Source organism: Salvelinus sp. IW2-2015, linkage group LG7 (genome assembly GCF_002910315.2).
Source record: "Salvelinus sp. IW2-2015 linkage group LG7, ASM291031v2, whole genome shotgun sequence".
NCBI lineage: Eukaryota > Metazoa > Chordata > Actinopteri > Salmoniformes > Salmonidae > Salvelinus > Salvelinus sp. IW2-2015.
Window position 1 is genome coordinate 11,833,647 of NC_036847.1, and position 144,179 is coordinate 11,977,825.

A 144,179-nucleotide genomic window follows, 5' to 3' on the forward strand; every position below is an offset into this window, starting at 1 on the left:
TTCCGCCCGCGGGGTGTCTTGGGTGGAGGGCCGAGGAGTCCGGCCAGGCCCCCGCTCTTCATCTGCTCCATGCCAGGCCCACTGGCCAGCCCGGAGATGATGTTGACCGATGGGGCCCCTCCCAGTCGGTTCTGGCTGCTGGAGGTGGGTGTGGTGGGCGTGAGGGCCTCGGAAATGCTGTGGCCGTCTGGCCGGGACGACGGGGCCAGACCTGTGTATGGGCACATAAAGACTTACAAATGATAAGCCATGCAAAAGGTTAGCGATTTAGCTTGCTGAGAGACTGAGCTTTGACACAAACTAATTAGGGAAGGTGTCAGAACTTAAGAGGCACACTGAAATGTATTTGGCTCTTGTCTAACCCTTGTGAACTACACAGCTTTTTAATGTTTTCATTGACGATTGTATGTTTCCAATGAGAAAGGTGGTGTGGTTATTACCTGACCGATGGTTAACTCTAGAGGGCTGCTCTACGATCTGTCGCATGTGCCACTCATCCCACAGTCCTTTGGCCTTCACTGCTGACTTGTCATCCATATTCACGTCTGCATCATCGACATTGAAGGTAATAAAATTAACTGATCTAACTGAGGGACAAATGAGAAAATAACTTTATAAATAGCACCAATTTATACTCAACATCCATCCTGAGATCTTACAACGCTCCATAATACAACGGGGGTGATTAAAAATGTCTACATCTATGGCTGCATTTAAGCTACATTTTTGACTTACTTTCAATCCTCTGCACCGATATGAAAGAACTACACTGGTAGGCATCCACCATATGACTTTCATCTGTGCTTTCCTAATCAATGCAGATGACGGAGAGGAGATGCGAAGGGGAAGGCACTTCAGACTATTGAGATTGAGACCATTGAACAGAATATAGGTCTTTAAGTATGACCAGAGCCAGGTGGTGTCTCCAGTGTGCACTCCAGTGTGGTGAGCAGACAGCAAACGCTGTTACAGTACCTACCTGGCACAGAGCTGGAGGCTGGGCGGGCGTGCAGGGCGATGTCGGGCTGCTGGACCGAGCCCTGAGGGTGGTGCTGCCCCTGCTGGTGCTTAGGCATGGGCATGCCATGCGGCTGCTGCCCCCCGTCCGAGGGGGAGGAAGCCACCAGCAGGGTTTGCTGAGAGGGGGCTGAGTTGGGTGGCAGGTGCAGGGGTCGGATCTTCTCAGCCATCAGCTGCTCCTTGATCTTGTTGATGAGCACCAGGTTATCCAGCTGAAAGGGTTAACCGGTCATGTTCAACAGAAAACAGCTCCATTGTATCAACCATCAAGCTAAAGATGATCCCATTATAGTCATACTTTTGTTGCCATTTAATACCTTAGTTGTTAACCTCTTCTGATGGGCATTTACCTAGATTTAAATACTTTTAACTGAGAAAATAATGAGCTGAGTATGCATAACCATGTCAGCCTAGATGGAAGGACATAAAAAATTAAGATGTCCTTACCTGGCCAGGCATGGAGGGAGGCGGAGGCCAGAAGTAGGGGTTGTTGAACCGAGGCTCAGCCATCCTGCGATAGAAATGCACGTTTTATTGTGGTATTTTATCATTTTCCAAATACCATTATCTACAAAGCATTATCCCATGTATTGGGAGGTTAAAACGTATTAGATTTAAACTAAGAATAAAATGGACAGGTATTCTGATGTTTTATGTGACTGTTTTGTTTTTGAGCATCCCTCCTATTTTCCTTTGTACAGAGCAGAAGTAGTAGAGTGGAAAAAAGTACAATAGCCTTAATGGGAGGCAGACTCAGGTCTCTACCTCTCAAGACAAAGAGACCAGTTTTGTACCATATGGCTTATGAAATTAGATTGTGACTGTGTGAATTGGGCTGTTATCATGAGTTTATTACCTAATAACTTACGTTATATTATTCTTTCTACTATATTACATGAATACTTCGAAAAAATATATGATATACCAATAATGAAGTATTATACAATAGAGTAACTTTGTCGCATTCGGATTTGGGTAATTAACAGGACAAACAGCACAATTCACACATAGTCACAATAATACATGTTCATAATTATTGTATAAAAACCTAGTATGTTCAGTTCAAACTGCAGTCAATCACAGGCCTCAAAAGACATTACAAGAATGCAATCAAACATCCAAACTTTCACTGAATACGGTCACACCTGTCAGTCATTGTCGATAGGCCTACCTTCAATATTCTTTATCCCATTCCCAAAGGTTTATGCCAGAGGTTTTATGCCTAGACAGTTTAGCACACATTGTTGGTCTACGGAAATCAGAATAGGCTCAATGTCAACGTTTTATTATTTACAAAATATATTTCCTGTAAAATATTAGTTACGTCCCCTTCCAGTTATAATTAATTTAGGCAGCATTTCATGTTTCCTTTGGTAGTCTAGACTTTTCATAGCATGTGTGCCCCTCGACAGTTCTGAAATTCAGTCACATTTGGCGATGCGACAATCCGATACGATGCCACACAGAAACATTCTCAGACACATTTATTAAAACATTTTCAGACAAAAGAGAAACAAAAATGGCAGCCTGACTTATTTTTATAAGGCGGGACGCCATATTCTGCAGACCCCAAAATTAGGAGCATCTCATTTTCTCCTAAAAGGAGGCCGCTTAACACAAATGTGTGTTTATGTCAAAAACATGAATCAATGTTTACGACGAATTGCAGGTTTGAATAGCCCGGCCTCCCCACCTCTTAAAAAACGGACACTTCCTAAACAGACCATGCCCTGCAAATAGCACGGAAATAGGTAAGATGCTCGAGCTTTGCGCTTAAATGTTTTTATAAAACATCATCAATGCGTAAAGGTCACAATGTAACAACCGCACGCTGACAGAAAGGTATTCTAAAAGACGTTATGCCAGTCTTTTCCAAAATGCGTTCACTTTGGTATTTTTTACATTCCAACTTTTTAACGAATCGAGGGGCATAAATGATATTATCTGCATAATACATACGTTTGGGGTTTATCAACTTCCAGAAATGTACATTTACAAACAAATTCCATGAATTGCACACAGACCTGATGTCCCGATTGCAGATTTTGTCTTGCTTTATTATTAAAGATTGGTATTCTTTCTGCCTGCCTCCAATTGGTTCAGCGCTTCCGGGTCGCTTTGTTCGCTTCTGGGTGCCGCTACACACTGTACGTAGCTGCTGTTGCCAAGCTGTCCGAAGGCTGGACATTTTTAAAAGTAGGCTAATCTGAATCCAACTGCAGTGGTTTTTATTTTAACTTGGTTATAATGCAAAACGACGCACAAAGCATTGATCTAATGTCCATCAGGTGTCAATGGCAAACATTACTCAAAAAGAGCATTTTTCGATACATGACTTCTTGATCTTATAACACGCCCAAAACGTGTTACATAGGCACTTGATTTTTTTCCACTAGTAATGGTAGCCAAGTGACTTTTGTTTATTATGGAATTGTTTCATAATTAATGTTAGAGAGTGTACAGTCCAAGGGCAGTGGATATAGCATTCCTGGGGATACTACAATAATGATTTAGTCAAGTATTTCACCACAATACACAAGGAGACCCGCAATATTGCTGTTTGCTACACTGGTGTCAGAAGTGGGATGGCATAGCAAACGGTGACAGGGCAACTCCCCCTGCCAGTCTCGAGCGTATGTCTCCTAACCAAGGTTTTTATAGTAAATGAAAACTGAAACAAAAACTTGTCAGGAAAAAACAAAATTAGTCAATTTAAATAAAATAATTAACAAACCGGTTTGAAAAACGAAAACTATTCTGCAACTATTATCTTTGACTCAAACTAACTAAAAAAACTGAATTACGTTTATTTTTTCTTTAAGCTGCAATATATAACTTTTTGGGCGACCCGCAATGTTGCTGTTCGCTACACTGGTGTCAGAAGTGTGATGGCATAGTATAATGCTTGTTTTGTCGCATATACTGAAATTAGGCACACTATTCTAATTTGAGCAACCAGGAAATGGTGGATCGATTTTTGCATAATGCATCTTTACCTTTTTTTTACCCCTTTTCTCCCCAATTTAGTGGTATCCAATTGGTAGTTACAGTCTTGTCTCATCGCTGCAACTCCCGTACGGACTTGGGAGAGGCGAAGAAGGTCGAGAGCCATGTGTCCTCCGAAACACAACCCAACAAAGCCACAATGCTTCTTGACACAATGCCCACTTAACCCGGAAGCCAACCACACCAATGTGTCAGAGCAAACACTGTACACCTGGTGACCGTGTCAGCGTGCACTGCGCCCGGCCCGCCACAAGAGTCACTAGTGCGCGATGGGACAAGGACATCCCTGCCGGCCAAACCCTATGGGACTCCCAATCACGGCCTGTTGTGATACAGCCTGGAATCGAACCAGAGTCTGTAGTGACGCCTCTAGCACTGAGATGCAATGATGCAGTGCCTTAGACCGCTGCGCCACTCAGGAGCCAACTTTATTATTTTTGTCCTACTAAAGTTTAAAAGCATTGGATTGGTGTAAACATATTTTTTAGCATCAGTCTCTGCGATATTCTTTTTAAATCCAAGTCACATTGAGATTGACTTTATAATTTACAGAGCTGCTGCGGATCTGACTTTTACTGGACCTCTCTTCCCGACAGCTAAAGGTCAAAGAGGGCTTGCGCATGTGCGGGATAGTCTACGTATAATGTTTTACGTACAGTTGATGTCGGAAGTTTACATACCCTTAGGTTAGAGTCATTAAAACTCATTTTAACAAACTATAGTTTTGGCAAGTCGGTTAGGACATCTACTTTGTGCATGACACAAGTCATTTTTCCAACAATTGTTTACAGACAGATTATTTCACTTATAATTTCCTGTATCACAATTCCAGTGGGTCAGAAGTTTACATAGACTAAATTGACTGTGCCTTTAAACAGCTTGGAATATTCCAGAAAATTATGTCATGGCTTTAGACGCTTCTGATAGGCTAATTGACATAATTTGAGTCAATTGGAGGTGTACCTGTGGATGTATTTCAAGGCCCACCTTCAAACTCAGTGCCTCTTTGCTTGACATCATGGGAAAATTAAAAGAAATCAGCCAAGACCTCAGAAAAAAAAGTGTAGACCATCGTTATGTTTGGAGGAAAAAGGGGGAGGCTTGCAAACCGAAGAACACCATCCCAACCATGAAGCACGGGGGTGGCAGCATCAGGTTGTGGGGGTGCTTTGCTGCAGGAGGGGTTGGTGCACTTCACAAAATAGATGGCATCATGAGGGAGAAAACTTATGTGGATATATTGAAGCAACATCTCAAGACATCAGTCAGGAAGTTAAAGCTTGGTCGCAAATGGGTCTTCCAAATGGACAATGACCCCAAGCATATTTCCAAAGTTGTGGCAAAATGGCTTAAGGACAACAAAGTCAAGGTATTGGAGTGGCCATCACAAAGCCCTGACCTCAATCCTATAGAACATTTGTGGGCAGATCTGAAAAAGCGTGTGCAAGAAAGGAGGCCTACAAACCTGACTCAGTTACACCAGCTCTGTCAGGAGGAATGGGCCAAAATTCACCCAACTTATTGTGTGAAGCTTGTGGAAGTCTACCTGAAACGTTTGACCCAAGTTAAGCAATTTAAAGGCAATGCTACCAAATACTAATTATGTGTATGTAAACTTCTGACCCACTGGGAATGTGATGAAAGAAATCAAAGCTGAAACAAAGCATTCGTTCTACTATTATTCTGACGTTTGACATTCTTAAAATAAAGTGGTGATCCTAACTGACCTAAGACAGGGAATTTTTACTAGGATTAAATGTCAGGAATTGTGAAAAACTGAGTTTAAATGTATTTGGCTAAGGTGTATGTAAACTTCCAACTTCAACTGTATATGCAAAACACCTTCCTAATAATGAGTTACTACACCCCCCTCTCCCATTTTTCCCTCAGAACAGCCTCAATTACGCCAGGGCATGGACCAGGATGTCTTGCTCCCAGACAGACTAAATAACTTCTTTGCTCGCTTTGAGGACAATACAGTGCCACTGACACGGCCCTCTGCCAAAACCTGCGGACTCTCCTTCACTGCAGCCGACGTGAGTAAAACATTTAAACGTGTTAACCCTCGCAAGGCTGCAGGCCCAGACGGCATCCCCAGCCGCGTCCTCAGAGCACGCGCAGACCAGCTGGCTGGTGTGTTTACGGACATATTCAATCAATCCCTATCCCAGTCTGCTGTTCCCACATGCTTCAAGAGGGCCACCATTGTTCCTGTTCCCAAGAAAGCTAAGGTAACTGAGCTAAACGACTACCGCCCCGTAGCACTCACTTCCATCATCATGAAGTGCTTTGAGAGACTAGTCAAGGACCATATCACCTCCACCCTACCTGACACCCTAGACCCACTCCAATTTGCTTACCGCCCCAATAGGTTCACAGATGATGCAGTCACCATCACACTGCGCACTGCCCTATCCCATCTGGACAAGAGGAATACCTATGTAAGAATGTTGTTCATTGACTACAGCTCAGCATTCAACACCATACTACCCTCCAAACTCATCATTAATCTTGAGACCCTGGGTCTCGACCCCGCCCTGTGCAACTGGGTACTGGACTTCCTGACGGGCCGCCCCCAGGTGGTGAGGGTAGGTAACAACATCTCCACCCCGCTGATCCTCAACACTGGGGCCCCACAAGGGTGCGTTCTGAGCCCTCTCCTGTACTCCCTGTTCACCAACGAATGCGTGGCCATGCACGCCTCCAACTCAATCATCAAGTTTGCGGACGACACTACAGTGGTAGGCTTGATTACCAACAACGACGAGACGGCCTACAGGGAGGAGGTGAGGGCCCTCGGAGTGTGGTGTCAGGAAAATAACCTCACACTCAACGTCAACAAAACAAAGGAGATGATTGTGGAATTCAGGAAACAGCAGAGGGAGCACCCCCCTATCCACATCGACGGGACAGTAGTGGAGAGGGTAGTAAGTTTTAAGTTCCTCGGCGTACACATCACGGACAACTGAATTGGTCCACCCACACAGACAGCGTTGTGAAGAAGGCGCAGCAGCGCCTCTTCAACCTCAGGAGGCTGAGGAAATTCGGCTTGTCACCAAAAGCACTCACAAACTTCTACAGATGCACAATCGAGCGCATCCTGTCGGGCTGTATCACCGCATGGTACGGCAACTGCTCCGCCCCACAACCGTAAGGCTCTCCAGAGGGTAGTGAGGTTTGCACAACGCATCACTGGGGGCAAACTACCTGCCCTCCAGGACACCTACACCACCCGATGTCACAGGAAGGCCATAAAGATCATCAAGGACAACAACCACCCGAGCCACTGCCTGTTCACACCGCTATTATCCAGAAGGCGAGGTCAGTACAGCTGCATCAAAGCAGGGACCGAGAGACTGAAAAACAGCTTCTATCTCAAGGCCATCAGACTGTTAAACAGCCACCACTAACATCGAGTGGCTGCTGCCAACATACTGACTCAACTCCAGCTCACTTTAATAATGGAAATGGATGGAAATTGATCAAAAATGTATCACTAGCCACTTTAAACAATGCCACTTAATATAATGTATATGTACAGTACTGTACTCTATATCATCTACTGCATCTTGCCATCTTTATGTAATACATGTATCACTAGCCACTTTAAACTATGCACTTTTATGTTTACATACCCTACATTACTCATCTCATATGTATATACTGTACTCGATACCATCAACTGCATCTTGCCTATGCCGTTCTGTACCATCATTCATTCATATATCTTTATGTACATATTCTTTATCCCTTTACACTTGTGTGTATAAGGTAGTAGTTGTGGAATTGTTAGGTTAGATTACTCGTTGGTTATTACTGCATTGTCGGAACTAGAAGCACAAGCATTTCGCTACACTCGCACTGCTAACCATGTGTATGTGACAAATAACATTTGATTTGATTTGATTCTACAAGGTATCAAAAACGTTCAACAGGAATTCTGACTAATGTTGACTTCAATGCTTCCCACAGTTGTGTCAAGTTGGCTGGATGTCCTTTGGTTGGTGGGCCATTCTGGACACACACGGGAAACTGTTGAGCGTGAAAAACCCAGCAGCTTTGCAGTTCTTTGAAAAAACGTGCCTGCCTATGGAAATCAAAGGGCTGATCAAGCAACTCAAGAGTAAATGTCAGTTGGCTTTTCATAGCCGAGCATTCAGAGTTTGAGACAGCAGGTGGGGTAGAGAGAGAGAGAGAGAGAGTCGAAAACGGCAGCTCCGGGACAAGGTAGCACGTCCGGTGAACAGGTCAGTGTTCCATAGCCACAGGCAGAACAGTTTAAACTAGAGCAGCAGCACGATCAGGTGGATTGGGGACAGCAAGGAGTCATCAGGCCAGGTAGTCCTGAGGCATGGCCCTAGGGAGAGGGAGAGAGAGAGAATTAGAGGGAGCATACTTAAATTCACATAGGACACCAGATAAGACAGAAGAATTACACCAGATATAACAGACTGACCCTAGCCCACCGACACATAAACTATTGCAGCATAGATACTGGAGGCTGAGACAGGAGGGGTCAGGAGACACTGTGGCCCCGTTAGACGATACCCCCAGACAGGGCCAACAAGGCAGGATATAACCCCACCCACTTTGCCAAAGCACAGCCCCCACACCACTAGAGGGATATCTTGAAACCACCAGCTTACTACCCTGAGACAAGGCTGAGTATTGCCCACGAAGACCTCCTCCACGGCATGAAAATTGATAATCAAGAAGACAGTGAATGTTCCTGTGCGGCCGAGTTACAGTTTTGAATTAAATCTACTTGAAAAATCTATGTCAAGACCTGAAAATTGTTGTCTTGCAATGATCAACAACCAATTTGACAGAGCTTGAAGAATTTTGAAAAGAAAAATTGGCAAATGCTGCACAGTCCAGGTGTAGAAAGCTCTTAGAGACTTACCCAGAAAGACTCACAGCTGTAATCGGTGCCAAAGGTGATTCTAACATGTATTGACTCAGGGGGTTGAATACTTATCTTATCAAGATATGAGTGTTTTATTTGTCATATTTCTTTTTACAAATGTTAGAATTTTTCTTCCACTTTGACATTAAAGTATTTTGTGTAGGTTGTTGACAAAAAATCCATTTGAATCACACTTTGTAACACAACAACATGTAGAAAAAGTCAAGGGGTGTGAATATTTTTTGAGGGCAATGTACAGTAAATTGCAGCTTTACAGACTTAAACAGAACTGCTTGCTTACGTATGGTTGTACCAGCAATGGAAACCAGTATTTTATCTGACTGAGTTTCCTGTTGCCTTATCAGTTCTCTGAAGTCTTGAAAGAGCTGACACTATAGACTTCCTTTGACCTACTTCTAACTCATCGCAGCGTATTAAGAGCCATTTTAGCTTTTTTGTTCAAATTTCTACTAGGAAATTGGCAAATGGCTAGCTAGAATGCCGCAAACACTTTGTATTGACTCGCTATGTATTTTTTGAGTGTTATAGTCTTTTTAATATTGATCTTAAGTTTTGTTTTATGATTGAGTTGAGTACATCCATTTAATTCAGATGAGAGAAGCAAATCACTGGCTACACTTTATCATTTTAAATTATTTTCAAAATGTGGTTCTATGTGTTGGTAAGTATTTACGCAATTATTATCTAAATCTAATTTCTGTATATTCTAGTTGTGTTCATTCAAATTCCTCTACTTTTTAGAAAAATCACATTTTGCTTTAAATTAATTTGGTTAATTTTTTGTTGTTATTGGCCTGTCATAATGCTTATATAACGGCATCATAACGGATATGTAAAGTGATATCATGGCAGATTATTTATATAATGACAGACAATTATTTAATGTTACTGTCAATGGATTAGGTTTAGGGTTATTTATGACGATGCTCGAAATGTTTACTATTTCATGTTTGGTGATAATAGTTGTCATAGGTGTTAGCAAGGTTGTGAAGTGGAAGGCAATATTTCTAAATGTGTTGACAGTTCTTATTAAGTGTTTATCACATATCGTTTGCTCATATGTAGACACTGGTATTGTGCTGGAGATAATGAATATGAGGATAAAACCCTGCACAATGCCCCTTTAATTGTGGGGCATTAGTGAGGTAATTTCCAAATACACATAAATGTATTTTGGAAGAGTATATCAGTATGTTGGCGTTGTAAGCTGTAGCAGTTTATGCACTCCTCAAGAACAAATGCCATACCACTAATGACAAACCTCTGTCTCTCCTTTGTCTGCCAGGTGTTGACACTAGCCTCTTTTGACTCTGTGCGGAGTTGCACAGAAGAGATGCTAAAAAATAACCCGGAAAGTACCTGCAAGGAATGTCCAGCAGGTAAATATCACTGAGTAACACAATTCGAATCTGAGCTTGAACAGAAGTGGGACTAGTTAGTCCCGAACTACACTACAGTATAGTGTATACCAGCCATACTCAATAGGCTGACAGCGGTTCGGATCCGGACCCAGAATGGTGTCAAAACGGACAGCGGGTCCCAACTTTTTTATTTATTTTTGAAACTAAGTCGGGCTTTCAACTTACTGCTATTGAGAGTTGTAGTAGTAGGTGCAATTTTGAAATGTGGTAGTGCATGGGCAGATTTCCTCTTGTTATGTAATTTACTGACAGAGCAATTGTATCATATGAACACACACAAGACATGGCTAAATGTGTAGAATTGCCGGAAATTAGCTTAAAAGATGGAATCCGCAGTAGTGTGAAGAAGCTGAGGAGCAGCATGATCAAAACAAGTTGTACATATTGTGCTCTTCTATCGCTCGTGCAATGATGTCCGAGGYGTTCGTTGTTTGCAGTAACTTCTTTGTTGTTATAGTATTGCAAACAGACATGGCTGTTTCACCATTAAGGACTCCAGCTTTAAAATGGCAAAATGTTCTCTCCACCCCATGGCAAAATGTGTAGAATTGCAAGAAATTTGCTTTAAAACTGCAAAATTGTATCTCTGCCAACAAGAGTGGTATAAACAGTTTGAACAATTTGGGGATGCATGGTTTGTGAGATGGGGGTTTGTTACTACGCTGATAAATTACAATATCCATCCGGACCTTTGCCACCTAGGAAATTTGTGTGACCGGACCTTCTCCGATAGTATTTGAGTACCCCTGGTGTATACAGTATTGTCGCAGCTTTGTTCACAATCTTGATGTAAGACCGTAGTTAAATTGAGACACATTACAGTGCATATAATACAATGTTTGTGCATCACTTGGCGAAAGATACATATACATTGCACTGTATTTCAACATGTCTTTCAGGCTTTCACATTGAAAAAGGAACCTCCAAATGCATAAAATGTATTGCGGGCAAAGAATTCGCTGCAATACGAAATTATGATGTAGCTTGTAAACGCTGTAAAGCATGTGATGAAAGAGGTAAGCATTCTTCACTCCTATTTACGTGACCATTTACTGTATGGACTGCAGTCTAATAGTGCTAATAGTCTAATAATAGTCTAATAGTGATGCAGTTATTTTTCAGACATGTGTTCATGTTTGTGTGAAGAACATCTGTGTGCTTATTTATGGTGTGTGACTTGAGCGTATTCTGTCAGCAGAACCACACTACCAGTGTGCAAAGAGAACAATTTAAATATTTTACACTGCTAGAACTGTTTCTATCAACAGAGGGTGGGTGTGTGTGTGTGTGTGTGCGTGCGTGCGTGCGTGCGTGCGTGCGTGCGTGCGTGCGTGCGTGCGTGCGTGCGTGCGTGTGATAGGAGTGAGACTGTGACAGTGTCTTTGCTTTGTCTTTGTGTCTTAGCCTCTCAAATGGTGGTGAAGAGTTGTGAGCCCAAGAGTGACACTGAATGTGGCTGCATGAAGAGTTACTACCCAAAGAAATCCAGACATAGTTTGCAATGCTTCAAATGTCAAACGTACGACCACCAGATTCCAGCTTCTACAATATTTATACATTTAGTAAGCTGAGCATATGCACCACCTTTTCTGTTTAGCTCTGACAATACAATATTCTGTAGTGCCAAGGAGTAGTGCTCACACACGTCTTTAGTCTCACAAACCCATCACATTTTGACAGAGGCAATGACCATGGAACATCCTAGAACATTTTTTTAATCAAATTTGTATTCTTGCCAAAGTACCTCATACACATCCACAGTGTTTCACATTGAGACCTTCATGCATCCCAAATTGCATCGTGGTCCCTATATAGTGCACTACTTTTGATATGGGCCCTGATCGAAAGGGCTCCCGAGTGGCACAGTGGTCTAAGACACTGCATCTCAGTGCAAGAGGCGTCACTGCAGTACCTGGTTTGAATCCAGGCTGCATCACATCCGACCGTGATTGGGAGTCCCATAGGGCGGCGCACAATTGGCCCAGCATCGTCCGGGTTTGGCCAGGGTAGGCCGTCATTGTAAATAAGAATTTATTCTTAACTGACTTGCCTAGTTAAATAAAGGTTACATTTTTTTTTAATTACAAAAGTAGTGCAATATATAGAGAACATCTTCAGTATAACCCCTCAAAACCCACAGTTTTTGTCGATGTAGACTTCATTTCCCTGAAATGACTCAGCCATGGGTTTTAATCCAGTGTACTAGAGAATTAATGCGCTCTGTTGTTGACGTCAACTAAGGGAGCACAGTTATTTGTTGGATGCTGCTGAAAGATCAATCAGATCCTGTAATGACATATATTGAGGTCAGTGGGTTGAGGACTTCCTCTCAGAGTGGTGCTTTATCAGATTTATACGGTCTGAAGTTCCTGAACATCCCGTCTATGTTTCTGAGGTACTCTTGTGTTTCTGGTAATCCATGTTCTAAAGGCACGCCCACTTGTCACAGATACAATATTTATTTTCATCCCTCTGTTTTAAGTCAAAAATCGTTGTGACACTAAGATTGAGGAAGTTTAAACTTCTAGACTGGATTGGGTACAACGCAAAAGCACAACATACACAAAAACATCTGTATCTAAACCTTCCTTTCGTTGAAAGTTTTCTAAACATTGGATCCATCTGACGTTCCCTTGTCCAGTCTTGAAATGTATACATAAGTGTTGTTGGTATCATATAAAACAATTGTTATGAATGTCAAGGTGATAGGGTTTTCTGGGAAATCCCCTCTGGTTTTAATGTGAGTGACCTTGAGTTTTTCTGTCTTCATGTTTCAGTAAAGACTGTTCAAACTATTCAGAATGTACTGGCACCCCCTGCACCAGTACTACGACTCAGAGACTCCCAACCTTGACACCCAACCCCAGCATCATTCCAACAGGTCCAGACCATTGTGAGTTCCACCAATAACTTGGCTTCCACAGATCCTTCTTTCAGTCATCTCATGAAGCCTTTGTAATCCTGTCACAGTGCCTGTCATTAATGGTCAGACAACCTTACCTTTTTACAATTCTATAATGGTTTGTTTGAATCCTGGATGCTGATTGGACGAGCAGCGTTCCAGGCCGTCCTGTATTCACCGACACAGGCACACCTATATGCCTGCTAACAGTTCCATCTGAATTATCACTGCACCTCCGTAAGAGTATCATCATGTTCATGTTGCTGTCCAAATCATCTGGCACTATTGCCGCTGAATTGATAGCATGAATCTATCTACAGCGTTAGTGCATCATACTGACAAATTCTATGATGTACATTTTTTTTTTTACAGTAACTTGAATTTCTCCTCCATGCAAAAAATGGTGCTCTAGTTTAATCTTGTTGCTCTCTCCCCTTCATTCTTCTGAACCTTAAATGTAGTCACATAGTTCAGTTGTTTTTGTGGTATGAAAAACACCACTGATGGTTATATTTATTAATATCCTCAACAGATCCCCTTCTGACCATCGGGTATGTCTTTGTGGTTGTCCTGGTGACCACTCTGTTAATTGCCGGTCTCCTTGTCCTGACTAAGGGTGGATGGATGGTACATGGCTGTTGTGCGACCCCTGAAAAGGACCTTGAGTTGCCTACAAGGGACACATCAGCCAACGGTAATGATAAACTATCCAGTAACCCATTTGACAGTGTGGGCTCTGGCTTATCAGTGGCCTACTGAGATTGAACACCTTAGAGCAATTCATATATAATAGAAAGTTATTTTATTTTTTGAAGTGTTGAATGTAATACTTGGTTTACATGAAAATATGGGTCAACTGTTGTTAGCAGTAATTGTAATTATTCATCTTAAAGAGATCTGATGTGAATACACTTTACAAGTTATTCACTGCAACAGTTGGTGCAGGAAACGCTGATAGTCTGTCTTTAACTCAAACAGGTCAGCCAAATGGCCCAACATCACTGGTAAGTATCAGTTTATTGTGTTACATTTGGATCATGATCAGTGATAGTGTGGGAAAGGAAGCAAATGAGAAACGATAAAGAACATGAGAAAAATACATTTTATTTACCTGTAGACCAATCCTGACTAGCACGTGCATTATGAACACTACTAGCACGTGCATTATGCACACTACTAGCACGCGCATTATGCACACTACTAGCACGTGCATTATGCACACTACTAGCACGTGCATTATGCACACTACTAGCACGTGCACTACATTACGGGAAAAAAAATTATGGACTCACTACTGTAAGTTACTCTGAATAAGAGTGTCTGCCAAATTACTAATAATATCAAAGCAAAATCATTGTTAATTACGTTACTATGTTTACATCAATATATATTTTTTTTCTTCCGATCATTTGTCTTTATCCTCTTTTTTATCCCTGTAAGGACTTATCTAGTTAAGAAAATGACCTGTATCTATTTTGATATGTTACCATATACATATACTGTATGTGCGTATGGAAACTTTTCTGTACTGCTTAGAGAGACAGATGCTAAGGACTTTTGTCTGTCTGCCTGTCCCTTCCAAGACACTGAATATTACTCAAGGGATTCCCATGACGACATTCTCTCACAGTGCTGCCAAGACGGAGTATCACACCCTTGTCACACCCCTGTTGCAAGGCAGAGAGCCCAGAAGTAAGTCTTTAATGCAGTTTGTTGCTTTGCCATCAGCCATAGTTGGGCAACATTGCATTTCAGCTTCTTTAGCAAGCTACAGTATCAATCAATCAATCAATTTTATTTTATATAGCCCTTCGTACATCAGCTAATATCTCGAAGTGCTGTACAGACACCCAGCCTAAAACCCCAAACAGCTAGTAATGCAGGTGTAGAAGCACGGTGGCTAGGAAAAACTCCCTAGAAAGGCCAAAACCTAGGAAGAAACCTAGAGAGGAACCAGGCTATGAGGGGTGGCCAGTCCTCTTCTGGCTGTGCCGGGTGGAGATTATAACAGAACTATGCCAAGATGTTCAAAAATGTTCATAAGTGACAAGCATGGTCAAATAATAATCATGAATAATTTTCAGTTGGCTTTTCATAGCCGATCATCAAGAGTTGAAAAACAACAGGTCTGGGACAGGTGGCGGTTCCATAACCGCAGGCAGAACAGCTGAAACTGGAATAGCAGCAAGGCCAGGCGGACTGGGGACAGCAAGGAGTCACCACGGCCGGCAGTCCCGACGCATGGTCCTAGGGCCAGTTCCTCCGAGATCAAAGAAAGAGAGAAGGAGAAAATTAGAGAGAGCCAAGATTTTCAAAATGTTCATAAATGACAAGCATGGTCAAATAATAATCAGGAATAAATCTCAGTTGGCTTTTCATAGCCGATCATTAAGAGTTGAAAACAGCAGGTCTGGGACAGGTAGGGGTTCCATAACCGCAGGCAGAACAGTTGAAACTGGAATAGCAGCAAGGCCAGGCGGACTGGGGACAGCAAGGAGTCACCACGGCCGGTAGTCCCGACGTATGGTCCTAGGGCTCAGGTCCTCCGAGAGAAAGAAAGAGAGAAGGAGAAAATTAGAGAGAGCCAAGATTTTCAAAATGTTCATAAATGACAAGCATGGTCAAATAATAATCAGGAATAAATCTCAGTTGGCTTTTCATAGCCGATCATTAAGAGTTGAAAACAGCAGGTCTGGGACAGGTAGGGGTTCCGTAACCGCAGGCAGAACAGTTGAAACTGGAATAGCAGCAAGGCCAGGGGACTGGGGACAGCAAGGTGTCATCATGCCCGGTAGTCCTGACGTATGGTCCTAGGGCTCAGGTTCTCAGAGAGAAAGAGAGAACGAGAGAATTAGAGAGAGCATACTTAAATTCACACAGGACACTGGATAAGACAGGAGAAGTACTCCAGGGTAACCAACTGACCCTAGCCCCCCGACACATAAACTACTGCAGCATAAATACTGGAGGCTGAGACAGGAGCGGTCAGGAGACACTGTGGCCCCATCCGAAGAAACCCCCGGACAGGGCCAAACAGGAAGGATATAACCCCACCCACTTTGCCAAAGCACAGCCCCCGCACCACTAGAGGGAAATCCTCAACCACCAACTTACAATCCTGAGACAAGGCCGAGTATAGCCCACAAAGGTCTCCACCACAGCACAAACCAACCCAACCTTAAGTAGTACAGTAGTACTACTTAAGGTTGGGTTCAGAAGCTTGGATTTATACTAAATGTATATGACATATTGTAATAACGTTAATGTTTCAAAAATCTGAAGCAAGAGTCCCTGTACTCTTAAGATAAAATAGGACTGACATCCCATCAAGCACATTTCTGAGTAGTGTGTACAGCATAGTACTTACTACCTGTTCCTGTTCCTGGTGTGGGTAGCATCTCTGTTGTGGTTTGTTGTGTTCTCAGAATGAAAACAACCGCCTTTCCTTCAACACCTCAGCGTGTCAGCGTAAAACTTATCTCTGGTCAGCCACGTGGTTGTGGCATGCATGTGTAGGAGGAAACTGGGAAACTTTGATGATATGAATCAGAAATTAGCCGAGCTTCAGAGAAAATGGCAAATCAGATACCAAGAAGTAGCCAGCTGCTTGACCTTTAACATTTGAGCGTGTTGCCTTATCCATCTTACAAATTACACTCTGATTCCAACATCCAATCCACTGAAAATATGCACCTGATAAGCGTGATATTAGTTAGCGTAGTTTTAGCACTGTGAGAGTAAGGGTTTGTCCCGAGTCTTTCCACCCGGGTCTAACCTCAAATGTTAGGTTTACTTGTTGATATTTCAGTCAGAGTCTCTTTATGATGAAATAGTCTGCCCACGTTTAGTTTACATGAAGATTGCTCATGGTTGTCAACATCAGAATTCCCCTGTGGTGACGTTATAAGGTTATGAAGCATTTGTGTAGCTCAGTTTGCGTGTCATTCCCATCCAGACTGAGGCTTCCCCCACAAAAACAAATTAATTGGACTGAGATTTTAAACTATTATCCAAATTAATTGGATAATTTTAAACTATCAGCATCACACTTACCAGGTCTCATAATTTACACAGACTAGACAGAGATATGTTAATGTTGATAAAAAAACATTTATCTCTCCTAAAAACACAACCTCACAGTGTTTTCTCTCATCCCAAAAAATTATCTGATACCAGTTTTGATGGAATCTCGCCCACACTCTCTATTACTTATAGTGCCTATAGAAAGTGTACACCTCCCTTGGATTTCTTCACATTTTATTATGTTACAAAGTGGGATTCAAATGGATGTGTCATTTTTTTGTCCACGATCTACACAATAGTAGTTGAATCTGTGCTTGAAATGCAATACTTGACTGAGGGACCTTACAGATGTTGTATGTATGGGGGACAGAGGAAGGAGTAGTCATTCAATCATTTCAACCCCTATTATTTCACCCAGAGTCCATATAACGTATTGTGATTTGTTAAGCCTAATGTTACTTCTGAACTAATTTAGTCTTGCCTAAAGCCTCTTAAATGTAATGGCAAAAATGTAGCTTTCCGTCGAAATAGACATACTCAAAAGTAACTGCTTTTAATAAGCAGTTATGTCAAAAGGACATGCGTGAACTTGGTATCATTAGAAAGAAAACACCTGGGAGATAAGGAAATGGTCAGAACATAGATAGGAATGGCACAGTTCAGATCACACAAGATTAAGCACACACAAAGTAACAGTTTTTTTGCTTACCTTGTAAGTTGTTTGATGTTTAGTGAAAACGACTCTCTGGGCTGTGAATCGACAATGGTAGGTCACAGACTGACAAATAACATATCCCTATCGTCTGTGGAGTCTTCGCTATCAACACATATCAACGTTGTTCAAGATTTGTATAGTTTTGGCTTCTTGAGTCGCAGCCATCTAAAATGTAAAAATTTAAAAATGTGTAGAATTGTATTTGTACCTTTCGGATTGCCTCCCTCCCCTTTTTCTCTGTTCCTCAGTCGAACAAATGGTTTCCTCATACCATAATGTCCTGATACCAGTTTTGATTGAATATTCATCACACACTCACCACACCACCTTGCTCACCTGAACACTACAAGAATTTCTTTCTTCCCCACCTTTCCCCTCTCTTCCTCAGTCCCTCGACAGGAGACCCAGGAGGAGCGCTGGCCCGCCAAGGTGTTGTACGCCATCATCAAGGAGGTGCCTCTGCGGCGCTGGAAGGAGTTCCTGCGCCTGCTCTCTTTGCCCGACCGACATCTGGAGCGTGTGGATCTGGAGCCGGGCCTAGGCTCCATGGAACGGCAGTACCAGATGCTGCGGCTGTGGAGCCAGGGCCCGGCTGCAGGCCTGGAGGATGTCTACTCTGCTCTGCTCTACATGGACCTGGCCGGCTGCGCCCACCAGCTGCAGGACAGCCTGGAGCAGCTGTAAGCGCTCCAGTCGATAGCCCCAACCAATGACATCACTGCAGAGAACCACAGAGTCTGGAGGCTTACTTAGCCCGTGTCACATCACCCCAGCACCACCACATAGGATTGTGGAGGCTGCTGGGACATCACTTATGACTTCACCCCAGAATAAGATCATACCCAGATGTGAATATGACATCATGACAGCATCATAAGACCATGAAGGCTGTTCTTTTCTTCTTCTTTTGAAATAGATTTGAGTCTTTTTATATTTTATTTACAGTAATTCACGAATGAGAATGAGAGACTGATGGAGAGAGTGAATTAGACATAGATCAAACCCCCACCACCAAGGACCATGTGACATCAGGAGTCGGCAGTTCTACCACTACTATAGTCACCGGTGCCCTCACCCACCGAACTGTAAATATGATGTCACCACCTGGACTGTAGTCTTCCTGTTCAAGTCCCACTTCAGAGACTGGTTACCTGCAGGGTTTGGCAGGTTACTTTCTAAATGTAATCCGTTACAGTTACTAGTTACCTGTCCAAAGTTGTAATAATTAAAAACTTCTTGACGCACGGATCCCTTTAGCGGGATCATTTTCATCAACAACCGCTGAATTGCAGAGCGCCAAATTCAAAAAAAATTGCTACAAATATTTATATTCATGAAATCACAAGTGCAATATAGCAAAACACAGCTTTACTTGTTGTTAATCCACCTGTCGTGTCAGATTTTGAAAATATGCTTTACAGCGAAAGCAATCCAAGCGTTTGTGAGTTTATCGATCACTAGACGAAACATTAAGAACACCTAGCAGCAATGTAGATTGGTCACGAAAGTCAGAAAAGCAATAAAATTAATCGCTTACCTTTGATGATCTTCGGATGTTTGCACTCACCAGACTCCCAGTTACACAATAAATGTTATTTTTATTCGATAAAGATTATTTTTATATCGAAAAACCTCCATTTGTTTGGCGCGTTATGTTCAGTATTCCACAGCCTTAGGCAGTTCATCAAGGCTTGACGAAAATTCCAAATAGTGTGCGTAAAGTTCGTAGAAACATGTCAAATGTTTTTAATAATCAATCCTCAGGTTGTTTTTAACATAAACAATCGATAATATTTCAACCGGACTGTAAACTATTCAATACTGGAGAGAAAGAAAATGTCTAGCTACCAGTGTTGTGCGCATGAACTAATGGAAGGACATCGGCCATCCACTGACGCGATTTGATAAATCTCGCTCATTTTTCAGAATAAAAGCTTGAAACTATGTCTAAAGACTGTTCACACCCTGAGGAAGGGTGAATCTGGTTGATATCCCTTTAAATGGACGAAAGGCAGGCAATGGAACAGTGATTTTTCAAAATAAGAGTCACGTCCGGGTTGGATTTCCTCAGGTTTTCGCCTGCAAAATCAGTTCTGTTATACTCACAGACAATATTTTGACAGTTTTGGAAACTTTAGAGTGTTTTCTATCCTACTCTGTCAGTTATATGCATATTCTAGCATCTGGACCTGAGAAATAGGCAGCTTACAATGGGAACGTTATTTTTCCAAACATAAAAATTCTGCCCCCTAGCTTCAAGAGGTAACTTTTAGATTACCCAAACTCAGTAACGTTATCTGATTGCTTTCCGTTACATTTTGATTACTTTCCCCTTAAGAGGCATTTGAAGAAGACGAAAAGGATCCATCAAACGCATTTGGTGTGTCATTATAGTGGTCTCGGACTTGTGGTCAGACTTGCTCAGGTTGAACAAACTGAATCCCGACCCTTACACATTCATTACTATGGAACAGTTGGAGATATTGAAACAATGTTACAAATGTCGGAGAGACAGACCGTAAGGTTTATACAAATCTCCTCTGTTGAAAACTAAATGTGAGATAATGTTTAGATGCTTTTTATGTGAAGTTTAACTTCCCTGCCTAGGCTGATGAGACAGTGGATTGCGCAGTCATTTTAACGTCATAGATTTAGCCGGTGGTAACTTGTGGAATAGACACCGGCTGGAATGCGCTTTTAACCGATCAGCATTCAGGATTAGACCCACCTGTTGTATGAAGGAAAATAATGCATGCTCTAGAATGCCCTTCAAGCCAATCAGAAATGAGTGTTCAACAATGCCATGGTATAAATGGAATTAATACTAAGTACACATAGTATTATGTATAGATTCTTAGATTCTTACCTTGTCACCTCAGGGATTAGATCTTGCAACCTTTCGGTTATAAGTTTAATGCTCTAACCACTAGGCTACCTGCTGCCCCAAATAATGACATCATGGCAGCATCACAAGACCAATCAAGAGGACCATTTCAATCCCCAAAAAACTGAATCAAGCAGTGGAACAACTTAGTATCTTATAGAAATGGGTTTGTTTGGGGTGATAATGTGTCAGCTATTATGTAACCTTGGTGAAGACTGTATCAGAGGAGTAAGGCAGTACGCCGAGACACAAGAACAATATCAACTACTGAGTGAACCTGGGAGAATGACATATAAAGGGGAAGAAATGATGAAGGTAATGGAGTCCAGGTGATTCACAGGTGCACGTAATGATGAGTGCCAGGTGTGCATAATGATGAATGCCAGGACCAGTGGTTGGTGACAGATGTGACAATCGTAATACAAGCACACTATCCCTTTTCCGAATTTTTAAAAAATTATATATATATATATATTTGATTTGAGATTTTTTGTGTTATCAGTAATGTTCTGGTATTTTTTAAATGTGTTTACCCATTTCTGGTGATAAGTATGTTAATAACATAAGTATGTTAATTGTCAGAGAAAGATTTGTACTGCATATTGCTACATAGAGTAATAAAAGTGAATATTTTTTAAACAATTCCAAACCCTGTAGGGCATGATATTTTACTTTTTTTGTATTATTCTCAATTACAGCAGACATTTCATTAAAGCTAGAGTCCTTAATTGAAACAATAACAAAGTGTTTTGGTAAAAAGCTGAGAGATGGGCCTGGAGAAATATAACCACTCTCAAATTCATCGGGAAAGATACCTAGTTCTTTGCACAACTGAATGCAAATGTGTGTTCAGCACCTCTGAATCAGAGAGGTGTGGGGGCTGCCTTAATCAATGTCATCTGCGCCCGGAGAGCAGTTGTTGTTGGGCGTTAAACTGCCTTGCTCAATGGCAAAATGGCTGATTTTTACACCTTGCCGGCTCAGGGTTTTGAACCAGCAACCTTCCGGTTACTATCCCAACGCTCTTAACCGCTAGGCTACGGATGCAAGGACAGACCATCAATGATATCAGAATTATACTTTTAACCATGTTTAGAGGCTATAGTGTTTGTTTACATTTACATTGTTTACAAACATTGGAGTAAAACAAGTTTATATTTCTGTTTCTGATGAGGTACAACAGTTGAACTAAACTCATGAGGCATAAATTACATTGTTCAAGAATCAATGGGTATATATCATTAATTTATACGTCCATTATGGATGTAGCAACTAAGGATTCTAGCTTTAAATATATGCACAGCACTATGGTACTCAAGGTAAAATAATTATATGCTTAATTGCTGTATGCTGGGGTGTAAAAATCATCACTAATAATCTGAAGTTGAATTACAAATGCCAACATGCAAGCTTCATTGCATCAGGCATGTTTTTTACACTTATGACGTAATCTGGTCCACATAATGTCAAATGAACATAAATAGCAGGAGTTCTTAAGTAAGTGGTTAATCACAGAGTCAGTCAGTTGGTCTGTCACTTCAGCCAGGATGCCAAGTCAGTCACAGAGCCAAGTCAGTCACAGAGCCTAAAGTAATCAATAATCAACAAGGAAAATGCAGGGGCCTCCATTGGTTTCTATGTAACGCCGTGGGCAGATTCGGGAAGGGACGGGCACGTGTGGGCAATTTTTCTCTGCCGCTTCGCTTGCCACACGTACCACCCCTGTTACCGCAAGAGTTTTAAAGGATTTTTATAAACTACAGTTTCGCCTGCGTTTGCAGCTCCCTCTTCAAGTGTTGCTGAAAGCGCGCTTTGAAGATGAACACCCACAAGGACGTCAAAGAAAAGTTAGGCAATAATATTAGCTAGGCATATGTACATTTCTGTATAACCTGAAAATGCATGAATATTTAAGTGAGTTGTGGAACTAAGATACATTTGTTTATAATCAGACTACTCCATTCTGAAAATGTGTGAATACATTTAGAAGATTGAGAGAAGTGGTCCAGAAGAGTCCCCTGAGAAGTCTAGGTACCATTTCTAAACAGAGAGCCAAATAGAGAGATGGATGCATCTCAAATTGTACCCTATTCTCTGTCTAGTGCTCTACTTTTGACCAGAGCCCTATGTCAAAAGTAGTGCACTACAAATGGAATAGGGTGCCATTTGGGACGTATGCATAGATAGATGTAGAATAGATCTAGCCTAGATAGACATTATGACCACTGACACTCAACAACCAAATCTCAATGGTTAACTGAGTCGTGCTGTAGCCCACAGGGACCCGTCTCTAACACCACCATCTATCTCCCGCTCCCCAATGAGGAAGGAGAGGACCATGAAGTGTCCTTTCACTTTGTTCAATAAACTGTAATTTCCTTTTAAATGTTGTATTTATTTAACCTTTATTTAACTAGGCAAGTCAGTTAAGAACAAATTCTTATTTAAAATGACGGCCTACACCGGGCAAATTGTGTGCCACCTTATGGGACTCCCAATCTAAGCCGGTTGTGATACAGCCTGGAATCCAACCAGGGTGTCTGTAGTGACGCCTCAAGCACTGAGGCGCCGTGCCTTAGACCGCTGCGCCACTCGGGAGTCCATTAGTGAAATGTAGGGGAGACTAGTTTCTGAGATTGTTTATGGTAGTGTATTCAAAACTTGATACAAACCTACAACTGTCCTTTACACATTGGTGTGGTTATGATATATGTAAATCAAACTGCAAATGCATGGTGTTGTCTTAATGTCACGCCCTGACCTTAGAGATCCTTTTTATGGATGGTTATTTTATTAAATTACAATGAACACTTACGACGCTGCGTTTTGGTCACCTTCTTTCCAGGACGATCGTTACAGRACTACCCACCACCAAAGGACCAAGCAGCGTGGTGGAATGGACTCCTGGACATGGGAGGAAATCTTGGATGGCAAGGGACCCTGGGCACAGCCGGGAGAGTACCGCCGTCCTAAAGAGGAGTTGGAGGCAGCTAAATCAGAGCGGCGAAGATACGAGGAGTTGGCTCGAGGAAACGTGCACGAGAGGCAGCCCCAGAATTATTTTTTGGGGGAGGCACACGAGGAGATTGGCGGAGTCAGGTGGGAGACCTGAGCCAACTCCCCGTGCCTACCGTGGCGAGCATGTGACTGGTCAGGCCCCGTGCAATGGGGTGATGCGCACGGTGTCCTCAGTGCGCACTCATAGCCCGGTGCGCTATATCCCAGCTCCTCGCATCGGCCGGGCTAGAGTAGGCATCGAGCCAGGACGGAGTGTGCCAGCCCTGCTCTCCAGGCCTCCAGTGCGTCTCCTCGGCCCAGGTTATCCCGCGCCAGCCCTACGCACGGTGTCCCCGGTTCACCAGCACAGCCCTGTGCGGCCTGTTCCAGCTCCCCGCACTTGCCGGGCTACAGGGGGGATCCAGCCAGGACGAGTTGTGCTAGCTCTGCACTCGAGACCGCCAGTGTGCCTCCACGGCCCAGTGTATCCGGTGCCTCGGCCAAGGAAGAGGCCTCCTGCATGTCTCCCCAGCCTGGTGAGTCCTGTGCCTGTGCTAAGTCCTAGCCCTCCTGCATGTCTCCCCAGCCTGGTGAGTCCTGTGCCTTCTCCCAGAGCCAGGCCTCCTGTGTGTCTCTCTACTCCAGTGATGATCCATGGCACGAAGCCTCCAGTGATGATCCATGGCAAGAAGCCTCCAGTGATAATCCATGGCACGAAGCCTCCAGTGATGATCCATGGCAAGAAGCCTCCAGTGATGATCCATGGCACAAAGCCTCCAGTGATGATCCATGGCAAGAAGCCTCCAGTGATGATCCATGGCAACGAAGACTCCGTGATGATCCATGGCAAGAAGCCTCAGTGATGTTCCATGGCACGAAGCCTCCAGTGATGATCCATGGCAACGAAGCCTCCAGTGATGATCCATGGCACGAAGCCTCCAGTGATGATCCATGCAAGAAGCCTCCAGTGATGATCCATGGCAAGAAGCCTCCAGTGAAGATCCATGGCACGAAGCACCAGTGAAGATCCATGGCACGAAGCCTCCAGTGAGGATTCATGGCACGAGGCCTCCTACAAAGGTCATACAGTCCGGAGCTTCCAGCGACCCCTTCAGTCCGGAGCTGCCAGAGTCTCCCTCCTGTCCGGAGCTGCAGAGTCTCCCTCCTGTCCGGAGCAGCCAGAGTCTCCCTCCTGTCCGGAGCAGCCAGAGTCTCCCTCCTGTCCGGAGCTGCCAGAGTCTCCTCCTGTCCGGAGCTGCCAGAGTCTCCTTCCTGTCCGGAGCTGCCAGAGTCGCCCTCCTCGCGGCGCTGCCAGAGTCGCCCTCCTGTCCGGAGCTGCCAGAGTCGCCCTCCTGTCCGGAGCTGCCGAGTCACCCTCCTGTCCGGAGCTGCCAGAGTCGCCCTCCTGTCCGGGCCCACAGCAGGTCCCCAGTCCGGGGTCGGCCGGAGCCACCAGTGAAGATCCATGGCACGAAGCCTCCAGTGGGATTCATGGCACGAGGCCTCCTACAAAGGTCATCAGTCCGGGGTCGCCGAAGCCACCAGTGAAGATCCATGGCACGAAGCCTCCAGTGAGGATTCATGGCACGAGGCCTCCTACAAAGGTCATCAGTCCGGAGCTTCCAGCGACGCCCTCCAGTCCGGAGCTTCCAGCGACCCCTTCAGTCCGGAGCTGCCAGAGTCTCCCTCCTGTCCGGAGCACCAGAGTCTCCCTCCTATCCGGAGCAGCCAGAGTCTCCTCCTGTCCGGAGCTGCCAGAGTCTCCCTCCTGTCCGGAGCTTGCCAGAGTCTCCCTCCTGTCCGGAGCTGCCAGAGTCTCCTTCCTGTCGGAGGCTGCCAGAGTCCGCCCTCCTGTCCGGAGCTGCCAGAGTCGCCCTCCTGTCCGGAGCTGCCAGAGTCGCCCTCCTGTCCGGAGCTGCAGAGTCTCCCTCCTGTCCGGAGCTGGCCAGAGTTCTCCCTCCTGTCCGGAGCTGCCAGAGTCTCCTTCCTTCCGGAGCTGCCAGAGTCGCCCTTCGGTCCGGACCTGCCAGAGTCGCCCTCCTGTCCGGAGCTGCAGGTCGCCCTCACTGTCCGGAGCTGCCAGAGTCGCCCTCCTGTCCGGGGCCCACAGCAAGGGTCCCAGTCCGAGGTCGGCGGCAGGCCCCGTGGAGCGCCGCCACCGCAGATAGATGCTCACCCAGACCCTCCCCTATAGGTTTAGGTTTTGCGGCCGGAGTCCACACCTTTGGCGGGGGGGGGGGGTACTGTCACGCCCTGACCGTAGAGATCTTTTTATGTCTCTATTTTGGTTTGGTCAGGGCGTGAGTTGGGGTGGGCATTCTATGTCTGGTGTTCTATGTTTTCTTTTTCTGAGTGTTTGGCCGGGTGTGGTTCTCAATCAGAGGCAGCTGTCTATCGTTGTCTCTGATTGAGAACCATACTTAGGTATCCTTTTTCTCCAGCTACCTTCCAGGCCACTCCTCCAGCCACTTCACAGGGCACCTTCCTACATGTATCAGGTTGTCGCTGGGAAACACCTGATTACTCTTCTAATTTCAACCCAGTTGATGTACGGCCAAAAGCAGGGCCCAGGAAAAGGGGTAGGAAGAGGAGAAACACCCATTGACGAATACACCCATCAAGCAGGCACTGGAAGAAGAGCATAAAACACACACACACACACACACCACAAACGTTTCGATGTTTAGTTTAGCCAAGTTGTTGTTTGGTTGAGAAAGACCAGGATAACTTCTCATCTTTCCAGGATAACTTCTCATCAATTAAAACTCAGAGGAATCTATTGGGGAAAGTTGAAAGGGAGATACTTAGTCAGTTGTAAACTAAGCAAAAAAAGAGATGTCCCTTTTTCAGGACCCTGTCTTTCAAAGATAATTCATAAAAATCCAAATAACTTCACAGATCTTCATTGTAAAGGGTTTAAACACTGTTTCCCATGCTTGTTCAATGATCCATAAACAATTTATGAACATGCACCCGCGGAAGGGTCGTTAAGACACTAACAGCTTACAGACGGTAGGCAATTAAGGTCACCGTTATGAAAACTTAGGACACTGAAGAGGCCTTTCTACTGACTCTGAAAAACACCAAAAGAAAGATGCTCAGGGTCCCTGCTCATCTGCGTGAACGTGCCTTAGGCATGCTGCAAGGAGGCATGAGGACTGCAGATGTGGCCAGGGCAATAAATTGCAATGTCCGTACTGTGAGGCACCTAAGACAGCGCTACAAGGAGACAGGAAGGACAGCTGATCGTCCTTGCAGTGGCAGACCACGTGTAACAACACCTGCACAGGATCGGTACATCCAAACATCACACCTGCAGGACAGGTACAGGATGGCAACAACAACTGCCCGAGTTACACCAGGAATAAAAAATCCCTCCATCAGTGCTCAGACTGTCCGCAATAGGCTGAGAGAGGCTTGACTGAGGGCTTGTAGGCCTGTTGTAAGGCAGGTCCTCACCAGACATCGCCGGCAACAACATTGCCTATGGGCACAAACCCACCGTCGCTGGACCAGACAGAACTGGCAGAAAGTGCTCTACACTAACGAGTCACGGTTTTGTCTCACCAGGGGTGCTGTTCGGATTTGCGTTTATCGTCGGAGGAATGAGTGTTACACTGAGGTCTGTACTCTGGAGGGATCGATTTGGAGATGGAGGGTCCATCATGGTCTGGGGTGGTGTGTCACAGCATCATCGGACTGAGCTTGTTGTCATTGCAGGCAATCTCAACGCTGTGTGTTACAGGGAAGACATCCTCCTCCCTCATGTGGTGCCCTTCCTGCAGGCTCATCCTGACATGACCCTCCAGCATGACAATGCCACCAGCCATGCTGCTTGTTCTGTGTGTGATTTCCTGCAAGACAGGAATGTCAGTGTTCTGCCATGGCCAGCGAAGAGCCCGGATCTCAATCCCATTGAGCACGTCTGGGACCTGTTGGATCGGAGGGTGAGTGCACGGGCCATTGCCCCAGAAATGTCCGGGAACTTGCAGGTGCCTTGGTGGAAGAGTGGGGTAACATCTCACAGCAAGAACTGACAAATCTGGTGCAGTCCATGAGGAGGAGAGGCACTGCAGTACTTCATGCAGCTGGTGACCACACCAGATACGACTGTTACTTTTAATTTTGACCCCCCCCCACTTTGTTCAGGGACACATTATTCCATTTCTGTTAGTCACATGTCTGTGGAACTTGTTCAGTTTATGTCTCAGTTGTTGAATCTTGTTATGTTCATACAAATATTTACAAATGTTAAGTTTGTTGAAAATTGACAGTGAGAGGATGTTTCTTTTTTTGCTGAGTTTACAACTGAATGCCTTCAACTGAAATGTGTCTTCCTCATTTAACCCAACCCCTCTGAATCAGAGAGGTGCGAGGTGCGAGAGGTACCCTCTAAGTTTTTGTGAGTATCTATAGCAACGGCTCTGTTTGGGCTGCTCAATGACAAAACTGAGGCTGTGTCTAGACTTGATGGTTCATGCGGCTTTAGTATTCTGATCATAGAGTTCTGATCATGGAATTCTGGACTCCCTTTTCTCGCACTATATTGAAATGCCAGTATGCATTCTACAAATGGTGGAATAGGCTAAATATGATAACACAACAACAACTGATGGCAGTAGTTAACTGTAGCTAACTAGCCAGCTAACCTATGTAGCTAGCCAGCAACGCTAAAGGGATTGCAAACAGGTTAGCATAATTCTAGCCAAAAAATGTGTTTCTAAATATTGGCTAGTATTTATGAGTACCACAAACACGTTCCTCACACGCTAGGAACGTATTTCCTCCAACGTTATAATGAAACGGTGCCTCTCTGTCCCAAAACGCATGTTTTCTGGAGACTTGTGAGAGGTATGCTGATGATGTCGCCCCTACTGTATGCGCTTTTGGTTGCATGATTGCGTCCAGACTGAGGAGAAATACGCACACAATGCATCCCTGATCAGCTCCTGAAGTGGTCAGACAAATCTGAAACACAATTAGAATACAAAGTGACTTTTGTGCGTCTAGACCCATCTTGTCAATGCGACCTTCATGTTCTGATAGCAGAAGTGTAGACTCAACCTGAGAGAGCACTTTTCGTCTATGATGCCATATCTTGTCTAACGGGTTGCAAAAGTTTTTAAAATGTCAGTTGTTTGTAAAAAGTTGGATTTTGTATTTATTTTATTACTAAACAACTGTATCGTTAGATTGGTATCATATATTTATTTGTCTGATTTCAGATTTGAATAGCAGAGCAGTAAAGGAAGATTTCATACTCTCTAACTTTTTATATAACTTGTTGGGAAAGTGGTCAAAGTAGGTGAATTGTGTCATAAGTTGCATTGTTGCATTCATAGTGAATGGAATGTTGGATGTCATGATGTTACAATGGAAGCTTTAGAACGTTGAAGAAATGCCATGAAAGTGGATGAGGTTTAATAAGTTTAAAAGTTTAAAAAGTATAAATAGCAGTGGTGTAAAGTACTTAAGTAAAAATACTTTAAAGTACTACTTAAGAAGTTTTTTTGCTATCTGTACTTCACTTTAGCTAACTAGCTAGCTACTAGTAGCTGCTAAGTGTGCTACCTAGCTACTACCATGGAACTATAACTACCCACTGGTAACAGACGTCAATTCAATGTTTATTACACGTTGGTTTAATATAATTTCATTAAATAACTTGGAAACAACATTGATTCAACCAGTGTGTGGTAGTAACTGAGGTAAGGTTATAAAGACTAGCAACCCTTCATTTTACGAAAACACTGACTGCAAATTGAACGCAAGAAGCCCAAACAGATATAATATTTGACGAAAACATAATAATTTCAAACCTTGCTTACATTTGCATATAATCAGTGTGTGCAAAGCTGTCATCAAAGCTGTCATCATAGATTACTTGTTAGATATTACTGCACTGTCAGAACTAGAAGCACAAGCATTTCGCTACACTCACTTTATTATCTGCTAACCATGTGTATGTGACCAATGAAATTTGATTTTATTTGGCTACTTTAAGAATATCAAATATATTTTGATTTGTTTAACCTGTGTGCAGCTGCTTGGCAGTGGAAACCCATTTCATTAAGCTCCCGCCGAACAGTTCTTCTGCTGATGTTGCTTCCAGAGGCAGTTTGTAACTCATTGCACATGGTGATCTTAGGCCTGTGTGCTGCTGCTCGGCAGTGGAAACCCATTTCATGAAGCTCCCGCCGAACAGTTCTTGTGCTGACGTTGCTTCCAGAGGCAGTTTGGATCTTGGTAGTGAGTGTTGCAGACAATTTTTACGCGCCACGCTCTTCAGCACCCAGGGCTCCCCTTCTGTGGGCTTGTGTGGCCTACCTCTTCGCGGCTGAGCTGTTGTTGCTCCTAGAAGTTTCCACTTCACAATAACAGCACTTACAGTTGACCAGGGCAGCTCTAGCAGGGCAGAAATNACTTCACAATAACAGCACTTACAGTTGACCAGGGCAGCTCTAGCAGGGCAGAAATTTGACTAACTGACTTGTTGGAAAGGTGGCATCCTATGACGGTGCCACGTTGGAAGTTACTGAGCTCTTCAGTATGGGCCATTCTACTGTCAATGTATGTCTATGGAGATTGCATGGCTGTGTTCTCAATGTTATATACCTGTCAGCAACGGGTGTAGATGAAAAAGCCAAATCCACTAATTTCAAGGGGTGTCCACATACTTGTGAATATATAGTGTATATCTCAGTAATCTATCGTCAATGTGCGTTATCATTCATTACAACTTAAACATACAGCTTTTAAATCTTTTTTCGCAATAATTTGACAGTCTTTCTTGTTACTTTAGTAACTTTAGCATACTCTTATATTTGGTTGACAGCTTTAATTTTTGCCCATACTATTTCATCAAGATATTCCTCTATGATGACAACGCCGTCACCAAAGACATCCTGTCGCTCAAAGACAAGACCAGGAAACTGGTTTGTGATTGGCTGCAGCAAGGGCACATTTTGATGTTGTTTGATAAATATGACCTACCGTGGCTTCTATAAGATGCCGTTGGAACACTTGTTAGGAGAAGATACGAAAGCATTATGACAACAAAAATACCTTTCATACTGATAGTCACGTATTATGCATCAGCTACACACAGTTGACCTGGCCCTATGCAACATGTATTCAAATGATTTAAATGTTTATCAATTCACACCTGACAAGTGTTGTTTCAGCTGTCCAGAATGGAAAATGTTGAAATCGTTAACTACTTCTCCCAAATGTGCTATGATAAACTAATAAGCTAATAACTGTTATCAACTCTGTGCTCGGGACCTTTCTATTCTGTTCTCTCTCCAGCTGCTGAAGAAGCTGATCCAGTGTGGCAATATAAGCTGCTTGCACCCTCTGCTGGCCTTGGTGTCTCCCAAGGACCGGCTGCTGCTGCAGGGCCACTGCACATGAGACGAGAGCGCAATGAGACGAGAGCGCACTGAGGGAACCCGTGGCCTATCTGTTCATCGCCATCATGGCCTCTGTTGACCATGACCATGTAGAGGCCCTCTGTGGACGAGGCTTCACCTACCTCATACTAAACCAGCAGAAGGTACTAGGACCCAAAAATGGGAGATTGTTATTTACATCAGAATTAAAGCAATTGGTTTAAGGCTGCTATATCCACATAGACAGCTTCTCATTAACACATGATCTTGATGGGTCAAATTGGGGTCATGATAGGGGTTGCACCAAATGTTTGATGTATTATAATAATTTATTATAATATGTTGTATTAATAGAGGGGGAGGGGCTATGGGACCCCTCCTCCTCTACATTTATAAGGTCCTAGACTACAGATTAACAATATATCAAATCAAATCAAATCAAATTTTATTAGTCACATACACATGGTTAGCAGATGTTAATGCGAGTGTAGCGAAATGCTTGTGCTTCTAGTTCCGACAATGCAGTAATAACAACAAGTAATATAACCTAACAATTCCACAACTACTACCTTATACACACAAGTGTAAAGGGATAAAGAATATGTACATAAAGATATATGAATGAGTGATGGTACAGAACGGCATAGCAAGATGCAGTAGATGGTATAGAGTACGGTATATACATATGAGATGAGTACTGTAGGGTATGTAAACATAAAGTGCATAGTTTAAAGGGCTAGTGGTACATGTATTACATAAAGATGGCAAGATGCAGTAGATGATAATAGAGTACAGTATATACATATACATATGAGATGGGTAATGTAGGGTATGTAAACATTATATTAAGTGGCATTTTTAAAGTGGCTAGTGGTACATTTTTACATAATTTCCATCAATTCCCATTTTTAAAGTGGCTGGAGTTGAGTCAGTATGTTGGCAGCGGCGCCTAAATGTTAGTGGTGGCTGTTTAACAGTCTGATGGCCTTGAGATAGAAGCTGTTTTTTCAGTCTCTCGGTCCCTGCTTTGATGCACCTGTACTGACCTCGCCTTCTGGATGATAGCGGGGTGAACAGGCAGTGGCTTGGGTGGTTGTTGTCCTTGATGATCTTTATGGCCTTCCTGTGACATCGGGTGGTGTAGGTGTCCTGGAGGGCAGGTAGTTTGCCCCCGGTGATGCGTTCTGCAGACCTCACTACCCTCTGGAGAGCCTTACGGTTGTGGGCGGAGCAGTTGCCGTACCAGGCGGTTACAGCCCGACAGGATGCTCTCGATTGTGCATCTGTAGAAGTTTTGTGAGTGCTTTTGGTGACAAGCCGAATTTCTTCAGCCTCCTGAGGTTGAAGAGGCGCTGCTGCGCCTTCTTCACAACGTGTCTGTGTGGGTGGACCAATTCAGTTTGTCGCTGATGTGTACACCGAGGAACTTAAAACTTTCCACCTTCTCCACTACTGACCCGTCATCTCCTTTGTTTTGTTGTGTTGAGTGTGAGGTTATTTTCCTGACACCACACTCCGAGGGCCCTCACCTCCTCCCTGTAGGCCGTCTCGTCGTTGTTGGTAATAAGCCTACCACTGTAGTGTCATCCGCAACTTGATGATTGAGTTGGAGGCGTGCATGGTCACGCATTCGTGGGTGAACAGGGAGTACAGGGAGGGCTGCATAATCGCACCGCCGTTTCGATTAGTGGGAAGGTGGGATGCCCGTCCTAGTGGATGTGAAAAAGCTGTGGTGGGAAGCCGTCTTATCACAGCCATCGGGACTCCAGCACACCGGCCGATAGGCTACCGGATTGCTCTTGTGCTTTCTTTTTTCGTTAAGAAGTCTAGAGCCGGACCCTGGACCATCCAAAGCACACTACGTGAGTCGAGTGGTGGCCGCGGACCGGGTATCTAACGTTAGCATATAGGGTTAAACCACGGGACCCTGCACAGTTGCACAGGGCGGCTGTGGAGACATGGCTTGAGGGTGCTAAAGTGACCTCTGATTGTCCTCCATCTGGACTAGCCGTACGCTCCAAGAGTCTCGTTGATGACGAGAGTTTTGAGAGTATCCGAGAGCGAAGGAGAGCTGAATCGCGTCAAGCTAGGTGGGGCCATAACTTGTTCTATTACGGCGGGTTGTTTAGTAATAATTTGATGAGCCTCTCAATCATCTTTATGACAGCATTCTCACATAGGTATTCCTCTTTGTCCCAGCTATCGCGGACAGTTGTAATCGCGGGCAGCTTCGAAACATCGTCAAGAGTGCGTCGCGTGCTGCGATTGCGTGTCCGTCTCCTCGTTGACAATCCCTTTAAGTATCGGACGGTAGCGGCTAAGCAAATTGGAGTGGGTCTAGGGTATGTAGCCGGCCCATCGATCTCCCGACTCCCATTCTTCCGAGGCGTCGTGGTCTTGGGTGGAAGGTGATTCTATGGGTTTGGCCCCTTGGACTTAGTCTCTCAAAGGCATTCATGATGACGGAGGTAGATGAGTGGCTATATGGTGAGCGTTTGCAGGCTCAGGTCAGCTATCTCGATAGGCGCGGTCGTCAGTTTTGAGCCGGTTAGCTTTCTTGTAGGGAGACCCATGTGCAACCAAATGTCGCTTCTCTTGAAGCCTCTCTTAGGAGTCAGCAGACTGCCGATACTAAAGTGAGTGTGATCTCTGGAGGATACGAGTACCTGTATGTGTCTCTTATAAAACACACCAGTGGCTGCGTTCAGTGACTCTCTCTCGCGTTTGATTCGCGGTGAAGGTGCTCTCCTGCAAGTGACGCGGCTTGGACAGCTACCTTCTTCGAGTGGTCCAGTCTCACTGGGGCATTCGATGCAAGCCGTTGCGAGGACCAGTGGGCGGGTTAACACGTTTAAATGTTTTTACTCACGCTTCTTCGGGCGTGCCGAGGTAGAATAGCGTGGAGGAGGGCTCCGCGGCTCTCTACCGTGTTGAGCGCTTGGAAGGACGCTCGAGTATCAGCTTAGTGTACTCGAGTTCACTGTCTCTCTCCGGTCTCAAAGCATAGCGCAGCAGAGTTAAGGCTCCTAGGCACCTGCCTAGGAGCGAAGTTTACAACACCCTCCCATTTGAGCCTTGTTCTCAGCAGACGAGGGCGCCATGGGTCTACAAATCTTAATTCCCGTGGGTCCTGCACGGAACGGGGTGTTCTGGCTGTGTATCTGACTCTTCCTCCCGTGGCTCATTGTGCAATCGTGCACGGTAACACTGAACCCGTGTTTTAGGTAACAGCCCTTCCTGATGCGATAACTCCTCTGTGGTGTCTTGTAGCTTCGTTAGAAATTTCGATCTTCGCTTATTCTTTCTTGCTCTCACTCTCTGTCCTGCTCTTTATGGGGAGACTTCTCACCGTCCATGCTTTGGGACCCTTTAGCAGCACTTGCGCTGCGAGGAGGAATAGGGCCTCTCTATTACTTAACTCGAGTACTTTCTATTCCGGGGCCCAATGTCTCTTTCACGCGCGTGCACCTTGCCCGGTTAAAAGCAGTGGTTCTGCGTGCGTTTCCCGTGTGGCATTCAGCGTCGAATGCTATGCCGGTAATCCACGGTCTTCTGGGATTTTCGGGAAGAGATTGTTTTCAATCGGTTTTCCATCGGTGCTGTGACGACATTGTCAATGCACTTCCTAATGAACTCGCTCACCGAATCAGCATATTCGTTAATGTTGTTGTTGGACGCAATGCGGAACATATTCCAATCCGCGTGATCGAAGCAGTCTTGAAGCGTGGAATCAGATTGGTCAGACCAGCGTTGAACAGACCTGAGCGGCTGGAGCTTGTTGTTTTAGTTTCTGTTTGTAGGCTGGAATCAACAAAATGGAGTCGTGGTCAGCTTTTCCGAAAGGAGGGCGGGGGAGGGCCTTATATGCTCGCGGAAGTTAGTATAACAATGATCCAGGGTTTTACCAGCCCTGGTAGCACAATCGATATGCTGATAGAATTTAGGGAGTTTTGTTTTTAGATTAGCCCTGTTTAAATCCCCAGCTACGATGAATGCAGCCTCAGGGTGTGTGGTTTCCAGTTACAAAGAGTCAGATAAAGTTCGTTCAGGGCCATCGATGTGTCGTGCTCTGGGGGGGAATATATACGGCTGTGATTATGATCGAAGAGAAATTCCTTGGTAGAAATAATGCAGTCGACTTTGATTGTGAGGAGTTCTATGAGTCAGGTTGAAATGACTTTAGTAGATGAGCTTCGAAGCTCTGATGGATATCGTTGTTATCTCGATATCTGACCTGCAACTACCGTCTCGTCTATCAATCATATAAGGATGCGATCACCCACCTCCCCCTCGTCATTCTTAGCGCAGAATAAGATGTGTATGTGTACCATGCTTCCGGTTCCTCTGGCTTCCGGTGGCATCAGAGCAGACCGAAGCTCCTTGCGGATGGCTAGGAGTGGGAGTTACAGCGCCTCTAAAAGAGGATAGACCTGGCGGGACAGATAACACACAACAGCGCTGCCCTTCCTCAGCGGTCGAGGGCAACGCTGTGAACGCTCCCGGCAGAAGGATTGAGCGCTTTCCTTGTACCTGCCACCGCACGTTGAGGCCCCTAAGTGTTCGCACCAGGGACAGGGTCTGGTCTCATCCGACCCGTAAACCGTTGGTCCCCTCCCCGTCTGCGTGCCATATGCCGGCAAAGCTGGGGCACGCCACAGGGTTTGGCAATCCCTGATGTCTCTCTGGAAATGTTAAAACCCGGGGCCATTTAAAGTCGTGCTTTCGGAGGATATTGCGATATCAAATCTAACTATCGATAGTTGTTTTCTATAAGCATGTAGAACTGGGACCAAACGTCTCCTTGCTTACTATCGTATTAACCCCTCGTTTCATGTGTCTCTCCTCAGGCCGGGGTAGCTGGTCCCCTTCAGAAGTACGTACGGAGGCCCTCCGCCCCCTCTGGAATATCCAGGGTCCCCGGCCGTTACGCTGTACGAGCTATCTGACCTCGAGGACCGGTGCCGGGTGAGGGGCTTGCAGTTACCTCGTTGACTGGAGGTACGGTCCGAGAGGAATAGGTGGCGTGTGGTTACCGGGAGAGACATTTTAGATGCCTTCCCTCTGTGTCTGATTCACCGTCGCCACCCGGATTGTCACAATGCGCCTCGCCGCTCCGGGTCGTCCTCGAAGGGCCGGGCGTCGGCGCGCTGCGGAAGCGCGCGTCAAAAGAGGGGAGAGAGTTAGACTGTAAACACGAATCCCGCCGAGTGGATGGTGCCTCTTCCTGTTCGCGGCTCTCGGAGCATGGTTATAACGTCTTAAGTCACCGGTACACTTATCATAGCTTGCCATCGATTCTTCTTTAGGTTTCTTGTTTAGATTTTGGGCTTATGTGCGGTGCACCTGTTTTGAACGTTTAGTTTGGTGTGGTATGAACTTGTTAAGGTGGGTAAGTAGCCCGGCCTGGCTGTGTGCGGAGGCTTGTTCTCTGTATTTGAGTGTGTTGTTTGGAAGATTTTAGTAGATTCTATATTTCCGGACAGTTTAGTCCTGGGTGTTGGACTGTATTTTTCGAGTCACGCCCGGTTGGTTTGGCATGATTCGTTTCCGCTGTCTACAGGAAATAAAAATCCACGTTCTTGAATACCTGCTCTCTGCGCTTGATCCTCCACCCAGAGAAGATGAACTCCTAGCAGCACTCTGACAGCGTATATTTATAGAAAGACCAGTTAGATATCAGTCAAGATATACCCAGGCTTATATTTATAGAGACCAAAGTTAGATATCAGTCCAGATATACAGGCTATATATTATAATAGAGACCAGTAGATATCAGTCAGATAATACCCAGAGCACTAATAATAGAGACCAGTGTAGATAAAATCAGCCAGATATACCCAGGCTAAAATAGTTATAGAGACCAGCACATGGACAGGCCATAGACCTAACGAAGGACACAAATGTTGCCAATTATATTAAAGCGAGGATGATAGAGTAATTTATTGGCTATTCGTTTGTGATTCGTACTCTGATAACTACCATCATTTTACAAAATACTCGACTCTGGCAGTTATGAATCAATGGAGGATTGTTCATTGAGATGTATATATAGCAGGACGTCTTTCTCCGTGATCAAATCCCAGTTTAATCAGCAGATAGTGCATGTATTCTTCACTCCACATAATCATTAGTCATTGCGCTAAACGCCTTCGACACAAAGGTTACATTGTGTGCCGTGTGTCTGAGCTGCCAAGTTTGTGTGTGTGTGGTGTGTGTAGTGTGAGTGTGTGTGGTGTGTGGTGTTGTTGTTGTTGACTAGTAGAGTTTCGTGTGTGTGTGATGTAAGTGAGTGTTGTTGTGTGTGAGGATAGTGTCGCGTGGCTAACGTTTTGTGATGTCTTTGTGCGTGCCCTTTAGTAAATCTGTGTGTGTGCTGTGTTGAATGTTGTGTGTGTGTGCCGGTGTTGTGCGTGCGTAGTTGTGTCGTGGAGCGTGTTTAACTATTCTTGTGGGGACCAGGAAGTGGTGCACAGCGGAGTAGCACACAAACCATAAATCTTTACCAACTGGTGCACATTTGTGATAAGTCCCCACAGAGTCAATGCCTATGTCTAGGCGAAAGTTGAGGCGGTTTAAATTATAATGGAGTGTAAATTACATCTAAGGTTAGGGTTGAGCTAAGGGTAATTAGGGTTAGGAGCTGAGAAGGCAGGTATAGGGTTAAGCCGTATAGTAGCTAGTTTAAGGGTCTAGAGTGGAAGTAAGGCGACAAATATGATTTTGAAATTGACTGAGAGATTGTGTCCCCGAGAACAATGTTATGCTGCTTACACAGGTATTGTGTGTGTGTTGTGTTTATTGTGTGTGTGGGTTCTTGGGAGCAGCAGAAAACAAAATGAAAGATGTGTATGTAGTGTGCATTTGTGGTGTCTGCTATGTGCTGTGTACTGCATGGAGTGATAAGTTGTCCGTTGTCGTAGTGATAGGTGTATGATGTGGTTTAAGTGTGGTGTAGGGAGAACAGGTGTGGGTGTGGAGTGGTAGCTGATGTAGCGAGGACAACAGCGAACGGGAGACATGGGGTGGCTAGTGCCTGTTGTGGTGAAGATGTCGAGAGCTGTAAGTGTAGCAGCTGTCGCGTGATGAAGTAAGTGTGAGCTGAATGGTGTGTGCCGTGAGGGCGTGTGCGCGGTAGAGTGCACCGGAGACGGGAGTACCGTCTGAGCGGTAAGTCGCCGCTGCGCGTGGGGCGTTGCGTGGCGGGTGCGCAGCGGTGTGTCCGCTGTGTGTAGGGTTGGGGGGTGTGACGGTGATAGTGTGTGTGTGAAGCTGTCCGTGGTGAGAGAAGACTGTGTGTGATGTCGCGCGAGGGCACAGTCAGAGTAATGAATGGTATTCAAAGAAGATCACAAATGTCTCATTGAGCTAGATATGTTACCTATGTACTATCTCGTGAGCGCATCGATAGCATCAGCACAGCAGCATGTAAACCGAGAATCGCGGAAGCTGACCAGACAGTCAAGGAACATGAAACAGTAACTAGGGCGACGACTTTTGTCCACAGCTGTCAAGCCCAAAACTTTACATCCCCTTTACCCCTTTTTATCACTTTGACTGAATGATTCAATGTGCTCAGTATGTGGACTGTAACTGCATTGCGCCAGCGGCACGTCTCGAGACTATAGCAACGGACATTTCTTTTCCGTAAAGTTTTTTTGAAATCTGACAACACAACACCACACAGCGACACACACACACACGATCAACACACACACAGCACACACACACACAACAGCACACACAACCACACAGCACACACAGCACACACAACACACACACACCACACACACAAACACCACACGCGACACACACGAGAAATGCGCACTACACACGGGAACTAGAGCGCAGTGACCAAAAGACGACATACACAGACCACAAGTTCCTGTGTCCACAATCGAGCTAAGAAACATTAAAATGGTGGCTACACAAAACATGAGTGTTGGCGTAAGACAGAGCGACTCTTCCCGCACAAGGAGGTTAAGTTAAGATTTAACGCATGGCCCTCAAATTTCTCAGAAAATTATTACAGCTACAACGCACCTTGACGAGACTCACATTGACTAGGAACTAGCATGATCCACCGCTTGCGTACAGGAGGAGCAAACAGAGCCACCCGCTACGCTATAAACACATCGCACACAACAAAGGGGTGGGTGGAACAGACACCCCAGTACAATCACTCGGGGCCGAGGCTCCGCCTGCCAATCCAGAGTATCTAACGTAGTATTCAGGGCCGTAGGGCTGCACATGTGAAGGACAACGGGATGGTCAAAGTCGCATGCAAAGCACACCAGGCCACCACAAGCCGTAGACCTGCGTCATACTCTGGCTTTCGCCATGGCAAGCTGTACCGTGACAATCAAGTCATGACAGCCACCACGCTCCTGGAGACAAGACCTAATCCCCAAGCCGATAAGAACATGGAACAGTAAATAGCTAACACAGAATGCGAACAACGGACTATCTGAGTTCGACCTCTGAATAGTCCATTTTGAGTTAGCACGGGCTTCATCAATCGCAGCACACACAGTTTGCAGAGACTCTACAACAGAATCATGCCCACGACGGCTGGACTCTTACAAGAGCGACAAAACACCATAAAACATGCGCACCAACACATATTTATACTATGTCTAGTCACCTCCTCCACATACAATTAACGAATAAATGCGATATTACTACCGTGCTGCGATAAACGGACACCGCGAATCGACGGGCGAAGCGCGAAAAACAGTCAAGAAACCGGGTACACCAGACGGCTGTGATCATCATAGCATCCCTTCTTGACCTGGTCACCGCTGCCCCTATCACACTAATCCTACTACTCTAGCCTCGAACTCCACCATTAGAAATTAGGGGTAATAGGAAAGCTGAGCACTTTCAATATATAGCGAGATTCTTCTTGATGAATCTGCGGCTATCATATATTTCTGTATTTGATCAATGTGTCTAACGTACTCCAAAGTGTGTTATATTGATTGAACTTACTGCAGTTGTTGGGGTAGCCCACCCTAGGGCGTGACAAGAATGGCATTTCACGGACATATGGCCTACTTGACATTCACACTTCTGCTTCGCTACTTCCATTGGGAGAGACAGATCAAGCCATAGAGCTCAACCTCCTCAGAATGCACATCCACACCTACATCTCAGGATTTGTGGACCTATCAAGTAAATCCCCAAACGCGCTCCTAATTTCCATTTCCAGGCTGAGCTTCTTAAACCAGGCCCTTTAAGAAGAGATTGCAATATCTGCGCTCGCGTCTAAAACTCGAAGAATCTTCTAAACTGAACGTCAGTCACACATTGAGCCTTGAACACACATGCAGCCAGATAAGACCCGTTAGATCATCAGGTAAGTAATACAGCGCCTGAATATCTACTCAGAGACCACGTGTAACTATATCCAAGCCAAATAACCCAGGCATATTTATAGAGAACCAGATCTTAATAAATCAGCCAGAATAGATGCTACCCAGGCTAATTTATAGGAGACCAGTTAGACACACAGCAACACGTCAATACCAGGGCTAATACTTCCTATGAGAGACGCAGGTAGATATCAGCCGGTAATACCCGATGCATATATGTATAGAGCCAGTTAGATATCAGTCAGATAAGTTACCCACGCATCATATATATTAGACAACCAGTTAACGATATCAGTCAGATATACCGGCGTAGCTATCTTATAGAGAACCAGTTAGATATCAGCCAGGGATATCGACCCGAGGCTAGGTACTTCATTAAGACCAACTGGACAGCCCCATAGGAACCATAAGGAAGGACACAAATGCTTCCAAGTATATTGGCAAGGATGAAAATTATTTACGCTGTGGCTATTGTTTTGTGATCGTACTCTGGATAAACTAACCTCATTTTACAAATTGTGACTCTGGCTTTTATGAACAATGGAGGATTGTTTCATGAGATGTATTATAGCAGACTTTACTGTCATAAATCTCCTTTTCGTATGGCCATGATTCTTCATCCACATAATCATTAGATCATTTTTGGCAGACAAACGCCAACTCAGACACAAAAGGTTTACATCCTCCCCTGTACAGTGGCTGCTAGTTAGTCGTGGATCCATAGCGTTTCGCCTGATAGTAGTGTGTGTGTAAGTGTTGCAAAAAAGTGGTAGATGACCGTGTGTTGTGTGTGTTGTGTGTGGTGAGTGTGTGTGTGTGGTGGTGGTTGTGTGTGTGTGTATGTGCTGGTGAATGCGTCGCCATAGGGTCGCCGGCTGGGATCAGATCCATTGTATTGGGTGGAAGGCAAAACACTGGATCCGTTTCGGGAAAGTCATATTCCTGGTAGGAACGATGGTGAGTTGACGTTAATCGTATATTCAGTAGTTCCTCCCGACTGTATGTAATGAAACCTAAGATTACCTGGGGTACCGATGTAAGAAATAACACAAAAACAAACAAAATACTGCATATTTTCCAAGGAACGCGAAGCGAGGCGGCCATCTCGGTCGGCGCCGGAAGTAGGGTATATTCAAGTATATTCAAGTATATTCATTGTAAAGTTTTAGAATTGTTCCACAATCTTTTCTAAGTCTCTGCCTCTTATAAAGAAAATGGTCTGTGAGAAAGAATTTCAAAGATAAACAAAGAGCCCTGCTGGAGAGTAGAAGAGATAAGAGACTAGTCAGACATACCTCTATAAATCAACTTGGGGGAGTGGACATTTACTGCTGAGGCCTTAGAATACACTGGAACTATTGTATCTCTTGCAAGTTTGTATAGCTGTGTATGCATGGGCTTGGTCTGAGGAGTAGCAGGTAATGACATATGCAGTGACGTCACAGGGGGTTGACTACAAGCATGATAAAAGCAACTTGGACTTTTCCTATGAGGCAGAACTCATGAGAGACATCAGTTGTATGTGTGATGTTTGATCTTGGACTTCTGTCTACAGCTGTATTTTGATAAAAATTGTTATGATTTATAAGTGTACATTTTGAGTGTTCCTTATTAAGTAAATAAAACGGAGCACAGAAAAACGGAGCCAACAATCTCAACATGATTGTAAACATGTCTTTGAATTCCAGGAATGTACTCAGGATATACTGTCCGAGCATCAACTAAGCGCCAACGCCATCACCAAAGACATCCTGTCGCTCAAAGACAAGACCGGGAAACTGGTCTGTGATTGGCTGCAGCAATACTGCAGGACCTATCTGACGGAGATCCTGGCGACTAAGGCCGTCACCTGCCAGGAAGAAGAGCTCCGAGAGGCCTGTCATGACTGGCCTGTTCGGGTCAGGATACCGTGGACCATAATCCTACAGAGATATCTCTCACACCCACCAGCGGAGGAGAGATGGAGAGGTATGGAGGTGGGGGGGTTTTATGACAACATTGTAAATCTTAAGGCAGCAGACAAAATCCCTTTGTCCTCTCAGTATGGAGGGAGGGAATGTATGATGGACCTATGGAGAATCTACATCAGAACAGTAACATGCAATAAATGGACTTTGGGATAATATGTTTCGTCAGCCGAAAATGGTAGTAGTGACGATAGATGGAATATGAAAATGAATGTCATTTGTGTTATGTTATTAAAAGTTAAATGACGACGTTATAACGAAAACATTGTAACTTGAGGAGTTTTCACAAGATATACCTGATGTTTGCATATTGTACGTCGTGTGGAAAATGTCCAGATCAAAGATAATGTTTTTGTAAAGATGAAATGTGAAGTTAGTTGTCTAAATTGGATCTGAGTAAAATCCAGACATTGCCTCGTAACTCGTTACACCCAGAGAACTTGCCCTAAAGGCAGAAACGCCCATTAAGAAGTAACATCAGACTAAGTGACCACGAGCTGCAGCCAAGGTTCGAATTAGTTGTAACCCAAAATTGAACACGAGGTTGAAGAAGACAAAGAAACCTTTTTACAATCTATGCTACGGATGAGTAGCTGTGACTAAGAGGGTTAATTCAAGCAGGACCACCCGGTTACCACTCTCCAAGGAATCATGTGGCTACACTGCTTTCATTCCCACGCTGGAAACATCTACACGGCTGATTAGCCGTCCTCCGAAGACCCCTTTTCAGAACAAGGGCGAGGAAACAGACCCCTAAGAGAAAGGACACTGACATCGTGTGGACAAACAGAGAGTTACACCCGGTAACCGAAGACGTGCCGTCATCAGAGAAGTCGGAACCGAGTCCACGAAGAGACACCCCATCGGAGACCTTCAACACGTAATTACATCATTGTATTCTGACCCATAAGAGCAGAAGTTCGGGGCAAGGTTAGGGTTAAAATAAGCATAGTTGACAAATGTACCCAAGTGTGCCTTTCTCTCGTGCACTCTCTCTCTTTCTCCCTCTTTTGAAATCCCCATTTTGTGTAACACGTGTCATATTGTGTTGGCCCTCTAGGGACCTGTTTCATTGTACTAAGTTCTAATCAATAGCCTCAACTGTGTGTTTGTGTATGTATATCTTATATTATCATTTTAGCTTGTAAGTAAATTAATAATCAACTCAATTGGTGTGGTACGGATTTATTTAGTGAGACTCGGGTTTGTGCAGATTCACGGATTAAGCGACGTTCAGAATGAGACTGTAGAGGAAATTAATAAATTAGCGACTGTTATAAAATCAATATTCTGATATTCTTTGAGTTAATTTGGGAAATAGAAACTCAATAAAGCCAAAACTTTCCCATGGTGCCCCAGGTTGATGAGTTAATAATTACCTGATTCATTTAATCACGTAATTATAAACCATTAATCATTCGATGAGCAGCAGTTGTCACATTAATCAATACAACGTTACGACAGGCCTTTCTAATTGGAGGAGCCCTGATGAGGACAGACTGCCGAGACTCCAGATGGCATTGCCTCTATGTGGATATACTACTGACCAAAGCTGATATCATTGGCACTTGGCCAACGGACGCTCCCTTATCTATCATCAGCGGATACTCTTTTTTGATTAATTTGCCATATTCCCTAGACCATATGGCCTATGATTACACCTTAAACCTGTCAAGTTATCTCAGCTCTCCAGAAGTACATAAGGGCTCAGGTTTTATGGGTCGATTTGGGATTGGGTCTTTGTCCTGTTCTGCTCTGCAGATGACACAGTATGGGCACCACTATCTAAGCAGATTAACTTTTATGAAGGTTTTGTTCAAAACGTCTGCTGGACTGTGCACAGTTAGTACATGCAACTGTTTTGTAATATCTGCCTCTGTGAACCAGGTGAGATGAAAGCAGCAAGAGCTCACCTGACTCAGGTGTTTTGCCAGGAACCCCGGGAGGCTGCAGCTCAGGCCAGGATAGACGTGGTGGAGGCCTGGCAACAGAAGTACCGCAGGGCGGCTGGCCGAAAGAGAACCCTCCACTCTCGACTTCCTGCTGAGCCTCATTCCCCCAAGTCACAGGAAACGCATGGCACAAGTAAGACCAAATACATGACAACTATTTAACTAGTTACAAGACGAAACATGTAAGGACAAACAATAAGGACAACTAACACCTCCCGACCAATCAGATTGCTTGGTCAGAACTAACCGTTTTATAATCACTTTTTTCATCTCACGCAAGACAAAGTTATCAACTCTTATTACAAGACAAAACAATAAACTCTTATTACAAGACAAAACAATAAACTCTTATTGCAAGACAAAGTAATCAACTCTTTAGTACAAGACAAAACAATAAACTCTTGCAAGACAAAGTAATCAACTCTTTATTACAAGACAAAACAAATAAACTCTTATTACAAGACAAAAACAATAAACTCTTATTTACAAGACAAAACAATAAAACTCTTATTACAAGACAAAAACAATAAACTCTTATTGCAAGACAAAGTAATCAACTCTTATTACAAGACAAAACAATAAACTCTTATTACAAGACAAAACAATAAACTCTTATTACAAGACAAAGTAATCAACTCTTATTACAAGGCAAAGTAATCAACTCTTATTACAAGACATAGTAATAAACTCTTATTGCAAGACAAAGCAATCAACTCTTACCACAAGAAAACACAATTAACTCTTATTACGAGACAAAACAGTCAACTCTCTTCATAATACGTACTAACACAACTGTCTGTGTTACTGTAGGCAGCAGCCCAGGAAGCAGGGAGTGCCCTTGCTCTCAACCACAGTACCTGTGCCAACGGGCCTCTTGCTTCACCCAGCTTGAATTGCATGAACAGGCCGTGGCTGTCCTGGATTGGGTCATCCAGAGCCATGGGGGCCCCTTCGACGCTGCTTGCCGAGCCTCAGAGGAGCCGCACATCTGGGCCGAGGCCCTGTGCCAGCGAGGCCGCAGCCTGGTGCTGTGCTCCTGTAAGGGGCCTACACCCGATGACTTCACCCGGGCCCTGGCGCTCCATCGAGGCAAGGCCCTGCAGTGTGTGGAGGCTGGGCTTGTGACTTTCAATGTGGCACCGTCATAGGATGCCACCTTTCCAACAAGTCAGTTCTTCAAATTTCTGCCCTGCTAGAGCTGCCCCGGTCAACTGTAAGTGCTGTTATTGTGAATTTCGAAACGTCTAGGTGCAACTACGGCTGAGCCGCGAAGTGGTAGGCCACACAAGCTCACAGAATGTGACCGCCAAGTGTTGAAGCGCGTCTTCGGTTGCAACATTCACAACCGGGTTCCAAACGGCCTCTGGAAGCAAAGTCAGCACAACAACAGTTTGTTGGGAGCTTCATGAAATTGATTTCCATGGCCGAGCAGCCGCACACAATTCTAAGGTCAACATGCGTAATGCCAAGCGTCGGATGGAGTGCTCCAAAGCTCGCCGCTATTGGACTCTGGAGCAGTGGAAACGCTTTCTCTGAAGTAATGAATCACGCTTCACCATCTGACATTCCGACGGACAAATCTGGGTTTGGCGGATGCCAGGAGAACGCTACCTGCCCCAATGCATAGTGCCAACTCTAAAGTTTGGTGGATGAGGAATAATGGTCTGGGGCTGTTTTTCATGGTTCGGGCTAGGCCCCTTAGTTCCAGTGAAAGGAAATATTAACGCTATAACATACAATGACATTCTAGACAATTCGGTGCTTCCAACTTTGTGGAAACAGTTTGGGGAAGGCCTTATCCTGTTTCAGCATGACAATGCCCCCATGCACAAAGCGAGGTCCATGCAGAAATGGTTTGTCGATATCGGTGTGGAAGAACTCGACTGGCCTGCACAGAGCCCTGACCTCAACCCCACCGAATAGGCCTCATTGCCCAACATCAGTGCCGACCTCACTAATGCTCTTGTGGCTGAATGGAAGCAAGTCCCCACAACAATGTTACAACATGTAGTGGAAAGCCTTCCCAACTCCATATTAATGCCCATGATCATGTAGTGTATCTTATTCAAAGATAGGCCTAATAGAATAACTTGTGTTTCCCTTGGGTAGTATTTTGTAGACATTACTATTTGTAGACATGGAAAAGTAATGGAATATATGTGTAATATTTGACTATTCTGTTACTTATATTGTTCCTGGTATTTAATAGAAAATTACATGGAAACAATGGGTATCCCTTGGTGCATACAAAGAACAATACTTCAACACAATATTGATACCTGGTACCATATATTGCCATGTGGTGCTTGTTTGAAAGAATGCCAAAGGAACAAACAAGTAACATAAATTATTGCTGTGCAATTACATTTAGCTTTTTTACTACATAACTAGTATGATGGTAAACTATTTTCAAAAGATGCAACTACACACACTTTTTGTTTTATTTCAATTTATTTTTTAGTATTTTTGAATTCCTGTGTAATAAACCAAATCGCTTCTACAGCAGTATTTTTATTTTTACATTAAATTTGTTACATTCAAGTTGAATAGTGATTCTATTTCATATTTTCAGTTTCAATGACATATCAGTGAGACAACTCATTATTGTGGTCTTTCACTATTACGGGTGACCAAAGCACAAGACAATTGATACAGAAATCTATACAATCCAAAATATCACCTTGAGATTAAATTGTTATTTTAGAAAGTGCCCATGTGCAGGTTTTACGTTTTAAGTCACTATGTAAAAGGGCCACACATTTTATTTCACAGAATTATGAATGTAATCTTAAATATTTTGGGGATAGCAAGTTACTTTAGAAACAATAAACACAGAAAATAAATACTGAATTAGATAAGATTCAAATGTGTAGTCTTTGAATGAAACCTGGTATGAAATAAGAGCAATAATGTGATGATAATGATGTGATAATAATGATGATAACAATGATAATGATGTATAATGAATGGAGTTTTGTACTATGCGGACACAGTGATGTATTGAGGCTCCATGTTGCCAAAGTAGGATTTCTCCCACTCACTCATCAGGTCAAAGTGCAGTGGGCGGTCACAGAAGGTGCAGGAGACAGTCGCCGGGCCGTTCAGAAGGAGCCCCGTTTCTTGCCACACCTCCACGAGCCTCTCTGTCAATCAAAGTGAAACGGGTCAAACACAAAGAAACGTGAGTCACGGCTAACACAGCTAGTAGTATTGGCTGTAGTATCTTATTTTAAGTCTATTCAGATGTTATTCAGGGATCACATTTTTATGAATACACTGAGGAAGGATACTATTGGTAGTTGAAGTTTTCTTTCTCCGGACCCCCTGATGTGTCGAATATGACCATTGACCATTAATGGGTTGAACACCACTGGACGTATTCACAAAGAGTCTCAGAGCTGATTTAGGATCAGTTTTGCCTTTTAGGTCATAATGTATATGATTATACAGACAGGGTGGAACTGATCCTAGATCAACACTCCTACTCTGAGATGCTTGAACACAGGCCAGTTCTACGGGAAACCCTGTCAGAGCAGTAGCAGCAGGTGGCTTGGTCACTCACCCACAAAGTACTCCATCATTGCAGGGTTGTGGTGAGGGGAGGGAGCCAGACGCAGCAGCTCCTCGCCTCGGGCTACGGTCGGGTAATTGATGGCCTGGACGTAGATGTTGTGTCGCTCCAGCAAGATGTCACACACCTTGGAGTTGAGCTCCGCGTTACCAACCTGAGAGATGACAATGCATGCACACACACATAAATTCAGTCTATCATCTCGATAATGAACTTAGTGTGCTGTGCTCAAACAGGTTCTAAGTACATCCAAGCATCATTGCCATGTACAGAATTATCCGCCTGAGTGCCAGTCTGTTTCTGCTCTCTTGCTAACTCCTTATGGAATACAATAAGGGTTTGCAAGAGAGCATACAGTAAACAGACTGGCACTCAGGCTACAGAGGTAGTTTGAGTGGTCAAATCTTTTGATAATAGATTACATGTTGTTTCTGGGGTAGGTATACCAGTAAGTCTTATACCTGTGGAATAACAAAGCTGGTATGATAAAGTACCTCTTGCACACAGAAGTAATGACTAGGGCCTTTTTCTCCACTACCTGGCCTACTATGACATCTTCGATCTACAACTATACTCAAGGTGTCACTGCAGGCTTTTTCAGGCCCTTCCACAACCTTCCTACTCATTAGATAATTAACACATCAGATAATTAAGTCAGATAATTAATCTCTAGAAATGTTATATCCCTTTAGTCATGGAAATGACCCAGTTAAATGAGAGGTGCACAGACAATCCACATGCTTAGAAGCTTAATTTGTGGCAACTAGATCATTATTTGAGACGATTCAACTATCAAGATGTGATGATTTAAAATAAAAAGTTTAACAGGTGTCAATAGAAGGAACTATCTATGTCTTGGTGCAGGAGGACAAAACTACCAGAGAAACAAGAAGCTGAGAAAAAGGCAGGGCCCTAGTAATGACACAGTAACTCTCATAACTGGAGTGACATAGCTAGGGTATCCACTGCTCTTAACGCTGTAGTAGTAATAGAACATGTACTACAGTACCCATAATTCTCTGCTCAACATATCCAATCGTCTTCGTCCTGTCTCCTTATCAACACAAATGATGTAGTAGCAGTGTAAATCTCTTACAGTACCTTTATTGGGATGATGTGGCTGGGGCAGTTGACCACAGGCAGTCCTTTCTCCAGGAGCAGCTGTCTCATGTGTTTGACATTCCTCTGGTGGGCCCTGCGCAGCGCCTGGCCCTCAGAGCTCATCAAGACTCTCACAGACTCCAGGGCCCCAGCCAGCACCATGGGGGGCAGCGAAGTAGTGAAGATGAAACCTGCAGCGAAGGAGCGCACCGTGTCCACCAGGGAAGCGCTACTGGCAATGTAGCCCCCCACGCAGCCAAAGGCTTTACCTGCAGCAATGGCGAAGAAGAAGAAGAAGAAGAAGAAGAAGAAGAAGAAGAAGAAGAAGAAGAAGAAGTAACAGAAAAAGAAGAAACAGAAGAAACAGAAGAAGAAGAAATAATTATCAAATGGAATGATTTGTATACAGTGCCAGTCATAAGTTTGGACACACCTACTCATTCAAGTGTTTTTCTTTATTTTTACTATTTTCTACATTGTAGAATAATAGTGAATACATCAAAACTATGAAATAACACATATGGAATCATGTAGTAACCCAAAAGTGTTAAACAAATCAAAATATATTTTATATTTGAGATTCTTCAAAGTAGCCACCCTTTGCCTTGATGACAGCTTTGCACACTCTTGGCATTCTCTCAACCATCTTCATGAGGTAGTCACCTGGAATGCATTTCAATTAACAGGTGTGCCTTGTTGAAAGTTCATTATTCTACACTGGAGAAAATAGTCAAAATAAAGAAAAACCCTGGAATGAGTAGGTGTGTCCACACTTTTCACTGGTACTGTATATACAATAAAAGGCATATACAATATCTATAACTTATAGATATATTATAACAAACACACCTCAAATCACAATGAACCATTATGCTTATTGGATTTTGGAAGCGATGGAGTATTCCTAGTTCAAATAGTGTTGATCAAGTTTGAATGTGACCCCAATGTGACCTAGCTAGATTGACAACCACATACTCTGAAATAAGTAGGCCTAAGACTAGATTTACTTAATACCACCTTGTCATCTAAGGTCGCCTTTATAAGCGCTGATCTGAAGTAATATTGAGTTCTAACTTCAAATGGTGAAGGTTAGGATTGAAAGAAGGTAAGCTGACCTTAGATCTGTGCATAAGATGCAACTTTTCACGGAAACTGCTCCTAGAGAGACTTATCAGTATGACCAGACTGGGTGTGTGGGAGCACTTCCACAGCTGATATGTATATCCCCTGGCCTGCAGCCTCTGCCGTTCCCTCCGTTAGCCAACACCAGAGCATGATGAAAGTTGTTACTGCGATGTCAGCGATATAAATGTCAGTTTGTGCCTGATGACAGCAGGTAGCCTAGTGGTTAGAGCGTTGGGCCAGTAACTGAAAGGTTGCTGGATCAAATCTTTGAGCTGACAAGGTAAAAATCTGTTGTTCTGCCCCTGAACAAGGCAGTAACCCACTGTTCCACGGTAGGCTGTCATTGTAAATAAGAATTTGTTCTTAACTGAATTGCCTAGTTAAATAAAGGTTTAATTAAAAATGTATTTAATAAATGACCGGCATTAATTGGTTAAATGGAACCTCTTCCTGGGGAGACTCACTTGGCTCAATCAAATTCATCTCTGCTGTGAGGGGCATTTCCCTAGCTCTGAGACAAGCTAAGACAGACAGAGACTAAATGGTTACAGCCAAGATGGAACCTGCATCACTGCAAGTGTGTATAATTAAATTAATTCATAAACACATATTACTACTTCAGTTTGTGGTAGCAAATCCAGGATTTTTTAGATCCTTGAAATAAAACAAATGAAATAAGTGGGAATCAACTGGTGTCCCTCGTTGGCCTAGTCAAGAACTGTCCTTGTTACAGACACATCTGTTCATTTTAATTATTTATATTTTATTTAACCAGGTGATTCCCATTGATATATTAATCTCTTTTTTAGGTGAGCCATGGGCAAGAGGAAGCACCAATAGTACAGAATAAAATGCAATACAACATGGTACAAAATACACTTATAAAAACAACAACAAATCCATAAAACATAGACACTCTTATCAAACCTGTTTATTTCTTACCCAAGGTTCCAGAGACAATGTCAATCTTGTGCATGATGTTGTCTCTCTCTCCCACACCGGCCCCATGGGCTCCATACAGGCCCACAGCATGGACCTCATCAACAAACGTCAAGGCCCCATAACGATGGGCCACATCACATAGCTCCTCCAGGGGACATATAGCACCTGAGAGCGAGTGAGATGAAATAGGATGTACCACCTTTTACTGTAAATAACTGAGAGACCGTGGATATTATTACTGAGGCACTAAGCAATACAGAATTATGAAATGTGTAGCACTCAAAATCAACACTGACTGGGATATTATGTTTTTAGAACTTAATATATTAATATGAGAGGACGTAACATAAAGAATTAGCAACAAATAAATAATACTGCATGCTTATCTCATGTTAAACCACCACAACCCCCTAGCAAAATATATATTATGAAAGACAACCAAAGATGAACTAACATGCAACATGACTGTGTAGCCCATTTCGTGACACTTACCATCCATGGAGTGCACGGTCTCAAAGGCCACGATTTTGGGTGTCTTGGGGTCGGAGCCACTCAGCAGCTCCTCCAGGTGTTGGCTGTCATTATGGCGGAAGATGAAGCGCTTGGCGCCGCTGTTCCTTATGCCCTGGATCATTGAAGCGTGGTTCCCCATGTCAGAGTAGATCTCACAGCCTGTATTTCAAAGCAGAGAGCCCACAAGGCAGAATGAGCTTCTAACTCTATGTCTACCAGAAATGATAGTGTGTGCATTATAGTACAAAGAACGTATTTTGGAATATAGATTGGTGCCACTAATGTGACCACATTGCCCTTGAAAGCAATGCTGAAGTTCTGATTAGAATGAAATGCTATAAGTATTGACTATTATTCTCATTGCTATCTCTCATCTAGCCTGGTCCCAGATCTGTTTTGCTATCTTGTCAACTCCTATGGTCATTGTCACAAGTTAGCAAGATAGCACAAACAGATCCTGGATCATGCTACCTCTCATCCTCTGTCAATGTTTGACTTTCAGCTTGGTGACCAGGGAGGGCCCTGGGTTTAGGCTAACCTGGCAGCATTTTGGCCAGGGTGAAGAGGGTGGAGTCGTTGGCCACGAAGCAGGATGAGAAGACCAAAGCTCCGTCTTTCTGGTGGAGCTGGGACAGTTCTTTCTCCAGCAGCACATGGAAGTTACTGGTGCCAGAGATGTTCCTGGTACCTCCGGCACCTGCGCCATGCCTCTTCAGGGCATCCCTGAGATAATACAAGAAGAATCACAGTCAAACATCACATCTTACACTAACCTCAGCTCCAACACATCAAAGAAGGTATGTTTTGAATATTTTTTCTTTCTTCCCCATAACAGTTATAAAGACAAATTGGTTTTAATTGTATAAATATAACAAATACCAAATAGCAGCTGGTACAATTATCATCGGAAAATGCAGTTCATGTGTAGTTAGCATTATAACTTGGTGACAAATAGCAGCAGATACAATTTCATAATTACATTTATGTTTCAGAATTGTTTTAGATAAACTAGTACAATTATTATTTTTATCGCCCCCCCCTCCACTTTCTTTATATGAAACAAGGATACTTGCTCGGTCTCAGGATGCCCGAACACCTTTTAAAAGCTTTTTCTAATAAAGGACAGTAAAGGAAACCATACTTTTAGGAATGTGGGACCACAATTCTGTAAGTCCGTTGTCATTTTTTCTAACTGTAAAGAATCTGCAACTTGTTTTAACGACAATTGAAAAGTGGGTGAGTTTTCATTTTACCCACACACAAGAATACATTTCTTTGCAAAGTATGAAATAGTCATCAGCAACCTTGTCTTGTCTGAGTCAAGCTTAATATTTGGCATGTGATTAAGGAGGTAAAGGCTTGGAGATTTGACCAATATCTAAAATAATCTGAGTGGCTGTATGAATAGAGCACCAGAAATCCATAGCTTATTGCGTTGCCAAAATACTTTCGTTGCAAAAAGGTTCCTTTTCCGGTCTGAGGTGTGATTTAATATGATTTAATATGATTTAATTTAATAGGAGTAAAATAAAACATGAAAAATAATTTTTTGTTTGTTTCCTTAATATTCAAACTAGTAAATGGGTAGTGTATCTTATTACAGATCTCAAGCAATACCTCCTCATCAAATTCCATACCTAAATAGTTTTCCCAAATCCTTTGAAGAGGTATAAAGGCGGATTCCCATTGTCTTGACAATGTACAGTACATCTTAGCAATTATTCCTTTGATAAATATAGATGTGGTTATTAATTCTTCAACTTCTTACAACTGAGATCTCAGCTCTCCTTCTTTGATAATCATAAGGAAAATATTTTGGATTTGAAGACATCTAAAATAATCCGTACATGGGATGTTGTATTCCTTACAGATTTTGATAAATTACTTCATTGTATTCTAGCCACTATGGAACAGGTCAGCGAAACTCATAAGACCCAGCAAGCACCACCTATAGAGGTCGACCTTTGATATCACATTGGGCAGGTCAGGATTACAAGAGATAGACGCAAGTATAGAATACGTGTTTGAAATACCTAAGTACTTTGTACAGTCTGCCCATGCCATTCATGTGTTGTACATAGTAAAGGTCTTCTTGTTATCACAAATATGCTGGACCTGATTCACAAACATAAGATTCTTTAGAGGTAAAAGGTGGCTAAATTGAGCTTCAATCTGAACCCATAGTGTCTGTCCAAAGTCCAAGACATCAAATTGCGAGTTTGGGTTGACCAATAATAAAAACCTTGATACAATTCTTTTTTAAATAATAATAAATTTAAAAAAAAAGGTAAATAACAGGTCAACATTTGAAATAAATAATTACATCTGGAAAGACAATTCAGCTTGATTATGTTTATCCTTCCAATCATAGTTACTGGGAGACTGGACCAACAAATCAGGTCGTCTTTCATTTAGATAATTCTTTAGAACTGGGGTAACATTTATTCCCAAATAGTTGAATCCATTTTGTTTCCAAGAAAAGGGACAGACCAAACTCAACTTATCTCTTAGCTGGCTATTTAGCAAACAGGCATTAGATTTGATAAGATTAGCCTTGTATCCAGAGAATTTACCAAATTAGGCATTAGTATCAACGATATGTGGAATGGAGTTCACTGGATTGACAACATACGATACAACATAATCTGCATATAAAGATACCTTATGTTCCTGATCTGCAATAAGGGGACCGATGGTACTCTCATTAGAACGTATGGACTCTGCCAGCGGTTCTACGGCCATGGCGAAGAGAAGGGGAGACAGAGGACAGCCTCACCGGGTCCCTCTACTCAGGGGAAATTCTTGTGACCTTAAACCATTGGTGGAGACCATAGCTCTGGAAATTGTATAAATCGCTTTGACCCATTTGATGAAATTAGCACCCATATGACATTTTTGCAAAACAAAGAATAGGAAATTACATTCAACTCTGTTGAACGCCTTCTCAGCATCTAATGACAACAATATAGAAGGAGTCTTATGCTCATTTAAATGGTTGATAACATCAAACAGTCGTCTAACATTGTCCGATGAATACCAGTTTTTTATAAATCCCATTTGATCGGGGTAAGCGAGGATAATAGAGCCTCTAGTCGTCTGGCTATCAATTTAGTTATCACCTCGGAATCAAAATTCAACAAACTTATCGGTCTGACAGAAGAGCGTTCTAATGAGCCCTTCCCACTTTTAAGCAAGACACTGATAGAAGCCACTGGTATATTCATAGAATATGGCAAAATTCCCTTAACACAAAAGTAATCTATCATGTAAATATAGGACATAGTTCTGGCCAGAACTGCTTGTAAAATTCACCTGGGAAGCCATCTGGGCCTGGGAATTTATTATTAGGAATAGATTTAATTGCTGCAAACACTTCCTCAAGGGTAAAAGGATAATTGAGAAACAGAAGCTCTGGTTAGGATAGTTTTGGGAGAGAACTGCTGTCTAAATATGATTGTAATTCATGAGGTGAATAGTTGGATTGCAGAAATTGGGTCATAGGTGACTGAGTTATTCTGTAAACTAATAGCGTTAATCTTGCGTTCGGATTTTTTCTTTTTCAATTGATAGGCAAGGAGCTTGGTTTATTACCATACTCGTAATGTTTTTGTCTAATGCAGAACATTTTGTCATTAATACTGTCAGGTTTTGGCCAAGACTGTTCGGGTTTTGGTCACTAGATGTCCCCATTGCACCTTTTTGTACCTTTTGTTTTTCTTGCTCTTATTATTGTTTGCACCTGTAGGTCATTCCCTTGTTAGTATTTAAACCCTGTGTGTTCCTCAGTTCCTTGCTCAGTGTTTGTAAGTTAGCACCCAGCCCCAGCCCAAACCTTGTTTTATATAGATATTTCTCTTGTTGGATTTTCCAGAGGTTCTCTGGTTTAGTTCTTGTGTATTATTTGAGTAGTCTTTTGAGGTTTGTTTTTCCCTGCTGTTTTTTACCACTTTGTGGAGTTTCTTTTGTATTTTGGAGGATTTCCATTTTGTGCCTCTTGGCTTTATTTTTGGACATTGTGGATTTAGTTTCTTTGCCTGAAGATTTTGTTCTTTAATTAAACCACCATCTCTAGTACTGCTGTGTCTGCCTCATCTTCTGGGTTCTGACGATTATTAGTGACTGTTTCTCGCACCGGGTCCTGACAGAAACACTGAGCCAAATTGTGCATCTGCAAGCTAGCTAGCTAGCTAGCTCTATCCACGTCTTAAGTTTATGTTTGTCAGGAAAGACCACTATGGAAGGAAGCTTCACGCATAGACCAGCGTCTGAGAGAGAGAGAACTCAACCGTAGACCGCTCACCCTAGCTCCTATCGGTTCCAGCTCCGAGTCTCCACCTTTATCCTCGCTGGCTCCACCAGAACCCATGCAGGTTGGACGCATCTCCCAGGCTGAGAGAGACCGCCGGATGAGGGAGCGATGCTGTCTATATTGCGGCAAACCGGGCCATTTCCGCTCCACGTGTCCCGGGCTCCAGGGAAACGCACTCTCCCGTGCAGGCCTGGGAGGACTGTAACGGGAAACATAACCTCCTCCCATCCATCCAACTCCCCGCCTGCTCATTCCAGTTACCTTTTCCTGGGACGACCACGAGTTTTCTCTTCAAGCCTTGGTAGACTCTGGAGCCGCAGGTCTTCATGGATGGGGTCTGGGCGAAGGAGAATGGCGTTCCTTCTGAACCTCTAAGTGACCCCATAAGGGTTACTACGTTGGATAGAGCCCTTTGGGATCTGGACTTGTCACTCGTGCACTACCCCTTGCGACTTTCAGTTTCCCAACACAGGAAGTGATGAACTTTCATCTGATCTCCTGTTCCGAGTTCCCTCTCGTCCTTGGTTATCCCTGGCTTCACAGCCATAACCCTCACATCGACTGGTCTGTGGGCACTATCAAGCAGTGGGGTCCTACGTGCCAAGCCACTTGTATCTTCCCGAGTTCCCAGAGTTCCCCTTCCGAGTCTCTAGAATCCATCGACCTGTCCGAGTTCCCGAGTGTTACCATGACCTCAAACTGGTATTTAGCAAACAGAGGGCCACCAAACTACCACCCATAGACCTTACGATTGCACCATCGACCTGTTGCCGGGACCTGCCCTCCCAGGGGTCGGATTTTTCCCTTCTCCTCCCGAACGAGCTGCTATGGATACCTACATCAAGGACGCTCTGGCAGCAGGCCTCATGCGTCCATCTACCTCGCCGGCGGGAGCAGGGTTTTTCTTTGTGGCCAAGAAAGACGGTGGATTACGACTTTGCATTGACTACCGGGACTCAATGCCATAACCGTCGTAACCGCTACCCGCTACCTCCCTTATGGCACAGCCTTTGAGCTGCTCCAGGAAGCAGTTGTCTTCACTAAGCTTGACCTGCGGAACGCATACCATCTTGTGCGGATCAAACCCAGGGACGAGTGGAAGACCGCTTTCAACAGCCTACTGGTCACTACGAATACTCGGTGATGCCCTTCGGCCTGACCAACGCTCCGGCTGTGTTCCAAGCGCTCATAAACGATGTGCTTAGGGATATGCTTAACATCTTCGTGTTTGTTTACTTGGATGACATCCTCATCTTTTCGAGCTCCCTTCAAGAACACACTAAGCATGTCAGACAAGTGCTCAAACGCCTCCTAGACAGCCATTTGTACGTTAAGCCGGAAAAGTGTGAATTCCATTCCTCTCGAGTACAATTCCTGGGATTTATAGTGGAACCCGGTCGAGTCCAGATGGACCCCAAGAAGGTAGGAGCGGTAGCGGATTGGCCCACCCCAAGTCCGTTAAGGAAGTTCAGCGTTTCCTGGGCTTCACCAACTTTTACCGCAAGTTCATCAAGAACTTCAGCTCGGTGGCAGCCCCTCTCTCAGCTGTAACCAAGGGTGGCAACACAAGGTTTCTGTGGGGAAGAGAAGCTGAGACGGCCTTCCAAGGACTCAAGCAGCGCATCCTCTCTGCTCCCATCCTGACACTACCAACGGCGGATGAACCTTTTGTGGTGGAGGTAGACGCATCAGAGGTTGGGGTTGGAGCTGTCCTGTCTCAGAGGGGTGAAGACAAGAAGCTTCATCCTTGCGCCTTCTTCTCTCACCGGCTTACCCCGGCCGAGAGGAATTACAATGTGGGGGATCGTGAACTCCTAGCGGTTAAGATGGCATTGAAGGAATGGAGACACTGGCTCGAGGGGGCTTCTCAACCGTTTCAAGTGCTTACGGACCACAAAAATCTGGAGTATATCCAGCAGGCGAAGCGGTTGAACTCCAGACAAGCTCGATGGTCTCTTTTCTTCAGCCGATTTCAGTTTATCCTCACCTATAGACCCGGGTCGAAGAATCTCAAACCGGACGCCTTGTCACGAATCTACTCTCCTGCCATTCGAGAAGATACYGACATGACTGTCCTTCCGGCCGCTAAGATCGTGGCTCCGATCTCGTGGCAAGTGGAGGATACCGTGAAACAAGCTCAAGCCATCGAACCGGGCCCTGGAGGAGGTCCTGCTAATCGGTTGTTTGTTCCCAAGGCAGCTAGGTCCCAAGTCCTTCTGTGGGGGCACTCCTCTCGCCTCACCTGTCACCCGGGCGYAGGTCGCACYTTGGAGTTCATCCAGCGTAAGTTCTGGTGGCCBACCATAAAAGAAGACGTTGCCACTTTCGTCAAGGCCTGTTCCGTGTGCTGCCAKGGCAAATCTTCTCACCTCCGCCCTCAAGGACTCCTTCACCCTTTATCTATTCCCCACCGACCCTGGTCCCATATCTCGTTGGACTTTATTACTGGCCTTCCTCCGTCCCATGGTAATACTACGATCCTAGTCATCATCGACAGGTTTTCTAAGGCGGCCAGGTTTGTTCCCTTGACCAAATTACCTTCTGCCAAGGAAACAGCTGAGTTGGTGATTAACCATGTGTTCCGAGTCTTTGGGATTCCGCAAGATATGGTTTCCGACAGAGGTCCCCAGTTCGCCTCAAGGTTTTGGAAGGCCTTCTGCCAACTCATAGGGGCCACGGCCAGTTTATCTTCAGGGTACCATCCGGAGTCCAATGGCCAAACTGAGAGGATGAATCAGTAGCTGGAAACCACCCTCAGATGCATGGTTTCCAACAACCCGTCCACATGGTCATCCTTCATTGTTTGGGCCGAGTACGCGCACAACACCTTGTGCTCCTCCTCCACTGGTATATCCCCGCATGAGTGTCAGTTTGGCTATGCGCCTCTATTGTTCCCGGACCAGGAGGCAGAAGTCAGAGTGCCTTCAGCCTCGAGGTTCATCAGACGCTGTCGGCTTACGTGGAAGAAGGCACGTCTTAATCTTCTGCGTTCCTCTCAGCAGTACCAACGACAAGCCAACAGACGTCGCCGTCCCGGTCCTACCCTGTACCCCGGCCAGAGAGTATGGCTCTCAACTAAGAACTTACCACTACGGGTGGAGTCTCGCAAGCTGTCCCAGAGGTTCATCGGTCCCTTTAAGATTGCCAGGAGAGTCAATCCCGTTACTTTTCGCCTGCACTTACCCAGATCCCTTAAGATCAATCCAACATTTCACATTTCTTTATTAAAACCTGTTGTTTTTTCTCCCCTTATCCCGGCAGGCAGACCTCCTCCTCCGCCCCGTGTCATCGGTGGCCAGTCGGCTTATACCGTCCACCGGATACTGTATTCCCGCCGGGTGCAGCGGTCCTGGCAGTATCTGGTGGACTGGGAAGGCTACGGTCCCGAGGAGCGCTCCTGGGTTCCTGCCAAGGACATACTGGACCCTGACCTCATTCGTCAGTTCAGGACCCTCCACCCTGAGAAGGCTGGTAGGAACGTCAGGAGCCGTTCCTAGGAGGGGGATTCTGTCAGGTTTTGGCCAAGACTGTTCGGGTTTTGGTCACTAGATGTCCCCATTGCACCTTTTTTGTACCTTTTGTTTTTCTTGCTCTTATTATTGTTTGCACCTGTAGGTCATTCCCTTGTTAGTATTTAAACCCTGTGTGTTCCTCAGTTCCTTGCTCAGTGTTTGTAAGTTAGCACCCAGCCCCAGCCCAAACCTTGTTTTATATAGATATTTCTCTTGTTGGATTTTCCAGAGGTTCTCTGGTTTAGTTCTTGTGTATTATTTGAGTAGTCTTTTGAGGTTTGTTTTTCCCTGCTGTTTTTTACCACTTTGTGGAGTTTCTTTTGTATTTTGGAGGATTTCCATTTTGTGCCTCTTGGCTTTATTTTTGGACATTGTGGATTTAGTTTCTTTGCCTGAAGATTTTGTTCTTTAATTAAACCACCATCTCTAGTACTGCTGTGTCTGCCTCATCTTCTGGGTTCTGACGATTATTAGTGACTGTTTCTCGCACCGGGTCCTGACAAATACAGCGAGTTTGTTCAATATTTAGTTTAGCCCTTGCTACGGTCAACTGCTTTGAACTTTATAATACAGTACTTAAACTTTCTTGAACATTCTAATACAGTTTGAACATTGAACTGGTTTGTTTCTAGACTAAGCTTTTCTTCTGGGGGTAGCGTAAGAATATAATGTACTGCAGTATGATGAGCCACACATGTACGCAGAATACCTAATTGAATATCTAAGGAATTGAGTCGGTTGAATTAGTGTCTGGTCTTTTTGCACTACATCACGGGCTCAATCTCTATTTGTCTTTCTGTGATTCCTTGCATCCTATCTCCTCACCTCCTTCTTAACCATGTTGGAAGAGAAGGTCCAAACTCACTCCCCTTCTCCAATGCGTTTTGAGGAGAGAGGATGTGAGGGATCAAGGAAAGATGAATTGAGAAAGAATCTTGATGTCTGGCTTACTGAATTCCGTTGAGGACCCGGGGGTGGCTGCCCATGCCCAGGTAGTCGTTACTGCACCAGACAGACACCTGGGAGCCTTCCCGCCCGGCCATGGAGTAGTCTTCGGCAAAGGGAAAGACGTCAGCGCGCCGATTCACTGTCTTAAAGATTCGGTAGGTGTGGTCGTTCTTCTTCTCAGAGATCTTCCTGTCGAAGAAACCATCGTAGTCGAAACTGGGGCCCACTGTAGGGGTTAAAAGTATAATAGTGTCAGCAAATTATTTTGTGAAGGACTTAAAATTATTCAAAAGACATTCATATAGTTTCTCAAGTTACATGTGATTCTAGATCCAATAACTTGTTAATTATGATGAAGAATGAATCATTGAATGAAAAGAAAATTGGGTCCCACTTTACATACCGGTAGTGATGCCTGAATGTGGCAAATTCTTATTTACATTGACGGCCTACGCCAGCCCAATTGTGCACCACCCTATGGGACTCCCAATCACAGCCAGATGTGATACAGCCTGGATTTGAACCAGGGACTGTAGTGACACCTCTTGCACTGAGATGCAGTGCCTTAGACTGCTGCGCCACTCGGGAGCCCGTTTAAAAATCAACTCAAATTGCGTGTGTTTAAATCTCATTTCGCTGTGCATAATTATTGCATGAGAATACGCGATTGTAAGTAGGCCTATACTTGGTAATCCGTTCCCTTTAAAAGCTGTGCAAACAGATAAGTTGTATGTAATACAACTTGTGGAAATGTATTTACACAGTACCTGCCAATGCAATAATCATTAAACTGGTATCAAATTACCGCTTAATATAAAGTGTGACTGAAAACAGTTCCGAGTTATGTACTGTATTATGTCAATATAATTTCTTGTAGAACTACAGTGCAACTTCTCCTCTGATTGAGTCAATGCAAACGAGTCACACTGGTCTTATGAACTGACTCACCTATATTGTCCTTCAGGAGGTGGGACACTCTGGGGGTTTGAACCTTCAGCATGATGGAGTCCTCGAGTTCCTTCAAAAGAGAACTTTTCATACCTGTGACAGAGAGCAGGGGTATAACAGTCTGTACTATATTGTAAAGTATTTCTCATTTATGCTAAGCTCGTCCATTTTTACCCCAGTTTGTTTCTTTGTCTTCAGTGATGCTGGTTTTAATAGGATTTTGGGGCAAGTGTAAATTTCTTCACTGTGTTTAGAACTTGGACTTGTTGTTTGTGTCTACCAAAGTGTGTCTGCTGTGTTTGCTGTGTTTGCGCTGGTGTTTGTGTGTGTCCACTGAGAAAGTTTTGTAAGCTAAACTCCTAGGTATAACATTAGATGGTCAATTATCATGGTCAAGTCATATGGACAAAGTTATTGTGAAGATGGGGAAGGGTATGTCTGTTATAAAAATACCAGATTTTGTTTTACACAAAAATCTACTGTACTAGTTGTTCAGGGTCTGGTCTTGTCCCATCCTGATTACAGCCCGGTAATAGAGTCAAGTGCAGCAAATAAATATCTAGCAAAGCTGCAGCTGGCTCAAAACCGAGCAGCACGCCTTGCCCTTAACTGCACACACAGAACTAACATCAACAACATGCATGCCAGTCTTTCCTATTTGAGGGTTGATGAGAGATTTGTATGTTTTTATTTAACCTTTATCTAGGCAAGTCAGTTAAGAACACATTCTTATTTACAATGACGGCCTACAGATAAAGTGAGACAGGTTTAGACCAAGTTAGATGAGGTGAGACAGATTTAGACCAGGTTTAGACCAGGTTATATGAGGTGAGACAGGTTTAGAACAGGTGAGATGAGGTGAGACAGGTTTAGACCAGGTTAGATGAGGTGAGACAGGTTTAGACCAGGTTGGGTGAGGTTAGACAGGTTTAGACCAGGTTAGATGAGGTGAGACAGGTTTAGACCAGGTGAGGTGAGACAGGTTTAGACAGGTGAGACAGGTTTTAGAACAGGTTAGGTGAGGTGAGAACAGGTTTAGACCAGGTTAGATGAGGTGAGACAGGTTTAGACCAGGTTAGGTGAGGTGAGACAGGTTTAGACCAGGTTAGGTGAGGTGAGACAGGTTTAGACCAGGTTAGGTGAGGTGAAACAGGTTTAGACCTGGTTAGATGAGGTGAGATAGATTTAGACCAGGTTAGGTGAGACAGGTTTAGACCAGGTTAGGTGAGACAGGTTTAGACCAGGTTAGGTGAGGTGAGACAGGTTTAGACCAGGTTAGATGAGGTGAGACAAGAGGTAAGACAGGCCTTGACTATGGAAATATACTTTTTTGAGACACAACCTTTTACTTTCAACGGAACTCTTGAAGTATTAATCTGAGTTAACTGCTTTAAATTAACTTCTTTAAAAAACATATCATGGAACGGCAGGGACTGTGAGGGGACACACACGCACACACAGACACACTCTAACACACTATTTTATTTTGTTGTTGTATTGTTTGTAGTCTTTTTTACTTGTATTGTTTGTATATCATTGTATTTTAATTGTGTGTCTGCCCTTCTGTTTTGTAATTTGTCATGTTTTGTGTTTTTTGTGGACCCCATGAAGAGTAGCTGCAGCTTCTGCAAAAGCCAATGGGGATCCAAATAAACAAATCAACTACTATTGTGTTGTCTTTACCTGGGCTAGACTCCGTCGGGACGTCCTCCTGAACCTCAGGGCTCGCTCTTACCATGCCAATCTGATTGGAGACAAAGGGACATCCCTTGGACATGGAGACAGCCACCTGGGTTGCTGATTGGGCAAAATGACGCTTTGAGTCCACACTCAGGGGCAGGATGCCTGCTGACTGGGTAGAATGGATGGTTGTCTTCCTCTCCTTGGGGATTGAGGCACAAACAGTGATCTGGCGGGCGATCATGGGGCATCGGTCGGCCATAGAGAGGAGGGCAGCCCCAGTTTTCAGCAAAAAAGGCTTGGGGGCCGACTTCAGGAAGGGGCAGTGGTGAAGGAAAGCGGCCATGGCTCTTGGAGCAGTTTTGACTCTGGATCAACACATGAGACATAGGACATAAGACCTTTAAAACATACAATTCTGACACTTTGTTATAGATGTAGTATCTATGCTAAATGCTATTTACACTAGTTTAAGCCTACAGTACTTTTAAACAGGCTTAGGCAAGTTGAAGGTCACTGTAGGCTAATGTACAATAGTCCTGAAGTAGCCAATGTAATGCTATTGCCACCATCTTCCATAATCTTTCATAACCTTGCATTTTAAAGGGGAAATTAAAACGAAATATAGGACTATGCCTACTACGTTCAAGAGAGCGGGGAACACACGTTGAATCGAACTTTCAGCAATATAAGGTTTTCGTGATTTGAAATTGTTCCAGAAATGTGTGAACAGTGTGGCCCATTATTTACGTTTGAAGAAAATAAAGAGAGTTGATGGTATAGGTGCGCCTGCGGGCGCGGCTTATCTTGTCTGTGCAGGCGCGCTTTTCATGCTCTGCAAGGTGCTGAGGCAAGATTCCGACAAAAAGACGTCATTGCGCAGGGACTGTGGACGATTATTAGTGAGCGTCAGTGTATTTAAAAATCGAATCTCATGAGACGACGTGGATGTCTTTTAGTTTTTGATGACAAAACACAGACATATTTGGCCTATACTATTTCTGTCACCGTGACCAAACTAGTTTATAAATCCTAATTAATAAAAAGTCCAAGCCAGCCATTTCGGATTATAATAATAATAATAATAATAATAATAATAATAATGGTTTCCACACTCATTGTTTTAATGGTTGTTTTGTTTGGAACTAACTAATCCTTAGCTTGAACGAGCATTTCATGTAAAGAATATAGGACCCCCTATGGCTACTCAGCTGGTCTGCGGTTAGGGGATAAGAAGACAATTCTCAGGATCTGTAGTTTATTATTGTGGTATGAGGTTATCTGACCTCCAAGTTAGTCTATCTAGAGCCACAGCAGCTGAGCATTATGAGGCCGTTATTCGGTCAAACGTCCCAGGGAACTAAACCATTGACCCTAATGCTTGAGGAGTAACGACCAAACACAGTTTACATTTATTCACATTCAAGTGACACGCTATGTGCATTCCTGTAGTCCATCTATGGTTTTAGGGTTATCTTCTTTGTGTATTTTTTATAGCTTTCTTTATATCTTTGTTGGTGTTGTTTTTTAGCACTTAGAGATGATACAATGAGAAGCACGACATAACATGTATTTGTCTGTTATATATTATTTAGGTAACAGTCAAAACTCTTATCTTAACATTCCTGAACTTGACATGTAGGCTAGCTGTCAACGACCATATAGACACACAGCATGCCTACTTGTGGGTTCCTTTAGCCTATAAGTGTACATTTGCCTAATTTGAAGTATCATACGCAATAATATTATGCTAGCTAAATTGCATAGGGCCAAACAAATGGAATAATTCTGAACATCTTACCTGTTGACCTGCACTGAGGACGAACTTCAAAACAGTAATAGACAGAGATGCATCTGTCGTCAAAAGTTAGGGCAGTGACGTTGTCAGCATTATGCAATATTCTTCGAAAATTATTCTTGTTCACACCCATACGTTGTCACGTAGGGGACCAGGCTGGGGACTGGGAGCAACCAAGTTGTAAAAAGACATGATGCATTTGAGGATAGGCTAGCCCAAATGCTTTTTGTCTAATTGCTGCGGTTTGTGATGTAATTAATAAATGTGTAATTACTGTTAAATATAGGCATACAAAAACAAACACTTCTGTGCAATTTATATTTAACCTTAACCTTAATATACTGTATGAATAATATACAGCTTCAGACCAGCCTATAGGGGTATCCGAATGTTACATTTGTGTTGAACATTTTGTCATACCAACGACATAAAGTGCTCATTATTTTTCAGCTCTCTCTCTCTATCTATCACTCACACACATCATTATCATATAATTAAATAGAATAATTTTATATAATGATATAGATGCGGTCATATAATGTATCTCTACGATCATCATAACCTGCTTAATATGTCCTCCTTTTCAATTGCAGTTTATTCAAAAGCTCTCGTTAATTAGACAGGTTGGGTGGCATGGCCTTAAAAACTGTAAGCTACACAAGAGCTCGCCGGCAGATGGTGCATTCCACATATATTTTCATCAATAGCAATTCGCTCGTGACAGTGGAAAGGCGGGGCCGGAGTTTCTTATGTTGCCAAATCAAATTGATGTGCAAACTGGAGAGCAGCCTCCTCGAACAGAAAGCGAGGCGGTAGTCTATCGTCATATGAGCAGCATCAGAGGATAGACCACGGTCATCATAACCAGGACCAAGGACTGTCATTCATTCAGAGTTAATACATATCATCCAAAATATTTTCAAGATGCTGGCATGCACAGAAATGATCACCATATGTCTTCAGTCTGCTAAACATGACCACCACAGGAAACAGCAGCAGCTCCAGCAGAAGAACCAAAATCAAGGAATCTCTATCTTTCAAGATGTAAGTAGCCCAGTCTGCATCCATCGTCAATATAAAAAAAAATGGAAGCGTTTTACTGAGTATGTCGCATCATTTGACATAATTTGTTATCATGTGGTCAAAGTGCATAATGTGGTCATTATGCACTTTGATATTATATGCCAGGCAGCTGTCAAAGCGTTCAAAGATGCTGCAGGTCGACATATAAAAGTAGTCTATTTTAATGTAGGGCTAGCTTTAATCTGTTGAACCAACAAAAAAAGACATTAGAAATTATATCAAATAATGCTATAATGATTTTAAATTGCCTTTATTGCACTCTTGCATGTTATTATTAGATACCAAGGCGAGGGGTGTTTAAAGATCATTAGTGTGTGAAAATCATCTGATGTTAACAATACCACGAAATCTCACATCTAATTAACACGTCTGCTCGATGTGTTATTTATGACCCATAACAAAAAACGGCTATAGGCTCTGTTATGTATATATATATATAGCATATAATTTCGCCTACCGTTGGATCTCACATGGTCATAAGGGTCATGACATTGGTGGTAGAATGAATGAACGGATGATCAAAGGAATAAATTAATGAATGAATTAATAAAATACTCGCCAATTCACTAATTCAAGATCATCTTTGACATAATGCTTTTTTTCTTTGTTTAGTTTTCCTTTTTGTCGTTGTTGTAAAAAAAAATGTATGTGATATGTTTTTATAGTAGATCACATGAAAGAGGAGGACTATGGAAACCTTGCATGTCTGAAGTGTTTGGATTTTACTGCTATTAACTTGTCCTAGATTGACAATGGTCTGTTGAGGCATCTTGCCCAGACTTTGGCTTGGATTGGTCATGCTTGCCCCAGCAGCATAAAAATGCTCATTATTAATGTTACTAATGATGTAAACGAAAAAAGAGTAGCCTGTTCTGATAGGCCTGTAGCAAGAATTATTGGTCATGAATAATGTACAAAATAGCCAGCCTACAGTACACCATTGCCTTCATGTCCCTTTTCCGCAGTAAAACCAGTTCAATCTCTTTATAGAGTTCATGCTAAGGGGAATGTAGCCTACACTGTTCTGGTTAGTAACAGAAAATTCTTAATAAAATTTGATTTCAATAAATTAGGTGATGGAGAGCTTTTGCATACACATTTTGATGATATATTTGCCTTTAGGAAGGCTATTACATAATAAATACACCTATAATGAGTGAAAAGCATGATATTGTAACCAATGGAGAACTTTTGCGTGTGTATTTTAATTGTTAGCCTACAGGTAGGCTATTACGTAATAAGCATATGATGAAGAGAAGATGACACTGTAAGTAACCAATGACCCTCAACAGCATCACAGTCTTGTTGCCTCAGCCAGATATCCCTCCAATCGGATAGAACGATGAGCATTTTCCACATTTCATTGAGGCAGGTAATTGGCAAAGTGCAGTATAAGTGCACATTAAAGGACGAAATGCAATCGACTCCCATTCACTGAGTCCACTGTAATGTATGAGACGGCATCTCCAAAAAAGAAGCAACATTTCCTAAAGGCCTTTTCTATGGGTGGGTAGTGGATGTTCATCTATCCTGCAGTACTGTATCCTAATGAGTGCACATTGAGCAGTTTACATGCATAGAACAATCTGTGCTTGACGTCTAACCATATAAACCCGACAAGGTTGCTAATTTAATGTTCTCCAGCTAGACGAAGACCAACCCATTTAAAGCACAGTTGGCAGAACTAACAATTCGCTTGAATGACACATGCTGTTATTGCTGTATCAACACATGTATTGTTTTCCAGCTAGATTAAGCAGTTGAAGCCCAAAAACCCTCACAGTAATGCAAAAGGCAAAACTGTCTCACCTCAGTTTATGTGGTCTGGACAATTCTGTCACCATCTCAGGAAGTGTTTACAATCTGGCTGCCGGTAATGCCAAAGTCTGTTAGAAATGGATTGATCCAGGACATTTGTGTTGAGTCTACAGTGTGTGTTGAACCAAAGAAGAGATCGACAACCAGAGATTTAATGCGATGTCCACAAAGGAGAAGCAAGTTCTGAGAGACCCAGAGTCACGCCTCAGTTTATATCCAGAACAGAAAACAACAATATTTTTGTCATGACAGCAACAGTAAGAGTAAAATAATAAAACCAAGCCCAACAAATAGCCTACAATGGCGGGGCGTTAATGATATCTTAGGGTTTGTGGACAATAAGTTCCAAGTGCCTAGTGAAAGTCTTCACAGCGCTTCACAGTTGTCACATTTTGCTGCTTCAACCTTAACACTAGCAAGCTATTTATTGCATAGCATTAGAGTTGCATTTGATAGTTTGTTGAACGTTTGAACATGTAGACTAGAGACAATCAATATGGGACTATCCAATAAATTGGGGCTTAGGGTTCCGCTAATGATAATGACTAATAAAAAGTGAACAAAGTGTTAGTAGGTGTGTAAAAACCAGTAAGTATAAATATGTTAAAGATAAATAGTACTGTAGGCTAGGTCTGCATACAAAATATATAGCAAGAGTTGATACATTTTTTCATGTTCAAAATTATTTTCACTGCACATGGGGATGGGATTGTATACAGACATTTTGGCTACAGTAAAGAGCCGTCTTCAGTGTGTAAGCCTTTGTACTTCTACGTGTAAGCCTTCATGCATCTGTGTATGATCCCCTCCCCTACGTGCAATTGGCAGAACAATAGTTCACTTGAATGACACATGCTGTCATTGCTTCATCAACTACACCCCCCCCCCCCCCCCAGTGAATGTGGGAACTCTTTATGGCTGATGCTTACAGTGGTTGTTTTTCCCCTCGTTTAGTTTTCCCTCCGACTTAACGAGGGAACGACGCTGCACTCTCAGTACAGTGTTGCAGGGAAATGTTCCTACTTATTTATTCTGCCTTCTTCTCAAAGGACTCATTCGAGTTGATTAAGGGCTCTATTCAATCTCTATCGCTGAAGCGTTACAGATTGCGTGATAGAAATTTAAAGGTAATTCTGATTGAGCCGACATGCAGCATTTACCTGAAATGCAGCCTCCACAAACACCGAGACATTGCATTTAAATTTCAATCACGCTGTAACTCTGAACTTCCGCGATACGGATTGAATAGTTTCCTCTGCCTCTCTCTATGGTTTTATTGTCGGTGATGCACATTGCGCTGAAGGTTTCCAGGTTGGTTCACTACATTTTGCTGAGTAGGCTAGTAAGAGTTCATGATAAACAAGCTTCAAGACATGTTGCACAACACAATTTTTGTTTCGAGCTTAATATTTCCATCTGAAGGACTCATGTTGTGTGAGTGGTTAAAACCCTACATTGGGGTATAATCTGTTGACCTGGATAAGAATCAGCAGGACAGGCTCACAGTTTGTCACCATGTGGAATGTCTGAGGGTCAGTTGGTAGATACCATATCAGCCCCTCATGACATGGACAAAAATGTCCACAGGAGGTTTCTGAGACCTGCACTGTGAGATGCTTAAACAACCTTTTATAGGACAGTTCAAATGTAATTTACATAGATATGCACCAGGGTTGGGGTCAATTCCACTTCAAGTCATGAAGCAAACTGAAATTATAATTACAGTTACAATATTCCTCATTGAAAAGCAATGGAAATTGGATTTGGAATTTCAGTTTACTTCCTGAACGGACTGAATTGAAATTAAACTCAACCCTTATAGCAGGGGTGTCAAACTCATTCCACAGAGGGCCGAGTGTCTGCGGGTTTTTGGTTTTTCCTTTCAATTAAGACCTAGAAAACCAGGTGAGGGGAGTTCCTTACTAATTAGTGACCTTAACTCATCAATCAAGTACAAGGGTGGAGCGAAAACCTGTAGACACAGCCCTCCACAGAATGAGTTTGACATATGCTTTATAGGCACCCCAAAATAGCTAGCAGGACATATCAACCATTAGAACTTACCCACTGGGCACAGCCTTCAATTCAATGTGTATTCCACAATGGTTCACAGTCATTTCATTGAAATGATGTGGAAACAACATTGATTCAACCAGTGTGTGCCCAGTGGGTACCAACCATTAAGCTAGAGTTGAACAATGTTGGGAGTTAAGGAGCTGGTCTTAGGTGTTTTATGAGACAGTTATTTACTATGGGATGCTCAGTAGATCTCACTTGAATGAAGGTAAAATTTTGTTTTAAATGGACACCTAGCAGTGCATGTCTTGGCTCCACAGCCGAGTGTGTTTGATAGGTAGCCATTATGAACCTGTGTGCAAAGCTCTCAATGCTGCACTCAGCCAACCATTGGACTCTAGGTCTTTGAGTGGATTTTGTACTGACTTAAATACACATAGGAGTTTCAATGGTTATAGAGCTGATTTTATTGGACGAAGTGTCACCAACGTAACACTTGATGAAGGGCCTGATTGGCCAGAGTGCTAACACAACATTCGGGCCCTCATTTGTGCAAATATTTTCCCTGCGGTGCTTCAGCCTGGTCTCAGAGCGAAAAGTATTGTATTTGACAAAATCAGCTCCACTCCATTTAGTATCACATGTTACTTTACATTTGGTTACGTTACATTGGCCGACATAAATCCTGGCCACTCAAATTAGTATGATATGTTACGTTTGGTATGACAATAGGTTACTTAATGGCGAAAACAAAAGAAGGGTGGTTGGTCTGGGTGGATGGGTAAGCGTATAACACAAATGTCTAGCAACCTAAAGGTTGAGGGTTTCAATCTCATCACAGACAACTTTTAATATATCATGCTAAATCAGTCGAACGTAATATATCATGCTAAATCAGTCGAACGTAATATATCATACTAAATGTGTCAAAGCAAACTGGTGAGATCAAGACGTAGTATACTATACATCCTACAATTCGTGTCATATTGTACGACTGCTATTACATTGGTAGGGCAATGTAATGTAACCAAGCGTAAAGTAGCATATCATACTAAATGGAATGGCACAGAATCTAATACGTTTTGCTCTGAGACCAGGTTGAGTGCTTAGGCAACCTTTCCGGAACAGCTCGATTACAGTGTTGCCTGGTAAAAGACCAATGTTCCTCAAAATGACCAAGAATCATTTGCCTAGCAAATGACCAACTTTCCTCCAGAGCTGCATCCTGCTAAACATTTATGTCACCGATTATCATTTCCTGAGATGACATCTCTCTCAGATATAAATGCTTGCAGATATTATAGTTAATCTTTAATGTTTTCTTGTGCACCAACGCAGTATGCCAAAACATTTATTATGATATTATACGTGGTCTCTGAATCATAAATACATTATCTTCCTAACGTGCCCCACAGTTCTTTTCCATCCTGGTTTATTTGTCAAGGTAGAATCTCACCCTTATATTTTGTGTACAATTTTCCACACAATGCAGTTTTCCAGATTTTTTGTGCCACTTTTACTGCATGTTTCACAGTGTTGTCATTTGCTTTAAACATGAATTATGTAGATTGTTTGATTTAATGTTTGTTGTTTTTTCATTTGCAGATATTTCGCCGTGCAGACAAAAACGGTGAGTACAATTTATGCTATTAATAAGATGGTCGCACAAAGGATTTGCTTTCATGGTTTTTCAAATGGCCTCCTTGCATAAACTGTATGTGTCTGCAACGTGGTCTCAGAGCATTTGGTAGTATTCTGTAAATCCGAGACTCTCCATTTAGTATGATATGTTACGTTTCATATGTATGTATTCATTTGTGGATGTCCATCATCCATTTCGCATGATATGTTACGAATTACAATTCGTATGATATGTTATGAATTGCAATTCTTAAGATATGTTACGAATTCCAATTTCTTGTGGCTAACGTTAGCTTGGTGTCTAACGGTAGCTAGGCTAGGGTTTATGGGTTAAGGTTAGGGTTAGGGTTAAGGCCAGGGTTAAGGTTAAGGTTAGGGTTAGGAGTTAGGTTAAAGGGTTAATTAAGGTTAGGGTGAAGGTTTGGGTTAGGAGTTAGGTTCAATTAAGGTTAGGGGAAGAGTTAGCTAAGTAGTTGCAAAGTAGCACCCTCCTTTCGTTTTTTCCTTACGTATGTAACCTTATGTAACCATACCAAACGTAACATATCATACTAATTTGATTGTCCCAGGTTTACGGTTACTACAGTATGTTATATCTAATCTATGAGACCAGTCTGGTGACTCAGTAGGTTTACTCTTACAGTACTTCATGTAAGTGTTGGTTAGTGGTAATATTGTCTTATTATCATCAAAATGGAAAATAGAATTAGCAAGGGTTTAAAATGCAATGGTTAATAACTGATTTCTGAAAAATCTTGAATTAGAACAAAAAGCTGTAGTCTAACGCTCTTCTTGATATTACCAATCATTAAAAACATCCTTCATTGTTTGGGGCTCTCCATCTTAAAGGAGCAATTTTAGTTTATTGTAGGCACAGCAAATGAGGGACTGTGATAACTTCGTTTTGAGAGACTGGTTAGATTAAAATCTAAAGCCTAGGGTAATGTTCATCGGGTAATGTTCATTCTTGTTCATCAGATACAAAAGCAGCAGAGCCTTATCTATCTACTTTGCTGATATCTTTCTCAGACTTGGGAGCAAAATCTTGCAGCGATGGCAAAGGGGCGGTCGGTTTTATGTATGAAACATGAGGATTGACAGGCCAGGCCTTGTGGAGATTCAGGGATTCGGTGGATCCCCTTGACTGAGCCTATCCACCATGCAATGCTCAAGTCAGGCATCTAGTCTGTTGTATAAATTGTCAGTGGAAAACAACCAGAACACTACTTATGTGTTTTTGGACTGTATTGTTTGAGATTTGACCTGTTATCGGAAAACCCCAGACAGATAATTTGCTGTTGCTTTGTCATATCTTGTGCAAACATGGAAGAAAGAAACATGGTTGGAAAAACAACAGAAATAGACCTGAAACAGTTATTGAGTGAAATGAAATGCAGCACAAACCAATAGCATACTAGACTATAGCAGCCATGTTCCAACACCTTTAAACAAAATGGTTTCCCTGGTTTTAGATTTGTTTTAACTTGATTTATTTGTGATTCAAACATAAAGTCTTTAAGTGAGTGCTGTCACTGAACTCCACGGGGACAACACATTGAAACGTTTGGCTTTTGGACAGTGACAAATAGGCATTTGTGTTTCCTCATGTTTTATTCATGCCTTGCATTAGAGCGTAATGGGATGTGAAATGTAATAAGGATGGTGATTAATGCATGTATGAACGCAGGACAGCTTTATCTGGAGAGCGTTGTTATATAACAGAGTGTTAATGATGCAATACATACTCCCTTGAGCAAAGGTCATCCAAGGACACTCGCGAATCTCACTTGGGCTATTTCTTATTTTGTCTTTCCTGGATTCCTCGCAACCGCTCTTCTCGCCTCCTTCTCAAAATGCATTACAGCAGAAGGCCTGGGCGGAGGGACCTTGGATCTTCTCCTCCAATATGGACAGAAGGAGGCAAATAGGATGCGAGGAATCACAGAAACAAACCCATTGGTCGATCATGTCATTCAAGACATGCAGCCCTAAAATATGCCCTTTTGCTGGTCAGTGAGATGGGCTGTTGTGTATAGGAGAGGCAGAGAATGTACAATACTGACGTCCAGGAGAAAAGATGGACTCTTGCCTTATTATAGATTTGACCCGTCTCTGCCAGAGAGTGACTCTTTGCCTCTGTAGAATAACAGAAGAGCAGCATCTTGTAGCAAGTAGTGAACTAAACCTGTGACTTGGGTTGGACATTGGTATGGAATACATTGCAATAATGAGCCTAGCATTTAACATTAACATGTCGGATGCTGTCTAGCTCCTTAACAACCTGAATTTTTATCCTCCCGAAAAAACATAAATGAGTTGCTTTTTTCACTTTGCTGTAAAAACAGAACTTGAGTGTGTGTGTGTGTTGCACTAGTTATCTTCAATTTGCAGTAAAACAAAGCCTTCCATGGTTTTCATCTAACTCGCTGAGCCGCGCACCCTGGAGGAAGATGTATGCTTCTGAGCAACACTAAGTGGGCCGCCATGATACGCCGTGAGCACTGCAGATTTACCACATTATGAGAGCTGGCTACTTGCCATAGCAAGTCATTCTCCCTATGCTATTGCAATGAATAATGGACTTTCTTAAGGAGCTCAACGATCCGCCATTTTCTCGGTTTGATCCAATGCAATATCATAATGTGTTTAACAGGATGAGGTCCACTTTTTCAGGATTGTTAAATTGGGCTATGATAAAGTGAACAGTTAAAGTGATCTGCTCATCAAATGAAGGGCTTTAACGAAATGCCTTAGGTGCCTTAGACATGTTTTTCTGAGGGCCAACTGGCACCTTAGTCCCTATATAGTGCAGCTATTTTGGTCAAAACTAGTGCACTATGTAGGGACTTGCCCTTTGAGACGCATATTATCGAGTCTGAAGACCAAGAGAGAGACTTAGCTATGGACAAATCATAACTTGAAATACTTGTGCATATTTGCATGAAAAATCCAGTTATGAGCATAAAAATTGATGTCTATTGAAATGACAATGCCCTTAAATACAAACGTACATACATTTGTTCACTTATTGTACTTGGCTGTGGTCAAATCCCTAAGACAGTGTATGGATATGTATTTTTGCTTACTTAGGTATTTTACTTTATTGCTGTTTAATCCACTTTTGAATTGTTTTATGATACATCAAAACATTCGATTCTCTACCGGAGTCTGGTCTAGTGGTCTAGTGTAGTGCTGCTGCCTCTGGACCACGCATTGCCACTTATGGTATGGGTTCAAACACTGCCTGCAGCTTCATATCTATGTCTACCCCTCTCACTCATGACTTTCTACCTCAGTACATAGAAAAACACTTAAAAACCTTGTATTGTTGTATTGCTGTGTTTTTTTAAAGGTGTTTTCAGGATGAATGGGACTCTATGGTGATACTGACTACACACAAAATGACTATCAAATATTATTTATGTTTGAAATAAATATGTATTCAAAAAAAGTATTGGGGATTCGACTACAGCCATGGTAAGTGGAGAAATAATGTAAGGTTGTATTTTGGTTGGAAGATATCTTTCAAATTATAAGTTGCTGTATAAAATGTATTAAAGGATTAACTTCATATGACCTGGACAGGCAGAAACTCTGGTCGGGGCCCAGTATTCATAACACATTCCACACGGCACGACATATTCTCTTGAATCATACTTAATGTCACTAAGTGTTGTCATAGCCAATGGATGTATTTGCATAGCAGGTGTATGTTGTCCATCACATGAGTTGATGGGCAGCATCAATTTACAGGTGTGACAGGTGTGTGGGTGAGGGCATGTGTGTTGTCTGTACTCAAGCCTCTACATTTTCCAGACAAGAAGAGAACTTCATCCATTCAGGTTTGTTCATTTTGGCTCTGACTTAGTTTTTTATGTAAGAAACAATGAGAAACAGTGAAATATTTGTTGAATTGATTCATTTCAATAGATAGACGAATCATTTTATATTAAACTGATTATGGCAAGAATAGGCTGAGTATGGCAGTAGTCATGTAAACACATTATTCTGATTATCTTAATCGGCGTGAGGTCATAATAAAGTAAGTATAACAAAGTAAGCATACAGCGATTACAACACCTAGATTTGTTTATCAATCGTTCTAATAATAGGACATGTAAACAACTTAATCAGAGTTCCTGCTGTGCATTCAACCTGGTCTCATAGACTAGACGTAACATAGTAAATATACATTTAAGGACACTCAAATTAGTATCATATGTTACGTTTGGATACTAAGGCAGAAGGTTATTTAAGGCAAAAACAAAAGGCGAGTGGCTGGTCAGGATGGGTGGGTGGGTATAGGAATGTCTAGCAACCCAAAGGTTGTGTGTTTGAGTGTCATCATGGACAATTTTAGCTAATTAGTCAACCTTGCAACTAATTACAACTTTTTAGCTACTTTACAAGTACTTAACATGTTAGTTAACCCTAACCCTAACCGTAGCCCTTTAACCTAACTCCTAACCTTAACCTCTAGCCTAGCTAACATTAGCAACCTAGCTAACGTTAGCATTTTCCACCTAGCTAACATTAGTGTTAGTCACCTAGCCACTAGCTATCGTTAGCAACAACAAATTGGAATTGGTCGCTGTGATAGAACGTTTATTTTGATGATTTTCTGTATTTTTCAGTTCCATCAGGTAGCCTGATTATCAGATGTGTCCATGTAAACAGGGTTATTAAGGAGATCGTTCTTCTTGCAAAGCATGTAAACATTTTAATCAAACTGTTACATTAATTTGAGTATTCACAATAGTTGTGTGCATGTAAATGTAGTTATTGAGTGACAATAACACATACCATGTTGTGCTAATATTGATGCATGTCTTGAATTGGCTGACTTAAAATGGAATTGAACCCTGGTTAATTTGATTGTCTGATTTACTATGCTGTTGCAACAGGAAATAATCAGAATGACAACTCTTTATCGTTGAAGAATATCGAAGCTCACACACCAGTACAGAAGGGGAAGACATGAATAAATCAGAGACAAACAGCTCTTCAGTAGCTGATCGTTTAGAACACCTCTCCACTGCCTCCTGTGCAATCAACATCATCCTGGGTCTCCCCACCAATGTGTGCGTCCTGTGGCTAATAGTGACCGGAGCGGGAGGAACGATGGCCTCACAGTTCTTCACTCTCAACCTGACCGTGTCTGAAATCCTCTACTGCCTGTTTTCTCTTGTCAGATTTCTCTGCAAGCTCATCCAAACAACTGCAGTTCCATATATTGAGGCATTTTCAATTGGTTTATTGCACACTGGCCGACCTCTGTTTCAATGCTGCATCTGTGTGGAGCGCTACCTGGCTGTGGTCCGACCTGTTTTCTTCCTGAAATACAAACCCCTCAGATACAGGGTGGGGTGTTGTGGTGTTGCCTGGCTGATTGTGCTTGGGTCCTCTTTGTTCTGTATGGTTCCGCTTAAATTGTCTTTACTCAGAAGCCTATTCAACTATGCTATCTTGGTTCAGGACCTCATCCTGATGTTTGTGGTGTCATTCTGCTGCCTGTCAGTTGTCAGGGCTCTGAAACAGCCTGGGCTGGGAGACGGGGACAGAGAGAGGGAGAGGACAAACAGCATGAAGATGAGGGCGTTTAAGATCATTTGGATTATCCTGGTGGCTATGATGGTGAATTACCTCCTACTTTTCTATTGGAGGAGACTCAATGAGTCATTCAGCAGTTTAACCATTGGTGACTAGATAGCTTGTGACCAAAGTTGAAAAAGTTACAACTTTAGGCAAGTGATCAGTGATTTGGTTGTTTTGTTTATCACAAATGCATTCACTGTATTAAAAAAACTATAATGGCATGTTAGTAGTTATTACTCTGTAGATTACTCCTCCGATTTCTATTTCCCAATAAAGATTCAAACTGAACTACACATGCTTGTCTGTCTTCTTAGATTACAATACATGCATCATTTTAAAGGGTTGTGAGTATTTTATGGAACCAACATTTATACTGTACATTGAAACTATGGAAAATGACTAGCCTATAGGACCTCCTCATGTAAATATGACTCATCTTTATAATGGATTCTTATTGGAGACATTGTTAACTAACTAATAAGGATGGATTAGTGCAGCTTTTTCATGATGGTCGCTGATCAATTGGTGAAGGAAGGACAATTGAGTTGCCAATGCCACCAATTCCAGTTGACAGTTCGAGTATACTGGGACATGAGATGCTTTAAGCTTTCTGGCTATGATACTGATATATCTAGTGTCCCCTTAAAACTAGGCTGGTTATGGGGCTTATGAATTATTGAATGTGCTGCTTTGGTCCAGACTCTGAGAATCCGTTTTTGTCTGCCTTGCTTTAGCAGACCCTCAAAGAAATGTGTTCCTAGTAGGATATGGTTAGAGACACAGTGTTGTAGTGGGGATTGCTTTGATTTATGCCAGGGCTTTCCAACCTTGTTCCTGTAGAGCTACCTTCCTGTAGGTTTTCACTAGAACCCTAATCTAGCGTACCTGATTCTAATAGTTAGCTGGTTAATAAGTTGAATCAGGTAAATTGCAACTGGGGTTGGAGCGAAAACCTTCAGGAGGATAGCTCTCCAGGAACTCTTACCAGCAGTGGTTTAATATAGACTTTTCAGCCACAAAATGTTTTGAAGGAAAGGAAATGTAATTAATTTATTCCTTAATATTATAGGTTGCCATGGCGCCGTGAGGCCAGCTAGGCATAGAGCTCCTGCAAATGTGTTTTTCTGTGTTTTTTTATAACAACAATATTGAATCAACTTTTTATTTTGTTAGCTTAGTAATGATTGATTATTTATATATTGATTCAACGGTATATTGAATACAGTACAATATTGACAATTCTAACTAGCGTTTGTTTTTATTTGAAACTGGAGATGGCACGTGCTTGGATAACACAGAGGATTGTTGTAATTTTGAGTGCATCGCTCACTCCAGGATGGACTATCTCAATTATTGATGTGTACCCCCTAGCAAAATCTAATGGGCACAGGCTTCAACCAGTTGGGTGCTTCATGTTGTTTGAGGAGTATCTACCCATGAAGTCGGCAGAGAAGCTGGTAATGACAAAGGGTGGCCTGATGATTTTACTGCTGGATGTGACCACTGATTCCCCCCTACTCAAGCCTGCTTCAGGGCATCAGAGGAGCTGAGAATGGCGTGGCGGGGAGGGGGCTAAGGATGGAAAGTGAAGGCTCTTCTTGATTGACTTTCAGGAGACTGTTGTAGCCAGGCTAGACCTTTGTGCAGCCCACCAGAGTTGGATGTGACCTGGACAGCCCAAGAACTACATGTGCTTTTGTTTTTGTAAAAAAAAAAATGTATCTTTGAAATTATCTGTATAATGAAAATAATAATATTATTATTATCATTATTAATACTAATCACAATTCACTTTCTGACAGATGAGTGATGGCAGTTGTTCTCAAACAGCTTGCTTCATCAGTTAGCGGAAACCTGGCAGATTGAAATATGGGCAGTGCCTGAATTGAGCCGGTCCACGCCGGTCCAGAGTACGGGCACTACTAATGTTCTTCTGCTTCTGTAACTGGTGCCTCTTTTAGAAAATTCATTTTAAAATATGAACACTGTTAATGTACAGTATATTTAAAGTTAGTACAGACACCTTTTACTTCCACTTCCAAGCACTGAATCGTTTTTTTCTTCTTCACTGCCCTTGGTGATGGGACAGTAAACCTAAGATGTGCAGTGTAGCTTGGCCGACTTGATTTGAGGGAGAAATAACAGTAGTCGTCACCTAATCATGCTAGCAGTATAGCCCATCACTATATGCTTGCATATTGTGCAATCTGGACTATGTTGTCTGATTACACATTTAGGTAAGTAATTGGGTGTGAAACTAGAACAAAGAGATCGAAGCATATAGTAGTGAAACCTGTACACGGGAAGAACCTGAAAACAGAACATTTAGCATTCTCCCTAAGCAGTTACTGTACTTCCATGAATGAAATAGAGCAGGCTTTGCGTTTGGAATACTAAGGAAGTTTGAAGAAATTGGTTTGGTCCTTTATTTGTCAGTTACGTTACTCTTACAATTTGAGGTCAATCTGACCAGATAAAAAATTATAGTACGAGTTGTGTCAAACGTTTTTCCTCTCCCAGAGCTAAAATATATTTCTTCCTCATATGTTCTAAAAGCAGCATTTCCAAATGTTGTTGTGTATAAGAAATTAAGATTAACAATATAATTTCATAAATGAAGCCCACTTGGATAACATTATGGTTACTTAAAGCGACTTGCCCTCATTAATTAAATTCATGACATGGCATTAGGCCAGAATGATGGCAAATTTCCTAACATATGTTATTATTTACTGTAGGCCTACCTGTCTGATGTCTTTTGACTGGTGGATCTCTATCTCTCTCATAGCTAGGTCTCTAGTGGTAGTCGGAGTTTGTGGATAGATCTCATTAATCCACAGTCAGCCTGTCAGTGAGCCCAGACCACTCTAATCACACCACACTCTGCCTGTCTGTCCCCCAGGGCCTCCACAGGCTCTCTGCAGAGCCACCAGCACGACTTACCATAGGAATACACTGTACTTAACTTTGCTTTACAGACAAATGTTTGTGACATGGTTACATGGCTGCATATTCATTACCTTAAAGGGATAGCTTACTTTTGTACGTTAATTTTATTTTGACAGGCAATAAATGTGAACAACCTCTTTAAGACTATATGTCATGCCTGTTCCCGCTCCCCCTCCCTGACGCACTCCTGCCACCATCAGTACGCACACCTGCCTTTCCCCATCACGCGTATCAGCGATTATTGGACTCACCTGGACTAAATCACCTGTTTATTACCTCCCCTATATTTGTCAGTTCCCCATCTCTGTTCCCCGTTGCTGCATTGATTGTTGTTGGTTGTTGTGTATCCGTGTGCTGACGCTGTTCCTGTCTTGCTCTTTGTCTGTTCCTAATTAAATGTCAACTCCCCGTACCTGCTTCTCGCCTCCAGTCTTTACACTATAAGAGAATGTTGAAATATTAGAAGATGAAGAGAATCAAAGGGATTGTCAAATGTAAATCATAATTAAATTGATGATCAAGTTCTTCCTTCCATATCATTGGAGAAGATGAGAGACTGATGTACTGTGAAGTAAGAAAGGGGAAGACAAAGAAAGAATCTGAATTCTGCATACTTCAGTTTCAAGAGGAAAAACTCTTCGAAGCAAATATTGCCTTGAGAAAGGGTTGCCGTTGACAACAGTGGTTTTGTCTTCTGAATATTTTGTTTCAGCATAGGGAGTTATGTGAAATAATTGGAATTTTTACAACGGGTGGGTTTAATCCTGGATGCTGATTGGTTAAAACCGCATTTCAGACGATGTCTATTCCACACGTTACCCCCGGCTAAGTCTATGACGTTGAAATGCCTATTTACTCTGTTCCATCCCGCTGTCTCATCAGCTCAGACAGGCGATTGATATACTATATAGATCTACACTGTAAAAAGCATCTAGACATTATCTCCCATTTCTTTTAGACTAGCATTTGGTTTTCAACAGCGGAGATATGTAATAACCTTGCTGTCTGTCTCCGACATTTGCAACATTGTTTCAATATTGAAATTTGAACTTCAGCTGTCTTATGGTAATGAACTCATGAATCAGCATCATTTGTATTGATATACAAAGAAATGTCAATAGAAAAACACAAAATGCAGCTAGTTTGCTGTCATTCCATCTTCAGTTTGAAGTGATTGTGTTAGCTGTGTAGTTGGCTATCTCTTCTGAACAGTTGCTTGGCGAGAGAGCAAATGTTCGATGCCAGGCGAAATTCGCTCATTAGCTCATTGTTATGGATGTATCCTAAAACAATTACAAGAAAACAGCTTAAACAAATGCAAATGCAACTACTTTGCTGTTATTCTGGCTTCACTGTTTGACATGACTGTATTAGTCAAAGTTGGCTAGCTAGCAAGCAAGGGATAACAACGTTGCCAGCCATCATGACAACGGAACACTTAGACTGTACGACTGGGCCGTGTCCATAGATTTAGAATAAAAAGACGTAACGACCAACTGGCTTGGATAGCAACCCTATATTTGTGTCAGGACTATATCTCGAGGAAGGTTGAAATAGCATGAATAATTTCATCAAAATAAAGTTTTTAATGAAAATATGTCAATAATTATTTGAATATGTTCGTAACCCGTTGTATAAAAGTGATAATGCTCTTTATTCACGCATGGCTTTATGTCAATTAAGTGATAATCCCCTCGAACCTGGTGTTTGTCGGATATATTGGTACAGTTTGTCGGCCCGAGACGAATACTCATGCAAATATATCCTCCAAACACCAGCTTCTTGGGCATTATCACTTAATTGAGATAAAGCCAGGCGTGAAGAAAGATATTCCCGTACTTAATTTATATAGTGCACTCGACTCACTGAGACAGTGTTAGGTTCTAATTCTCAGAGTAAAAAACTCTACGGACACTATGAAAGCTTAACCAAGTTTAATTTCCCAGAGGATCAATACAGCTGCATTAGACAACAACATTTCACACAAGCACTGTTATTTAACCCTTCCTCCTGAGTCTCCTCCTACACATCTGTACAAACATTGTTCTTTACTGCTAGGCAGGACACTAAGTGATACGGGCAATAAACTTTATTTCTCCCTTAATCCATGGCTCTCTCCCCTTATCAATGCCTGCCACATGTGATCACTTCCCTGCACTCAACACAAGACTGTGTCTCTTCTCCTCCCAGAGGATCCCTCCCATAGGATCCCTAATGGCTAACAATAACATATCCTGACATAATGTAAACGTTATACATTACCCTCTCTCCCTCAGTGACATGAATAAGTATATTTCATATTCTCAGAACCCAACACAGTTATTTAGTTCCAGTAACTTGAGTCTTGAACAAACTGAGTGAGTCATGAATACTCCTTTATCGTCTTCTCTGTTTCAGTAGGTAGTTAATGTGTCCCTGGTTTCCCTCTCTCAGACGACGGCAAGCTATCCCTGGAGGAGTTCCAGTCACACTTTGCCGACGGTATCCTCACCCCAGAGCAGATGCAGGAGCTGTTCTACTCAATTGACAGGCAGCAGACTGAGTGAGTGCGTCTTATTTGCCTCTGGGAATCCTCTTCAGTCGCCATCTGTAACTGCCACACAGGCAGGACGTCTACACTTCAAAGAGGATGTGTCAATATTTCATCAAGGGAGCATAGAATCTGTACCCACTGGGCACAAGAAATGTCAACCTGTCATTGGATTTAGGTTAAAAGTTGAGGACTTTTTGCAAATCCAATCAGTTTTCCACGTTGACTCAATATCACCACATTAAATTATTTTGTTAAAATGACGTTTTGTTATATTTCATTCTTCTGTGATGTATATAAAGTGTGATATTGGGGTCCAATCTCAAAATTGAATACATTTCAACTCTATATCTGGCATGGTATAGGTGTCTTCTTTGTTTACGCCCATAACCATGTGTGTGAAGTGTATACTTTTGTTTCAAAGTAGATTTGTTTTAGACTACCAAGAAATACCTTGTGTGATCCTGATTTAGCCCACTACAGTAAAAGGTTAAAGCGGTTTGATGAGACTTTTGGTCTTCCCTGATTCCATTAATGTTTTTGTCGTCTTCTTCCTCCGCCAATTTTCCTACCTCTCAGCAACCTAGACACAGACAAACTCTCAGGTATTTCTCTCTGACTCTTCTCTGTTTTTATTGACTCTGTGCTGTCAAAATGCTCTCTCAAGCCCTTTACCATAATCTAATCCCGTCTTTTACTGGATTTTAAATTACAAAGGCCTATGTGTATTCAATATTGTACCTGACAGCTCTTTGTATATCCACCCCCAGAATACTTCTCTCCCCACCTGGGGGAATATCTGAACGTCCTTTCTGCTCTGGAGAAGCTGAACGTCGCCATCCTGAAGGCCATGGACAAAACTAAAGAGGTTTGTGGCCAATACAGTACAGCATGTTTAAAGGGATAGTTCAGTGAAATGACATATTTAGATATGTGTTTCCTTACCTCGAAAATAGTCTATGAACAAAGTGTGACTGAGATCCACACTTTGCTTTTGTTAAACTAGCCACTGCCAATAAACGCTAATATTGCTGAACTATCTCTTTAAAATGACAATCAACTGTCTGGGATTCTTAACTGCAGCTCTCATTTGCAGAACTGCAGAACTCATTTGGTAAAAGGAACTCACTTGACCATCTCTTTCCATTACATTTTTCTGTTGTTACCGTTCGCCATTACATATGTTTCAAGCAACATATTTGTTGATGTCTACTGAGAATAAAGTGAGCAGCAAGATAATAGCCAGTTGGTCCGCCTTTATCCGCGTTTGACAATTAGAAAAAATCTAACCACCCCTTTTCCCCAGTAAGATTTTGGATAGGCTTTTGTTACCTTTTGAAGCGTCTGAGATTTCTCAGCTGTGACAGTGATATGACAGTATGGAAAGTGGATCTGCACAACTGGGTCCTCTTCCTCTTTCACACTGATGCTGCATTTTAAAACAACGGGCTGTAACCTGCAGGGACCCTTCCCTAACACTTGAGCTTCAACCATGACACAAGGTCAGGTATTTTTATTGTGAACTGTGGTGTCTGTATGAGGACCAACATATCTCTAGTTGGACAGGTGCTGTACATACAGAAGTTCTTAAAGCAGAATCCCCTCCAAACCCAGCAAAGAACTTCTGGTTGGTAATTTCTGGCCTATCTTGGGTCACACCCTTTAGTTAGCATTTCAAGAGTTTAAACTACTATCAGGGTCCAAGCATGAAGTAAAGCATATAAAACCATGGCTGCTTTCTCTGTCGGGCAAAGGTGGCTGGTGACAACTTAATTGGGGAGGATGGGCTCATAGTAATAACTGGAACAGAATAAATGGAATGGTATCAAACACATCTAACACATGGTTTCCATTTCCATTCCACTCCGTCCTCCCCTCACCAGCCTCCTGGGTTAACTGGGCATTGCTTCCCAAAACTAGACATTGCTTCAAAGAATCATGCTTGGTTATGAAGAAACAAACTAAAAAGAGAATTGGTAATAATGTTTTTAAGACATGAAGCAGAACGGTGTTAATTTTGTACAATTTATAGAGGATTTCTGCTCATAGCTCATACGGAGGCAGACTGGAGCCCTGGGTGAGCTTAGTGAAATTATTGCTTTAATAAGCACTGTGTTCAGATCAACATCAAATAACCCCCCCATAAGACTTAATCGATACCACTGGGTACACTTCATTAGTCTCATCTAATTCTTGATATTGGGATCAGGCTAAGCTTTGTTGTTCTTCAATTTCAAAAATGATAAGTGAAAATGCTGTGAAAAGATTTAGGCAACTTGTGTGAACGGATACAGATGTACATTATTGATTGGTCCATGGTACAGTATACTGTGTCTCCCCATCCCCACTTTGTGCCATTTGTGTCGGTATTGCTATAGTGACACAGCAGTGTGAATGGGTGGGTTAAGGCATTATTTCCAAAACTCAGTCCTGTCCCTACCCCCCCCCCCCCCATGGGTGCACATTTAGTTTTTTCCCCCTAACACTACACAGCTGATTCAAATAATCAAAGCTTGATGATGAGTTGGTTATTCGAATCAGCTGTGTAGTTCTAGGGCAAAAACTAAACGTGCACCCAGTGGGGACCCCAGGACCGAGTTTGGGAAACCCTGGGTTAAGGGACAGCAGTATATACAGTGCATTCGGAAAGTATTCAGACCCCTTGACTTTTTCCTTTTTTTTTTATGTTACAGCCTTATTTTTTTTTAAAGTATTACAGTATATTGTTTTTCCCCCTCATCAATCTACACACAATACCCCATAATGACCAAGCAAAGCCTCAAGTCTTCTTGGGTATGACACGACAAGCTTGGCACACCTATATTTGGGGAGTTTCTCCTATTCTTCTCTGCAGATCCTCTCAAGCTCTGTCAGGTTGGATGTGGAGCATCGCTGCACAGCTATTTTCAGGTCTTTCCAGAGATGTTAGATCGGGTTCAAGTCCGGGCTCTGGCTGGGCCACTCAAGGACATTCAGAGACTTGTCCGGAAGCCACTCCTGCGTTACCTTGGCTATGTGCTTAGGGTCGTTGTCCTATTGGAAGGTGAACCTTCACTCTGGAGTAGGTTTTAATCAAGTATCAAGCAGGTTTAAATCAAGGATCTCTCTGTACTTTGCTCTGTTCATCTTTCCATCGATCCTGACTAGTCTCCCAGTCCCTGCCACTGAAAAACATCCTCACAGCATGATGCTGCCACCACCATGCTTCACCGTAGGGATGGTGGCAGGTTTCCTCCAGACGTGACGCGTGCCTTCGGGCAAACTCCAATTGGGCTGTCATGTACCTTTTACTGAGGAGTGGCTTCCATCTGGCCACTCTACCATATAGGCCTGATTGGTGTAAAGTGCTACAGAGATGGTTGTCCTTCTGGAATGTTCTCCCATCTCCACAAAGGAACTCTCCCCCGATTGCTCAGTTTGGCCTGGCGGCCAGCTCTAGGAAGAGTCTTGGGGACCTTCAAGATGCAGACATTTTTTGGTACACTGTCTCGGAGCGCTACGGACAATTCATTCGACCTCATTGCTTGGTTTTTGCTTTGACATGCACTGTCAACTGTGGGACCAGTATAGATAGGTGTGTGCTTTTCCAAACCATGTCCAATCAATTGAATTTACTACACGTTGACTATAATAAAATTGTAGAAAGGTGCTTCAACAAAGTACTGAGTAAAGGGTCTGAAAACTTATGGAAATGTGATATTTCTGTTTTTATTTTTTCCAAAGGTGCTTCCACAAAGTACTGAGTAAAGGTTCTGAATATTTATGTTAATGTAATATTTATATATTTTTATTCGGAATACATTTGCAAACATTTCTAAAAACCTGTTTTTGCTCTGTCATTATGGGATATTGTGTGTAGATTGATGAGGAAAATGTTTGATTTAATCCATTTTAGAATAAGGCTGTAACATAACAAAATCTGGAAAAAGGGAAGGGGTCTGAATACTTTCTGAATGCACGGTATTTGGGCTATGTAATGGGTTTGAGGGATGTGACCATGGTAACAACACACACACACACACACACACACACACACACACACACACACACACACACACACACACACACACACACACACACCACCACACACACACACACACACACCACACCAAACAACCACACACACACACAAACACACACACACACCACACACCACACACACACACACACACACACACACACACACACACACCAGATAAAGATTGTGATCTCAACTGTGAACGGAGAATGACGTGAAAATAACCAAAGCTGACATGAACCCCCCCAGCACTCCTACTGTCTGACGTCAAACATACTCTAGAGATAGTAAGAACTGCACCAAGCTACAAAGCTGTTTATCATTTCTTTCTTTCCCTCTCTCTATCTACCTCTTTCTCCCTCTACCCCTCCCTATATATCTCTCTCCCTATCTCGTTCACCCTCCCTACCCCTACCTTCCCCATCTATCCCTCTTTCTCTCTATGTAGCTATTTCTTTCTCCCACCCTCCCTATCTTCCCTCTCTCTCTCTCTCTCTCTCTCTCTCTCTCTCTCTCTCTCTCTCTCTCTCACACAGTCCCCCTTTGCCTTTTCCATTCCGTCATTATTCTGCCCAATGTCTGTTTTGACTCACTGCAAGGAGAAGCTATTGCCTTGAGGGCTGTACTGGGATCAACTTTGCCTTTCCCCAGTCTTAGCTTGACTGACTTCAGGACAAACACTATCAACACTCCTCTTTATGTCTCAGTACTAGTTAATATGTCTCTTCTTGGAACACTAAAGTGGGGGTGAACACTAAAGTGTGTCTCTACAGCCATGGTGTTGATAACATTCAATCAAATGCTTTCCACAGCGCTGGTCCCATATTCTCAGAGTAGAAATGCTGATTTATCAGGTCCCGCCTATCCATACAATCGTATTCAGTATGATCTAAAAGGTAAAACTGGTCCTACATTATATCAGCAATCCTTTAGGAGACACAGAATGTATTTTACAGAAATATATCGTTATAACGTTATATATATATATATGTATCTTATAGAAAGAGCAACATGTATTATATCCATGTGGAGTTACAACTGAATACTGTAGAATTATTTTCTTTCTTTCAGTGCAGTGCTGAGATAAGAAGATAAAAATAATAAATCACCCATTTTCAACAGAACATCTGCAACTCTGAGAGAAAGAGAGATGAAGTAAAACATTTAAAATTCTTCCTTACTCCTGAAGTGTACAGGATGCTGGGAGGGAGAAAGAAAACATTGGAAAGGAATTGGAATGGGAAAGGGGGATACCTAGTCAATTGTACAACTGAATGCATTCAGAATAGGGAAGGGAGAGATACAAAAAGAAATTCTCCATAGGTTGCAATTTTCCAAAACACAGCACACATTCAAGGCACTGCACACTCAATTTCGATAATTCCATTTCATAGCGCCATGGGGCATTTTCAGTACCTACAAAAATAAAACCAATAGAATCATACAGAGATCGGTGAGAACACAGCAGGCTTTCTCAGCTAGTGAAGTGATAAAAAACATAACAGTATAATGAACAATATTTTTACGATGTTACTTGTCACACACCGTTACACATGACACCTGGCACCCTGTAACATGGAACATTAAGCACATTTAAGATCAATTTAGCTCATTTTTGGTGTGTGAAATTCCTCAAAAAAGGACACAGGCTGGGATTCGAGTAAGTGCCGATAGTAGATTTCCAGATAGTGCTGTCAGAAGTGAATGCAAAATAATGTATTCAAGGTTAAAAATTGTAAAGTTTGCAATTTCCACTTTGTCAGACTTGATTTGCCCTGATGAAAAATGTATGGATTTTTTTTTTATTGAATTATTGAAAAAAGTATTGAAATGTCCTGTTGCTGCAGGACTATTTTCCTGCTGTAGCAAACTGGCTCAAATTAAGATCCGACATCTGTATATATACAGTACCAGTCAAAAGTTTGGACACACCTATTCATTCCAGGGTTTTTCTTTATTTTTGACTATTTTCTACATTGTAGAAAAGTAGTGAAGACATCAAAACTATGAAATAACACATATGTAATCATGTAGTAACCAAAAAAGTGTTAAACAAATCAAAATATATTTTAGATTCTTCAAAGTAGCCACCCTTTGTATTCATACCCCTTGACTCAGTGGTTCCCAAACTTTTTATAGTCCCGTACCCCTTTAAACATTCAACCTCTAGCTGCTACCCCCTCTAGCACCAGGGTCAGCGCACTCTCAAATGTTGTTTTTTTGCCATCATTGTAAGCCTGCCACACACACACTATACGATACATTTATTAAACATAAGAACGAGTGTGAGTTTTTGTCACAACCCGGCTCATGGGAAGTGACAAAGAGCTCTTATAGGACCAGGGCATAAATAATAATATAATAATATTCAATAATTTTGCTCTTTTTAGCCATCTTACATATAAAACTGTATTTGTTAATWGTGAATAACTCACCACAGGTTAATGAGAAAGGTGTGCTTTAAAGGATGCACACAACTCTGCAATGTTGGGTTGTATTGGAGAGAGTCTGCCTATATTTAGTTTTCATGCTAGTGAGGGCCAAGAATCCACTCTCACATCGGTACGTGGTTGCAAAGGGCATCAGTGTCTTAACAGCGCGATTTGTCAAGGCAGGATACTCTGAGCGCAGCCCAATCCAGAAATCTGGCGGTGGCTTCTTATTAAATTACATTTTCACAGAACCGCTGGTTGCAATTTCGATGAGGCTCTCTTGTTCAGATATCGGTAAGTGGACTGGAGGCAGCGCATAAAACTGATAACGAATGCAGTTGTTTGCGACGGTACCACAGTTTGGGAATACCTGCCTTGACTTATTCCACATTTTGTTGTGTTACAGCCTGAATTCAAAATTCCCTCACCCATCTACACACAATACTTCATAATAACAAAGTGAAAACATATTTTGAGAAATGTTTGCAAATTTCTCGAAAATGAAATACAGAAATGTCTAATTTACATAAGTAAACACACCCCTGAGTCAATACTTTGTAGAAGCACCTTTGGCAGCGATTAAATCTTTGAGTCGTCTTCAACTTGTCTGTATCAGCTTTGCACATCTGGATTTGGGGATTTTCTCCCATTCTTCCTTGCAGATTTTCTGAAGCTCTGTTAAGTTAGATGGGGATCGGCGTTGAACAGCAATCTTTAAATCTTTCCACAGATTTTCAATGGGATTCAATTCTGGGCTTTGACTGGGCCATTCAAGGACTTTCACATTCTTGTTCTGAAACCATTTCAGCGTTGTTTTGGCTGTATGCTTGAGGTTATTGTCCTGTTTGAATGTAAATCTTCACCCCAGTCTAAGGTCATTTGCACTCTGAAGCAGGTTCTCATTAAGGATTTGCCTGTATTTGGCTCCATTCATTATTCCCTCTATCCTTACCAGTCTCCCAGTCCCTGCCACTGAAAAGCATCCCCATAGCATGAAGCTGCCACCACCATTCTTCATGGTAGGGATGGTGTTAGACGGGTGTTGAGCTATGCCTGGTTTTCTCAGGCCTTTCTCAGGCATTCAGGCCAAACAGTTACATTTTACCACATCATCTTTTGCCTTATGCTCAGTCTTTCACATGCATTTTTGCAAACTCCAGGCGTGCTATCATGTGCCTTTTTCTCAGGAGTAGCTTCTGTCTGGCCACTCTCCCATAAAGCCCAGATTGGTCAAGTGCTGTAGAGACTGTTGTCCTCCTGGCAGGTTCTCCAATCTTAGTCAAACAATTTTCAGAGAGGTCAGAGGGCCAGCTCTAGGCAGAGACTGGGTAGTTCCATATTTTTTCAATTTCCCAGTGGTGGAGACGACTGTGCTTTTGGAAATATTCAACGCAGTAGAAATTGTTTTATATACCTCATCACAATTCTATCTCGGAGATCTACAGACATTTCCTTGGACTTGTTATGGTATAGTTTCTGCTCTGACATGCACTGTCAACTGTGGGACCTTACATACAGTGCATTTGGAAAGTATTCAGATCCCTTCAATTTTTCCACATTTTGTTACATTTTGCCTTATTCTAAAATGTATGAAATAAATTATTTTCCTCATCAATCTACACCATAAGGACAAAGCAAAAACAGGTTTTTAGAAATGTTTGCAAAAAAAGGTATTTACATAAGTATTCAGACTCTTTGCTATGAGACTCGAAATTGAGCTCAGGCGCATCCTATTTCCATTGACCATCCTTGAGATGTTTCTACGTCTTGATTGTAGTCCACTTGTGGTAAATTCAATTGATTGGACATGATTTGGAAAGGCACACACCTGTCTATATAAGGTCCCACAGTTGACAGTGCATGTCAGAGCAAAAACCAAGCCATGAAGTCGATGGAATGTCCGTAGAGGTCGGAGACAGGATTGTTTTGATGCACAGATTTGGGGAAGGGTTGCAACAAATTTCTGCAGCATTGAAGGTCCCCAAGAAGTGGCTTCCATCAGTGGCTTCCATCATTCTTAAATGGAAGAAGTTTGGAACCACCAAGACTCTTCCTAGAGCTGGCCGCCCGGCCAAACTGAGCAATTGGGGAGAAGGGCCTTCATCAGGGAGGTGACCAAGAACCAATGGTCACTCTGAAAGAGCTCCAGAGTTCCTCTGTACTGATGGGAGAACCTTCCAGAAGGACACCCATATCTGCAGCACTCCACCAATCAGGCCTTTATGGTAGAGTGTCCAGACGGATGCCACTCCTCAGTAAAAGGCACATGACAACTCACTTGGAGTTTGCCAAAAGCCACCTAAACGGCTCTCAGACCATGAGAAACAAGATTCTCTGGTCTGATGAAACCAAGATTGAACTCTGGCCTGAATGGTAAGTGTCACGTCTGGGGGAAACCTGGCACCATCCCTAAGGTGAAGCATGGTGGTGGCAGCATCATACTGTGGGGATGTTTTTCAGCGGCAGGGACTGGGAGACTAGTCAGGATTGAGGGAAAGATGAATGGAGCAAAGTACAAAGAGATCCTTGATGAAAACCTACTCCAGAGCACTCAGGACCTCAGACTGGGGCGAAGGTTCACCTTCCAACAGGACAACGACCCTAAGCACCGCAGAAGTGGCTTCGGGACAAGTCTCTGAATGTCCTTGAATGGTCCAGCCAGAGCCCGTTCTTGAACCCGAACTAACATTTCTTGAGAGACCTGAAAAAAGCTGTGCAGTGACGCTACCCATCCAACAGAGCTTGAGAAAATCTGCAAGGAAGAATGTGTATATATTTATTATTATTATTAATAATAATTGAAATTACCAATGAATAGGATTTGTTTCATTGAAGCTTTCTTCCCACTCTACCTCCTCCCCTCACCCCCTCCCTGTACAGGAGTACCAGGGCTCGTCGGTGTTGGGACAGTTTGTGACACGTTTCCTTCTGCGAGAGACCAACACCCAGCTGCAGTCCCTGCAGTCGTCATTAGACTGCGCTATGGAGGCCGTGGATGAGCAGAGCTGCACTGGCAGGTAGAGTAGCACCGCAATGACTATCTATGATACTGGGCGTTCTCCCTTAATCACTATCTACTGTATCTATCTACTATCTACTGCTACTGTATTTCAGTTAGTAAAGTCAAATCAAATCAAATCAAATGTATTTGTCAGCTTACATCAGCTGATGTCACAAAGTGCTGTACAGAAACCCAGCCTAAACCCCCAAACAGCAAGCAATGCAGGTGTAGAAGCACGGTGCAAGCTTTGGAGTTAGCAACTCCAGAATTTTTTGGTCTGTAAAGCTAATTATGCGAGAAATGGAAATGGAAATGCTTTTATGTGCAAATATTGATATAATAACCATCATTTCAAAGTAAACTTGATATGTTGTGTGGTCCTCCCACACAAAGCATGAAGTTTAGGCTACAGATTAAATAAATTATGAACTTCAAAGGGTGCTGAAACTGCACAGTGATGAGCTTGATGCTCCTTTCCAATAAGATAGTGAGGGTCTTATTCTGGTGACGTGATGATCAACTTTTGGCTGCCGTTTGATAAATAAAAATAATCTTGCTCTTTTGTCCATAATATTCTCATCATGTATGCTCTACCCGCACTGTATCGGCGAGCTGTTGGCACGTGCCAAGACCAGAGTGGGCACATTCGCTATATAATGCAACTTTTGTTGTGACAAAACCATCATTAGAGTTGAAAATGCATTGGAAACCCATTTAACTTGAATTTTTTATTTGGTACATGGGAATTTAACCGCAAAACTTATTATGTGCACTACGTCATCACACACAGCCTTTTATCCGACCCAAGTCAATTTGATGGAAATACATATCTGGTGGGAAAATGTACATATTGTTTTTATGCAGATTTGTTAATATTCGCATGAAAATCTGTCGCCAATTGGATAGTAACCTAGCTAGTAACAATGATAAGGATGATACTGCTGTTGATGATTATAACAATGTTGTTGTTGTTTCGGGTGACGTTGATGATGATTGTGTCCACTGCAGGAAGATGATAAAGAAGCCAGAGGATCTTTCCCTCCAGAAAATCGCCAAACGCCCAGGCCGTCGCATCCAAAAGAACCTGTGTCTCTCCCCCACAGACCCTTACTCTGGCATGCTCACTACAGGTACACACTGACACCTGTGTTTGCCTCATTCTAAGGGTCTGTTTCAATTAAAAGGTAGCAACATGTCTTTGATTGCAATTACGCATATGGCCTTTAGGCCTATGGCAATTTAGGAAAATATATTTAGTGCCGTTTTGAAATATGAAATTGTACGATTGAATTGTTTGCCACATTGACCAAAGGTGAGTTCCCCGCAAACATAAAGATCACCTTCAGCTCTTAGAGCATCTTAAGTGCATTGGTAGGCATTGGACAAACAATGATCTTATTGGTTAAGATTATCTTCATTTTTGGGGGAAATTCACCTCGGATCAGTTATTTTTCACTTCACGTCACAAGCCATGTGTGTAGTGGTGATCGGACATTCTGTTTCCTTGGTTAAGGTGTCAGTGTGGAGCCAGACAACCACCACTGGAGCTCCCAGGTCAACCGCCTGCAGCAGCTTATAGACAAGCTGGAGTATGAGGTATGAGGTTGAGTGGTTAGCTGGAGTATGTGATACAAAGTTCACTATTTGTTAGCTGGAGTATGGGGAAGGAAGTTCACTATTCGTTAGCTGGAGTATGGGGAAGGAAGTTCACTATTTGTTAGCTGGAGTATGGGGAAGGAAGTTCACTATTCGTTAGCTGGAGTATGGGGAATGGCAAGTTCACTATTGTTAGCTGGAGTATGGGGAAGGAAGTTCACTATTCGTTAGCTGGAGTATGGGGAAGGAAGTTCACTATTCGTTAGCTGGAGTATGGGGATAAAGTTCACTATTTGTTAGCTGGGGGTATGGGGTACGAAGTTTACTATTTGTTAGCTGGAGTATGGGGTACGAAGTTCACTATTTGTTGGCTGGAGTATGAGGAACAATATTTCAGGAGGCCGTGTAAGGGCTATTTGACATAGAAGGAGAGTGATGGAGTGCTGCATCATTGACCTGGCCTCCACAATCACCCGACCTCAACCCAATTGAGATGGTTTGGGATGAATTGGACGCAGAGTGAAGGAAAAGCAGCCAACAAGTGCTCAGCATATGTGGGAACTCCTCAAGACTGTAGAATGTAGAAAATAGTACAAATAAAGAAAACCCTTGAATACACTTCAAGGGTTTTCTTTATTTTTACTATTTTCTCCATTGTTAGAATAAGGCTGTTAATAAGGCTGTTATCCAGAAAAAGCAAACAATCATCGGCCAGAGCGTCAAGTGGCGCTCTGGAACGCAAGGAGATGGGTGAGGCTAAAGCTCAATAGGGTGTGAACGATGCTGAATGGGTGTAGACAAAGAAAGAGCTCTCTCACCGAAACACTAAAATGCCATGTTCTCAAAAGTGAGTTTACAAAGTTTTATCAACTTTCAAAGCAGAATTACATTCCCATTTTCCTAAATGCAGTGTTATAACATACCATTTTGTAGCCTTTACTTTTATCCAATGGTAAAAACAGAAATTCAAATTCGCTACGTCAGACCGAATCCAGGGTGTGAGTCACAAAATTAACAGCCAAGCTGTCATCAAGGCAAAGGGTGGCTACTTTGAAGAATCTCAAATATAAAATATATTTAACATTTTTGGTTACTACATGATTCCATATGTGTTATTTCATAGTTTGAAGTCTTCACTATTATTCTACAATGTAAAAAATTGTTTAAATTAAAGAAAAACCATTGAATGAGAGGTGTGTCCAAACTTTTGACTGTACTGTATATATATAATTATATATATATTATATATATATCTTATAATATATATATATATATATTTTTTTTTTTAACAATTTTTAATTATTATTTACAATTACAACAATTATTTATTACAATAAATATTGAATTTGGCCTTTACTAATATAGTGAAATAGAAACGCACTGAATAACACATTCATTCATAAATGGCAAAAAAAGACAATAAAAAAATAAACCACAAGGAATGAGGTTTTGACGTGTCTGTCCTCTGTCTGAGAGATATAGCTCATGAAATATTTTTGTTTTTTGGACACATTTTAACCCCTTATATTTGATGGCACCAAACTACCTCCATACTTCCATTCATTTGTATGGGTTACCTTCAGACGAGTCCCGTGACACTTGTGCAAAAAGGAGAACACCTTCTTGTTCGTGAGAGTCTCACTGCATCGCAGTGCTAGAGGCATCACTACAGACCCGGGTTTGATCCAGGGCTGTATCACAACCGGCCGTGATCGGGAGTCCCATAGGGCGGTGCACAATTGACCCAGCGTCATCCGGGTTAGGGGAGTGTTTGGCTGGGATAGGCCATCATTGTAAATAAGAATTTGTTCTTAACTGACTTGCCTAGATAAATAAATAAACATTAAAAATACATGTTTCCATAGAGTGGTTATCATTTTTTGTCATGGTCTGACAAACACCACTGTAGCTCGGCTACCTTCCATCGCAGATGCGGAAGACCGACATAGGCGGAGGGGTGGATTGAGATGCAGCCCATGCAAAAAATATATCTCTAGCTTAAACTGATGGATTTTGATGGGGATTTTTTTATTATGTTACTTAGACTGACACACAATAGACTTAATGATTTTTTAACTGTTTGTCGCAAGTAAAATCTCTGGGTGGCGAGTTGATACAATTCCATGTCCGGAAGGTTAAACCACCCTCAGACTTAGGAAAATGTAAAACCTTCCTTTTTATTCTATGACTTTTATTTGCCCATATAAAGTCTGTTATGACTAAGTATACTTTTTTAAAGAATGTCTTCGGTGAGGTAGTTGGTAATATCGAGAATAAATATAACAACTTTGAAAGCCATGCCATTCTGAAGAGGTTTATTCTACCTGTACGATTTATGGGCAGATTGTTCCATTTAATTAGATCTTCATATTGTTCAGTAATGGGAAACAGTTATCTTTATGTTTGTAACTTATTAACTATCTTAAATATTTTATATTTTTGTGGTCCACTTTAAAGGATTGCTGAAGATCATGAGTTATTATTAAAATTTTTCCTCTTGCCATTATTGTATGTTAATTGTATATCCTGAGATTTCTGAGTATTCTGAAAACATTTTTAGCAAGGTTCAGTGGTCGTTAGCTGGAGTATGAGTACAAGGTTAAGTTGTTATACATAGATTATTCCATTTAGTCTTATTGATGTGTTGTGAGTCTCTATTCAAACACTACTGTCTCTGATCAGTGCCCACTGACTCATTTATGCTAAGTCGACAATTAGCTTAAGTCACAACATTATCCCTCCTGCTGGGAAGTACTAATATTTGACAGACAATGACAACCAGCTAAAGTGCTCACTGCCAAATTCTCATCTTATTACCCAAGCTCTCAAAGCTCAATTCAACCTGCTAAAGGCCGATACAAGCTTCACTCCGTACAAGTAAGCGCCTGTGCGCTTGGGCGGTCCATGCATTTCTAGACCCCCAAATAGCAACAATCACAAGGCTATATAGCAGCGATTTTCTTGTTGTCTTCCTATTTGTGGTAAAAGCGAAGAATCATGTTGAAAACATCATCACCACTGTTACCTAATTTCAAATGACCAATTGCACATTTGAGTAAATGCTGCATGTATGACATTTTAGGTTTGTTTGACATTACCTTGTTTTATGCCTGCCAGTTGGCTGTAGGCTACTCGACTAGCAGCTTGCTAACCTCTTAAGGATCCGCCCCTTTTTTTCAATTGTCGCTTAAAATGACATACCCAAATCTAACTGCCTGTAGCTCAGGACCTGAAGCAAGGATATGCATAGTCGTGATACCTTTTGAAAGAGAACACTTTGATGTTTGTGGAAATGTTAAATTAATGTAGAATATAACACATTAAATCTGGTCAAAAATAATACAAATTAAAAAAACATGCGTTTTTTGTCTTTTTTTTGTAACATCATCTTTGAAATGCAAGAGAAAGGCCATAATGTTACGTTCTGACCATAGTTCTTTTGTATTTTCTTTGTTTTAGTATGGTCAGGGCGTGAGTTGGGTGGGTTATCTATGTTTTGTGTTTCTATGTTGGGTTTGTCGTTTGGCCTGATATGGTTCTCAATCAGAGGCAGGTGTTAGTCATTGTCTCTGATTGGGAACCATATTTAGGTAGCCTGTTTTTGTATTGTGGTTTGTGGGTGATTGTTCCTGTTCGTGTGTTCCTATGTTCTGTGTTCACTATTTCGGGACTGTAGCGTCTTCAGTTATTTTTGTCAGTTTATTGTTTTCGTTCTTGTTGAAAAGTATTCGAATAAATATGAATACTCACCACGCTGCGTATTGGTCCGACATTTCCTACTCCTCAAATGAGGAGGACGAAGACTATCGTTACACATAATGTATTATTCCAGCCCAGGCACGATTTAGATTTTGGCCACTAGATGGCAGCAGTGTATGTGCAAAGTTTTAGACTGATCCAAGGAATCATTGTATTTCTGTTCAGAATTTTGTTTCAAGACTGCCCAAATGTGCCTAATTGGTTTATTAATACATTTTCAAGTTCATAACTGTGCACTCTCCTCAAACAATAGCATGGTATTATTTCACTGTAATAGCTACTGGAAATTGGACAGTGCAGTTTAACAAGAATTTAAGCTTTCTGCCCATATCAGATATGTCTATGTCCTGGGAAATGTTCTTGTTACTTACAACCTCATGCTAATCACATTAGCCTACGTTAGCGCAACCATCCCGCGGGGGACCCACCAATCCTGTAGAGGCTCTAGCTAGCTGGCTAAAAACATCAAGCAAGCTAGCCTTTTAGCTTCCCACATCTTCCCCATGTGAAATAATCAGATTTATAATTAAATAATATGCCCTGGCAAATATTCTTATACTTACCGGTGTAACATACCATAATTATCCCAGTTTGACATGCTGCTTCAATGTATTCGCTCCCATATCAGTTAAAAATAGAATGTCATAATTTTTGCTCATGGCTAGCAGCTGTTTTTACCGTTTCAAAATAGCCTAGAATCACATAGTTATTACTTCGAAACAAAATACATTTTGGGATGATTATAATAAGGCTACAATGTTGATTGGTTTATTGTTTAAACAGTCTGAGATTATATTTGGTTATCAAGGCAAAAGAGACTGCTTATTTGACACATAGCCTATAGATCAGATCAAGGAAGCAGGCAGGTTTGGCTCAGCTTCATTGCCTACACAACACTGCACCCATGGTAGCGTAAGGAATGATATGTTACGTTTCAATATTTGAGCAGAGAAAATCTGCGTAGCAAGCGACGTAGGAGCCGCCAATTGTACTAAAAGGAGCCGCCCATTTTGTGACGAAAAACGACATTGCAACACTGTGCTATGCTCCGAATTGTCAGTTTGCTTAGGGTCTGTTACATATATCAATCCATTTCATATCAAAGGCAATGCTCTGTGACATACTGTTACTAGAAGTTCATACTTGAGCTAGATTTGGTCAGGCTCGTGCTGTTGTTGCAGCATTTCTTTTCATGACTGACTGAAATATTTATGCCTCCATTTGCAGAGTCCACATCTGGAACCACTCAAAGAGGACACTTTAGCCGGAACATATAACTCGGTGAGTACAATTCGGATGGCCACTATGGCTACTTCCTTTTAGATTTGGAAGAGTAAGGGTAAGGTTTCAATGTCTATCAAAAGGTATACCCTAGATTTCAATGACTTAACATAGTGTGATACATGTACTGTATCTGTCAAACTCTATAATTCTCTGCTACAGCATTGTTAATTTGTCTTAAAAAAATACTAGAATGACAAAACCAATGAACTACTGTGGTCCTCCAGATCCCCAGTGTTGGCTGCTTTTCTCTTATCCATGTCCCTCTAATACTTACAGTAATAGAGGGTCGTGTTTATTAGAGCATGCAACAGAGAACGAGTGTCTTATTGGACCAGACCAGGTTTTCTTCTGTCTGGTGAACAATGAACATAACCCAGATGCCACTGGCCTGAACCATTTTCCCCTCTTTCCTTCTCAACAGAACATCCTGCTGGTGCAGAGACAGATGTCTGTGAAGGACAAAGATGCAGAGGAGTTCCAGCAGGCTCTGAAGATCTACACAGACGCCACAGCCTGCCAGACTAACAATCTGCAGTAGGTCTCTCTTCTACATTGAATACATTGCCCATTGTTTTCAATTAGGATTTTACCTATTGTGAATGTAGCCGCTTTTCCTGGCTAATCACCCTAATCCTGCATATACAGTAGCTACTCTGGATTTTGTGAACACACTTTGGCTGTATTTCAATACTAAAAAGGGACTTTCTTTCCTTCATAACTATTGTTTTGGAATACTGTCAAATAGGTGACAATAGTTCAGACTTTTGTGATAAAGAGTACAGACCCTACTAAAAGGAACTATGGCACTACTACAGGAACTACAAATGTTTGTCATCAAAATGCCAATTTCATTAGCAATATACTTGTGACTTCCTTGTCCCACAGTGTGTCTGTCCAGACTCTTCCAGAGAGATCCTGCTTCATCATGTACGAGTTCTGGCAAGACCGTCTCTCCTGGATGAGGTACATCAAGTATTCTGTACACTCATAGAAAAAAAGGTGCTATCTAGAACCTAAAATAGTTATTTTCGCTGTCCCCATAGAAGAACCCTTTTTGGTTCTAGGAAGAATCATTTTGGTTCTGGGTTCAATGTAGAATCCTTTCCACATAGGGTTCTACCTGGAACCAAAAAGGGTTCTCCTATGGGGACAGCCGAAKAAACCCTTTTTTCTAAGAGTGTAGTCCCAACAGTTTCAAATTAATTGACTGAATGAAAATGGATTTGCACCCAAATATAGCCATTCAGAGTTCTTCCAAATTCAGTTTTCCTACAAAATGCCTTGATTAAGATGGGATGTTGCAATGCTGTTGGTCTTAAAGACCTTCTACAAAGCCTTATTGACGGTTTGACAAAGCACTGACAGTCCAGGGCCACCCATTGACTCCTCTGTCCCCTCTCTCCATCCCTTCCTCCTACAGTTACCTGCAGTCCCCCATCAGCAAGACATTCCAGCGCTGCATCATTGACGTACTGGAGGACCCTGAAATGGTTGCCACTATGCTCCTCCCAGGTTAGTGTCATAGGGGGATGGATTTTTGGGAGTGGATGAGGTAGGGATGGGTGAAAGAAGAGATAAGGAATGGCTCTGGGACCTCAGAGGGACAWAGACTCAAACCCACTGGAGAGGATGTGGTAATGCATGCCGTTTTTTGATGTTCATACAGTATATTGTTGTCAATAGATTATAAATGTGATGCTCATACGTAAATGATCACTCTATTTATTTTGTTAATTTGTTTTTTCAGCATCTTGGTGGATTATGAATAACAACTGACAGAAGTAAAGTTCCCAATGAAACCATGATATTCAAAACAATAAGAAGAGGAGAAAGTGTTTTATTCTTAAATTTGACTGTTTCTACTGATATGCTTTGCTTCCTTTGTTTACCCCAGCATACTAATGACTATTTCCTAGACAATATGCTGTGTGTTTGCTGTATTGTCATAATTTGAGATGAATTTATGCACGACTTAACTATGCCTGTTTAGTTAAATCAGTCCAAAAAYATAATGCGTTAGAGAGAAAGCGTTTTGAAATATTGCAATAACTATTGTGTTATTGAAATCCATATCATTATCATTAATATCATTAATAAGTATTTTTTGCTGTGCATCTTTCGATACATTGACATGTCTTGTATGAGTTTAGATGTAGAAATAGATGTACAAGAACAAAAATATTTGCATGAATTTGAATGATTTCCCAATGCTACTTTGTTACTAGCTTCGAAATAGACATTGTTTACTAGTAAGCTAATTGATACCACATTGCTTTAACATTCCATGATGTACTTTGTTAGTTACCTCAAATGCGTGTACATATTGATCAAGGTCTATGGTCATTCAGTACTCACATTCCAACTAAAATAACAGCAGATCACTAACTACAGAGGTAGAGTTTACCAGTGTCCAATTGTTCTACCTGTTGTATTGTGCAATGTTGAACCCTAGCTCATAAAAAAAAGTAAAATAACAAAGTACCACTACAGTGATTTCCAATGTGCTTCTTAGATATAATGTTGTGACAGATCGGTTGGTTCACACCCAACCCTGAATTGGATAAACCATATCGTATTTATACTTACTGTATGTCACTCATGCACTTTAGTTGTGAATGGAGCTATATTTTTCCGATGCTATGGATGTGGATGGATAAGTATGTGGATGGATAACATGGTAGGTTTTCAGTCACTTTACTAAATTTGTAATATTAATAATGTAATAATATTTAATGTCGCACTCCAGTTTCCGATTAATCTCGTTTTTTCACCTGATTTACTTAACAAAGGCACATCTCAATAGGTGGTCCAGATATCCTCATTACATGGTACAAGTGGAGGGGTGGGGCCTTTCTTCTTTTGTTCTCTATTGCTCCTCTATTGTTCCTGTAAGCAAGGGGGAGGCCGATGACATCAGAAGGCGCCATAAGACCAACTCCTTGAATGGCCTACTTAATGATGTTTGCACATGTATCTGAAAAAGACTATTTTGCTCAAAACCTATTTTTCGACCCTTACGTGTGTCTACATTACTGTGTTCATATGTGGGATATTGTTTTTCAACAGGAAATGTAAAAGGGAATTGGAGTGGATCTTTAATATGCTATATTAAATCTTTAATATTATTGAAATATCAATTCCAAGGGCTGAACCTGCACTGCTATCCCTCAGCTTAAACAAATTAATGCCATCAACATTATTATCTAGCATTATTTATGGGAGTATTTGTTTATGGGAGTATTTGTTTTCTGTGGTGAAAAAAAAAWATGCAACCAACATTATGTGTGCAGAACAAAACAAACCCACATTGTATTTTTTGAATAGTTTATCCCTCTTAGTATGAGGGTAATCACTTATGGATAGAATACAAGTCTGAGAATCTTAATGAAACTGAAGGTAATTCAAATATTGTTAATGATTATTAGTAGATCTTTTGTGATTTGAGTGTTGATCATGTCAACTGGGGATGAATGAGTCATGTCCAGTTGAGGATGAATGAATATGTCCTAGCTTTTCTGTACTGTAGTTGTTCTTCAGTCATCCAACATTTGAAATCAATGTTACAGTAATTATGTGGATGCTATGTTTTTTTTGTTGGCATGAATTAAAGCTAATGACTTGACCATTTCACATCATTATTGATTCACACTAATACAGAAAAGTGTATGTACAGTGCTATAGGTATATGGTGCAATTCACAGACAACTCTAACTAGAATTTGTAATAATGTGTCATATTATGACATATCAAATATGTCATGAGGTGAAAAACAGTATTTGACCTCATTGAGTTGTTTAGCATACAGTGATGGTTAACATTATGGGCTCGATTCAATCCATATTGTGGATGTTTAGTGCTATAGTGCGATTGAAATGTAATGTTAATGCTCCCGTGTTCGCGGAGATGCTTTCATCTGCATACGTGGGCTCAATTCAAAATGATCTTTACATTTAAATTGCGCTATAACACTGAACTTCCGCAGTACTGATTGAATTGAGCCTTATATCCCTGTCTGGAGGACTGAAGTATGTCAACAAGAGATGCATTAAACCCTGTACATACCATTATTCCACAACAACAGATCACTTCCTCAGTAACTAATCCGAGAGGTTTAAAAAATTGTGCTTTACCTCCAGCTGTCTCAGAATCGTATTTAGAATAGCTTTTTGAAAATAAAAAATAAAAATGTATATACTATAAACCTAATAATAGGTTTATAGTATAAGCAGCTGCAGACTTTGATTTTAAGAGCTCCGAGTTGAATATGGAGCAGTTAGTGGACTTGGTTCCATGCTTCTGGACATCTACTGATGTTTAAGCCTGTTAGGGAGCCCAATTCTGATATTTTGACCAATTATTGGCAAAAAATCAGATCTGATTGGTCAAAAGACCAGTTAGTGACAAATGAAACCATTTGTCTTGCTCGTCTCTCACATCTTAGTTCAGCATTTGGCTGTAAGTCCAGAACCATGAGTCAGTCACGTAGACAAAGGGGAAGTTTTCTGGCAGARGGAGCAAGTCTCATTAATACATTATATGACGTTAGTTAAATGGCTAGATACACTGAATAAACAATATAACAGCAATTTTGCCACCACAGACAATAATAATTTAMAATATGTTTATCTGTATGTTCAAAGCATTAGAAAAGACTCAAGTTATCCAATACTTGTAGGATTGATGGGTTCTCTTATGTTTTGTATCAAAGATAAAATCAATCATTCCACTATGACAGAACCAGTGGAAATTCAAGACAGCAGAGGCGGGCAGGCAGAACATTTCAGGCAGAACAACAGTCTGATACAGCAACAGCAGCAGCAGTCGTCCACTGAGATACAGTAAATCCTTCCTCTGTCCCTAATCCCATCCCTCCACTATCTTATGTGACAAGTTTTCTATATCAGCCAATGTACACAGTATGCCCATAACTATAATAAGGTGGTTATTGCGTGTGTGTGTGAGAGAGAGAGAAAGAGAGAGAGAGAGAGAGAGAGATCTGGGAAGATGAGATGCATCAACATAAACAGAGGGGGGGGGGGGGAGGGTCCTACTGGATGAGCCACAAAACAGCTGAAATCTGGAAAACTATGGTGGAAGGATTTGTCAGGGAAAGTACTTAACCCCTTATTTGGAGGTCATACCAAGGAGAATTTTGCCATTTGAATTTGAATTTTAGATTTGGGTATGTCATTTTGAAAAAAAGGGGTGGATATTTAAGACCCCTTGAACTATAATTTAAAATAATAATAATAATAATTTGATGAACATTTTTGCCTTACTGCTATTAGCCCATACAAACGCATTGAATAACAGATTCACAACATGGAACAACAGATAGTCACCCCCAAAAAATATGTATATCCTATTTCTAATAGACATAAAAGAGATCTGGAAACATTTGTTATTTTTTGTGTGTATTTAACCCCTTATTCAATTTCACTAAACAGTCTCCATATGTACTGTATTGTACTTCCATGCATTTCTTAGACCGGTACCGGGGGACCTTCAAACAAGTCGTGTGAGGCCTGTGGGCGTCCTAGAGCAAAACAACTGACATGTACGTGTTCACAAGTCTCACCTCACGAGTCGAAAAACAATTGTGGGGGTCGTAGAGAAAACAGAGAACACCATCATGTTCGTGAGAGTCTCATCTTTCCAGAGAGGGGTCATAATATTTCATAATCTGTCAACTTTTCACCGCAGATGAGGAAGTGTTACATAGGCGGATGTGGTGGATTGAGACGCATCCAATGAAAAATAACTGATATTGCTAGCTTAAACTGATGGATTAAACACACAAACACTCATACACACACGTACACCATACACACACACGTTTACACTCATATGCTGCTGCGATTCTGTTCTGTATTTTATTATTTGTATTATTATCTATCCTGTTGCATAGTCACTTGACCCTGCCTCCATGTATATATCTACCTTGTACCCCTGTACATTGAACTGGTCCTGGTACTCCCTATATACAGTTGTAGTCRGAAGTTTACATACACCTTAGCCAAATACATTTCAACTCAGTTTTTCACAATTCCTGRCATTTAATCCCAGTAAAAATACCCTGTTTTAGGTCAGCTAGGATCACCACTTTATTTTAAGAATGTGAAATGTCAGAATAATAATAATATGTATTTCACCTTTTATTTCTTTCATCACATTCCCAGTGGGTCAGAAGTTTACATACACTCAATTAGTATTTGGTAGCACTGCCTTTAAATTGTTTAACTTGGGTCAAATGTTTCGGGTAGCCTTCCACAAGCTTCCCACAATAAGTTGGGGAAATTTTGGCCCATTCCTCCTGACGAACCTGGTGTAACTGAGTCAGGTTTGTAGGCCTCCTTGCTCGCACACGCTTTTTCAGTTCTGCCCACGCATGTTCTATTGGATTGAGGTCAGGGCTTTGTGATGGCCACTCCAATACCTTGACTTTGTTGTCCTTAAGCCATTTTGCCACAACTTTGGAAGTATGCTTAGGGTCATTGTCCATTCGGAAGACCAATTTGTGACCAAGCTTTAACTTCCTGACTGATGTCTTGAGATGTTGCTTCAATATATCCACATAATCTTCCTTCCTCATGATGCCATCTATTTTGTGAAGTGCACCAGTCCCTCCTGCAGCAAAGCACACGCACAACATGCTGCTGCCACCCCTGTGCTTCACAGTTGGGATGGTGTTCTTCGGCTTGCAAGCCTCCCTCTTTTTCATCCAAACATAACGATGGTCATTATGGCCAAACGGTTCTATTATTGTTTCATCAGACCAGAGGTCATTTCTCCAAAAAGTACGATCTTTGTCTCCATATGCAGTTGCAAACCATAGTCTGGCTTTTTTATGGTGGTTTTGGAGCAGTGGCTTCTTCCTTGCTGAGCGGCCTTTCAGGTTATGTCGATATAGGACTCGTTATACTGTGGATACCTGTTTTTTTTAACCTGTTTCCTCCAACATCTTCACAATGTCCTTTGCTGTTGTTCTGGGATTGATTTGCACTTTTCGCACCAAAGTACGTTCATCTCTTGGAGACAGATTGTGTCTCCTTCCTGAGCGGTATGACGGCTGCGTGGTCCCATGGTGTTTATACTTGTTTGTACAGATGAACGTGGTACCTTCAGGCGTTTGGAAATTGCTCCCAAGGATGAACCAGACTTGTGGAGGTCTACTGATGTCTTTTGATTTTCCCATGATGTCAAGCAAAGTAGGCCTTGACATACATCCACAGGTACACCTCCAATTGACTCAAGTTATGTCAATTAGCCTATCAGAAGCTTCTAAAGCCATGACATAATTTTCTGGAATTTTCCAAGCTGTTTAAAGGCAGTCAACTTAGTGTATGTAAACTTCTGACCTACTGGAATTGTGATACAGTGAATTATAAGTGAAATAATCTGTCATTTGTAATAATTTGTTGGAAAAATTGCTTGTGTCATGGACAAAGTAGATGTCCTAACTGACTTGCCAAAACTATAGTTTGTTAACAAGAAATGTGTAGAGTGGTTGAAAAACGAGTTTTAATGACTCCAACCTAGGTGTATGTAAACTTCCAACTTCAACTGGATATATTAATTATTGTGTATTTTACTCCACTTGTGTTACTATTTTGATTTGTATTATTMTTTTTTTAACTCTGCGTCATTGGGAAGGGATCGTAAGCAAGCATTTCACGTTAAAGTCTAATCCTGATTTATTCGGCGCATGTGACAAATAACATTTGATTTGAAGATCTGTACTTGCCTACAAACTGTGTGGCTACAGTACACCATTTGGCTACAGTACACCATTTTGCTACAGTACACCATTTGGCTACAGTACACCATTTTGCTACAGTACACCATTTGGCTACAGTACACCATTTGGCTACAGTACACCATTTGGCTACAGACAATCATTGAGCAGTGAGCACACGCAGAGCAACATAGGACAAGCAAGACGTAGCATGCAGACAGAGCAACATAGCACAAAAAGCAACAAGACAAAATCCATAAAAGCAACAAAATGTTTCCAAACCTCACAAGCTACAGACAACATGGAAAGCGGCAATACACAACTAGGGATTATGTTCACAAATCTGATTGGCCTTTAGCCATGTCTTCATGCATTTTGTGTAGTGTGATAGGTGGTGCAGTTACAGTATGTGTGTCTGATGGCAGCGTATTCCAAACATGTGAAGCTCCCACAGAGAAAGCAGATTGACTAAAGGTGCTTTTCCTGAAGGGAATTATAGTCACCTCTCATGGCAGACCTTGTGGATCTGATGCTATATGTTTGGGTTTTCTGTTTAACAAAAGTACTGAGTGGAGGGGGAGCCAGGCCATTTAGGATCTTGAATACAAGACATGTGTCGGTGTATTGCACAAGAATGCTTCCTGAGGATGTAACAGTGATGATGGCTATTGGGCTTCCTATCAACCACTTTGAGAGCCTGTTTKTAGACAGACTGAATGGGTTTTAATGTTATACAGCAAGCTTGGGCMCAACTAGTCAAGCAGTATATTAAGCGGGGGAGTGTAATAGATTTCAAATATAGTTTTGCTACCTCTGTAGTCAAACAATTTCGTATAAACTGGAAATTAGCTAGGTTGAATTTGGTTATTTGAATGACCTTTTTCACCTTCTTTTTAAAAGAGAGGTTGGAATCAAGTACGATGCCAAGGTACTTAAAATCAGATACCACCTGGAGCTTCTCCCCTGACACGTAGACATCTGGCTCAGTAGCATCTGTTGCTCTCTTTGTGAAGAACATGCAGACAGTTTTTTTCACATTGAGATGCAAACATGAGTCACTGAGCCACTTTGTAACCTGGACCATTACAGATGTGAATTCTTGTGCAGCTTATTGTTTGCTCTTTGCATGCACATATATCACTGTATCATCTGCCTACATTTGAACGTCAGACCCAGTACAGACAGAAGACAGATCATTAATGTACAGGCTGAACAGGAGGGGCCCCAGTATTGACCCTTGGGGCACGCCCACATCATAGCTAAGAGTGGGCGACAGCTCATTGCTCACTCTGACACACTGAGTTCTGCCTTCAAGGTATGATTTCATGCATCTCAAGGAATCAGGGGAAAAGTTGAACTCTGACAATTTTGTGATGAGAACCTCATGGTAAACAGTATCAAAAGCCTTCCTTAGGTCCAGAAACACAGCCCTAGCAATGCCCCCTTTGTCCATCTCGGACTTCACATTTTCCAGAAGAAAGCAGTTGGCCGTTTCTGTGGAGTGTTTTGCTCTGAAGCCAAACTGCATGGAGTGTAATGTGAAGGGGCTATTGTTGAGGTGGGCAATCAGTTGCTCTTCGACACCACAGGTAGTATACTAATGGGCCTGTAGTTACTCACGTCAGCAGGGTCACCTGATTTAAAGATGGCAGTTGTTATGGCAGAATTTCATACCCTTGGAAACACCCTCTGACCAATAGATGTGTTGGTGACCTTAGTAATGGGGCCAATGATTGACTATTTGTAGTTTTTAAGAAAGGTAGAGTCCAGCCCAAACACATCTTTGGCTTTAGAGTTCTTTAGTGAGCTAATCATCTTGTTCACCTCTGACTCAGAAACCTCCCTTATAATGAAGACAGGTTGAGTGTCATTCACTAGCCCTGAGCCCAAGAAACCAGTGGAGGGGTTCTGTGTCAGTACCCTGACAGAGTCAATAAAGTAGTAAGTGAATGCTATTGCTATTTCGACTGCATCCTGTGTTAGATTGTCATTCACCATGATTTCTAGTCTTTTTGCAGTGTTACTATGGTCTTTCCCTCTTTTTTAGATTCTCCCAGATCAATATAGAATTTCCCTTTGCTTCACCAACTATGTTAATAAAAAAGTTTGCCTTGGCCTGTCTGATTTCTTTCATCACCTTATTTCTCAACATGGTAAACCTACGTCTGTCATGATCTAATTTGGACTTTAGGGCTGTTTTTAGAGCATGATCTCGTTCTTTCATCAGTTTCCAGATTTCTCCATTTAGCCAAGGAAGAGTGCTCTTTGGCCAGGTTTGGATTTGATTTTCTTCAGGAAGCCATTTATTGTAGTCTGGATTGTGGATAGAAAAACCTGACTCAGCTTCCACATCAGTATAGGACAAGAGATCATTCCAGTTAATTCCCTTAATTCTGTTTAAGAAACGTTTTTCAACAGAATTGGTGGAATGAATACACCTCTGATCACACACAAACAAAGTTCACTTTCATAGCAGCCACATACAAACAGCATGAGCACTTTTCTAGTTACTTTCTTCTCGCATCTACGTACTCCTCCTCTCACCTTTTCCCTTGCTTGTGGACTTCAGTGCACAACACTTTAGCTGTCTGTGACCAGGCAAAAAAAACTTTCCAAGCCAAACCTTCATATCATAACCACTACACACAGCCTACATAGTTGTCACCATATTAGCTAACATCAGTCAACATAGCTAATAGAACTAATGCATTAGTAAACCTGCTACAATCATGCAGTACAGTGTACAGTTAGCAAGCAGTTTAGCAGTTACACCAGCAGGCCCCGGTGGCAATAAATTAATAAAACCAAAAACTTACCTTAACTTGGAAAAGTTCCAGTGTTGGATAGCCATGTCCAGCTAGGTAACATAGCATCCTTCGCTGTTTGACCCGGGTGTTTGAGTAGGCTAAACTAGCTAGCAGCATTCACTAGTTAAGTGAATGTTTAAAAAAGTACAACTAAATATCTCTCTCTTTCTTTCTCTCTCTCTCTTCCTTCTTTTTAATTTTTAAATAAATACATTTGTTCAAAACTGTTCAACTGTTGTCTTTCTTTCTCTGAGTCAACAACTCAACACATTTTATGCACTGCAGTGCTAACTAGCTGTAGCGTATGCTTTCAGTTCTAGATTCATTCTCTGATCATTTGATTGGGTGGACAACATGTCAGTTCATGCTGCAAGAGCTCTGATAGGTTGGAGGACGTCCTCCAGAAGTTGTCAAAATTACTGTGTAAGTTTATGGAAGGGGGTGAGAACCATGAGTCTCCTAGGTTTTATGTTGAAGACAATGTACTCAGAGGAGGACGGAAACTAGCTGTCCTCTGGCTACACCATGGTGCTACCATGTGTGTGTGTGTGTGTGTGTGTGTGTGTGTGTGTGTGTGTGTGTGTGTGTGTGTGTGTGTGTGTGGGGTGGTGTGTGTGTTGTGTGTTGTGTGTGTGTGTGTGTTTGTGTGTTGTGTGTGTTGTGTTGTGTTGTGTGTGTGTGTGTAAGAAGAGAGAGATGAGGAGAGTAGAGAGGGAGAGAGAGAGAGAGAGAGAGAGAGAGAGAGAGAGACAGATTTATGGAAATATTAAATATCCTCCGTATAATGGAGTGGTCAGTCTCTCTTTTAATTAATTTTACTGACAGAGATAATGGGAGGAGAAAATAAAGTTGTTATGATCGTCAGATATGACTGTACAGACACGGGGGAACATGATGAGGGGCAGCATGTAATTCCATATGGAAAACAAGATCAAGGCATGGGAGCATTGCAATTGGGGTTTGAACAAACTCTAATTATAATCAATTAATCATAATTTTACTTAGAAACATTTATTAATTGGAATCAAAACAAATGAGTTGATTGTTGTTTGAGTAACAATCATCACAAAGATGTTGAGAAATGTACTGAATATGTTAGTTTAAAGACGACTGTTCTTTTTTCCTATAGGCGCTGTCTCTTTAAATTTACCCATGATCCTTTTAGAACTTTGCTCTGGTTTTAGGAAGTAATTTTAGTATTACAACTCTTACAATATTCTTTGTCAGTAAGTCTTTGCAATAAATGCTCAATGTTGGAAAAGGGGATCCTATGACCCTAAAAATCCTACTTCGATAGTTATATACCGTTAGTTAAACCTGTGTTACTTCTTCAACCTTTATAAAGATTCTAGTCGCCAGTTAACATACGGGCATTCAGAAGGCTTGTTGACTAGGCTACTAGCTGAGAACGAAGTTTCTCCATTCTCGCCTAGGGGAAAGTCCCCGGACACATGGCAGAAAGTGCCCTGCGTTCGATCGCAGWTACTCTGCGTTACCATTTGTGGCTAAGATGTTCCATGGAACGGAGCTTGGTACTCACGAGTCTCCTTTGTCAGTGCGATAGATATGCAAGTAATACTWACGCATGAACAGAACGGGGCTCATTCTCTGAATGCATTTTTTTCAAAATGTACCATTGGTGAAAATATACTATGGTACATTTGGAAAAAATTGCATTCTGAGAATGAGCCCCGTTCTGTTCATGCGTTAGCATTACTTGCATATCTATCGCACTGACAAAGGAGAGCCTGGATGTAGCAAAACAGAAATGACCAGCAAGCAAGCACAAGCATAACCACATTATCTATGTGAATGCATATGTTAGACTGCCATCTAGTGGAGATAAGTAAAACACACACAGCTTGTATATGGTGATGACTCAGAATATGACAGCCAGGGTTTCAATGTCATATTCAATCATCACACGTATCCATATATTATTAGGGCTTAAAATGTTTGGTTACCTCCATATTATTATCCCTTGTAGTCATTGGTTAGGTCTAAAAAAGCTGGTCAAAGAGTAAGAAGCAAGGATTGTACCCCAAGGGACAGTAGCTCTCTGTATGTATTTGGACAGTGGTTTTTTAAAGCTTTATACTCCATCAAATAAATGTTGATCCACTCTTTTTGACCCATTCTATTTTCCCCATTAATCTTTCAGCAAGGGAGAGAGAACAAAGACATTGGATTTCCCCATCATGGCCACTAGATGGAGTGCGCCGGAGCTTTTGCATCCTTTGTCCGTGTGTCACGCTCGCACCGCACGCACACACACACACACACACACACACACACACCACACACACACGACACCAACACACACACACACACACACCAACCACCACCACCACACACACACATCACACACACACACACACACACACACACACATACACCCCCCTCCCCAAAATCTGGACATGACCTAGTTCCAACCTCTCTGAGCTGAGCTCTCTATCGGCTCCATCATTCATCATAAGTGGGCGTAGGCTAGGTAGCAGCATCACTATCACCACATCAAGCACACACTAGGTCTGCTGCCTCCTCTCTTGCACTACGAGTGAGTACACTGGTGAGAAGGGAGAGAAGGGGATGAGATAGAGGGAGAGAGCGAGAGAGAGACAGAGTGTATGAGGAGAGCGAGCGTGTGAGAGTAAAAGAGAGGTAGACATTGGAGGAGAGAGAAAGAGAGAGGTGTGAGAAGATAGAGTAGAGGAGAGAGAGAGAGAGAGACATTGAGGGGAAGCGTGGAGGAGGAAGAGAGCAAAAGAAAGGAAGGAAAGGAGAGAAGGGGGCTAAAGGAAGACAGGATGGCAGAGCAGAGCTGAATCACAGAGTAGCCTGGAGAGCTTGAAGAAGGCAGCCGAGGGCCAGGAGAAGATGGAGGGTAGGTACACCGCTACAGAATAAACACACACACACACACACACACACACACACACACACACCACACAACAACAACACACACACACACACACACACACAAACACACACACACACAACACACACAACACACACACACACCACACACACACACCACACACACACACACACCCACATGTACCACACACACACACACACACACTGTAGCCTAGCCTAGACACCACATGGTGCAGGGTTGCATCAGTCGCTCATAGGCTGCTGCATGATCTGGTGCAGCAATGTATGCATGTATTTATGGATATATATATGTATTTGGTCATGCACAGCTATCAGGCTATTACTCAGTGAGGTGGTATGGGGGTCAGCTAGGGTTTTTTAATGTAATGTGATTTCTTGCAGGGATATGTTATGACCCCCCCATGCTGCTTGCATCCTCTTACTTTCCCTTTATGGCATAGCCTTCAGTCTATTTACAATTTCCATGTAAAATCCATGTGCTACTCAACTCCTGAACTATCAGTGTGCCAACAATCCCTTCTCGTGAACTCTCCTCTGTACCCCCTTCTTCCCCACCCTCTCCCCCTTCCTCCCCCACCCCGTTCCTCCTCCTGCAGCTGAGGCGGTTCCGGACAACCCAGACAAGCCTCCTTCGCCGGACAAGTCTCCATCCAAGCCTCCGTCCCAATCCACCATTACCGACACCGGCACCGTGGCAGCCACCACCCCTACTGCCGATGCCTCCTCCCCARCCAAGGCAGCGGGCGGCAAGATCGAGCTGAAGCGCAGCATCACGCTCTTCAACGGCGTGGGCATGATCATCGGCACCATCATCGGCTCGGGCATCTTCATCACGCCCACAGGGGTGGTAAAGGAGGCTGGCTCGGCCGGTCTGTCGCTGGTGGTGTGGGCCGTGTGCGGTGTGGTGTCCACCATGGGCGCCCTGTGCTACGCTGAGCTGGGCACCACCATCACGAAGTCGGGTGGAGACTACACCTACATCCTGGAGGTACATGTGTGTGGGGTTGGGGGGTTGTGTATGTGCGTGTGCGTGTGCGTGTGTGTGTGTCTGTGATGTGTAATACTGCATCTGGAGCGGTTGAGATATGAGCAGAAGCCAAATCTCTGTTGTTCACAAATGGATTAATAAAGTTGAACTGTATTGTATTGTAGGTGTACGGCGAGCTGGCTGCCTTCCTCAAGCTGTGGGTGGAGATGCTGATCATCAGGCCATCCTCCCAGTACGTGGTGTCGCTGGTGTTCGCCACCTACCTGCTCAAGCCCCTCTACCCAAACTGCAGTGTGCCCGACAGTGCCGCCAAGCTCATCGCTTGCCTCTGCCTCAGTGAGTATAACCAGCATTGCCACCAGAATCGGGTGGCCTGTACATTGCAGAGATAATACTTTTTTATATATAGTGAACTATATACAAATACTGCCACAAACTGTAACACACATTGACCAATCAGGTCTTTCTCAGCCAGCTGCTTGAGTAGATATTTGATACAGCTACATCTGTATGTAGCTACATCTGCTACAGTACTATTKCTGCAATACACAGGCCTCCTTTTTGTCTAATTTTGGACTCTCCCTCCCTTTAAGGGACCTTTTTTCCCCCACTGATCTTCTCTCACTTCTATTTATTTTCTAAAATAACAAATGACATGAAAAACAAAACAAAAAAAACATACAATTTAGCTTTATGAGGTGCAGTGATGTTCTCCCTTGCGCTTCCCTCTCTCAGCATCATTGACCTTTGTGAACTGCATCAGCGTGCGGGCTGCCACCAAGGTCCAGGACTTGTTCACTGCGTCAAAGCTCCTGGCCCTGATCATAATCATCATTTTCGGTTTCATTCAGATCAGTACAGGTAAGGAAACACCCAGTTCACACATGTACTGGTGTATGTGTGGGTACGTTTGACACGCGTTTGACATACACTCTCCTCCTGTCTATAGGTTAGTGCTTGTTAAAGGTCTTTTGCCACGGCTTAGCTAGTTATGTGTGATTATTAATCTGAGTTTTCACCAACAATGTCTTTATAAAATACCAAAGTGAAGCTAAAAAGGATTTTGTTATTTATATTGTAATATGTTCATAKACCTATCATAGACCTATCTGCTATAAATGTACGCTATTTGCATCCACCTCATGAATTCATAGCAAAATAGCTTTGTATGTAAAGACAACCCACCCATCCGAGAGATATAATGTGCAGCCATCTTTTTCTTCGCACTACATCTGGTCCCGCTGCCACGCCGGCTAACATGGTGCTGCATGTAGGGTTGCCATGGAAACTAGGCGGTGAGCTTGTTGTGCTGTGCTTTCTAGATTCTGAAGTCTAGAGAGGAGGACAGGGGGAAATACGAAAACACTGCCATCTGAAACTAAGAGGTGTCTGTTTTTTCAGGTTCCTCTCTCTAGCATCTTCTACCTCTTATGCAGATTATAACGTTGAAGAGAAAGACAGAGGGAAAATATAATTCATTATCTTGTTAAAAATGAATACAAAACAAGTTTTACAAAATCTTGATGAGATTGCCATTTTGCAGTGTTGTAACACCCTTTACATCTTATTGTAACTGTGCCTGTGATGTAGGATGACCGCGAATATCCACAACTCATAAGAGTCTCATTGTTTGCCTCTACAGATGATGTTAATATATTCCAAATGGACAATAAGGACCAAATGCTTCATTGGTATGCGCCCTCCTGCTTGTTCAGGGACGAGAGAGAGAGAGAGAGAGCTGTCTCTTATACACATCTAGATGTGTATAAGAGACAGACATAACACATGGATCATGCAATGCTCCAAATCTATTCCCAAGTAGTGGAAGCCATGCCATTTACACCTGAAATGAATCGGTAGACAAGACAGTGGAGTAGAAAACAACCTTTTTCTTTTTCACTCAATAAAGTCAATCCTGACAGCATCTTCCCTCTCTGATGTAGGCCTCTATAGTAGGCTTAACACTGGACTGGACATTGTGTGAATAATTGAGTGGATAGATGTTTCTTATCATCGAAAAGGTCTCCCTCCTCATATTGAAATGTCAACTGCCAAACATTATGTTCTCAGTGCATCAATGGCAGACGGACTAACCCAGGGTTAGGTGTTTGGAGGGTGCAGCCTGTGTCAAAGAAAATATATTTTCTTTCATTTATTTCTCAAAATGTCATGTCTTTCAGTCAAACGTAGTCACACATACAGTCTTAGGGAAAAAAGACGCTATCTGGAACTGAAAAGGGTTCTTCAGCTGTACCCATAGGATAACTATTTGAAGAACCCTTTTTGGTTCCATGTAGAACCCTTTTGGTTCCAGGAAGAACCCTTTTGGGTTCCACGTAGAACCCTTTTCACAGAGGGTTCTACCTGGAACTCAAAAGGGACAACCGAAGAACCCTTTTGGAACCCTTTTTCTTTGTGTGTGTGTGTGGACATGTGTGTGTGTGTGTGTGTGTGTGTATCTACCATATTCCACGCAACAAACATTCATGCATGTGATATACTGTAGTGTTGATATTCTCAGTTCGTTGGAGTCAGTCCCTTTTGCCAAGCAGTGATATCAATGCTGCTCTCTTGTCTCTGTCTAAACAGGTGATGTGCCATACCTGACACCAGAACTGGCGTTTGAAGGCAGCAAATGGGGAGTCGACAACATTGTGTTGGCTCTATACAGTGGACTCTTTGCTTTTGGTGGCTGGTAAGGCCTTTGCAACACAACTTAGGGCATGTTTACACCCAAGTCGTATTAGGTTACAACATGTTTCAAAATGTTATGCAATGGAAAGCGTAAACAAGCGCTTCTTATTGGGCAATTTTAAATAGTGTGCTTCCGTTTTCTTCTGTTTTGTGCCCAGTGAATACGACCCTGGTTTTGTCATCTGACTTTCATCAACCAATCAAGATTATCTGATCATAGGATGCTTCTTATATTCTATGAATGTAATTCCAGTTTTGCAGACTATAGAAGGTTGATGTTATGCTACTAATCTGATTTAGTAATCTAATCTATTATTATACTTTTTTATACAATGTTCTTGTACTATATAACGCATCATATTCTGTTTCCTCTCCTTTAGGAATTACCTGAATTACGTGACAGAGGAAATGATCAATCCAGAGAGGTGACTTCCCACTGGGCACAGACGTCAATTCTCAATGTCTATTCCACGTTGGTTCAATGTAATTTCATTGAAATGACGTGGAAACAACGTTGATTCAACCAGTGTGTGCTCAGTAGGTTATGTGTTGTGAAGTTTTTATTGAGGATTGTACAGAGTTACCACAACTACCCTGTAAATATGTCTATCACTATGTGTATGATTGTTCTCTAACATTTTGATTGTGCTTAATTGCCCTTGATTGACTGCGTGGAGGTGTTTTTCAATGTGATAATGACAGATCGTGACATTTCAGATAGCAAGAAATTCACAGTACTAGTAATTATCACATTCATACAATGTAACAACAGAATAATCACATTGAATACAGTCATGAAATTGCATGAAATGAAACACAAATACAGTTGACTCAAATAACCTCAAATTGGATTGGCTGACACATTATGAGTGCTCCTCCATGACATCATCTGTCATTGATCACCTTTGACCTTGATTCCAGAAACCTGCCACTGTCCATCATTATCTCCATGCCCATTGTGACTGTGGTGTACGTACTGACCAATCTGGCCTACTTCACCACTATCCCCCCGAGTGTGATGGTCGAGTCCGAGGCAGTAGCTGTGGTAAGGATGGCTTTATTAAAAGATCATGTTTTGGGAGCTGGAAAACAGTGTGCTGATATTCCCTTTTTCATTCATAATGTACCTATCATTTATTTTGCTAACAAAAAGGCAACAGGGGACAGCATAATAATAGCAAAGATAAAGAGATTGAATGTGAACTGGAGTATTGAATGGTAGCGCTTTCCCATTGCAGATCTTTGGGGAGTATCATCTTGGTGTGATGTCCTGGCTCATCCCTGTCTTTGTGGGGCTGTCCTGCTTCGGAGCGGTCAACGGAAGCCTGTTCACCTCGGCACGGTCTGTATCTGTTCTACACACAGATAACTCTGCAAAGAGTGTGTGTAGATCTGTGTGTGGTTGTGTGTGTTTAATCCAGTCATTTGATACTTTAATTAAAGCCCGGAGATTGTATCAAAATGCTCAATTATGAGGGTTTGCCTGTCTGTCTCATAGACTGTTTTATGCTGGCGCTCGAGAGGGTCAGCTCCCTGCTGCACTGGGATTGGTCCACACTGACCTCTTCACTCCAGTGCCCTCCCTCATTTTCACGGTGAGTACTGCCATTGGTCCCTAAATTGGTTTAAAATGTAAATTGGTTTCAAATTTTGAGATCCAATTTGAGAACTAACAATTGGGCAAGGCTAAAATCATAGTCATCAACTCAAGTCAATCTGGCATAGATTATTAGTTGGTAAATACAGTACATCGCAAAATTTTACATAGCAACTGAATAGCAGTTATTCCCATCGCAATACATTTTTTATTGTCTTTTWAAAAAAGTGTCATGGTAATGTTTTACAGAAAAAAATGCTAATTTATAGTCAACGTACATATACAATGCAAGAATGCAATTACCTATCCCAAAATTTCACTACAGATTAGGTTTAATACATGAGCCAAATGTCTCCCTGCAGTGTTTCCTGTCCATGCTGTATGCCTTGTCCAAGGACATCTTCTCGGTCATCAACCTGTTCAGCTTCTTCACCTGGCTGTGTGTGGGCATGGCCATCGCCGGCTTGCTGTGGCTCCGCTGGACCAAGCCAGAGCTCAGGAGACCCATCAAGGTACCATTACTGTAATAAGACCTGTTTTAATATTCTTCAAATGCATCCTTCCTTTATCCATTCCTTGAATAAATTACTGATCTGACATGGCTGGATTGGTGTACACCAGATGTCCTATGCATTGCTTTCAGCAGTTACTGTATGTCATGTCAGATCAGTGATTACTTTAAGTGAGGAAGGATGGATTCATTTTAAGATGATAAAACAGGGCCTACTTAAAGATGCACTATGCAGAAATTGCTCTGCCATTTCCTGGTTGGTAAAATTCTAAYAGTTTGCTTAATTTTWATTTATGTGACAAGAGAATAATTGCAGCGTCTAAACTGCTGTGAAATATATTTTCCATAACTAAAAACATTGTATTTTCAGGAGTTGAAGCTGGTGTACAAAACCCGAAAGTAAAAGACGCAAAAACAAAACTTAAGAGTGGGAGCATAGAAATAGCCCACATAGAACAAATCCACTGCTTCTTAGACTAGCTTTCAATGAGAATGACAGATCTATAACTCACATTTCTATGTGAATTTAGTTGGGTCACCTAAAGCGTTACAATTAAAATGAGTGACCGGAAAAAGTCAAAAATAATGTTTTCCATGCAATCCGAGATAGCACGATTGAAGTGATATGAAGCCGAGTTTCTTTTAGTTCCATCCTGTAACCGTTGGGTTTGTGTACATTAATCAAATTTTCCCTGGCAGATTTGGTTGGTGGTCCCTGTGGTGTTTGTGCTGGGCTGTGTCTTTATGATCGTGGTGTCATTCTGGGCAGCTCCCTTTGAGTGCCTGATAGGCAGCGSGATTATCCTCACCGGTATCCCCGCCTATCTCCTGGGGTACAAGTGGAAGAAGCCCCACGTTGTAAAGAAGATCCTAGGTGAGCTGGTCATGTGATTTCTCTGATATCTGTTACTGGCTTAGTTCAAACGTGGGTAGCACAACTGATGTACAGTATGTGGAGGCAAACTCATAAATCACAAGCTCATGTATCACAACTGATGTGTCAAATGTGTCATTATACATCAATTGCTTGAGTGTGAACTAGGCCTATATGTAATGGGTTGTCAAGGCTGGAGATACATTTGTGACTGGTTATTTGATATTACCATTAGCAGCCATTTCTGTTTTTGCACTTCGCAAACTGTTTTGTGTCTAAGGTTAACATCCAGTTAAATCGGTTTCCAACTGATTATTTCTTTTTACTCAGATAAAAACATTCCATTGTTTCCCCAAAATTAAATAAAACAAAAAGTAAAAAGGTTTAAAGGAAGAAAAAACATATATAATACATTGAATTTTAAATCGTTACACATGTGCTTCTAAAAATGTGCAAACTTTCCATTGGTGCAAATGAAATGTATCCTTCGGAGTGTTAAAGACAACTAAAAAAGAAATCATGGCTGTTTTCTTTCCTCAGAGATCTTTACTCTGTTCTGCCAGAAGATTTTTATGTCTGTTCCAGAAGAGCGGGAAGAGAAGGAATCAGCCGAAGTAGCTGAAGAAGTCGAAACAACAAAGGACGACTGAGTCAATCTTTTAGTTGGAACATTACGTGTTTACACTCATTATTGCTTTTGTGATCAAGTTCCATGACTCTTGGTAAAGTAGGGTTTATACATATAGGGTTTATATGTATGCTTCGGTGTACATATTTTGTATTTTACATGCATTTTCATACTGTATCATCCCTGTGTACTCTCTCCAGCAATTCAATTACAGTTATTCCACTTTCCAGTTGTATAGAGTCTGTCTCTTATACACATCTAGATGTGTATAAGAGACAGCCTGTATCATCCCTGTGTACTCTCTCCAGCAATTCAATTACAGTTATTCCACTTTCCAGTTGTATAGAGTACTTCAAACATCCTCACATTTTACCTTACCTAACCTTTTGTATTTTATTTTTACCTATTTTGTTCTTCAGTATTCAATAGACCTGAATTAAGCTAACAAAAAGAGGAGTCAGGGAACAGACAAAATAGTCATATTTTCATCAAGTTTTGGTATGTTCCTCAGACAATCATCCAAATCTAGATAACTACACTACGGTCCAAAGTTTTAGAACAGCTACTCATTCAAGGGTTTTTCTTTGTTTTTACTATTTTCTACATTGTAGAAAAGTAGTGAAGACATCAAAACTACCCATATGGAATCCCATAGTAACCAAAAAAGTGTTAAACAAGTCAAAATATATTTTATATTTCAGATTCTTCAAATAGCCACCCTTTGCAATGATGACAGCTTTGCACACGCTTGGCATTCTCTCAACCAGCTTCACCTGGAATGCTTTCCCAACAGTCTTGAAGGAGTTCCCACATATTCTGAGCACTTGTTGGCTGCTTTTCCTTCACTCTGCGGTCCGACTCATCCCAAACCATCTCAATTTGGTTGAAGTCGGGGGATTGTGGAGTTCAGGTCATCTGATGCAGCACTCCATCACTCTCCTTCTTGGTAAAATAGCCCTTAAACAGCCTGGAGGTGTGTTCGGTCATTGTCCTGTTGAAAAACAAATGATAGTCCCACTAAGCCCAAACCAGATGCTGTGGTAGCCATGCTGGCTAAGTGTGAATTCTAAATAAATCACAGACAGTGTCACCAGCAAAGCACCCCCACAGCATAACACCTCCTCCTCCATGCTTTATGGTGGGAAATACACATGCAGAGATCATCAGTTCACCCACACCGCGTCTCAGAAAGACACCGCGGTTGGAACCAAAAATCTCCCATTTGTACTCCAGACCAAAGGGCAAATTTCCACCGGTTTAATGTCCGTTGCTCGTGTTTCTTGGCCAAAGCAACTATCGTATTATTATTGGTGTCCTTTAGTTGTGGTTTCTTTGCAGCAATTTGATCGTGAAGGCCTGATTCACACAGTCTCCTTTGAACAGTTGATGTTGAGATGTGTCTGTTACTTGAACTCTGTGAAGCATTTATTTGGCCTGCAATTTATGAGGCTGGTAACTCTAATGAACTTATCCTCTGCAGCAGAGATAACTCTGAGTCTTCCATTCCTGTGGCGGTCCTCATGAGAGCCGGTTTCATTATAGCGCTTGATGGTTTTTGCGACTGCACTTGAAGAAACTTTCAAAGTTCTTGAAATTTTCCGGATTGACTGACCTTCATCTCTTAATGATGGACGTAATGATGGACTGTCGTTTCTGTTTGCTTATTTGAGCTGTTATTGCCATAATATGGACTTGGTCTTTTACCAATAGGGCTGTCTTCTGTATACCACCCCTACCTTGTCACAACACAACTGATTGGCTCAAATGCATTAAGAAGGAAAGAAATTCCACAAATTAACTTCTAAGAAGGCACACCTGTTAATTCAAATGCATTCCATGTGACTACCTCATGAAGGTTGAGAGAATGCCAAGAGTGTGCAAAGCTGTCATCAAGGCAATGGGTGGCTGTTTGAAGAATCTAAAAAATAATATGTATTTTGATTTGTTTAACACTTTTTTGTTTACTACATGATTCCATATGTTTAATTYCATAGTTTTGATGTCTTGACTATTATTCTACAATGTAGAAAATAGTAAAAAATKAAGAATAACCCTTGAATGAGTATGTGCTCTAAAACTTTTGACCAGTAGTGCATATATTTAACTTTTGATTTATATAATATAACCCACTATAACTGAAGGTATGTATTTAACTCAGTGTATTTGAATGAACAATCTAGTGCTCACTTAATGTGATTGAACAATGGCCATCCATCTATGAGAAACACATCAATTGATTCAGGTAACTCATACAGCACATTCTGTCCCTTGATTTTGGAGTGTAATGTCCTTTATGTATGTTGTGTATGTATACAATGTTAACATTGTATATTTGTAACCAGTTTTAAATTCGATGTTTGGAACACATAGTAATTTCCCATACTCAAATTCACATTGAAACATTTTCAAATTGATTCGACAGAGCACTATTTGAAGCACATTTGTGGATTTCTACCGTGTTGTATTCTGATGTGTTGCCTTAAGATTATTGTTACACAGGTCAGTTGCTTGTATTGATACTCAATGCCCTGTTACCTCTCAGTTCCTATGTCAAACCATGCTTTCATGATATTTTGTTGTAAACATTGTTTTATGTTATTCGATACAAGCAGTTGTGAATATGGCATCAAGCTACTCAACCAATTTTCTGTGTCTCAACTTTCCACCATACATTTTTATCCATTGTATTCGGTGAAGACATTTGTATCAATGTTTTGTATTGTTTGTACTCATCAGATACCATGCCAGATGTCTGATGTCGACATTCAGCACACATGACTATTTCGCTACTGATGTCTATCTTTGTCATGTCAGACCAGAATTAATGTTGTGAGCATCGTAAGTGGATAATGGAGGGTCTTTTCTCTTTTGAAGGAGCGATTACTGTAAGCGCAGATCTAAGACCAGCTGTCCCAACCCCAGTCCAAACCTTGTCTCACCCCAAGCCAGACCAGTTCAAGCCAAAAGACAAACAAAAAAAATACCTAAATGAAATTCTTCAGCACAAAATATTTGCACAAACATGTACATGTTACTGAATTATGGACACGATGAAGTATAGAATGTTAACTGCTCCTATTATTATAAAATATAATTTCCCCCCATTTGATTATTGAGTGGCTTGGAAAGTAGGCGCAATAGGTCAAGAGCACAACAAGTCACTGGAGTTACAGAAAGTACAAACTGTGAAGAAGCTCGACAGGCACAGAAGGAATAGAGTTTACAGGAAAATAATTTACGAATTGGATACAGGAAGAGTTTACAGATAGAGTAAATAAGGAAGTATAAGGAATAGGGAAGTTTAAATAGATTACTCATATATCTGTGTCTTGTAAGAGTATATTCATGATTGGCAGCATGAGGGAGAAACTCTTGGGGCAACTTCCAAAATTTTGTGGCCCAAAATGTATCGAACAACACAGTTCAGGTGTGTACAAAGTCGTGCGTATTATGTACTATAAAGTCTTTAATTGTATTTAATGTTATGGTAAAATACTTATTTGAATTGGAAGAAACAATTGTATCGCTGTCAGCTATTGTAACTTAAATGTCAGTGACCATAGCGGGTACATCTACCATTAAACTATTTTTGTTCAAATGGTCTGTGTCTTTGAGGTGAAATTAAGAAACACTTTTTTGTTCACACATTTCATATTTTAATCACTGGCATACCACACACCCCGCAGGGGAACCCAGAATCCCCGTGAAAAAAATGTGTGTAGAATAGCAAGAAATTAGCTCAGCAACTCTTGAACATCCGGACAATCCTTGTCAAGCAGTAAAACTAAATTTTTATACATAACAAAAAATTATTTTGTTGCATTATTTGAGCATAACATTTACGTTTAGGGGCATTTTATGAGGAAAACATTAGTTTTGGGATAACGATCGTCGTAGGTGGAATTAGACCAASGTCCAGCGTGATGCGTGTTCATGTTTCTTTATTAAAAACCGAACACCAAACAAAAGAACAACGAACGTAACGTCTTGAAGGCTCACCAGAGCTAACAAAAACAACATCCCACAACCTAAGGTGGCAAAACAGGCTGCCTAAGTATGATTCCCAATCAGAGACAACGATAGACAGCTGTCCCTGATTGAGAACCATACCCGGCCAAAACATAGAAAACCAAAACCTAGAAATAAAGAACATAGAATGCCCACCCAAATCACACCCTGACCAAACCAAAAAGAGACATCTCTCTAAGGTCAGGGCGTGACATTTGGTAATTTTCCAAATACTTTCAATATTATTAAGTTCCATGTCAGCTCTATGCTTGGAAATGCCCTTGTCTGGAGCAAAGCATCCAAATTTTAAACGTTCCAAAAAAGCGTTTAAAATTCTAAAAACAGGCAATAATGGATATAAACTGAAAAATGATCTTATAGTTTCTGTGACTTTAAAGAATATTTCTCTTAAATCTGTGATTCCTAAAAGATGTGTCTGGAGATTTGGTCAACTCAATTGATTAATCAAGAAAGAGCAGGGTCAGCTATACCATAAGGACGCCTTGTTCATGTCCTCATTACATGTACTGTAGTTCAACAAGATCACTAATGGTCTGTAAAGTTTACTTTTGATAGATTTAAACAAACAATATCGGAATCACCATGGTCACAACCATAAACTGTCAATTCCTTCTGCTTGATAAATGTTTAATTAATTAGGTTTTAGAGTCATAAAGCAACTGAGGGAGAAAAAAAAGATTGATACTGTGCATACCACTTGAATGAAGAAGAAAAATGATAAATTGTCAACTCCGTGAAACGTTAATTCCGTTAGATTTTTGTCTAACGTCAACTCCATCTGAGTGCCAAAATATCTGATAGAATGGTTATGTTTTTATTGGGGATTTTTAAGTGACAAATTTTCCATATTTTACAAATGTTTGTATTAAACTTTGATTTTTAGATGCGTCTGTTGGGTATCTGTTATCAACTTCGTCACTGATGGCTAACCCCCTTAAGATACATTTTTTGTCAATATTCTGAAACAACATTTTAATCACTGATCTGAAACATATAGTATGCTTAAACAATTGAAGTTTGTGCTGTGCTAGAGCTAAGGGATAATGTTAGCTTTAGGTTCTAAATCTAGAAAAACATGACAAAAGGCTAAATACATTTGCCCTGGAACATTTAATGGTGCTATAAAACAAGACAAAACAAAATTAGTTTGAGATTTGTATTACATACAGTATTTGAATAATGTAAGGCCTTTTAACACTTGTTGGATGATAATTGTACAAATGAAATACCTTTTATGGTGTCTGATGGTGTTACGCTCGTCGTTTGAATGAGGAGACCAAGGTGCAGCGTGGTAGGCGAACATCTTACTTTTATGAAAATGAAGACCGAAAAACAACAAAATACAAAACGAACGTAAAGTTCTGCAGGCTACATAGCAACTATACAAAATCAAGATCCCACAAACTAAGGTAGAAAAAAGGCTAACTAAGTATGATCCCCAATCAGAGACAAYGATAGACAGCTGCCTCTGATTGGGAACCATACCAGGCCAACATAGAAAATACAACATAGATTGCCCACCCTAGTCACATCCTGACCTAACCAAATAGAGAATAAAAAGACTCTCTAAGGTCAGGGCGTGACAGACGGAGTTGACATAAATCCAGCTAGTTTTCATGTTATGTTTTTTTTTTWAATAAAAAATGTAATTAGGAGCTTGTTCCTTTACATGGTGTGATAGCTAAAACTTTGTTTTTTCAAAATAGATATCGAAAATKTTGCTAATATTAAGACAAATATTTGTGGGAAAAAAGTTGAGATAGTCCCATCTTTCAAGAATCCCTGACCTCTAAAACAACATTTTCTCTCAGCTACATGGCAAAATGTGCTTTGCTCGAACCTTGAGGGGGCCCAGCAAAACTGCGCTACGCCACTGATTTGATTGTATTTTCATTCTAATTTTCAAGCCCATTTGGGGAGTGWTGCTGGAAATAAGCACAAGCTAAAGCATGATGGTGAAATGCATCAGACTCTTGATAATACAACGTGTCAACATCTTCATTGCATCTGTTTACTTSAAATAAATAAGGATTTGTATTATTATGCACAACTTCCAGGGGAAACAAACTGCTAGAACTCAGTAGCCACTGGATGCATACAGACAACAACCCATTATCTGAGCATAAGGGAACCCACCAAATCATGAAAAAGCATGGGTCAACTAGGTAACAACAAGATAACATCTCCAAAGAAGAATATTGGCTATATGAGGKTCTCAGAATACAACCATGATACCTAGTACTCCATGCAATATGCTCTGTTTTGTCATTGTCTCTGTGATGATTTATTTCCAAAGCTAGTATCAAAGGCATGGTGCAATGAACTCTGTGTTCATTGATTCCCAAACGGTGATAAGATTGAGGCCTGTTCTGGGTGAGGAGTTCATATCCGCCAGGGAAGGAAATTAGGATGCTGCCTCTGTGATTGGGAGYTAGTCGCGGATCTACTGAAGATCATATTAAAAGATGGAAGATTGTCTCAGTTCATAGAGTTGGATAGTGGGTGCACTTGCCACAAAGCCTATTTTAGCATGGCCTGCACCATTTAGGACTTTCACCATTTTGAAGTAGTCAACTGGGTCAAATGTTATTTGTCACATGCTTTGTAAACAACAASTGTAGACTAACAGTGAAATGCTTACTTACGGGCCCTTCCCTATAATGCAGAGAGAAACATATAATAATAATAATAATATTAATACTAATAATAATAACATGAGGAATAAATACACAATGAGTAACTTGGTACCCCGTGTATTTAGCCAAGTCGATGTGCAGGGGTACGAGGTAATTGAGGTAGATACAGTATGTACATATACAGTAGGTAGGGGTAAAGTGAGTAGGCAACAGGATAGATAATACACAATAGMRGCAGCATATGTGATGAGTCAAAAGAGTTAGTGCAAAGAGGGTCAATATAGATAGTCCGGGTAGCTATTTGGTTAACTATTTAGTAAGACTTCCTATGGGTTAAAGCTGGAATCTGCATAAGGTGAAACAGTGCCACCTTTGGCTCCCAGAACCTCTGTTATTGTTTTTGCTTTGTTAATGAAACAGAGGAGAGAAATGTCCAGCATTGTGGTAAAAAGAGTGCATTCAGAAAGTATTCAGACCCCTTGACTTTTTCCACATTTTGTTACTTTACTTATTCTAAAATGGATTACATTGTTTTCCTCATCAATCTACACACAATACCCCATAATGACAAAGAAAGAACTGGATTTTACAAATTTTTGCAAATTTATAAAAAATTAAAAACAGAAATACCTTATTTACATAAGTATTCAGACCCTTTGCTATGAGACTCGAATTTGAGCTCAGGTGCATCCTGTTTCCATTGATCATCCTTGAGATGTTTCTAAGACTTGATTGGAGTCCACCTGTGGTAAATTCAATTGATTTGACATAATTTGGAAAGGCACACACCTGTCTATATAAGGTTCCATAGTTGATAGTGCATGTCAGAGCCAAAACCAATTCATGAGGTGGAAGGAATTGTCCTTAGAGCTCAGAGACAGGATTGTGTAGAGGCACAGATCTGGGGAAGGGTACCAAAACATTTATGCAGCATTGAAGGTCCCCAAGAACATAATGGCCTCCATCATTCTTAAATAGAAGAAGTCTGGAACCACCAAGACTCATCCTAGAACTGGCCGCCCGGTCAAACTGAGCAATCGGGGGAGAATGGCCTTGGTCAGGGAGGTGGCCAAAAACCCGATGGTCACTCTGACATAGCTCCAGACTTCCTCTGTGGAGATGGGAGATCTCTGCACCACTCCACCAATCAGGCCTTTACGTTATAGTGGCCAGACGGMAGCCACTCCTMCGTAAAAGGCACATGACAGACCACTTGGAGTTTGTCAAAAAGCACCTAAAGACTTTTAGACAACGAGAAACAAGATGCTTTGGTCTGATGAAACCAAGATTACTCATTTCTGTTAAGGTTAGGCTACTAGTTTCATTATTGCAATAATTCATCGATATTAAATAAATATGATTGTTTGAAGAAATGACAAAGTCTCACTCACTTGATTAGAATATTCCACGACAGTGGCCCAGCCAGAGCCCGGACTTTTCTGGAGAGACCTGAAAATAGCTGTGCARCGACGCTCCCCTTTCAACCTGACAGAGCTTGAGAGGATCTGCAGAGAAGAATGGGAAGAACTCCCGAAATACGAGTGTGCCAAACTTGTAGTCTTGAGGCTGTAATCGCTGCCAAAGGTGCTTCAACAAAGTACTGAGTCAAGGGTCTGAATACTTATGTAAACGTGATATTTCAGTTATTTTTTGGGGGGGGGCAAAAATGGCTATAAACCTGTTTTTACTTTGTCATTATGGGGTATTGTGTGTAGATTGATGAGGGGAGAAAAAGATTTAATCAATTTTAGAATAAGGCTGTAATGTAACAACACGTGCAAAAGGTCAAGGGGTCTGAATATTTTCCGAATGCACTGTATTCTGCTATTCTATCACTCATGCAATAACATAMAAGGGGAAAAAATCAGTGTTTGTGTTTTGAAGTAACTTATTTATTCTTGTAATATCCCAAACGAGCATGACAGTTTCACCAAGTACAGATTCCAGCACTAAAGGGGGGCTGAACTAAAATAACAACTTCTCTAGTTGAAAACAGGCTGTGTGACATCAACAGTAGTCTTAAACATTAATTCTAGTCCCAAAATGGGCATAAAAGTGTCAGTAGAACTTTAGTCATAATGTCAGTATTTTCCAAAACAGAGTTTTGTGAGATTTAAGGAACAGGGGACGTCACCGTTTTCCTTGGGTTGGGTTTAGATTTCAACCCTGCCCACATGCCCACTATGGGACTGCCGCCTGGCACGGCTGGACGTTATGCTCATAGCCGCGGGACCAAGGGGTGCTGAGGGTGCTKCAGCACCCCCTGAAAAATCTGAATCAAATGTATTTTTTCTATATTTTTTTMAATTTTWMAATTTTCATAATTCTTCCCAAAAGTGGTGCAGTGGTGCATTAGTCCTGTATTAGCGGACCAATATAGCTGTCTGTAGTGTGGGCCCCCAAAAAATGTCAGCATTGCCTTCCCGCGGCTATAGCTATGCTTGCACTGGACCAGGCCCTAATTCCCGGGACTCAAAAGAGGAAGCGGCGGCGAAAAAGAGGTAGGCGAGGCGGCTACTACACCTCCATTGCCCTCTGTTCTGTTGGCGAATGTGCAGTCACTGTAGAACTAACTGGATGAACCCTGTTCGAGACTATCCTATCAATGGGACCTGAAGAACTGTAATATTCTATGTTACTCGGAGTCTTGGCTGAACAAGGACACGGATAATATATATCTAGTGGGTTTCTCCATGCATCATCTAGACTGAACGGCAGGCTCGGGTAAGCTTAAGGGGGAGGGGTGTCTCTTTGTTAAAAGCTGGTGGGCGATCTCTAATGTTAGTCTCTTTTTTTACTCGCATATGTTACAATAACTTATGATAAGCTGCAGACCATACTATTTACCAAGAGAGTTTTCATCTATATTTTTTGTAGTTCTCTATTTACCACCACAAACTGATGCTGGCACTAAGCTGTATAGGGCCATAAGCCTACAAGAAAATGCACATTCAGAGGCGGTGCGTCTCGTGCCCATTGATTTTAATGCAGGGAGACTGAAATCTGTTTTACATCATTTTTACCAGCATGTCACCTGTGCAACTAGAGGTGACCAAACTCTTAATCACCTTTACTCCCCTCACAGAAACACATACAAGACTCTCCCTCACCCTCCCTTTGGCAAATCTGAACAATACTCTCTCCTCCTGATTCCTGCTTACAAGCAAAAACTCAACATGGAAGTACCAGCTCAATATGGAAGTGGTCCGAAGCAGATCCTCAAAGTTTTACAGCTGCATCATTGAGAGCATCTTGACTGTCTGCATCAGCACTAGGTATAGCAACTGCTTGGCATGCAACCGCAAGGCGCTACAGAGGTTAGTGTGTACGGTCCAGTGCATCACTATCCTGGACCTCTATACCAGGCAGTGTCAGAGGAATGCCCTAAACAATGTCACTCCAGTCACCCAAGTCACAGACTGTTCTCTCTGCTACCGCATTTCGCTACACCCGCAATAACATCTGCTAAATATGTGTATGCGACCAATACAATTTGATTTGATTTGAGAAAAGCTTCTACCCCTAAACCATAAGACTGCTAAATTGTTAGCGAAATAGCTTCCCTGACTATCTGCATAGACCCCCCCCCCCCTTGCACTACACTAACTCTTCTGACTCGTCACATATGCTGCTGCTACTGCTTATTATCTATCCTGTTGCCTAGTCACTTTACCCCTACCTACAGTATATGTCAGTGGCAGTCGGTGCAGTTAAAGATGGGGGAGGACGATCATTTTATTTATGAGCCTGGCCTTTATATTATATTATATTTATATTACAGCATATTGGATGACTGTCATTCATATTCCATTCCCCCAGCTCAATGTAACATCGATAGGTTAGAYAGGATACTCGAATGGTCCCTGTACCCATCATGAGGTTGCAACAAACTAGCCTATGAATGAAAGTTTACAACGTAGATGCACACAGGTCAAGACAGGGACACATTCAATACCGCCTTGCACACTCTTGCTTGCATCTAGCTGATCTAGGGTGTACTCATTAGTCCAACAGTTATCATTAGTCCAACAAATTCAGGTATGTTTATCCCAGTTTCCTTCCGTTTTTGAACAGAATCGGCTGAATGAATACACCTGATTACATGTAAACACAGTTTACCTTCATAGCAGCCACATACATACAGCTCATTGTATTCCTTTTTGCATCTACGCGATCTCCTCCTCTCCTTTTCCCTTCGCTTGTGGACTTCAATGCACAACACATCAGCTGTCTGTGACCAGGAGGAAAAACATTTCCAAGCCAAACCTTCATAAGTTTTTTTATTTCACCTTTATTTAACCAGGAAAGCTAGTTGAGAACAAGTTTTCATTTACAACTGCGACCTGGCCAAGATAAAGCAAAGCAGTGCGACACAAACAACAACACAGAGTTATACATGGAATAAACAAGCGTASAGTCAATAAGCGTACAGTCAACACAATAGAAAAAAAAGAAAGYCTACATACAGTGTGCGCAAATGGCGTGAGGAGGTATGGCAATAAATAGGCCATAGTAGCGAAGTAATTACAATTTAGCAGATTAACACTGGAGTGATGGATGAGCAGATGATGATGTGCAAGTAGTGATACTGGTGTGCAAAAGAGCAGAAAAGTAAATAAAAACCGTATGGGGATGAGGTAGGTAGATTGGGTGGGCTATTTACAGATGGACTATGTACAGCTGCAGCGATTGGTTAGCTGCTCAGATAGCTGATGTTTAAAGTTAGTGAGGGAAATGTAAGTCTCCAGCTTCAGCGATKTTTGCAATTCGTTCCAGTCACTGGSAGCAGAGAACTGGAAGGAAAGGYGGCCAAAGAGGTGCTGGCTTTGGGGATGACMAGTGAGATATACCTGCTGGAGCGCGTGCTATGGGTGGGTGTTGTTATCGTGACCAGTGAGCTGAGGTAAGGCRGAGCTTTACCTAGATAACCGCTAAACACAGCCTACATCGTTGTCACCATATTAGCTAAAGTTACATCAAAGTCAAYATAGCTARTAGAACTAACGCGTTAGTAAACCCGCTACAATTATGCAGTACAGTGTACAGTCAGTAAGCAGTTTAGCAGTTACACCAACAGATCCCGGTGCCAATAAATTAGTAAAACCAAAAGCTTACCTTGACTTGGAAGAGTTCCAATGTTGGATAGTCATAGTCAGCTAGCTAACATAGCATCCCTCTGTTTGAGCCGGGTGTTTGAGTAGGCTAAACTAGCTAGCTGCATTAGCTAGCCAAGTAAGTGAAAGTGGGAAAAAATGACAAAATATTGCTAGCTCTCTCTCTCTCTCTCTCTTGCTTCTCGGTCATTATTTAAGAAATGATTTTGTTCAAAACTTTAACTATTGTCTTTCTCTCTCTTTGAGTCAACTACTCACCACATATTATGCACTGCAGTGCTAGTTAGCCTATGCTTATGCTTTCAGTACTAGATTCATATTCTGATCCTTTGATTGGGTGGAAAACATGTCAGTTCATGCTGCAAGAGCTCTGATAGGTTGGAGGACGTTCTCCTCTTGGAGGACGTCCTTGTCATTATTAMTGTGTAAGTCTATGGAAGGGGGTTAGAACCATGAGCCTCYTAGGTTTTGTATTGAAGTCAATGTACCCAGAGGAGGACGGAAGCTAGCTGTCCTCCGGCATACCATGGTTCTACCCTACAGAGTGCTGTTGAGGCTACTGTAGACCTTCCTTGCAAAACAGTGTGTTTTAATCAATTATTTGCTGACGTGAATATATTTAGTATAGATTTATCTTTAAAGGATCACTTTTTAAATGTTTCCCTCTTTATAAAAAATGAAATTGACTGAGGAGGACGGTCCTCCCCTTAGGAGCCTTCACTGGTATATGTATATATCTACCTAAATTACCTCCTACTCTTGTACATGGACTCAGTACTGGTACCCCATGTATATAGCCACGTTATCGTTACTCATTGTGTATTTATTCCTTGTGTTATTATCTTTCTATAATTTTTWTGTTTTTCTCTCTGCATTGTTGGGAAGAGCCCGTAAGTAAGCTTATCACTGTTAGTTTACATCTGTTTTTTTACAAAGCATTTGACAAATACAATTTTATTTGAACCTACCCACTTCATTACAGACAGCAGAATAAACCAATTGAGTCATTAGCATATAGTGCCTCGGGACCTGTTTGATTGACATACAATCACCAATGTTATGTTGAAAGAAGGAGACTTTTTGTTCTTTATAAATGGCTTGGGGTTTTTTCAACTCAAACTTCCGTAGAGTACATGGTGAGCTAACGTAGCATCACAAACACACCTGTCATTATTYTAGCCAAAGTACGGTGGCTGTTTGGAATATTTAAACTACGGTGAGTGAGGAGGAACACACAACGGTGGGCTATATAGATAGTAGGCTACATAGGTGKTGGGCCGAAGCCTTTAAACATGAAGWTGATCGATCCCCGTCGAGGGAGGAGCACATTTTTTGTATACGACAGTAGAACATTCTTATGATGACTTGATGAATTCTTGCACATTTTCTCATAAAAAGTATATTTCAACACTCCGCCGCTGAGGCAAATTTGCCGAACTACTAAACTTGGAACCAATCAGAACTCCTCCCCCTCTTGAKGAAGGCAGCCAACGGCCTGCTTCTATCTACAACGTAAACACAGCCTATTGTGAAAACGCAAGCTGCTGTCTGATGAAGAGAAACAGATATAGMTAGCTAGCTCCTAGACTGAAATATCATAAATATCTGTTTTCGAGTGCACTTGAAATATGCAGCATGCAATACGAATTGTCTTGATCATATGAAGAGGTAACTCCGTTGACCATTTAGCMAATGTATTAAAAGCTAGCCAATGTTACAGAGTGGCCAGCTAGTTACTGTAAATGTCAATTTGTGTTTCGTTTGCTATCTCTCAGTGAATTCAATTGTTGAATCATGTTTTGGCATATTTATATGTCTAATTTCAAGTATTTAGCTGCAGGCTTAAAGAAACATTCAATATACTTTGCATAGTAACCCAAATAAAAGCATGTGGATAGAAAGATGTGTGTATGCTAGAATGGAGGCTTAAAAACAACAGCTGCATATGCATATTAGCCTATACTTATGGCATAGCTACACATATAGCATAACTTGCAATACAATCTTCTCTAAAAACAGTTGAAAAATGCGCTCTGCAATAAGAACAAGAGTTCRATTTCTAAACTAGATGAGTTCTCAAATAGCAGATAGCTGCCCAATACCATGGTGGGCATGCATAATGTTGGATGCATTGGAATATAAGGTATATGGAGAATGATRAATCAAATCAAATAACATTTTATTGGTCACATACACATGTTTAGCAGATGTTATTGTGGGTGTAGCGAAATGCTTCGGTTTCTAGCTCCGACAGTGCAGTAATRTCTAACAAGTAATATCTAACAATTTCACAACATATACCTGTCACGACTTCCGCCGAAGTCGGTCACTTTCCTGGTTCGGGCGGTGTTCGGCGGTCGGCGTCACCGGCCTTCTAGCCATCGCCAAATTTTCCATTTGTTTTGTCTTTGTTTTACACACCTGGTTTCACTTCCCCAATTACTTGTTCATTATTTAACTCTCTGTTCCCCCATGGTTTTTGTGAGTGATTGTTTGTATGTTATACGGTCCGTTATSTGGGCTTGCTTTATTGTATTGTATTTGCCTATTTTTGAGTTAATTACGTTTATTTACTCCTATCTGCTGTCCTGTGCCTGACTCCTCTACACAAGCTACACACAGACCTCATAACAATACCCAATACACACAAATCTAAGTAAAGGAATGGAATTAAGAATATATGAATATATGGACTCCACTTTGTCTCTATACTGGCGTTTTGCCTGTTTGATTGCCATGTGGAGGGAATAACTACACTGTTTGTATTCTGCCATATTCCCAGTCACCTTGTCATGGTTAAATGCGATGGTTTGTGTTTTCAGTTTGGGGGAATGCTGCCATCTATCCACAATTTCTGGTTAGGGTAGGTTTTAATAGTCACAGTGGGTAGAACATCTCCTATACACTTCCTGATAAACTCAGTCACCGTATCAGTATATTCGTCRGTGTTATTATCGGAGGCTACCCGGAACATATCCCAGTCCGCGTAATCAAAACAATCATGAAGCATGGATTCCGATTGGTCAGACCAGCGTTGAATAGTCCTTAGAACAGGTACTTCCTGTTTGAGTTTCTGCCTATAGGAASGGAGGAGGTTGAAGTAGCAGTGGTAGAGTGTTTTAGCAGCAAGAGTACTACAGAGTACTACAGTCAATGTAGCCTTTTTCTCAAAATTGCTTTGTTGAAATCCCAAGCTACAATAAATGCAGCCTCAGGATGTGTGGTTTCCAGTTTGCATAAAGTCCAGTGAAGTTTTTTGAGGGCCGTCGTGGTATCGGCTTGAGGGGGGATATACACGGCTGTAACTATAACCGAAGAGAATTATAATATGGTCGGCATTTGATTGTGAGGTATTCTAGGTCGGGTGAACAAAAGGACTTGAGTTCCTGTATGTTATCACAATCCCACCATGAGTCGTTAATCATGAAATATAAACCCCTGCCCTTCTTCCCGGAAACATATTTATTCCTGTCTGCACGATGAACTGAGAACCCAACTGGCTGGATGGACTCAGACAGTATATCCCAAGAGAGCCATGTTTCCGTGAAACAGAGTATGTTACAATCCCTGATGTCTCTCTGGAAAGAAATCCTCRCCCTGAGCTCGTAAACTTTATTATCCAGAGACTGAACATTAGCGAGTTATATACTCGTAAGTRGTGGGTGGTGTGCGCACCTCCTAAGTTGGACTAGAAGTCCACTCCGAGTACCTCTCCTCCGCTGGCGGTGTTTTGGGTCGACCTCTTGAATCAGTTTAATTTCCCTGGGGAGTGCGAACAAATGATCAGATTCGGGAAAGTCTTATTCCTGGTCGTAATACTGGTAGTGCTGGTGAGTTACTGTCGCTCTGATATCCAATAGTTCTTCCCGACTGTATGTAATAACACAACAAATGTTCGTTCTGGGCTAGTAATGTAAGAAATATATTTTTAAAAACAAAATACGGCAAAGTTTCCTAAGAGCTAGAAGCACGGCAGTGCTCTCTGTCGGCACCATTTTGACCTTGATAAAGAGCCTGTAGTAGGATTATAGAAAAATCAGTTGGGAAATGAACRTTTTAGTTTCAAAGAAGGCTACTAAATGTTCAGTGAATGTGAGTATATTTAGGTGGTTTAAATTATTTAAAAACWTTCCTATGAACCTACTAAATGTTGACGGAGCCAAAATCTTGCCAATCCATTCATTATTCTACTAACTATGACTGAGTGTAAGACAKGTTTTCCATAATGTACATTTCATGCATATATATATATAATTTCCCCCCCCCCAATCTACACACAATACCCCATAATGACAAAGCACAAACAGGTTTKTAAAATTCAAAAACTGAAATATCATTTACATAAGTATTCAGACCCTTTACTCAGTACTTTGTTGAAGCACCTTTGGCAGCGATTACAGCCTCGAGTCTTTTTGAGTATGATGCTACAAGCTTGGCACACCAGTATTTGGAGAGTTTCTCCCATTCTTCTTTGCAGATTGTCTTAAGCTCTGTGCAGTTGGATGGAGGAGCGTTTTCAGGTCTCTCCAGAGATTTTCAATTGCGTTCAAGTCCAGGCTCTGGCTGGGCCACTCAAAGACATTCAGAGACTTGTCCCCGAAACTACTCCTGCGTTGTCTTGTCTGTGTACTTAGGGACGTTGTCCTATTGGAAGGTCAACCTTAGCACCAGTCTGAGGTCCTGAGCGCTCTGGATCTCTCTGTACTTTGTTCTGTTCATCTTTCCCTCAATCCTGACTAGTCTCCCAGTCCCTGCCACTGAAAAACATCCCCACAGCATGATGCTGCCACCACCATGCTTTACCGTAGGGATGGTGCCAGGTATCCTCCAGATGTGACGCTTGGCATTCAAGTCAAAGAGTTAAATYTTGGTTTCATCAGACCARAGAATCTTGTTTGGGTGCCTTTTGGCAAACTCCAAGCGGCTGTCATGTACCTTTTACGGAGGACTGGCCTCTGTCTGGCCACTCTRCCATAAAGGCTGAGTCTCATAGCAAAGGGTCTGAATACTTATGTAAATAAGGTCTTTGTTTTTTATTTGTAATACATTTGTTTTCACTTTGTCCTYATGGGGTATTGTGTGTAGATTGATTKAAACAATTTTWAAAAATCTATTTTAGAATAAGACTAACATAACACATGTGGAAAGGTCTGAACTTTCCAAATGCACTGTACAWTCAAACAAAGAACACCATCACGAATAGTGTTTCACCTTTTATTGAGTAAGGAGACAAATAGCAAAGGTATTTGAAGTATCTAAATATAGTGTAACCTACAGTACCAATCAATATATTTCAAGTGCCCGGGGAGGGCACAATCTTACAGTCCAGTAATGAGAGCGTTACCATCTATGCCAAAAGCCTGAGCCTCTGAAGGAGACATATCAATGCATGCTTCAGTATTCCCCCTTCTCTCCAGGAGCATTTGTGTGCTCAGACACCATWGGCATATCAAAAGTATCCCACCCTGGTCAGCGATGTAGAGAGACATTTACATTACAGATTTTTCATCCAGTCAGCTCAGGGATTCAAACCAGCCCAATGCTCTTAACCGCTACGCTACCTGCCACCCTAACACTGTAAATCGTGATGACAGGGCTAGTTCAAACTGCAGRACTTGGTGAATAGATCATAGGAGACAAAAGTGAGAGAATGAATAAATATGCTCAAACAATCACATGTATCTGTAATGGGTGTTCTTCAATTCTAAAATGCACTAGACTAAGACAATATGTGGTCCCAATGTCTAAATAGTGACGGCAGGGTTAGTTCAAACTGCAGTCGGATGGTTCTCACAGGTGAACGAATCAGCCCATGCTTGGTGAATAGCACTTGGATGATATCTGGGAGAAGGACACAGGAAAGCTGAATAGATCATGTGAGACAAAAGTGAGAGACAAGAATGAATAGAATAAATCACAGTAAAGGAATGTCGTTTGTAGCTCGAAAATGAACATCCCGAAAGCTCTGCAATCATCCTACTCCAATTATTGACAGGGATAATGTGTTATTGTATTCATACTGACAAATAAGAAATAAGTGGGTCCTGCCTTGACTGTAGTAGATTTATACTACTTGTCCTATATATTTTTGTAGTCCTAAATTATTAAATTATTAATAATATTAAATTATATAATGCTTTCTGCTCCTGCTAGCTAGCAACATATCTACTTGTTGTAACTACAGTAGCTAGCTAACTAGCTACATTACTAAGGTTGCTGTGTTCTAAGTTGAGTCATTTTACAGCTTGCACTGATGGTATCATGTTTCTATAACTAAATAGCTAGTTAAATAAAAACTAAATAGCTGGTTAAATAAAAATTAAATAAGACTTTACCTGATAGCAGTTTGATGAACGGAGATCATCAGTCTACTACCTTAGATACGGATAACATGATCAGCAGAGATAGTACCGTGGATAGTTTTGATTGGTTTACATTTTAGTAGTTGGTGGCGTTCGCCTATCCATCTAGCGAACATAACATTTGCAAGAATTGACAGTGCCAACAAATTGAAATATTTTCAGAATAAATAAATATACACAATATGTAAAAACCAGCACCTCCCTCCAAAGAGATCGAGCATCTCGAAAACTAAAGCAGACAGTTTCCTACTGCCAATCACCTAATAGTGAACATAACACCCACATCAAACCCATTGATCAAACCACACCCCCAAGACAACTCCCTTTTTTTTCTTCTTCGATAATGTTTAACAGCAGTTGGCATCCAATAAATGTTGTATTACCACCACCTACTAGACTGGAGTATAATATATCAACAAATACCCTACTATCTAATCCTACACTCACTAAAACCCACCACCCTACTCCACTATTTAAATCAATCTAGTCCTCCCTTAGGCCAACAGCCTGAAAGGACGGGACACCACCACTCAACACACCCTGTAACTCTTCTGACGTCAAGTCTTGTACACTCAAATACCTCTCTGCAGCTGCCAACACAACCTCAATTTTCTGCGATTTATGTTACATCCCTGCAGTACAGTTGATAACCATTGCTRTCATTGCTAAAAATCCAGTCTCACTGAAGCACATATAACTTGTTGGCCTATCCCTCTGTACTGGTACCGATCTACTAGTCACACCACTCCTCTCAGGATCCCGCCCCCTTGACCCATCTTCCTCTACTTTCTTCACTGCCTCAGCATACAACAAACTACTCTAACACTGGTAACCTCAACCTGCCTCTCTCACACCGGTCATTTCTGATCCTCAGCCCCATGGGCACCCCTACAATTAACACATACCACTACTTTCCCCAATGCTACACATTCCTTTGTCTCATGCCCATAAGCTTGACACCTGTAATGACGTAATGTATTCGACACAAAGGCTCGTACAAGATAACTTCTATATCCTAACATCACTTTGTCAGGCAAAGACTCAACATCAAAACTTGGAAGAACAGACGACTCTTGTTTCAACACTCACGCTACCCTGTCTGCGCCGCACCAAAGGACGCGCATCAAACACAGGGAATCTTCCCCTTCAGTTGGTAAACTTTCACATTTACTGCTACCCCAGTAATCACTCCTTTCAATGGCACCCTTTTCTTGAGAGCAAAACAATTCACATCTCTTGTCCCCATGTTTAACGCAGAGCGACTGCTCCCTCTGACCAGCAGAAACACATAATTATCACAAGATCACTTCTGGTTRCCTTCACTGATTTCACAGCACCCAACTCTGTTTTCACCCACCCTGAAAACACAAATGGATCATCTAAAAAGGCAAGGGTCCACTTTTTCCAAAAATGTCACTCCTACCGTCAGAAACTCATCTTTATCCTGACCCTCGGTGCAAGCCTCGGGCTCTGAGAACTCCGCCACACTTACCACCTCTGATACGTCGCCGTCATTCACTTCCATTTCTCCTCCTGTCTTTGATCCGGCGTACAGATCACTCTGCTTACACTTCCTACCATTCTTCTTGAACAAACCATCTCCCCTTTCTCCGATTCAAGCTCACCCTCTTCATTCCCTCTCTTCGATCTCTGCCTCTCTTTTCCCTCCATTTCTCATCCATATTCATCACCTTATGATAATACTGCACTTGTCCTGACATACATCTTGTTCTTGCCTTCTCAATGGACGCCATTTTCTTAGGCCTAATACCATTGGCAGTAAATTGGTTAAATGTACTTTAGTCAGAAACAGTGCAACAAAAGCCCCAAAACTAACACGGCTCAGGATATGACCCAGTTGCAGACACAGGTTCAATACACAGAGTAGTTTATGAAACTACAGGAGGCGGGCAAAGGGCAGGTCGAGGACAGGCAGAGGTTTGTAACCAGGTCCGAGTTCGACAGGTACAGGGCGGCAGGCAGTCTCATGGGTAGGGCAGGCAGAAGTTCATAAGCAGGTCAGAGTCAGATAAATACAGGACAGCATGCAGGCTCGGGGTCAGGGCAGCCAGAAATGTCAGGGCAGCCAACTATAGCAATAGGAGTACAGAAAAACATGCTGGTAGGTTTGACGAGACAACAGACAAACAGAAAACGCAGGTATAAATACACAGGGGATAATGGAGAAAATGGGAGACACCTGGATGGGGGTGGAGACAAGCACAAGACAGGTGAAACAGATCAGGATGTGACAAAACGTGTGCTATCAGACGGGCAAGTACAAAGGCAAACCTCCCGGTTGTTCTGGAGAGGTCTCCAACGAGCGCTACTTAAACTCTAGATTGGCTTCTACTGTAGCATTTCTTAATGTGGAAGCGAAAAAACGAAGCGGAAATCAGCGAGTTCAGCCCCCTTTAAGGAAGGATCACATAATTCCAACCCCCTGAGCAAACATTTGATAGTTGTAKCTGGCAGTAATTTACTAACCTTAGCTTCATGCCTGAACAGACAACACACTCTAGGTGGCAGTATGCACCTTTCAGTTTGTTTACCGACTGTCAATAAACTTATAGAACTAGAAGAAGAAGAAATTGACTATAGTACTTTAAAATGGAGATTGCCCTCAATGACACTGCTCATGATGTCACAGGAGCCATAATGGAAAATATGTGGCATCTATCCAACTCTTGGATACACAGCTATGCATGTTGCCACATCTTTCGGCCAAAGGTTTTCCTCAGGCAGCATTAGAAGGTTAATGTGTCACTAGGTAGAGAACATTACATGATAACGATAACTACAGTATTTTTTTATTGAATCTTTATTTAACTAGGCAAGTCAGTTAAGAACAAAGTCTTATTGACAATGACAGCCTACCAGGGAACAGTGGCTTAACTGYCTTGTTCAGGGGYAGAACAACAGATTTTTACCTTGTCAGTTCATGGATTCAATCTAGCAACCTTTCGGTTACTGGCCCAACGCTCTAACCACTAGGCTACCTGCCGCCMCGGTAGGCAACAGTATGTATACTATTTAAAATACAAATAAATAATATAAAGAAAACGTGTGTGGGTAAATGTATGTGCTGCATAAAGGAAAATAAAGTCAAACATATGAAAGTTTAGCACAACCTAGAATCCCCTCCCACCCATGTCTCACTAGTAGAAAGCTGTCGAAAGTGAAMATAGATTTTCACTCTCTTTCACTTTCACTCTCACTGCGATACACAACTGGATTTTTTCTCCTCACAAATACCAAGAGACTCAACAATTACAAGGATATACCATCTAAAYGGTAAATTCTAAGCGCACCTGTAAAAAGTGAAGGTTGTAAAGTTGATCAAAGTTTATTGACTGTAGTTAAGTTTCTGGATAATCTACAATGGCAACTCCTGCTTCTGTCCATGAGCTGCTGCTGGACACCCTGGATAGCTTGGTCTTAAGCGAGCTGAAGAGATTTCAGTATCTACTGACTAAGAACATGTTAGATGGCCGGTTTCCTATTCCTAAGAGCTGTCTGGAGAACGCTGACAGGGAGGACACCGTGGAGAAGATGGTCAGCGCCTACTGCCATGAAGGAGCAGTGAAGATCTCACTGACGATCCTKAGGAAGATGGACCAGAATGATCTTGCTATGAAGCTGGAGAGAGGCACTCTAGAAGAGGTGCCAGCACTGAAAAAGACTGTGTTTGATCAAAAGGAAGAACTGAAATCCAATTTAGAGAGTCTTCGAAAGAATCAAGAAAMGTACAAAAGCATGGAGGTCCACATTAAGAAGCAACGTGCGGACGCAGAGAGGCAGATGAGGGAGCAGTTTGAAAAGTTCCACCAGTTTCTGAGAGAGGAAGAAGAGGCCAGACTGGTTGCGCTCAGGGAGGAAGAGGAGCAGAAGGGCAGGGCTATCGTCAGCGAGATGGAGAGAATTCTCAAGCAGATCTCTTCTCTTGAACAGGACCTGCAGAAAGACGACCACACATTCCTTGTGAGCTACAAATACACCCAGAACAGCACACTGCCGGGTACACAGCAGGTCTCAGGAGTGCTTATTGACATGGCCAAACACCTGGGAAACCTGCAGTTCAGAGTGTGGGAGAAGATGAAGGAGATAGTCCAATACACTCCTGTGATTCTGAACCCCAACACTGCAAACCGCTGGCTCTCCGTGTCTGATAATCTGACCAGTGTGAGATTTAATAACATAGGTCAGCAAATCACTGACAACCCAGAGAGGTTCGCACAGTATGCCAAGGTTCTGGGCTCAGAGGGCTTCAGCTCAGGGAAGCACATCTGGGAGGTGGAGGTGGGGGACCAYCCTGAGTGGAATCTGGGCGTAGCTAAAGAGACCATTGATAGGAAGGGGGAGATTCTTGCTTCACCAGGTTATGGAATCTGGGCTATACTGAACAGGAATGGTGTGTATCAAAGTGGAAAGGGTGAGCCTCTTGCTTTTGAGAAGCTGAAGAGGATCCGAGTGCAGCTGGACTTTACCAGTGGGGAGGTGTCCTTCTACGACCCCAAAGATATGACACACATCTATACTCATAAAGACACGTTTGCTGAGAGACTGTACCCATACTTTCTTGTTGGACTGGCTGGTGGTGCCAACAACCCTGATATACATATCTGCCAATCAGAGGTGTCTCTGACAGTAATGGCATCTCAGTGAGGCATGTGATCACATCTTACGATTGAAACTTATAAAAATGAATTCAAAGGCTAGAATCTTGYGCAGAAAAAAATACCATTTGGGATAATGATTTGTAATAATGCCTTGAACAGAACAGTAATTGAAGAAAAAAWWAATAATAATATAATTTATGCTTAGCTAATCCTCGTCTGTGAGACTTGTGGTGTTAATCGTAGGGGCTCGATTCAATCCATTTTGCTGAAGTTCAGTGCCATATGAAATTTAAAGGTAATTTCCAATTGAGCCGGGATATGCAGCTTTTACCGTGAATGCAGTGTCCGCGACCGCGAAAAAATTGCCTTTACATTTCAATCGCTCTATAGAGCTGAACTTCAGCGATACGGATTGAATCAAGCCCTAGTTCTGATGTGAATAAAGTTGATTGAAAAAATTTGACCAGAATTCAGACTGCTTGATTGGTTAGTGGCTTTCAGTACGACATGATACACATGCATTCTTATATATTTTTCCCATTGCTGAATTCTAACCTCAGTGTAATAGCATGTACGATTTCAAGACTGTGCTCAAAACATTTGTCCTGGGTCATGTTCATTCGATACCAAATGGAAGGAAACGTACTGAAACAGGAAGTGGATACCTGGACTTTTAGTTTTCTGTTGCAATAGGGGCCCTGGACATTTACCCCAGCACACACATCACATTCCTTCCAGCAGATGCCGTTAAAGTATAACARATGGAAGACCAATTCAAATGGAAAGTTCAAATCAGTTAACCTCAGGAAACAGTGAGCACCAATTTGCTTTTGTGTTTTCTTCTATTACATTAAAGAGATCTTTTTGATACTGTTGCAAAGCTAACTAAAAAGCAGCATTCCCCAAGTGAGGATGGCTTTCACTTCAGCAGTAATAAATTCATGAACTTCTTTTAGGAAAAGATCATGATCATYAGAAAGCAAATTACGGACTCCTCTTTAAATCTGCGTATTCCTCCAAAGCTTAGCTGTCCTGAGTCTGCACAACTCTGCCAGGACCTAGGATCAAGAGAGACACTTAAGTGTTTTAGTACTATATCTCTTGACACAATGATGAAAATAATCATGGCCTCTAAACCTTCAAGCTGCATACTGGATCCTATTCCAACTAAACTACTGAAAGAGCTGCTTCATGTGCTTGGCCCTCCTATGTTGAAAATAAACTTGATTTGATTTGATTCTCTTGTACTTTTGTATACTTTTAGCCAGTAGTTCTGAAAGTAGGGCTCACRAGCCAAAAGTTGCACAGTACGCCACATACACTGTGTATACCAAACATTAGGAACGCCTAATATCATCATCATCCTTATCAATCACATATCTCCCTGTTACAGAACACTTACTGGAGACTAACCTTGAACAGATTCCTCCTCTGAGTATGTGTTTTATATAGGGGCTTTGCGTTCTATGGAAAATAATGAACAACCCACGACTCACCAGCCCCCTTAGTAAAAGTACCTTTAATAGAAAATTACTCAAGTAAAAGTTAAAGTCACCCAGTCAAATTCTACTTGAGTAAAGTATTTGGTTTTAAATATATTTAAGTATCAAAAGTAAATGTAATTGCTAAAATATACTTAAGTATCAAAAGTAAAAGTACAAGTGTAAATAATTTCAAATTGCATATATTAAGCAAACTAGATGGCACCATTTTCTGTTTTTTTTTACATTTACGGATAGCCAGGAGCACACTCCAACACTCAGACATCATTTACAAACAAACCATTGTGTTTAGTGAGTCTGCAAGATCAGAGGCAGTAGAGATGACCAGGGATGTTCTCTTGATAAGTATGTGAATTGGACCATTTTCCTGTCCTGCTAAGCATTAAAAAATGTCAGGGAAAATGTATGGAGTAAAAAGTTCATTATTTTCTTTATGAATG

General features: G+C 41.9%; 6 protein-coding genes across 11 annotated transcripts in view; 4 read left to right on the forward strand and 2 right to left on the reverse strand.

Annotated features, from left to right (window-relative positions):
• The window catches only part of LOC111966393 (zinc finger protein 362), a 10,749-nt gene extending 7,526 nt beyond the window's left edge, over positions 1-3,223 (reverse strand). Inside the window, exons 1-6 of one of the 6 annotated variants that reach the window (XM_023990995.2) lie at positions 3,045-3,132; positions 2,192-2,269; positions 1,468-1,531; positions 980-1,232; positions 441-587; positions 1-232 (exon numbers count right to left, since the gene is read on the reverse strand). The exon at positions 1-232 is cut by the window's left edge and continues 114 nt beyond it. In XM_023990995.2, coding sequence (XP_023846763.1) covers positions 1-232; positions 441-587; positions 980-1,232; positions 1,468-1,530 — 695 coding nt within the window. In that variant the 5' untranslated portion in view covers position 1,531; positions 2,192-2,269; positions 3,045-3,132. Of the gene's footprint in view, positions 233-440; positions 588-979; positions 1,233-1,467; positions 1,532-2,191; positions 2,270-3,044 lie in introns of all 6 variants that reach the window. The other 5 variants (XM_023990992.2, XM_023990994.2, XM_023990993.2 and 2 more) reach the window with 5 other exon arrangements.
• Positions 3,224-9,337: 6,114 nt separating this feature from the next.
• Positions 9,338-21,547, forward strand: LOC111966394 (tumor necrosis factor receptor superfamily member 25). Its single transcript, XM_023990996.2, has 9 exons — positions 9,338-9,614; positions 10,239-10,332; positions 11,274-11,390; positions 11,779-11,893; positions 13,152-13,267; positions 13,809-13,970; positions 14,255-14,280; positions 14,860-14,968; positions 18,403-21,547. Exons 1-9 carry the CDS (start codon positions 9,597-9,599, stop codon positions 18,696-18,698), a joined length of 1,053 nt encoding a protein of 350 aa, XP_023846764.1. The 5' UTR covers positions 9,338-9,596; the 3' UTR covers positions 18,699-21,547.
• A 25,524-nt stretch (positions 21,548-47,071) lies between these two features.
• On the reverse strand, positions 47,072-65,129 carry alas2 (aminolevulinate, delta-, synthase 2). Its single transcript, XM_023990997.2, has 10 exons — positions 65,027-65,129; positions 63,229-63,593; positions 61,546-61,638; positions 60,601-60,823; positions 52,367-52,551; positions 51,808-51,987; positions 51,316-51,480; positions 49,249-49,517; positions 48,139-48,301; positions 47,072-47,719 (listed from the first exon to the last, which is right to left on the reverse strand). The coding sequence occupies exons 2-10, from the start codon at positions 63,569-63,571 to the stop codon at positions 47,556-47,558; spliced, it is 1,785 nt and encodes a 594-aa protein (XP_023846765.1). The 5' UTR covers positions 63,572-63,593; positions 65,027-65,129; the 3' UTR covers positions 47,072-47,555.
• Positions 65,130-65,774: 645 nt separating this feature from the next.
• LOC111966397 (N-terminal EF-hand calcium-binding protein 1) lies at positions 65,775-101,120 on the forward strand. Its single transcript, XM_023990998.2, has 13 exons — positions 65,775-66,067; positions 71,546-71,570; positions 82,559-82,667; positions 83,235-83,260; positions 83,426-83,523; positions 91,986-92,122; positions 93,115-93,236; positions 93,620-93,702; positions 98,689-98,742; positions 99,167-99,279; positions 99,631-99,708; positions 100,166-100,257; positions 100,493-101,120. Exons 1-13 carry the CDS (start codon positions 65,948-65,950, stop codon positions 100,519-100,521), a joined length of 1,086 nt encoding a protein of 361 aa, XP_023846766.1. The 5' UTR covers positions 65,775-65,947; the 3' UTR covers positions 100,522-101,120.
• A 10,764-nt stretch (positions 101,121-111,884) lies between these two features.
• On the forward strand, positions 111,885-119,712 carry LOC111966398 (large neutral amino acids transporter small subunit 1). The gene is made up of 12 exons (XM_023990999.2): positions 111,885-112,171; positions 112,782-113,173; positions 113,338-113,509; positions 113,909-114,034; positions 115,763-115,868; positions 116,248-116,292; positions 116,789-116,912; positions 117,106-117,209; positions 117,366-117,462; positions 117,827-117,976; positions 118,675-118,849; positions 119,390-119,712. The coding sequence occupies exons 1-12, from the start codon at positions 112,165-112,167 to the stop codon at positions 119,497-119,499; spliced, it is 1,608 nt and encodes a 535-aa protein (XP_023846767.1). The 5' UTR covers positions 111,885-112,164; the 3' UTR covers positions 119,500-119,712.
• Positions 119,713-140,394: 20,682 nt separating this feature from the next.
• On the forward strand, positions 140,395-142,698 carry LOC111966399 (E3 ubiquitin-protein ligase TRIM35). The gene has a single exon (XM_023991000.2). It carries the CDS (start codon positions 141,000-141,002, stop codon positions 142,281-142,283), a length of 1,284 nt encoding a protein of 427 aa, XP_023846768.1. The 5' UTR covers positions 140,395-140,999; the 3' UTR covers positions 142,284-142,698.
• Positions 142,699-144,179: the final 1,481 nt, after the last annotated feature.

Excerpts from the sequence above, each read along its gene's own strand:
- LOC111966394 (XM_023990996.2), top strand. Across the intron at positions 10,333-11,273 it reads CTGCAAGGAATGTCCAGCAG|GCTTTCACATTGAAAAAGGA; the intron begins GTAAATATCACT and ends CATGTCTTTCAG. Across the intron at positions 13,971-14,254 it reads AAGGGACACATCAGCCAACG|GTCAGCCAAATGGCCCAACA; the intron begins GTAATGATAAAC and ends TAACTCAAACAG.
- alas2 (XM_023990997.2), bottom strand. The coding sequence starts at position 63,571 with ATGGCCGCTTTCCTTCACCACTGCCCCTTCCTGAAGTCGGCCCCCAAG. Across the intron at positions 51,481-51,807 it reads GACCGTGCACTCCATGGATG|GTGCTATATGTCCCCTGGAG; the intron begins GTAAGTGTCACG and ends ACTCGCTCTCAG. Across the intron at positions 49,518-51,315 it reads CATTGTCTCTGGAACCTTGG|GTAAAGCCTTTGGCTGCGTG; the intron begins GTAAGAAATAAA and ends CCATTGCTGCAG.
- LOC111966397 (XM_023990998.2), top strand. The coding sequence starts at position 65,948 with ATGCTGGCATGCACAGAAATGATCACCATATGTCTTCAGTCTGCTAAA. Across the intron at positions 93,703-98,688 it reads TAGACAAGCTGGAGTATGAG|AGTCCACATCTGGAACCACT; the intron begins GTATGAGGTTGA and ends CTCCATTTGCAG. Across the intron at positions 99,709-100,165 it reads GACCGTCTCTCCTGGATGAG|TTACCTGCAGTCCCCCATCA; the intron begins GTACATCAAGTA and ends TTCCTCCTACAG.